The following is a 108,361-nucleotide window of genomic DNA, read 5'->3' as shown; positions in this document are numbered from 1 at the left end:
CAGGCAATTGGCCAAGGGTGGGATCGTACCTGAGGTACGATCAGGTACAATGAGGTAGTAGTGCTAACTACCGAGCCACGATACCACTCCAATCTTGTTTTTTTAAAAAAGGAGGCTTGCTACAACTGATTATGGATATGCATTGATTCATAATTTAGTAATAATAAACTCATTTTTTTATTGCTCATCAACCTTTGTATACATGTGCTTTAAACTGCTCCTTTCTAATTGTATTATGCTGCTTCTGTCCATATTATGACATTTTCCAGATATTAACCCCAATTTTCATGTATAGGTCAAGCGAAATGTTTCATTTGGAATTCTTATGCCTGACTTTGTCATCCTCTATCTTGAAAATCACTCCATTGATGCCCACGTCTAAATTTGTAACATTACTGCCTATCAATGTTCTCTTGTTTCTGGTGTCTAATCAGAGCTGCTAGTATGTGTCTGAGTACAGTCAATTCTCTATCCATCTAATAACTGCCTGCTGTTCCAATGTATCGCAGTCTTCCTCAGAAGCCTTTGTACTCTGTATTATCAGTGCCATTTTGAAAATATTTCAGCTGGACTCTTATCCACTGATTACAATACTTTTTATCTAAGAACAATGTTTACTTTTTAATTACAATAAATAAGACAATAATGTATTTATATTAAATAAAACTTTTTGCATAATACCTCATTTGTTTTCTTTTTACCTGAATGCAGCTGCAGGAAAATGATATTCAGCCCTTTTGAGTCTGCTCTGCCATTCTATATCATGGCTAATCATCTACTTCAGATCCACATTCCTGTGCTATGCCTGTATCCTTTTGATGTCATCTATAAATCTACCAAAAGCTCTCTGGAACACCATGCTTCTACAGATCTCCGGGGAGCATTCTCTATTTCCGAATGCAAAAGCTCACATTTCTGCCTTTAATGCACCTACATTAGTCTTTGATAACAAGGTGTGGAGCTGGAGCAGGCCAGGCAGCATCAGAGGAGCAGGAAAGCTGACCCTTATTCAGAAATGAATTAGAGGAAGGGTGCTCTGAAGTAAATTGAGAGAGGGGAGTGGTGATAAGTAGATAGTGGAGTGAATAGGTGGGAAAGGTCAAGGAGGTGGGGATGAAGCTAGTAAAGAAAACCTGCATAGACACAGGGAGAATGTGCAAACTCCACACAGACAGTTGCCCGAGGGTGGAATCGAGCCCTGGTCCCTGGCACTGCTAACCACTGAGCCACCGTGATGCTTTCAGTGTTAACATGGTATAGAGCTGGATGAACACAGCAGGCCAAGCAGAATCAGAGGAGCAGGAAAGCTGACGTTTCGGGTCGAGACCCTTCTTCAGAAATGGGGGAGGGGGCAGGGATTCTGAAATAAATAGGGAGCGGGGGAGGCAGATGGAAGATGGATGAAGGAGCAGATGGGTGGAGAGAAGATAAACAGGTCAAAGAGATGGGGTTGGAGCCAGTGAGGGTGAATGTAGGTGGGGAGTTAGGGAAGCAATAGGTCAGTCCAGGGAGGATGGGCAGCTCAAGGAGGCGGGATGAGGTTGGTGGGTCAGAGTTGGGGTTTGGGCTTGAGATGGGAGGAATGGTTAGGGAGGCAAGGACTAGCTAGGCTAGTTTTGAGGTGTGGTGGGGGAGGGGAGATTTTGAAGCTTGTGAAGTCCACGTTGAGACCCTTAGGTGCAGGATTCCCAAGCGGAATATGACCTACTGTTCCTGCAGCTTTCAGGTGGCATCATTGTGTCAATGCAGGAGGCCTAGGAAGGACATGTCATCCTCAGAATGGGAGGGGCAGTTGAATTGATTCGCGACTGGGAGGTGTAGATTTTTGCTGCAAAGTGAGCATAGGTGCTCCGCAAAGCGGTCCTCAAGCCTCCGCTTGGTTTCCCCAATGTAGAGGAGGCCACAATGGGAACAGTGGATACAGTATACCAATTAGCAGATGTGCAGGTGAACATCTGTTTGATGTGGAAAATCTTCTTCGGGCCTGGGATGGGGGTGAGAGGGGAGGTTTAGGCGCAGGTGTAGCACTTCCTGTGGTTGCAGGGGAAAGTGCTGGGGGTGGTGGGGCTGGAGGGGAGTGTGGAGCAGACAAGGGAGTCATGGAGAGGGTGGTCCCTCTGGAAAGCTGATAAGGTTGGGGAGGGAAAAATGTCTTTGATAGTGGGGTCAGATTGCAGATGGCGGAAAAGTCGGAGGATGATGCCTTGGATCCGGAGGTTGGTGGGGTGGTACGTGAGGATGAGGGGGATTCTGTTTTGGTTGTTATTGAGGGGAGGGGGTGTGAGGGATGAGTTGTGGGAAATGCAGCAGACACGGTCAAGGGCATTTTCGACCACTGTGGAGGGGAAATTGTGGTCCTTGAAAAAAGAGAACATCTGGGATGTCCAGGAGTGGATGCTTCATATCGGGAGCAGATGCCGCGGAGGCAAAGGAATTGGGAATCGGGAATGGCCTTTTTGCAGGAAGGTGGGTGAGAGGAGGTGTATTCTAGGTAGTTGTGGGAGTCAGTAGGTTTGAAATGGATATTGGTTTCCAGGTGGATGCCAGAGATGGAGACAGAGAGGTCCAGGAAGGAGAGGGAGGTGTCAGAGATGGTCCAGGTGAACTTAAGGTTGGGGTGGAAGGTGTTAGTGAAATGGATGAACTGTTCGAGCTCCTCGTGGGAGCACGAGGCGGAGCCGATGCAGTCTTCAATGTAACGAAGGAAGAGGTGGGGTTTAGGGCAAGTGTAGGTACAGAAGAGGGATTGTTCCACGTAACCTACAAGGAGGCAGGCATAGCTTTGGCCCATGTGGGTACCCACGGCCACCCGCTTTGTCTGTAGGAAGTGGGAGGGACTAAAAGAGAAGTTGTTGAGGGTGAGGACGGGTTCGGCTATTGTTGAGGGTGAGGACGAGTTTGGCTGCTTTCAGTCTTCCGTTTCATAGAGGTTTAACAAAAATTTTCATTTCCAGATTTTTGTTTTGGGGAAATAACAAAGATTGAGTTACATCCTGTAAATGAGATGATACATGGTGGCTGTAAACCATGAAGCTGAAGTTACCTTAATAAAGGATATACTTAAAAAAAATTCTAATTGAAGAATTTGACTCTTTGATCCAAAGCTGTATCACTCAACTCCTCTGCGTCATGAATTTGTCATTGCCACTAGGAAAATGCACCAAATACATGGGAAAAAAGAAGAATTATTGTACTTTCATTTAAAATCTTAAGTACTGTAAATGTAAGCCAGTTTGTTCAGAATCACAGGATTACAGTATTCCCTGCCTCAGAGGTGGGGGAGGCAGGATGATTGAATATTTTCAAGGAGGAGGTAGATAGATTCTTATTAGGCAGATGAATCAGCGTCGATGAGAATGTGGAACTTGAAACACAAGCAGATCAGCTTTTAACGTGCTGGAGCAGGTGCAAGGGGCTGAATGGTCTTCTTGTGCTCCTATTTCATTTGTTCATAAAGTAAACCAGTATCATCTGAACTTGCCCTCCACATTTCTGTTAACTAGAACTTCTCTAATGTTGGTAAGCCAGCCTCGGAACAAATTATTCCTATCATATTTAGATGCCTATAATTAGGTACTTAACAGCTTTCCAAATCTATCGTTGTGTTCAACTGCCACGCTATTATTTTCATAACTTTGTCTTCTGACAGACCTCATCTTCTTTTCACTATTAAAATTCATAGTGGACTAATATGTTTTCTTCACTATAATCATCACTGCTCCCTTTGCCTTTTGTTTTATGACATCATTGATCTTTAGTTACCCTGCTCCCCAAACTTCCTCTCACCTTCTATTTTGTTCCAGCTGTACGCCCTCTTCTTCAATAATGTAAAGCCCTTCAATCTAGATCTGAAGAAGAGGTTTATTGGGCTCGATGTAAACTGTTTCTGTCTTCATAGATGCTGTCAGACCTGCTGAGTATTTTCTGCATTTGTTTATTTTGTTTCAGACTTCCGGCACCTGCAATATTTTGCTTAAGTAAAATATGATCAATTTAATTTTAAAACTGAATAAAAAGTTGAAAGTGAACCATCTCCACCTGTTATTCAGATTTATTATGGTGTTCTGTAAACTAATAAGATTGTCAGCCTTCGTTGCAGAGAAAGCAAAAATCTTAATATTCACCACTTAATATTCCAGTGTATAAAGGTATCACATTGCATAATAAAGGAATATGCAGTTTAGTAGGTATTTGGTTTTCATGCCTGGTCTCATCTGAGTTAATCATCACAGCAGGATAATAATTGCAACAGTATAATTAGCTTTGGCATCATTGAGGCAGAAAGTCAGCCAAGCTTCCCAGTAATAAAACAAAAGCAGAAATTGCTGGAGATACTCAGCAGGAATGACAGCATCTGTGGAAAGAAAACAGACTCAACATTCAGGTTGTGTGAGCCTTCTTCAGAACTGATTGTAGCTAGGAAAAGCTTGATGTATACGCTGAAGATTGGGTGGGAGAGTAAGTTGGGTTGGTGGTGTATTTGCAGGAGTAACCACCCTGTCGACACAATGTAAACTTCAAAGAATTATATACCTGAATCCCTAGGTCTCTCCATTCTACAAGACTACCCAGGGCCTTACTTTTATTTGTATAAATCCTGCCCTTGTCTGTTTTACCAAAATGCAATAACTCACATTTATCCAAATTAAACTCCACCTGCCACTCCTCAGCCTATTGACCCAATTGTTCAAGATCTCTTTGTAATGTTAGATGACCTTCTTTACGCTTCACTATGCCATCAAATTCAGTGTCATCCACAAACTTATTAACCATCCTGTCTATATTCTCATCTAAATCATTTGTATTAACAACAAACAAAAATGGATCCAGCACTGTTCTTTATGGAACACTAAGAGTAATAGGCCTCCAGTCCGAAACCAACTTCCACCATCACTCTTTGCCTCCTGCTGTTAAGCCAATTTTGTAACCAGTTGGCAAGCTGACTTGAATCCCACGTGGTCTAATTCTACTAATTAGCCTACCATGTGGAACCTTGTCAAAGACTTTACTAAAGTCCAAGTAAACAATGTCTACCAGTTGGCCCTCATCAATCTTCTTGGTTACTTCCTCAAAAAATTCAATCACATTTATGAGACATGATTTCCCTCACATAAAACTATGCTGACTATCCATCTTGCCTTTCCAAATGCTTGGGATGGCAAGTGGCTCAGTGGTTAGCACTGTTGCCTCACAGCACCAAGGACCCAGGTTCAATTCCACCCTCTGGCACCTGTCAGTGTGGAATATGTACATTCTCCCCGTGTCTGCACGGGTTTCCTCCACTTGCTCCAGCTTCCTTCCACAGTCTAAAGATGCGCAGGCTTGGTGGATTGGCCATGCTAAATTGCCCGTAGTGTTCAGGGATGTGTAGATTAAGTGGGTTACAGGGTGATGAGTCTGGGTGGTCATATTCTGAGGGTCAGTGTGGACTTGTTGGGCCTAAGGGCCTCTTTCCACACTGTAGGGATCCTACAAAATCCTATCTTTCAGAATCACTTCCAGCAACATACCCACCAGCAAATTCAGGCTCATAGGTCCATAGTTTCTCAGCTTCTCCATACATCCCTTCTTGAACAAAGACATGACATTAGCCACTCTCCATTCATCTGGCACCTTACCCATAATTATAGACAGTATAAATATTTCTAAACGGGACCATCTCTCTGTACAAAAAAGACTCCCTTTGTGCCCCTTTAAAACTTTCTCACCTTAAAACAAACACAATAAATGTATTGATGCAACAAATTCCATCTCTAGTTTCTTTCAGAAGTAGATACTTTAGACATGCGTTCATTCAGACGAAGATTATCGGTTGCTGATAGCAGTGTTCCTTAGGTGACACAATGACTCAGAGAATTGGACGATCTGCTGCAGGTACTTCAAAGCTCTGGAAAGAAATGGTGCATTTTCCAATTCTTCCAAATCCAGATATAAGAAAACAAGAAAATCCGGAAACAACAGCAGTATCATTTCCCCAACTGTAATCTTGGTATCAAATGCTGATTATTCAAAACCAGCTCTATTCTGTGCGACCCATTTTCTATCTCCCTGATATTGGACTCCTGAAATAATTGTGATAGGAATTCAGTCTTAGCAGGGAGAGCCCGAGGATGGAAGCTAATTATCCTTAGGTGTGTCTTTAAAGCATTGGTGAAGTGATCAAACACTTCTGTTTACTCTGGGGTCGTTGTTATAGGGATGTACAGCTCAGAAACAGGCCACTCAGTCCAACCCATCCATGCCAACCCTTTGGCTGTCATCAACCAAAGTGGTGGCGGTTTATTCAGCAAGGTACCATAGCCATTGGAAGCCTTCCTTGGGTGCAGACAGAGGCAAAGTCAGGATATCAAAGGAGCACACAAACCTCGCATCATCTCATATGCCTAGTCCTGCAGGCACCTGCGTGTAGCAGACTCTCGACATTGTGCGTTGCACTTTTTCAGAACCCATTGGACTTCAGAAACACAAGTCATCCTTAATCGCAGTGGACTTCCTGTGTAGAAGATTTGAAACAATACATTAGCAAATTGATCTCATTGTGCTATTAGTTATCTTCAGTAGTCAACTTGAACTATATTGTTCAGATCTAAAGGATTGACTACTAACTTTTGCACTGTCAAAATTGTCTGATTATATATAAAAGCGCATCATGTGGTGGAATGGCAGCATTTCATTTCATATAGCTTTTTGGATTTTAAATTAATCAAATTATTCTTTAACCAAGATCACTTGTATTGAGTGGCAGCTCCTAAAAAGCTTTGTGTCAATCTTGGACTGTTTCATGGCTCAGCTGGGGGAAGTTCAGTGAATCACTGTAGCAATGCCAAATGAAAATAACCTTAAATGCTCATTATGGATATCAAACTCGATTAAATCTAGTTCTGATTTGGTCACTGTCCCACTGGGATTGTTGATAAGAAGATCCCCAACCCAAGTGTATTTGTTAAAACTCTCTACGTTGTTCTAGAAAGAAATGGATTGTGTTACGGTTAGGGAACAATACCCCAGTCTTAGGTTCCCAAGCAAGAATGAGTAGGTGATGAAAGAATGTGCCTTCTTTTCAACAAATTGAAAGTATCAAATCTGGGAGCAGTGTAGCTGTAAACAATTACCTACTGTAATGAGCAGCCAGAGATGTGCAATTCATAGGAGGGGGTACTCATAAGAATGTTTGAGGATTAGGAAAGATTAAATCAATATATTTGGTTTACTTGCAAGCCTTGGTGACAGAAAGAGGTTAACAAAAATAAACTCTAAATACATTTATGCATAAAAATTATAAGCTTTGAAAATTGACGTGTAGGATAAAGGTTAGACCTTATGTAGACGTGAGATGCAATATGCAAAGCAAGTAACCAAATAAAATAATGTTATTTATGATCACAAATTTTATGGGATATAACTTAGAAATTTATACGAATTAATTTATGGCATTCACCCGATTTTTGGAATTAAAATAAGGGATTGCGTGATGGCAGCTGTAAATTTTTTTTCTGATCGGATACGAATCATTATTGAAAAGGAACAAAAATAAAAGTTGCTGGAAAAGCTCAGCAGATCTGGCAGCATCTGTGGAGGAGAACAACAGAGTTAACGTTTCGGGTCCGGTGACCCTTCCTCAAAACCCTGTTCTAATTGATAGCATCCGCAGTTCTTCTGGGATTTTTTATTCGAAAGGAAGCAAGAATTGTCGTTCCAGTTATTCATTGTTAAAATGACTTTATATAAATCATCGCATATTTCTTTTTCTTATAAGCAGCGCCAAGAATCGAATTGCATATAAGAAATCTGATATTCATAAACGGCGCAGGGTTTCCAGCCAACTTTCTGTCATTTCTACAGTGCTGAAGAGTCTGAGCAGTGACAACCTGAGCCGGTAGGCGGAGACAGCGCCTAAATGAGCCAGTGTCACTGATAATTGGAGCAGCAACATGTTTGGTCTTATTTAACGTCTTGGGTCCTTCATCCAGTCATTCGAATGCAAAATCGTATTTTTGCAACTTTTTTAAAAAAATTGATTAAATTTTAGGTTCCCACTGATTTGTGCTTTAAATGCCAGGTCATGTTCAAATCTGCATGTTGGTCTCAAAAGGATGGTGTTTAATATTTGTAAACTATTGTTTTAAATGAGGAAAGGAGAGCTGTTAGATGGTTTTATACTGTGCTGTGTTGCCTAAGCATCGAATTTCCTTTGTCTACATGTAATCTTGAACCCCCCCCCCCCCCCCCCCCCGGCCCGCCCTCCTAATGTAAGGATCGAGGGATCAATGAACGTGTGTTTGGGTCTCCCTGGATATTCAATAAATCAGCAACCTTAATAGAAGGCGAGATGAGTAGGCACATATAGGACTAAGAAAGAATGTCGTGGCTTGGATTTACGATCGCGGGGAGGAGAGCATATGTGAACTGAGAGAAAACTTGTCAATTTTTAATAAACTCCAACCTCCGCGAGACAGTGGCTCGCCTGTGGAAACCTGTGGAGAGGTGATGGGATTTCTGATGTGGTTTCCATAGCATCCACGAGCCTGGAAGGAGCCTGGTGACGGTGAGGGATTTGCTGAAATCCACTCAAATCCCCGAGAAAGTTAGAGAACCAATCGTTCCCCCTTACCCAGCGCCCCCACCCTCTCGATCTATAGCACTTCAATTGTGCGCTGCTGCTATCCAAGGTCCTGAAAACGCCCGCAGCCGCTTATACTGAGTTAGCCACGCCAAGCACAGTCTTCGGGCAAATTGCCACTGCTTGCATGTATGTACTTTATTTGTTGCAATCTGCATCCAGGGATTTATTTATTCATTATTTGTTTGGCCCTCTTCCATTCACTGCAACATTACATTGTTGAAATAAGGCTTTCTGAAGATTATGGCTGTTTCTGAATGTTCAGTGTTTGGATACGGGCGTCCAAATAAGATTTTTCCATTTCCTCTTTGAAGTCGAGTTGCCGCAGAATACCTGCTGATGTTGGAGTCGCATCCTCGTCTGTAGCTGGAGAGCACTCGGTCGTTTTATCAAATCAATTCGAATGAACAGTCAAGATCTTTAGCATGGCTCTTTCATAAGAGAATATCTCCGAGCAATTTCTGGAGGGTATGGATACTGTAAAGGAACGGGTTTTTGCTCCGGCCAAAGAGGGGATCAAAAATTTTGCTGGGAAGTCCCTTAGCCACTTGTACAGGTAAGACCGCTACTACTAGTTGTCAAAATGTAATGCATTACAAAAAGAGGTTTTAAATACCCTAGATTAATAACATTGTAAACCTTCCAAATAATTTCAGGAAATGTTATTAAATTGATACTAAATGCATGTGAGAATTAGGAATAATGTTCATATAGACCTCATTCATGTCACAGAAGAAGACAGAATTTACTCAGTGCTCTCTTGTGCTCACTTTCTTCCCATAGGTATCTATTTTGTTACCCCCTCACACATCCCACCCATTTCTTTGTACTAAATGCAATTAATCGGATATAACTATCAGCAGTTTTGTTCCTTTCAACCATGAGCAGATTTTGATTTTGTTTTACATTTAGCACGGGCCATGTAAGAAACACTACAAACAGGGTTTTATTTTTGTTCCTGTAAATCAACTCATGGTATTATGATCCTGATCTGGAGTTCCTGTGTCCGATCTGCACCTTAAGAACCGGCCGGCAATCGTGTAAGGAATTAATGTCAGAATGGATGCCTGCGCCTGCATTTCTGCATTAATTCACAGCGCCGCGCGCACAGCAACCTGTTTAAGAGCTGTAACACTGCTGTGCCTCCTCATCAAATCAACAACTATACAATGCATATCTTCAGATCGATACAGACCTTAGTGACAAAAATAGTCAACGTTTCCTATGAAACACCTAAAACTAAAGCAGTGAATTCACCTGATTACTTTTAAAAAATCCTAACAGTTTCCCTGTACCAATCTCCAAAATAAATATCTCTAGAGTAAATGTTTCAAACATTTCCATCCCAACCTTTCGCTTTATTTGGATTACTAATCGATTATTGTCACATTAATCGCTTAATATTTTATTTCACAGTCAACCATTACCATCTTTTTCCATGTAGGCTTCTATTTATTTTAAGTCACATTTAACTATATTTTAGGCAATAAGTGTTTTTTTATCAATAATATTTTCTTTTAAATACTCCAACGTTTTTAATTGAGCTATAGCTTCCATTCTTGCCTGAAAATTTCGTTATTTTTCCCTGTATGCATTAGTGTTGATATGGGATAGGTACATTTGAACCAGTTACATCATTTTCTCCACAATAATGTAACAATACGCTCGGCAATCTATTTTTTTTTCTATTCGCGTCCTTAACATGGGCAAAAATCTTATTTTTTAAAAACAATACATTTTGTTACTATTCTCGCAAAGTTGTATCATGCAAAGAATGTTGGACCCTGGATTGGACACTTGTTAAAGAAATAAACACCTCAAATTAAGTGTATACCGCACGAACATTCTCTCACTTAAAGGATAAATTTGTCATCGTTAGCTGCGTGTATATAAAATAAACTATGCAATGAACAATGCATTTTGTTGGTGTATATTTTACTTTGTGCGCTTGTGTGTCCATGTATTACCCCAACATAACGGGGGTGGGGGGGCAAGCATTTTATTATTTGTATGTCTGCTGTATATACTTATCAAGAATATTTAACCCTCACAAATTAATGAAATATTAAACTATCTAATGTCAACGTACCCGGACTGGAAACTGCTTTGACGAAGACAGCGAAGGTAACTGAACCCAGGGATGTTCTGTCTATCGAAATTGCAGCTTGAAACATTATGAATGCAATGTTCAGCTGAACTGTGAAATCTAATGTTGCCCTGATGCAGAGTCCTAGAAAAGAGGCAGCAACCCGCCGAAAATATCGAGCTGACAGAAGATGGAAGGGTACAGAATGTCCGGCCCAAGAAACCGCCGCTCTGCGATTGTACCTGCTTTGGGCTACCACGCAGGTATATCATCGCCATCATGAGTGGCCTGGGCTTTTGTATCTCCTTCGGAATCAGGTGTAATCTTGGTGTAGCTATCGTGGACATGGTCAACAATAGCACCATTCATCACGGGAATACAATTATTAAGAAGGTGAGGAGTGCACACTCTTTGTGTAGATTGTGAAAAAAATTCAACTAAAACCCAAAGCTTTTCTATTTTTCTATTTTCTATTAATCCTATATATTTACTCTGATAAATTGGGATGGTTGATTTTAAGGCTGTAAAAAGTGAAATATTAGAGAATACCATAATTCCCCTGTTTTATTGCAGTGATAAAAAAATGACAAAATATTTAGGTCCATGGCTAAATGAGCTTAAATTTCGTTCTCTCCCCTGTGTTTCATGCCTCATCAAAGGTAGCCTGTAATAGTAAACTGATATTCAAATCCTAAAGTTAAAATACGAGTTTGGCCATTCGACGTGTATGTATATTTCTGTTTCTCAGTATGATCTTCAAGATTTATCCGAGCATTACATTATAACATGTCCTGCATTTCCCCCTCTCTTTGCCGCAAGAAAGCGACGTTTAACTGGGACCCCGAGACAGTAGGAATGATCCACGGTTCTTTTTTCTGGGGATATATCCTCACGCAGATTCCTGGAGGTTACATAGCGTCTAGATTGGCGGCGAACAGGTAAAAATACTGATCTGAGATATCCTGGGAATTTCTGGCGCGTTTTACCTCAGGTGTCAAACTGGCTGTCTTGGTGCAAACACCTGGGGATAAAGAATGGGCCTTAAACCATCAAATACATTCTGTTGTATTTCCTAATGTCAAAACGAATCTTTTACCGATAAGGCCAGATTCTAAACTAAACGTTTTCGATTCGAACCGTCTGGTTAGAGGCACATTGTCGAACAGGGAGATGTAAATGTTATTCAAAGATTAATTGGTGGGAACATAAGGGAAGCGTGATGGTTGCAACACTTGCATCCCCGGGCGCTTTCTTTTGGGGGTCGGGGGAAATAGACTGGAATTTTATTGAACAAACACCAGTTTGTAACGTTATTTGCCGTTTTATTTCGAAAACAATAACATGGAGTGCTCTATTACCATTCTGTTGATGTGGGAAGTATCAGAATTATGGCCATTTGACGTGTGCATGTATTTCTGTTTCTAAGCATATCTGCAAGATTTATCCTATGATTACGTTATAACAATTATCAGAACATAACTGACATTTAATATAGTTTTTCATCTCAATTTTCACTCCAACCTTTATTTTTTAAAAACAAATATTGCTTTGATCAGACAATAAAACAACAGTATCATAAAATATTCCTAGACCATCAGGTTAGTTGCAATGCCTGTTCCACATGGCGTTATTTTTGTTGTGTTTTTATTTACATCAAACGAAAATTTTAAGCGATTATTTTCACGCCGGCCTGTGCATAAATGATCAGATTAGACAATTTTCATTGAAGTAGCCCTGTCGGTGAGCCTTAACTAAACAGACTATGATTGAAGCGGGAAAGGCGAGAATGTTGTGCCGAGCGTAAAGCTGAGTTGGGGCGCAGCTTGTGGACGATCCGTTTCTATGGTGCTTTACTAATATGCCGGTGCACATGGGGTTTCATCCAACCTGTTAATGAGATCCCCAGAGATTCCAACCCTGTTCATCCCCATCCGAGTCACGCACTCTGCCGACTGGATCCGAGCGCCAGGCCCAACGCAATCCAATCAGTCAGAAGCTGTGCCCAGTTTTCATTTGTGTGCAGGGTCACATGTCTTGGCAAGATGTTTGACACACTTTAGCGCAGAAGAACGTGTTCAGTATTGTTGGTTCAGATTTGCGTAACATTGCGCCAAAATCGAGCCCAGAAAATCAACAGAGAGGGGGTATTAGGGCGCTGTGATTTGAGACTGATTGTGAGGGGGAGTCTTTCTATGAATCGAAGTATCCAAGATATTACCAAAAGCCTTCATTCGTGCATGATAAGCAACCATTTGAAATGTACACAGCAGCTGGAATTCCTAGCCATTGTGTTCCACCTGTGCTAGCACGGTCGCCAATCCGCATTGCTTGCGCTGCAGATGTTTTTATTTAACAATAACATGTAATTTAGTCCAGGATTTTGCTCAGTTACAGTGCAATTTCGAGTAGAATGAGTATGGTAAAAGGGGCGAAAAGCTTCGAGCGTTTGTCTCAATAACAGGGGAAACAACAGGAGGATGCCATCGTAAAATCCCGCACAAATCGGTGTTACCGAAAGACAAAGAGTATTTGAGTCTTTTTTTATTAATTAAGATTGAGGCTTTATAGACGGAGAAAACTATTTTACATCAAAATCTTCCCTCAATTATCACAGAATTTGCCATTCGTTAATTTTCTGGCGGAATGCAATGCGATTTTTATTTTAGCTTCGCTATTTGCCACCGATTCCCGAATTTCGCTTTTACTTTTTTTAAAATAAGTAACGCAGTTAATTTCACTTCCTGAAAATCGCGAACAGAGTTCTCTCTCGTCATTTTTGACACAATAGTTTCACTCCTCCGACGAAATAACAGTTCTTTCGCCCAGATAACAAGTAAGTGTGCCGGGAACACCACCTCTGCAAGAACAGGGCAGGCTAAAACGAAGAACTGCGTGTGCTACAAATCTGAAACAAACTAAAAAAAAGTGGAGAAACTCAGCAGGGCTGGCAGCATCCGTGGAGAGAAATCAAAATGAACGTTTCGATTCCAGTGACTCTTCTCAGGTTTTGAAGAACAATCACTGGATTCACACCACGATATGGTCCGGACCCTGCAGTGCAACTGGGATTGGGGTTATAACCCTGTAGTAATCCAGAACGAACGATTTACATTGTGAAGAGGGCACATTCGCTTTGAAAGCGGCTGCATGCCCAGAGAGTTTGACGATTTGTGTTCCCCCCCAAGAGAAAATGGTGGAAAGTGATTATTAACGAGGGCTAGGGATTGGGAGGGACGATGTTAGATTTAATTGATTGTCGAGTGCTCCAGTGATTTCTGTGGTAACTTGTTCTTAGATGGTGCAGCTTTCGAGTAGAAATTGTGAGCTCAGCGACTTAAAGCTCGCCTCTACAATGGGATGGGATCTGAGGTTGGGGTGGGGTGGAGTGGGTTGGGGTTGAGGTGTAGTCATTTTTCTGTCCATCTCGATTGGTATTTAACACATTGCTAGATTACTAGTCCCAGTGCTAAAGAGGTGAGTTTGATTAGGTAATATCAGTGGGATTCACAGCGACCTAGCCATGATTGCGTTACTGGTTTGAGTGTGTGTGTGCTGTCGGCCACAACAAGTTACCACGATTAACTAGTTCAGCAATTTGTAGAGGAGGGTTCCTAGCATGAATTGTATACTCGTGTTGGCGTTTCTTGACCAAAGCAGTTGGTGTGCGCTGTTGATAGGCGCTAGACTCTTTCTGACATACATCAAGATGTTGATTTCTCTCGCAATTCTAAACTTGAGATTGCCGCGAGTAGCAAAAGCCAACGCAGGATATAGTGCCAAGATTTGCAGAACTCTGCCAATGTACCTATTCCAACAGTAAACCCGCTGCGGTATCCCGTCTTCCCCTACTAATTGAGAACAATTTAGGAGAACGTCTGTCAATGGGTCTGTTCTCAATCTCTGAAATTCACAGCTAGACCTCCGTTGAATCTTCACAGCTCTTCTGTTTTTCTTTGCTTATCTATTTTTGAATTTTTAAAAAATTGCGTCGCGCAATTACGGAAATACTCTCACCCGAACAAAATTCGTGAACGTTTCCAAAATTTGTTCTCGTCCCCTGTCGCTGCGGAGAAATCAGTCAGTAACCGAATATCAAACCGTGAGGGTATAACTTCGTTCCTTCCGTCATATCCATTTTGCTGCGGGCTCACCATTATGACACTAGAATATGTTAGGTACACGGAGCTTATAAAATGAAACATTTTGCTCTGATTCTGAGGGGAATTGGTCCACTTTATACGTGGAGTCCCCCAGTGTTGTGAATCAACCTATTATTTGATCTCAATTATTATGAATTAAGATTCAAATTAGGAAGAGGTTAGAAAAAATATTTTTAAAATATCGAAATAACACGATTATATTTAGAATTGTGGAAGTCGCTGTATTATTTGTTACGTGTTTCCCCTCTCTGGTTCTAAATGGGAGACAGAAACATAGACGGTAGGACCAGGAGTAGGCCATTCAGCCCTTCGAGCTTGCTCCACCATTCAATATGATCACGGATGATTATCCAACTCAATCCCCTGTTCCCACTTTCTAGCGAAAACCCTTGTGTCATTGGCCGTAAGAATTATATCAAACTCCTCCTTGATCTAGCTGGCATGTTTTATTGCTACGATTGAGGTTTGTTGGTTAGATCATACATTTATTATTCTGGTGATGAGGAAAGAAAAAATAATTTGGAGTAAAATAAATGTACATTTTTGTTTACCAGAATAATAATTTTTAAGGAACTTCGGGCTGCGCTGTGAAGACGTGACGTGACCGCTTAAGCACATTACGGTCGTGTACAGCACAATTCAGGAACGTTGAGTATGATGTTAGTTGGGGAATCACTTGTTGGGGAAATATTGAGATAGTCACATTTCGGTTTGATGACTTTTCAAGGGGCTGAACCTTTACTGGGCGAATTTACACGGATCACGTACCTACGAGGTCACCTCATACAGAATGGCATCTTATAAAATGAGAGATAATGGGAACTGCAGATGCTGGAGAATTCCAAGATAATAAAATGTGAGGCTGGATGAACACAGCAGGCCAAGCAGCATCTCAGGAGCACAAAAGCTTTTGTGCTCCTGAGATGCTGCTTGGCCTGCTGTGTTCATCCAGCCTCACATTTTATTATCTTATAAAATGAGTCCGTTCATAAGCCTGTGGTATGTTGTCATCTCTTCTCTTTCATGAGTACCATTCCCCAACAGGTAAAAAAAAGATACAACGCCAGGATTCGTTTCCGCGTTAACATTCCCGCTTTTCAATACAAATCTCTTCAATCTCAGGAGACCCCCCCCCCCTTTTATATGACGTGTGCAGGATGCAACGCAACATTATCCAAACAAAAAAAACTCTATTGGGTCCCTTCCGGTTTACCAAATACTGATTTCCGTTTCTGGTTTGTTAAGGCTATCATAATAGCCAAGCCAGGGTGACTCGTCCTAATTAGGGTAGAAGCAAGCTTTTAATGGTGTTTTTAAATTTTTAAGAAAGAATTTTTAAGGGTGAGGGCTTTTGTGCTGATGTAGTAAAATCTTTACCTCCTGAGCCAGGAGGTTTGGGTTCAATCCCACCTGTTCCAGAGGCATGTAATAACATCACTGAACAGCTTGGTTAGAAAACGTTAAGAAAGTTGAAGGTAGCCTTTTGACCAATCAGCTCAGTCATTGCCTTAAAGGAAAATCTTTCTTCGCTTGGGGAAGAGGAAGTGTCTGAACCAGCCCCAATCAGCATGCTAAACGGGGAGAAAACACTGGTCAAAAACAATCCCCACAGATGGGAAATACAGCTGAAATGGTTCACAGCTTTACTATGATTCATCCTCATCTGGTGGACATGCTCCATGCAGGTGATGTGCCCTTTTTTAAAGCAATCTATTGTGATAATTATTTGGAGCAGGAACCCAGAATTTATGAGCCAAAGGTAGGGATATTACACTGTATCACAAAAAATTATCCAATGCAGTTGATGCGTGATCATGTCTTAATTTAGACATAAATAAAGTTTATGTAATCATTTAATTTGTCAATGAATAATGTTATTATTTCTGATGAAATTATGGAAATAATGCCAGCTGCAATGCATAGAATGCCAATGAGACCATTAAAAAAAAGCAATAAAGCAAAAAACTGCAGATGTTGGAAATCTGATGCAATCAACCACAGAATTGCTGGAGAAATTCAGCAGAACACAGCATTCTGAATAAGGTCATTGGACTTGAAACATTAACTCTGCTTACTGTCCCCGGATGCTGTCAGACCTCTGCACTTCCCCAGCAATTGCTGTTTTTATTTAGTTTCAGGTTTCCAGCTCTTACAGTTCTTTGTTTTATATAAATGCTAACCAGTTTGTTTTGGAACTGAGGTGTTAAACCATAAATTATTAACAACTCCATTAATAAAACAGTCCAGGGAGAAATTTCAGATAATTGCATTAAGGAGTGAGCATACAATCCCATTTCGTAGTTTCTAATATTATTTTCCAATTCTTTCCTGTCAAGTACATAGCCGTCAACAAACACACTAACAAAATACAGACATAAACACGCTCACAGATGCTTCTGGGTTGCTTGAAATATTTAATCTAATATTAGATTTTAGTTTGTTGCTTAGTTATGAAACATTTTCCTCTTTTAAGAATTATTTCATTTTTTTCTAATGTTTCATCCAAATCTGCCATGATACTAAAAGGCAGTTAGAAGCTCCAGATTTGTCTAACTATCTATGTATCATTCGATCTACTTCCAAATTTCAAGTTGAACATGTAAACAGATTTTCATGAGCTCACAATCACACTGTTATAGTTGACTGTGATAAATTGCAAGGACCATATCTTCCGTCCTGATGTTATTAGCATGAGTCAATATTTCATTTTGATGTACTTCAGAAATCCAATAAAGATAAAATGAAAATTGCAGTGAATAACTAAGTTACTGTCAGATTCACACTCATTTGATTGGAAACTGAATAAAATAAACTGTAATTTTGCAATCTCCAAAAACATAGGATCACGGATGTGTTGACTCCCAATAATTCCCTCAAATGCTGAATTTGAGTTTTTCTACCCAATACCATGATGCACAATTTTCACTCTTCACATTTACTAAAAATGAATAGGCTGGTTCTCACCATTGATATTAAATCAGTTTAAGTATCTACCACATCCATGCTTCCCGCAAAAAAAACCTTGGGTAAGAAGGGGCACAAATGACAGCTGTTATGGGAAAATGCACCTCAACAATGTACAAAGTCAATTGCTGCTGCAAAGGCATAAGATGCATAAATATGATTTATGCACAATAAGAAAATAAATTTTGGCAGCTTGCAAATATGAGCATAACTGATTAAACAAAATAATTTTGATTTAAAAAATTCAATTGAAAATAATATAATTATTTGACAAAGCATGCTTAAAATTCTCAGATTTTACCTTTTGACACCTTTTATTAGTTTTATTTTGAAATGGGTTCACATGAATCAATCCATTTTAATTCCTGATGAACTGAGCCACCCCATTAAGCATTTATTAAGAGAAGTCCTGCAAACAAGGGTATAAATTTTAAAAATCTAATTTACTTGTAATCAGTGGACAATTAATGCAAATTTCCATTAGTTTCCTTCTTGTCATTTCAAATAGCAAACCTTCTGGAGCTAATTTGTCCACTGCAATTGCAAAGTTTGCATGCTGCAGTGCTAAAGCACACCCATCTACACTTTCAGGACCTCTCCAACAGCAGTGGTTTCTAAGTGCTTCTCATTTATTGGCACAAACATTGTCTGATAATTGGATTGCTGAACAAAGGCAAATCCTTTGTTAAAATGAGCCAAACACACTTTATATTGGATTATAGTTAAAATGGTGCTTTATTTACATTACAGCCATCGCCAAATTTATGATAGTGAAGAGATACTAACACCTGACCAATCAGTAATCTAGAGGTTTAGGCTAATGTTCTGGGAATGGGTGCAAATATTGTTGGAGGGGGTGTTAAAATTTAAATTCAATGAATAAATCTGCCCTATCAAGTAAAAGGTCAAAGGTCCCCAAAACCCTTCTGGTTCACTCATGTCCTTTAATGACAGAAATCTTCCATGCACACCCAACCTGGCTTACATGTGACTTCAGATGCACAGTGGTGTGGCTGACTCTTATCTGGTCTACTCAACCATTCCTGCAAGACACTCAACAAATGAGGAATCATTGTAGGTTTTGCCAGCGAGGCCCATATCCCATGAAAGGAAAACATTTTTTTGCTAATATAATTAATTTAAAAAGGCCTAACGAATGTTATCAATGAAGACATATCTTAAGCAGTCCAGTAATATTGGTCCAAATTCAGTTGTAGAATTGTTTCAGGGATCTTTTATTAGTATATTGGTATACTGTTCCCTATTTTAGGAAGGAGATGCAGAGTGGTGCTGTAGGTTGATTCCAGCTGTTAGCTGTTTTCTTACTTGTGGGCAGTATTCTGACAAACAGTGAGGACTCCCATGTTGCTGCAATCCAATCAATTTACAAACAAAACAATGCCTTTTGTCTTTCTCATATATGTTGTATGGAGAGACTGATCATTGCTCTTTTGTAAACAACTTTAATGATCAGGGCAGCATGGTAGCTCAGTGGTTAGCACTGCAGCCTCACAGCACCAGGGACCCCGGCTCAATTCCAGCCTCGGGTGCCTGTCTGTGTGGAGTTTGTACATTCTTCCTGTGTCTGCATGGGTTTCCTCCGGGTGCTCCGGTTTCCTCCCACAGTCCAAAGATGTGCAGGTTGGGTGGATTGGCCATGCTAAGTTGCCCATAGTGTTCAGGGAGGTGTAGATTAGGTGGGTTACAGGGTGATGGGTCTGGGTGGGATGCTCCGGGGTTCGATGTGGACTTGTTGGGCCGAACGGCCTGTTTCCACACTGTAGGGATTCTGATTCTGATCAAAAGACAAAGTTATAAGACAATATTGGGATAAGATTGAAATGAGGGACCAGCCTTATTAATTTAGTTGGATTATGTATTCAAAATATATATTTGTCAATGCAGCAATTTGCATCTTGCTAAAATTACTTACTTCCTAAAAAGAAGTTATTTGGAGTTTCACTTGGCAAAAAAGCAAGTAATTTTGAGGGAACATTTATTTGTGTGTTTAATTTAGAAATAGGAGTTCCTATGAAAGGAGAAACTCAGCAGGTCTGACAGAGAAAGCAGAATTAACACATTTTGAGTTCAGTGGCCCTTCTTCATGCCCATGAAAATGTTGCTTATATATTAAACCAGATTAATAACTTTACAAGTGCCTAAAATAGTTAAATTACTGAATGTGCTGGTAATTGAAAAAAAAAAGACAATTGAAATAAATGCTTGAAGAATTTGTCTGGTATAGACTAAGTATTTTCAGAACAGAGAAGGAGATGGTAACATGGCAGTAATGTCTCTGGACCACAGGCCCTTGGTTTTTTTTTCAAGAACATAGGACACTACAGCGCAGTACAGGCCTTCGGCCCTCAATGTTGTGCCCCCCTGTGAAACCAAACTGAAGCCCATCTAATCAACACTATTCCACTATTATCCATATGTTTGTCCAATGGCCATTTAAATGCCCTTAAAGTTGGCGAGTCTACTACTGTTGCAGGCAGGGCATCCCATGCCCTTACTACTCTCTGAGTAAAGAACCTACCTCTGACATCTGCCCTATATCTATCACCCCTCAATTTAAAGCTATGTCCCCTTATGCTAGCCATCTCCATCTGAGGAAAAAGGCTCTAACTGTCCACCCTATCTAATCCTCTGATCATCTTAAACATCTCTATTAGGTCACCTCTTAACCTTCCCTCTAATGAAAACAGCCTCAAGTCCCTCAGCCTTTCCTCAGAAGACCTTCCCTCCATAGTAGGCAACATCCTAATAAATCTCCTCTGCACCCTTTCCAATGCTTCCACATCCTTCCTATAATATGGCGACCAGAACTGTATGCAATATTACAACTGCGGCCGCACCAGAGTTTTGTACAGCTGCAACATGATCTCATGGCTCTGAAACTCAATCCCTCTGCCAATAAAACCTAACACACTGTACACCTTCTTAACAACACAATCAACCTGGGTGGCAACTCTCATGGATCTATGTACATGGACACCGAGATCTCTCTGCTCATCCACACCATCAAGAATCTTACCAATAGCCCAGTACTCTGTGTTCCTGTTATTCCTTCCAAAGTGAATCACCTCACACTTTTCCACATTAAACTCCATTTGCCACCTCTCAGCCCATCTCTGCAGCTTATCTATGTCCCTCTGTAACCTGCAACATCGTTCCACAGTATCCACAACTCCACCGACTTTAGTGTCATCTGCAAATTTGCTAACCCATCCTTCTACGCCCTCATCCAGGTCATTGATAAAAATGACAAACAGCAGTGGCCCCAAAACAGATCCTTGCAGTACACCACTAGTAACTGAGCTCCAGGATGAACATTTCCCATCAACCATCACCTTCTGTCTTCTTCCAACTAGCCAATTTTTGATCCAAACTGCTAAATCACCCTCAATCCCATGTCTCTGTATTTCATGCAATAGCCTACCATGGGGAACCTTATCAAACACTTTACTGAAATCCATATACACCGCATCAACCAATTTACCCTCATCCACCTGGCTATTGTTTGAATCCCACTTTGGCAGATTGTGAATAAAATCTAGCCCAATGGCAAGTGTGGATTGTTGTGAAAGCCCATCTGGTTCACTAATGTCCTTCAGGGGAGATGACCTGCTGTTCTTTCCCTTCTAGGTTACATGTGACTCGGGATTTATAGCAATGTGGTTGACTCTAAAACTGCTCTCTGGGCAGTAAATGCTGAACAACGAAAGACGCCCACGCCCCATGAACAAACTATTTAAAAAGACAGTCCAACTCTGGCCCAGTTAGGGAGTTAGCGCCGAAACATGTAGTGACGGATCAGGACACGGGTGCAGTATACATGCATCCAGCGGGTGTTAATCTAAATAAAAGCCTAGCATAAAAGAAACATGCAATTTATGTAAAAATTCCTGAAAAATTCCTCCTGATTGCTCGGGATATAGTGATCACTAATAGTAAAGCAAGCGACTTTGGTGTCGAGGTTATGGTACATGGCAGGAGGTAGAGTTCCGTCCGCATGGGCCTTACATGTAAGTGTAGCAGTACACAGCGATGCAGTGTGAACACGTTCTTATATTGAACTAGCTTTCCAGTGTGAAGCTGCCGAAACATCGCTGTACTCTAAAGTTGCTACAGGCGATGCTAACAGTGGCGCAATGTGTACAGAAATTCTTTAGTTTCAATCCTGCAATCTACTTGAAACAAATAAAAAACAGAAATTGCTTGAGAAAGCTAGCAGGTCTGACAGCATCTATAGAAAGAAAGCAGAGTTAATGTTTCGAGTCAAATTACCCTTCTTCCGAACTCTTTATAGATCTCCAGTATCGCAGTTTCTTTTTTTCTAATGGACTCTGATTTCAGCTTCATACTTCTGATTTTTTTCAAACGTTAAAATCTTTGCATTTTGACGAAATATTTTGTTACGTTGGCAATGAAATCATTGTTAAAGGTTCTTTGGGTATCATGATAGAGTAGAGGCACAGTTTGATCTTTTTGGAGTGTGAATTTCCACAGGTCATTAGAGGATGTGAATATATCTGTCAAAGATTAGGAAATCAGACAACGGCCTATTTCGACATTAGCTGCAGCCCCAAATTGCCAAACGAAAGTGATATGCTTTTACATTAATTCAATGTTTAGTCGTGCAGTAACGATTTACTGTCTGCTGCCTACAACAAAGCATTTACATAATTATTACTGGCTATTTTAAAATTTCATCAATCATCGAGGTTGTGGAACACGGGACAACTTATTTGTTCACAGAAAATACACCCTACATCAGGAATTCAAAACAAACATCGTTTTACGGAAGGAATATTCTGACTTCCTTTCTCTCGATTGATTTGTCCTTTGAAAAGTGAATCGAGAAATTGTTTTCAATATTCCCGAGGAGCCATACCCTTTTTATCTTCGACTGCGAATCATTAAAGTCCCCACACTGTGGAAGTAGGCTTTTCGAGTCCACATCGGCCCTTGGAAAAAGCATTTCCCACGGCTGACGCAGCTAACCTGGCCAATTCGCTTCCCCGGTAAATCCCACACAGACACGGGGAGAATGTGTCAAACTCCACACAGACAGTCGCCAGATTCTAGAATCGAACCTGCGTCCCTGGCGCTGCGAAGTAGCAGGGCTAACCGCTGAACCACGCGGCTGCCCTGCGGGGGTTTTGTAGTTGTGGCTTTGTCTTGGGAGGTCTTAATCTTCCCTAAAACACCAGGGAACAACTGGTTTCTAATCTTTCGCCTATTTAAATCCAAATTTATTTCTGTCGGTCTGTGCGGGGAGTGCGAACGTGAGTGTGTCAGAAATAGCGTTAGAGGTTCTGAGTGGGCTGAAATGTTAATTCTGGAAGACAGCCCTCTCTTCCCCCGGTTCCTAGGCTGATGTGATCACCTGAGGGCCAGTGAGTGAAACTCAATGTATATTTATAAGGTTACTTCACTAAAGTGGCTCAATTTCCCCCCTACATCAATCTGCTCAGAGATCATTGCACACAACTGGAATAGGTGGGACTTGAACCCAGATCTCATCACGGGCAGCAGCAGCAGCATTACTCTGCCTCAAGAGCTGTCGGCCTGGTTAACTATTTAATCAGAGATAATGGGAACTGCAGATGCTGGAGATTCCAAGATAATAAAATGTGAGGCTGGATGAACACAGCAGGCCAAGCAGCATCTCAGGAGCACAAAAGCTGACGTTTCGGGCCTAGACCCTTCATCAGAGAGGGGGATGGAGGGAGGGAACTGGAATAAATAGGGAGAGAGGGGGAGGCGTACCGAAGATGGAGAGTAAAGAAGATAGGTGGAGAGGGTGTAGGTGGGGAGGTAGGGAGGGGATAGGTCAGTCCAGGGAAGACGGACAGGTCAAGGAGGTGGGATGAGGTTAGTAGGTAGCTGGGGGTGCGGCTTGGGGTGGGAGGAAGGGATGGGTGAGAGGAAGAAACGGTTAGGGAGGCAGAGACAGGTTGGACTGGTTTTGGGATGCAGTGGGTGGGGGGGAAGAGCTGGGCTGGTTGTGTGGTGCAGTGGGGGGAGGGGATGAACTGGGCTGGTTGAGGGATGCAGTGGGGGAAGGGGAGATTTTGAAACTGGTGAAGTCCACATTGATACCATATGGCTGCAGGGTTCCCAGGCGGAATATGAGTTGCTGTTCCTGCAACCTTCGGGTGGCATCATTGTGGCAGTGCAGGAGGCCCATGATGGACATGTCATCAAGAGAATGGGAGGGGGAGTGGAAATGGTTTGCGACTGGGAGGTGCAGTTGTTTGTTGCGAACTGAGCGGAGGTGTTCTGCAAAGCGGTCCCCAAGCCTCCGCTTGGTTTCCCCAATGTAGAGAAAGCCGCACCGGGTACAGTGGATGCAGTATACCACATTGGCAGATGTGCAGGTGAACCTCTGCTTAATGTGGAATGTCATCTTGGGGCCTGGGATGGGGGTGAGGGAGGAGGTGTGGGGACAAGTGTAGCATTTCCTGCGGTTGCAGGGGAAGGTGCCGGGTGTGGTGGGGTTGGAGGGCAGTGTGGAGCGAACAAGGGAGTCATGGAGAGAGTGGTCTCTCCGGAAAGCAGACAGGGGTGGGGATGGAAAAATGTCTTGGGTGGTGGGGTCGGATTGTAAATGGCGGAAGTGTCGGAGGATAATGCGTGGTATCCGGAGGTTGGTAGGGTGGTGTGTGAGAACGAGGGGGATCCTCTTGGGGCGGTTGTGGCGGGGGCGGGGTGTGAGGGATGTGTCGCGGGAAATGCGGGAGACGCGGTCAAGGGCGTTCTCAATCACCGTGGGGGGGAAGTTGCGGTCCTTAAAGAACTTGGACATCTGGGATGTGCGGGAGTGGAATGTCTTATCGTGGGAGCAGATGCGGCGGAGGCGGAGGAATTGGGAATAGGGGATGGAATTTTTGCAGGAGGGTGGGTGGGAGGAGGTGTATTCTAGGTAGCTGTGGGAGTCGGTGGGCTTGAAATGGACATCAGTTACAAGCTGGTTGCCTGAGATGGAGACTGAGAGGTCCAGGAAGGTGAGGGATGTGCTGGAGATGGCCCAGGTGAACTGAAGGTTGGGGTGGAAGGTGTTGGTGAAGTGGATGAACTGTTCGAGCTCCTCTGGGGAGCAAGAGGCGGCGCCGATACAGTCATCAATGTACCGGAGGAAGAGGTGGGGTTTGGGGCCTGTGTAGGTGCGGAAGATGGACTGTTCCACGTAACCTACAAAGAGGCAGGCATAGCTGGGGCCCATGCGGGTGCCCATGGCCACCCCCTTAGTCTGTAGGAAGTGGGAGGAGTCAAAAGAGAAGTTGTTGAGTGTGAGGACGAGTTCCGCTAGGCGGATGAGAGTGTCGGTGGAGGGGGCCTGGTCGGGCCTGCGGGACAGGAAGAAGCGGAGGGCCTTGAGGCCATCTCCATGCGGAATGCAGGTGTACAGGGACTGGACGTCCATGGTGAATATGAGGTGTTGGGGGCCAGGGAATTGGAAGTCCTGGAGGAGGTGGAGGGCGTGGGTGGTGTCACGGACATAGGTGGGGAGTTCCTGGACCAAAGGGGAGAAAATGGAGTCCAGATAGGTGGAGATGAGTTCGGTGGGGCAGGAGCAGGCTGAGACGATGGGTCGACCAGGGCAGGCAGGTTTGTGGATTATGGGAAGGAGATGGAACTCTTGTCCCCACTTGTCCCCACACCTCCTCCCTCACCCCCATCCCAGGCCCCAAGATGACATTCCACATTAAGCAGAGGTTCACCTGCACATCTGCCAATGTGGTATACTGCATCCACTGTACCCGGTGCGGCTTTCTCTACATTGGGGAAACCAAGCGGAGGCTTGGGGACCGCTTTGCAGAACACCTCCGCTCAGTTCGCAACAAACAACTGCACCTCCCAGTCGCAAACCATTTCCACTCCCCCTCCCATTCTCTTGATGACATGTCCATCATGGGCCTCCTGCACTGCCACAATGATGCCACCCGAAGGTTGCAGGAACAGCAACTCATATTCCGCCTGGGAACCCTGCAGCCATATGGTATCAATGTGGACTTCACCAGTTTCAAAATCTCCCCTTCCCCCACTGCATCCCTCAACCAGCCCAGTTCATCCCCTCCCCCCACTGCACCACACAACCAGCCCAGCTCTTCCCCCCCACCCACTGCATCCCAAAACCAGTCCAACCTGTCTCTGCCTCCCTAACCGGTTCTTCCTCTCACCCATCCCTTCCTCCCACCCCAAGCCGCACCCCCAGCTACCTACTAACCTCATCCCACCTCCTTGACCTGTCCGTCTTCCCTGGACTGACCTATCCCCTCCCTACCTCCCCACCTACACCCTCTCCACCTATCTTCTTTACTCTCCATCTTCGGTACGCCTCCCCCTCTCTCCCTATTTATTCCAGTTCCCTCCCTCCATCCCCCTCTCTGATGAAGGGTCTAGGCCCGAAACGTCAGCTTTTGTGCTCCTGAGATGCTGCTTGGCCTGCTGTGTTCATCCAGCCTCACATTTTATTAACTATTTAATCAACCTATTCATTGCGAACAATAGCTGGAATCGGCAGGACTTGGACCCAGGGCTCCTGTCTCCGAGGCAGGGACAGCATTGGTGTTAAACACATAGCCACTAAAATGTAAACGCCTGGTTGAAGTAATGTCATTATATTCAGCCCAATTCTCATGAAAGAATAAGTAAAATTCAAGGAGCGGGGGATGTTGGAAATCTGAAACACAAGCACAGAGAACGCTGGAGAAACTCAGCAGGTCTGGCGGCGTCTGTGGACAGAGAGCAGAGTTAGCGCTTCGTGTGAAGTCACTATTGCTCAGTACAACAGAGCTATCTATCCCTGTCCCATTTCATCAGTTACAAGATAAACCCCGCTGACCAGAAGGAGCTTTAAGTTTTCTGGAGAAGGGTTTCGACCCGAAACGTCAGCTTTCCTACTCCTCTGATGCTTCCTGGCTTGCTGTGTTCATCCAGCTCCACGCTGTGTTATCTCTGACTCCAGCACCGGCAGTTCTCACTGTCTCTCGATGTTAACACAAAGTGTTTTTAATCCTGTCCAGACTGAGAGTGATACATCTGAAATAGCGGGACTTAGTGCTGTTCCTAGACAGGGGGATACTAGCACTGGACCACAACAGCCCACCAACCCCCATTCTACACAGGAGGATAATAATGAAACATCTAAAGTCATAGCGCATAACAAAAGAAAGAAAAATACTGGGAATATCTCAGCAGGTCTGCAGAAACAAAGTCCGATCGGAGACTATTACAGATGGCGAGCGCCCGCGTACGAATTGTCCCAGCGCGATAGGAAGCCATTGGGCCCATCAATGCGGTGCTGGTTCCCCGAAGAAACTACTCAAACTGAGCCGTCTACCCCTGGTAGCCTCGCACAGATTTCTCTTTCTCTTTTCGAGTAAAAGTGAGAATTTCTCTAATTCTTTGCTGGAATTGGGTCGGGCTTTGAATTGTGCATGTTTCAGACATCACTGGCATTTCGGTAAAAGAAAGAACATACTCGAATTTACATCAGCTTCCCGGTGGAGGAAGAAATGGAAATCTGCTAACGACTTCTCATAGACAAGTCAGTGTCGTGTGATTTTTCAGCCACAAAAATTATCTATTTATTAAAGGCCACGTGGCTCTCAATTCACTTTCTGTGTATTTTTTTTCTCCAAGGAACGTGGTAATGAATGTTAATGAGATCGAGCTCTGTGCCTGTTGCACAGATTAGACAGTAGAATCTCTGTACTTCCTGCTTATTTTTTAATAGCTCCACAACATATGTTCGAAACCTACCTCATTTCTGATGTTGAGGTGATTTTTTTACAGTTGGAATTATTTGCGTTCTTTATTTCGGGGAAACGCGCGCGCGCGTGTGTGTGTGTGTGTGTGTGTGTTTCTTGGGGGGACAGTAAAACATTCGCCAGCGCTCCAGCTGTAGGAAAGCGTGATGTGAATCGTTGGGTATTGATCCAAGAAGCTTCGTGCTTTGCTTTGAGTATGCGCAGGTTTTTAATAGTCAGTCAATGCGAATAGTTATCTTATTCATCATTGTTTAATTTAGTTCCGAATTCTTGTGATATGTATCACTTGAACAGTAACCCAAGCAGCACAAGTAAGCATCAATGTTATGGATTTTGGGATAATAAAATGTGAGGCTGGATGAACACAGCAGGCCAAGCAGCATCTCAGGAGCACAAAAGCTGACGTTTCGGGCCTAGACCCTTCATCAGAGAGGGGGATGGGGGGAGGGAACTGCATCCACTGTACCCGGTGCGGCTTCCTCTACATTGGGGAAACCAAGCGGAGGCTTGGGGACCGCTTTGCAGAACACCTCCGCTCAGTTCGCAACAAACAACTGCACCTCCCAGTCACAAACCATTTCCACTCCCCCTCCCATTCTCTTGATGACATGTCCATCATGGGCCTCCTGCACTGCCACAATGATGCCACCCGAAGGTTGCAGGAACAGCAACTCATATTCCGCCTGGGAACCCTGCAGCCATATGGTATCAATGTGGACTTCACCAGTTTCAAAATCTCCCCTTCCCCTACTGCATCCCTAAACCAGCCCAGTTCATCCCCTCCCCCCACTGCACCACACAACCAGCCCAGCTCTTCCCCCCCACCCACTGCATCCCAAAACCAGTCCAACCTGTCTCTGCCTCCCTAACCGGTTCTTCCTCTCACCCATCCCTTCCTCCCACCCCAAGCCGCACCCCCCGCTACCTACTAACCTCATCCCACCTCCTTGACCTGTCCGTCTTCCCTGGACTGACCTATCCCCTCCCTACCTCCCCACCTACACTCTCTCCACCTATCTTCTTTACTCTCCATCTTCGGTCCGCCTCCCCCTCTCTCCCCCTATTTATTCCAGTTCCCTCCCCCCATCCCCCTCTCTGATGAAGGGTCTAGGCCCGAAACGTCAACTTTTGTGCTCCTGAGATGCTGCTTGGCCTGCTGTGTTCATCCAGCCTCACATTTTATTATCTTGGAATCTCCAGCATCTGCAGTTCCCATTATCTCTTATGGATTTTGGATTTATTTGTTCTTGCCATATGACCCTCACTGGCATTCACCTCCTCTCCCTAATTGCCCTGCAGAGGTGGTGAACTGTTGCAGTCCATGTGGTTTCGGTACCACAACTCTGCTGGTAGGGAGGGTTCCAGAGTTTTGACCCCGTGACACGGTAAGGACTGGCAATATATTTCTATATCAGGATGGTGAGTAGCTTGGAAACATTGAAATTAGGAAGAGCAGTGAGCCATTTGGTCTTTTGAACCTGCTGTACCACTCAATATGGTCAGGGCTGATGATCCACCATTCAACGTGATGGTGGGATTTTTTTTAAGGTTGGTGACCCGTGACCAGTGAGGTTGCACAGGGATCAGTAATGGGACAGCAAGTGTTTACATTAGATCTTAATGTCTTGGAGGAAGGAAATACATGTACTGTTGCCAAGTTGGTAGATGATACTAAAATAGATGGAATGATAGGTTGTAAGGGGGTCCCCAGGGATATTGATAGGTTAAGTAAGTGGGCAAAATAACATTCTTGAGTAGGTTTGGAGCTTGAGTTATGGATGCTGTGGCTGGTTCACTGGCTGAGCTGGTTCATTGGTTTGCAGACATTTCATTACCCTGCTGGGTAACATCATCAGTGCAGCCTCCAATGAAGCGCTGTTGTATTTTCCCACTTGGTATTTAAACTCTGGGGTCCATTGGAGTAGGTTATGTCATGGTTTTCCTTCACAGTGGTGTATATTTAAGGCCTAGCTCTATGTGTGTGTTGATGGCCTTCTTAGTGGAGAACCAGGCCTTTAGGAATTCCTGTGCTTGTCACTGTTTGGTCTGACCTAGGATCCTGGTGTCGTCCCATACAAACTGGTAGTCCTCCTTGTCTGTATGTATGGAGGCGAGTGAGTATTGGTCATGTCTTTTAGTTGCTAGTTGGTACCCATGTATTCTTGTAACCAGTTTTTTGTTTGTTCAATGGTATCTTGTATATTAGGTTGGTTCTGTCCATTGTGGGTAAGGGGTCTTTGGTTCTTGTTAGCGGTTGATGTAAGGTTGATACAGGTTTATGTGCTGCTCTGATACCACTCCGTCCACTGGGCATCAGCGTGCCTCACAAACTTACATCAACCCTACGCCAACTGCTAACAAGAACCAAAGATCCCATACCCACTAAGGACAGAACCAACGTAATATACAAGATTCCATGCAAGGACTGCAACAAACATTACATTGGGCAGACAGGAGGGAAATGGCTACAAGAATACATGAACGCCAGCTAGCAACAAAAAGACACGACCAATACTCACTTGTCTCCATACACACAGACAAGGAGGACCACCAGTTCGACAGGGACAATGTCAGGATCCTAGCATAAGCCAAACAGAGACACGCACAGGAATTCCTAGAGGCCCGGTTCTCTTCCAAGAAGACCATCAATTAACATATAGAATTAGACTGTATATACATACCACTACAAAGGATAACCAGAAATTATGTAATCAACTCCAATGGACCCCAGAGTTTAAATACCAGACGGGAAAACACACTGGTGCTTCATCGGAGGCTGCACTGATGATGTTACCCAGCACGGTAATGAAACATCTGCAAACTAATGAACCTGTTCGGTGAGCTAACCAGCCGCAGCAAAGTGGACAAAATGTTGGCAGATGGAGTATAGTATGGAAAATGCAAAGTTGTTCATATTGGAAGGGAGGGCAAAAGAACAGAAATGTACTTAATTTAAGAGAAACTGCAGAAAGCTGCAACACAAAGGGACTTGGTGGGGTGGGATGAGGGGCGTGTGCAGCGTGTGAATAGGGAAAGCCAGTGCACAGGGCAGTAGATAATATTTCTTCAACTAGCAAAGACAAATAGATAATATTGCAATAATGTTTCTTCAACTAGCAAAGACAATTAGATTCCATTGTAGAGATAGAAGGAACTGCCGATGCTGGAGAATCAGATTCTCCAACATCAGCAGTTTCTACTCCCTCTGTAACAATTTAAAACCCATTGAGAAACCATTTTTTTTTTCTGAAGAAGGGTCCTGACCCAAAACGTCAAGCTTTCCTGCTTCTCTGATGCTGCTTGGCCTGCTGTGTTCATCCAGCTTCACACCGTTTTATCTTAGATTTCATAGTAGTTTCATTTAATAGCTGAATAGTTAATAAATTTTGCTGAATAATTAAAAAAAAAATGCATGGGATGCAAGCATTGCTGGCATTGTCCTGGAACTGAATGGTTTGTTAGACCATTTCAGAGGGCAGTTAAGAGTCAATCAGAGTTCTGAGGAAGGGTTACTGGATCTAAAACATTAGCTCTGATTTCTCTCCACAAATCCTGCCAGACCTACTGAGCTTTTCTATCAATTTCTGTTTCAGTTTCTCATTTCCAGCATCAGCAGTTCCTTTGGTTTTTATGTGAGAGTCAATCTCGTATTAGGTCTGGAGCCCCATGTGGGTCAGACAGGGTGAGGATGGCAGATGTCCATCACTGAAGGACAATAGTGAACCAGATGGGTTTATACAAAAGTTGACATTGGTCACCAATAAGCTAGATTTGGCTTTTTCTTGAATTCAGAATTTACCATCTACAGCAATGGAATTAAAACTCATGTCTTCATAACCTGGGCTTCTGACGTACTAGTTCAGAGATGTTACTGCTTACAAGTTCAATGAGATGTTCAAAAAATAGTTGAGTAAGGTTAATTTTAATGTGATGAAACACATCTATATAAACTGCTGCTGCTCTTATGTTAACCAGCACATTTACAGAAAATTAGTGGGAGATGTTGAAAAATGCTTTGAAGTTGCGCAGAGCTGTTCATTTCCCTGTGGAGCCAGAGCCCTACTTTTCAAAGTTGAAAGAAATGCCATGGATGAATAATAAGTTAAAGGACAGCAATAATATAAAAGAAAAATGAACACACAAAAAATTTTCTGACAATCAATGCAGTTCCTGGAACCAGGAAGAGATACACGAAGTACAAAAAGTGACAACATGATAAATCAAAACTTGCAAAGAGTATCAAAATCAATATGGTTCATATTGATCTTTTAACATTCAGGAAAAATGGATGACGTGGAGAAATATGGTCCCTTTAAACTGACTATCATTATATAATGAAAATAAGGAAATGGCAGACATGTTGAATAATTAATCTCATGATCAGAGATAATGGGAACATCGTGGGCCTCCTGCAGTGCCACAATGATGCCACCCGAAGGTTGCAGGAACAGCAACTCATATTCCGCTTGGGAAAGCTGCAACCCAATGGTATCAATGTGGACTTCACCAGCTTCAAAATCTTCCCTCCCCCCACCGCATCCCAAAACCAGCACAGTTCGTCCCCTCCCCCCACTGCATCCCAAAACCAGCCCAGTTCATCTGCTCCCCCCACTGCATCCCAAAACCAGCCCAGTTCGTCCCCTCCCCCACTGCATCCCAAAACCAGCCCAGCTTGTCCCTGCCTCCCTAACCTGTTCTTCCTCTCACCTATCCCTTCCTCCCACCTCAAGCCGCACCTCCATTTCCTACCTACTAACTTCATCCCTCCTCCTTGACCTGTCCATCTTCCCTGGACTGACCTATCCTCTCCCTACCTCCCCACCTATACTCTCCTCTCCACCTATCTTCTTTTCTCTCCATCTTCGGTCCTCCTCCCCCTCTCTCCCTATTTATTCCAGTTCCCTCTCCCCATCCCCCTCTCTGATGAAGGGTCTAAGCCTGAAACATCAGCTTTTGTGCTCCTGAGATGCTGCTTGGCCTGCTGTGTTCATCCAGCTCCACACTTTGTTATCTTAAATAATTAATCTCTGTGGGTATTTACACGAGAAGAAGATGATAAATGTTGGACTGCCCAATGTTGCAACTATTGAGTCACAAAACTACAGTGTAGTTGCATTACAGAATGTGACCATTCAGCCTATTTTCTTCCCTACCCATTCTATCCAACCCCCTCATTATTTTGCATGCCTCACTTAAGCCATCCTTCAGATTCCTCTGGTCTATGTAACCCAACATTTCAATTTTTTCTGCAGCTTTCAAATCCTGGCAAAATTATTGCAAATCTCGTCTGTAAAGTCACTACAGTAATTATGTCCTTCTTGCAGTGACGACGACCGTGTGCAAAATGCCAACTGTGTCCCAATTAGTGTCTAAAATAGTTTAAACGTTATGTCCCTGTTCTTGTAGTTAATACCTCACTCAAAGAATGAAAGCTTCCCATGCACCTTCTTTATCACCTTGTCTGTCTGGTCTGCCACCTTCACAGATCTGTGGATCTGCTCTCCAAGGTCTCTCACTTCCTCTACACTCTAAATATCCTTCAGTATATTATGCATTCCTCTACATTGTTTGTCCTTCCCAAATGCATAACCTTATACTTCCCCAAATTTGTTTCCATTTGCATCTTTTCTGTCCACTCAACTCAATAATTGATGTCATCCTGCAGTCAACAGCTTAATCAATAATCCTTGTATTATCAACAAGATAGATCTGCAAATTTCCCAATCATGCCCTTCCACATTTAAGTCTAAATCTTTAATATGTACACAAACAGGTGTAGTGAGCCCCGTGGAACACCACCGGAAACCACTTTCCATTACAAAAGCAAAGTCGTCCATTACCCATTGTTTACTGTCATACGGCCAATTTTGGATCCAACTTGCTGCATTCTCCTGTATCCTATGGGCTTTAATTTTTCCAACCAGTCTGCCTTGTGAGACGTTGTCAAATGCATTACTAAAATTAGTGTAGACAATCTCAAATCTAATCATTCTTCTTAGCGATTTGGATGAGATAATGTTCTTCTTTTCAGGCTAGGCCAGCATTTATTGCCCACCCCAAATTGCCTAGAGGCCAGTTATGGGCCAAGCACATAGTTGTGTGTCTGGAGTCACATGTAGGCCTGACCAGTTAAGGATGGCAGTTTACTTCCCTAAAGGACATTCGTGAACCAAATTAATTTTCTTGACAATTGACATCGGATTTGTGAACATCGGCAAATGATTATTTTTGAGGTTTTTTTTGTTCAGTTCTGCCATGGCAGGATTCAAACTTGGGTCTCTGAATTATCACTCCAGCAATAATTTCACCAGGCTATCATTTCCCTCAACACTCCTCTCACTGCCTTAGTAAGACACAACACAGCCTTAACAAAACCATACTTACGATTACAAGTTAATCCATGCCTGTCCAAGTAACAGTTAATCTTATATCCCAGTATTGAGTCTCATAATTTTTCCACCATGGATGTTCAGCTGACTGGCTTATGATTATTTGCTGCTTCCCTTGCAGTCTTTATGAAGAATGGTACAACATTCACAGATGTGCAATTGTCTGCTAACTCGCTTGTATCTAGTAAGAACTGAAAAATGATCGTCAGAGTGATCATAATTTCCTGCCTGGCTTCCTTTAACATCCTAGGATGAAATTCATCTGGCCTTAGTGTTTTATCAACTTTCAAGAAGGCCCAACCTTCAGTACTTCCCTTCTCATTATGTTTACTTCATCCATTCCTTCCCTTCAACTCAGACGTTTGAATAACCCCTTTCCTTTGTGAAGACAGAGACAAGATATTCACTGTGAACCTTATCCACATCATCCGTGTCCATACATGAGTTATATGGGGATGAAGCGGGGGGTGGGGCATCTGATTAAAACTGACAGAATACTGAGATGCCTGGATACAATGGATGTAGAGAAGATTTTTCCAACAGTAGGAGAGACTAAGAGCACTAAGACAGGAGGGATTTTTTTTAAGTTGGGGGGTGATGGATCTGCAGAACTCATTGCTGTGGAAGGCTGTGGAGGCTAGGTCATTGAGAATTAAGACAAAGATTCACAGGTCTTGATGAGTAAGGGAATCGAGGATTACTGGGAAAAGGCAGGAGACTAGAGTTCAGAAGCAAAACAGCCATGAATGAATGGTAGACCAGACTCATGGGACAAATAGTCTACTACTGCTCCTATACGTTATGATCTGTGGTCTTACAGGCCTATCTTTTCTTAGCCGTCCTCTTGATACTGATGTAAAATAAAACATCTTTTAATTTTCCTTAGTCTTTCTGACCAATTTTTTTCCTTTCTCTCTTTACACTTTCCTAATTTCCTTTATTTACTTCAGCCTATGCTTTCTATATTCATCCAAATTTCCGAAAATATTACATTTTTAGATTGCCATAAGCTCTATTTTTCTACATTTTCTTCCCCTGTATTTGTCTGGATAATCGAGAGGCTCTCGGGTCATTAATATTAACTTTATTTCTCTTTGGGAATTGAGTCAGGAACTCACTAAAATTAATGTAAACAAAATAACACCATTGAAGGAAATGATGGCATTCAGGATTGGCAGGTTCCCAGGTCCAAATCAATCGTGATTGCATTGATTGCCAGAATAGACTCAAAGGGTTGAATACTCTCTCTGCTTCTATGTCAAGATGGTTTTCATCCATTGTTTTAAAGTAAATTCTTGAGAAAATTATGGATGCCTTAACTATAATCTTTCAAGGATGTCTTGAATCACAAAACCTGACCATATGCTTTCACTATTTAAGAAGGTAAATGAGGAAAAAATTAAGACTAGTTGGCCTAACATTTGTTGACTGGAGTTTGTTTGAGTCTATGATTATGCATGATATGAATAAACATTCTGAAACACTTTAAAAATTTGCAGCTGATCAGAGAGTATGAGCAAAGGGTTGTTGTCAGTCCTTCAAAGTAAGAATACCATCTGACAGACTTATTGATTTATACAGGGCTTGTTGTGCCTTACAAGCATGATTAGATTTTTGTTTGAAAAGATGAATGATATCGTTGACGGAAGAATCCTTGTGGATGTCATTATGGGAGAGTTCTAGTAGCATTTGGTGAAAAATGGTTAGTTAAGGTCAAGGCTCATGAAATTTGAGGCAAATTATGAAGCTTGTTTTGAGCTTCATTAACTGAGTTTCAGGACTCAGAGAGTAGAGGTATTGGGCAGCTATATAGATTAGTAGAATGCGACAAGTGCCGTCCTGCCGACATCCGTGTTGGAACATCATCTGTTCATAACATGCATTGACAATTTAGTTAATGGGATTATATTCAACACATTCAAGTTTATTAATGGCAAAAAGACAGATGACATTGTACTTAACATAGACCCACATGTACAATTACAAAGAGATACTGATAGAGTCAGTAAATGAGCAGACTACAGCAAATTAAATCCAATCTAGGCAAATGTAAAATCATTGATATTATAAGCAAAAAGTGCACAATGGAGTGCTTTCGAAAAACATAAAAGCCAAAAAAAAGTGGAGGTCCAAAGAGGCTTTTGAACCCATGATCAATCATGAATATGATCATTCGTTTGGAGATGGGCTGTAAGGCACAGGAGGTGCTAAAACTGAGGTGGAATGTGTGTTGGAATGGAGGTTTGACATGTTCTTTCCAGCATAGCAATGTGTGAATGGCAGGAATGGCAATGGCTCAGTTGCCTGCCATCTGGAGACAATGAAGCTAATTAATTGGTTCATTGTCAACCATTTTATGACCCATTTGGGATTTGGTCAAAGTCAGAATGGCTGCCATCACACAGCAAATCAGCTAGATTCTTCGGAGTGGCGCCTCAGTACCTTCCCGACTTCCTTGTTGAGAGGGGAAGCTGTTTTATAGAGGCCTGTGGCCCCGAGTCAATAGACAATCGACCATAGGTGCTGGAGTAGGCCATTCGGCCCTTTGAGTCAGCACTAACATTCATTATGAGTCACTCTCCAAAGGCTGCTCCTAAGGCTTCAGTAGCCTCTGGAGCTTCACCCCCTAATCACCGGGACTGTCCATCTCACCCACATATATAGATATCTTCTTCTGCTGGATCTGTCCGGATGTCTTAACATGGTGGTTTCCTCCATGCATTCCCATGGCACTCTCTAGGGCACCGAGTTGCTGATCCTCAGATCAAATTATTATCCCAGAGAGACAGGCCACCATCCTTAATGGGTTGGCCTCTCATGTTTGGCTTCTTAAGTGGAAAATGTCCATCACAGTCCTGCTGTTCACCTTGATGAGTGCATGGCTGATATTTTGGAGGAGAAGTCATGCTTCAACTATACAGAACATCAACCATTTAGGTTACTGGACTTGAAAGGTTAACACCGCTTTCTCTCCATAAATGCTGGCCAGGCCTGCTGAGTATCTGCAGCAATTTCTGTTTCTGTTTGCTGCTGGCTCAGATGTAGGGACACTACCATGTGCTACAAGAGCCCTCCTTAGATAGATAGGTCTTGGAGAGAGACCGATTTGAATTCATCAGAATAATGCTTGGACTCCAAGGAATAAATTAAAGGTGTATTACATAAACACAGATTGTGTTCCTGAAATTTAGACAAATAATTTGATTATTTTTCAAAAACCTTAAAAGGAACAATAAAAGTCGATTACAAGGAATTTTTTCTGCTGTTAGGGAGACTAGGACTAGGAATGATATTGCAAAATTAGTTCCAAACCATTCTGGAGTATAATTAAGAATCACTTCTAAATGCAATTATGGTAGAAACTTGGAATGTTCTTCCATATTGTAAACTGATTCTAGGTTAATTATTGATTTTAAATCTGATATTCATCGAGTTTTGTTAACCACAGGAATTAGGAAATGTCTATGAGGTTATAGAGTGAAGTCTCAATTCAGTGAGATAATGTTAAATGGCAGAGCAAATTCAAGGAGCTAACTTCCCTGGTCCTAGTCCTATTAATGTGGCAGCGTAAAACATTAGATGAAAGGAACAACTGGATAAAATCTCAACCTGATACTTAATTTAAAATTCTATGGCCCAGTTACATTATTGTAATTTTCAGACTGCATTAAATTCTATGCAAATCAAATCAATCTTATGTGATTTGAAAAGCTGTATTATGCAAAAAACTAGTAAAGCTAAAGAAATGTTAATTTATAAAGTATTGTAAATGTAATTTCAGATGCTTCAGGTACTGTTGGGTAGGTGTTTCCTTTTACTTCACTCATGGGCATTGCTGACTGCCCCTCACTTATTATCTTCCCTGTTGGTGGGCTGCCTTTTTCAAGCTGTGCAGTTTCAATTAACCATGGAAGGCTTTAAAAATTTGTTACCACAGTTCAGGGAATAATGATAAAGTTATTCGTATCAGAACATTAGTGTTCACAAACTAATGTACAAATTGTTTATGAAAATATTAATTGTGTAGATACACAAAATAACTAAACAAAATACCTTAGGCACTGTCTCTCAGAAACTAATATTGGAAATAATTAAAGAATATTTGTGAGGAAAATGTGTCCAGTAAGAATATTTCTTCTATTCTGTTTCAGAGTATTTGGTGCTGCCATCTTTCTCACCTCGACTCTCAATATGCTCATCCCATCTGCAGCTAAAGTGCACTATGGTTTTGTGATATTCGTCAGGATCCTGCAGGGACTGGTAGAGGTATGTTTAACTCTCCAAGGGTACAGGAGCAGCACCAGTTAATTCACAGAATCCCGCAGTGTGCCTGTAGTACAATGTAACAAGCTGTGAAAAATAACTGTGTTTGTCTTTGACATTCTGCAGCTCATCCATTCTGCTTTTGTGCATTTAAATGGATAAAAAGCCGCACTCCCATAATACTCTGAACTATGTATAAATGTTAGCTGACCTATTATGCATTATCAACCTTTGCTATATTCATTCCAAACAGTTATAATCTTTCTTGCTGCTATTTATACTGCGGAAATGATAATGTTTTATTCCAGATTATACATTACTATTTAGTTTTCTATTAGTAATTGGAAACTAATAGGTGTAACTGCATGCCGAAATTTTAATTAGCACTACAATTCAATTAGTTTTGTGGAATATTTTGAATGTATGTCTGGTTTCTCGGATTCATTTTTACAAAAGGGTTGAAGGTAACTTTGAGATATCACTAAGTGATTGCGTCGAAGTACAGTATAATAGGAACCGAGCTACAAGATACAATCACCCCTTTCTAAAAAGTCTGTCGTGCTGTTTTCGCTATTTGGACTGCATTAGTACTTTTAAAAGAATAAGCATGTTGGTTTTTGCTAAACTGACTGTTAGAAAAATTACAGAGCTGTCTGACACTTTCACTCTGTGTAAAGACATAATTGATGTGTATTTGCAGGGAGTCACATACCCAGCCTGCCATGGCATTTGGAGTAAATGGGCTCCACCTTTGGAGAGAAGCAGACTGGCAACCACTTCATTTTGTGGTAATTAACTCTTTTTTCCTGTAAGTTTTTTTTAAAAGGATAAAAAGTTTGAAGAACAATCTTTGAATGGGATTTTATTTGCATATTGATTCCACTCTGATTTTCTCACAGGTTCATATGCTGGAGCAGTCGTTGCCATGCCTCTAGCTGGGATTCTAGTACAATACACTGGATGGCCCTCTGTGTTCTACGTGTATGGTAAGTTCTATATCCCAACAAGGCAGGTGGTTGGCAGCCAATTTGCTTCAAATACAACAAGCTTCGGCATACAAAAGAGCTTTTACTTCTTTTATTAACTTCTTCATTTATGGTTATTAATACAACTACTGGGAGTTAGTAGTTTAATTTTAATGTTACTTGACTAATAATTTAGAAGACCAGGCCAATGTTCTGGGGATGTGAGTTTGAATCTCACCATGTCAGAATTTCAAATTCTGTAAACATCTGGAAATAAAAGCTCACCTAACAGGGCCATATAACCATTGAAAATGTTCTAAAAGTCCAACTCTTTCACAAGTGATCTTTAAGGCAAAGAAAACTGCTGTCCTTACCTGGTCTGCCCTACCTGTGACTCCAGATGCACAGCAATGTGGTTGACCCTGATCCACCCTGTGAATTAGCTGAGGAAGGCTGTCAATAAAAGATCAGTTAGGGTTGGGCAAGAAGCAGCAGCTTTGCCAGTGATGCCTTCATCCCAGAGAAACATATTAAAACAGACATCTTGACTTGCAATGAGAACTTGCAATATAACTCACCAGTCTCAGAATGTCATTTGTTGCAGAAAGGTTGCTGTATCATTTATAAAATGTTGGCGTTTAGAAACATAATAATAGAGATCATTTCATGACTTTATTTTTAAAAATTGCTGAAGTATATGAAATATCCAACTTTATAAATAGGGTAAGAGGACATGAATGTTCTACTAAACCTCCATTGGTTAAGTTTCAACTGGAGTAATGTGAGAGAAGCTCACCTGAGATGACAGCACTAATGGACTCTATCATCTTCTTAAGTCACCAACTTAGAATTCAGTACAATTGCAACTCAATGGAATTGAATATTGGATGGGTGGCTAATTCCATACTGCCATGATTTCTACCCCTTTTTGTTCAATAATGGGCACCACACCTTTGGAAAGAGCAGAATGATGCCAAAGTTAAGGAACTAGATGTCTGTGGGAACACTGCAATGACAAAGGTTTGGAGAAAGTTTTCTTGGATACGTTTTAAAAGAAGATATATTCTGATGAAGTAAATATGGAGAGAGTGTTTTTCCTGACGATTGGATCAGCAATTGGAGGACATAAATGTAAGATAATGAGCAAATGAGCTGGAGGTGAGATGAGCAAGTTTTACGATCTGGAATACACTGATGAAATGATGGTGGCTGCAGATTCAATACAAAATTACAAAAGGCAATGTGCCACTAATGGGAAAAGAGGAAATATCATGGCTAATGGAGAAGAGTGAAGGGGAAGGTTTCATTTAAAAGAGGCAGCAGTGGATGGATTAACAGCCCCTTTCGTTATTGTAAAATTCTTTGATTTGAAGTTTTATTGTAGTATGTAAAAGTGCCAGTACAGTTAATATTGTCAAACTGGTTCTTCAAACTGGATAAGAACTCTAATTATTCCTCACTAAAATAGTGTCAGAAAAAAAATGGATGCCTGACCTGCAAGAAAGTTGTTTTCTAGCATAAAAACAAAGAACTGCGGACGGTGGAAATCTGAAGCAAAAAGTGAAGGCATTGGAGAAACTCAACAGGTTTGGCAGCAACTACAGAGAGAAATAGAGATAACATTTCAAATCCATTCAGCTTTTATCATAATTTACAAAAACATGGAACTTGAAATATTGACTGTATTTTTGCCTGTACAGATGCTGTTAAACCTGTTGAGTTCCTCCAGCACTTTATGATTTAGTTACTTTCTGGGATGGGAGTAAGTTAAAAGTCTCTCCCATGTTCTTTGAAATATTGTTCAAGCTTAAGAAAACACAGCGTGTGAATCTCAAGTCATGGATATCTCCCTTAAAATATAGTTATCTTTAATTGAAAAATATGAATATCAGACACGGTGGCTTGGTGGTTAGCCCTGCTGCCTCACAATGCCAGTGGCACGGACTTGATTCCTTCCTCAGGTGACTGTGTGGAGTTTGCATGTTCTCCTCGTGTCTGCATGGGTTCCCTCCTGTGTCCTCCCATGGTCCAAAGATGTGCAGGCCAGGTGGATTGGCCATGCTAAATTGCCGATCGTGTTCAGGATGTGTAGATTAAGTGGGTTATGAGGTGTCTGGGTGGGATACCCTGAGGATCAGTGTGGATTTGTTGGGCCAAAGGGACTATTTTTACACTGCACAGATTATTTTGAAGGCAATTATACAACATACTAGCAATGGATGATCATTCCACCACCAACGCAGAGTCAGAAAATTATTGTCGAGAAGGTGTTGAGTCGAGTAGATATTACGCATAAGAATGTTCATTCCAAAAACAAACAAATATTTTAGATAAATGACTGAAAGAAGATATCTAGGGTATATTTTGAAGTTGAGTCAGTGGAAAATGAGTATTTTTTCCAGCAAGACACTGTCTTAAAAATGTGGCAACTATTTGATATTCTGAGTCTTTTCCCACTATCCATGATTTTTCAATGTGCTATCATATTGTGTGAGATACCTAGCTAAATGTGTGAGGATTAAGATAATTTATTACATGCCCTGTTCTCTTAAGATGTTAAATGTACTGTTCCCTTTTTTGCTATTGATAGCCCAACAGTCATATTGTCTTTCCATGTTTGCAGATGTTAATGACTTACATGCAATGTTGTAACTGAAAGCAAGATATTAAATAACTAGCAATTGATATGTTGCAGAACAGAAACATGTTGTGCAACAACATTTAACTTCTGATCACACAAAATTTTATATTTCTCACTTTTTGTCTTGAATTAGGATCTCTTGGAATAGTGTGGTATATGTTCTGGATTCTGGTATCCTATGAAAGCCCTGCAGCGCATCCAACTATCACAGATGAGGAACGCACTTACATTGAAGAAAGCATTGGAGAAAGTGCCAAACTTATTGGAGGAATAGATGTATGAATATTTTTATACATTTGGGAATGTTAAATTAGTTAAACACTAATACTACTGTAAAAACTCAAACATATGCTCGGAAGCTCTGTTTGTGCATAATTACTTTGATTAAATTTTCTCCATCAGGGCACCCCAGAGTGGACAGTTTTGGGCACAACTTTGTCCTAAATCATGCCTATGTTGGAACTGTACATGATTTGCTTGCAACATGTATATTCCTTCTTAACACAAGCACTGAGCTTTATAATTAGAAACATAGAGAATAAATGCAGGAGTAGGCTGTTCGTCCTTTTGAGGCCTGCATGTAGCTGCAACAAGAAACAGCCTCCATTGAAGTTTTCTCACTCTTCATTAAAGTTAAATCTGTGACTTCAAACCGAAGATGTAACTGACAATCAGGAGAAATACAGAGGGAAATATAGAGGCAATTACAAAGACTTTTAGGGATTGTGCCTTGACATCTGGTGGAGCTGATGCGTCTGCAATCCGAGCAATGATGTAGGTTGGTGCTTTGGCTGATGATAGGATTGTTGGCTTGAAATGGAAATTGTGGCCGAAATTGTCTGTTTGAGATGAGTGCTGACATTCAGGGCTTGTTTTTGCCTGGTGGTACAGAAAGCACAGACTTATTCTGGTTTGGTATGGCTGCTTCAAAAAGCTGGACTTTCAAGAAATCATTTGACATTGAGAAAGTCAGAATAGGAACATGCAGTGAAAACTCTGAAGGCCAATTAGGTGGTGATGCCAAAGACATGTTTTCTGGCAAATGAAACAGAAACAGGAGGGAACAAAGGCCTAATCTCTGTCTGATTTGTGGAAGGCTTTGAATGGATGCAATCATGTTATAATTGATCTGGATATCCAGATAATGGTTCAGATAGTACAATATTGAAGGTGGGACATTTGACACAAAACCTACAGAAAAACAGAGAAGATTTAACCTCTGATGAAACTTTAAAAATGGCAGCTGCCCTTGAAGCATTGGATAAACAATTTCAGAGCAAGAAGCATAGTCTCATCTTTACCATCAGCAGCAGAGGAGAGGTTAACCAAGTGGAGACATGGAGCCCAGGTACATGTAACTGTACACAGCAGAAGTTATTTCAGATGTGACAGCTTTGTGTATCATGGAAGAGGTGTCTACTGCCCTGCCTTGGTAGGATATGTACAAATTGTGTGGTCAAATACCATTTTACCAAGAAGTATAGAAACCAAGCTGAATAAAGAGGTTAACAAGGTGTAGAGCTGGATGAACACAGCAGGCCAAGCAGCATCAGAGGAGCAGGAAGGCTGACGTTTCGGGCCAAGACCCTTCTTCAAAAAGGTGGACTTTCAAGAAGAAGGGTCTAAGCCCAAAACGTCAGCTTTCCTGCTCCTCTGATGCTGCTTGGCCTGCTGTGTTCATCCAGCTCTACACCTTGTTATCTCAGATTCTCCAGCGTCTGCAGTTCCTACTATCTCTGTATAAAGAGGTTGCCTGGAAAGTTAGTAAAGGAAAGAAATGAAAGTAGCACAACTGTGAGATGTTTTGAAGAAGGTGCAGCTAGCCAGGACAAGAATAGCCAATCACAATGATGTGCTTTCTGTTAATGGGGCCAACCAGGAGAACACTCCAGTCATCATTGATGGTGTTGATGTGAATGCTCTTGTCAATTCAGGGAGTGTCAGGATCTTCTGGGCAGAGCTTTGTGGGATTAAATGAAGACAAAGTGAATCAAGTGCACATTTCAAAAACATGTCGAAATAGTCCACCCTTACCTAAACAAAAACCTACTTTAAAGGGTTTGGATGCTTTCCTAAAGATATGAGAGCTAAAGACTGTAATAGAGGGGCAGAATTTCTAATGATTTATGATAATGGTGAGTCTTTTTTGAGTAGGGCAACTGTCTAAGTCTTGGGTATCCAACATATCAGATTGATTATAAATGTTGTGCTAGATCTACGTAAAGCATAGAGAGATGTTTGGATCAATGTTTCAAGGAACTGGGAAATTCCAACGCTGACAAGTGAGATTAATCATTGTTGAGAACATGAAGTCACAATCATGGCCTTCTGTACACAGAACACCTTTTAGCTTGAGAGGAAAGTGAGACAAAAAGCAAGGAGGTATCAATGACCAAGACATCATGGAGTCAGTTGGAGAACCGTCACCCAGTCAAAGTTAACTAGTGATATTGGATTCATCCATGATAAATGGAAGAAGCAACAGTGAGGGAGAATGTCACTTGGTTCCCTCTGTGGGTGAAGTATTTGTCAACATGTAAGGTATTCTGTAAATTAAACTGGGGGGCATGCCAACATTCAGGGAAGGTAACAGCGTTTGTTCCTCATTGAAGACCTTATAGACACAAGAGATTGCTTTTTGCCTTCCATTCAGCACCAGAGATTTAACAACACAATATCCATACGGTGATACAAAGAACCTCAGGAGCAGCCAGTACCTCAGATGCCATCAGTATTCAGGGCGCCAATAAAGAAGAGCTTGATGAGAGATGAGGGTTATCAATGGCTATATTACATGAGCAGGAATTACGGTAAATGCAGATAAATAGTTGTTGTGCATGACAGAACTAATATTGATGGGCTATAAAATGGCAAGAACAGAATCATTCCAGCCAAAATCAAAATGCAGGCAATAGCAGAGGCATATAAATGCCAGCAAATTTAGAGAGGATTGAACATACAGGTCTTCACTAGAGAAGAAAGCTGAATCATTTGTGGTAGATCCTGCTACACTCAGAGCAATGACAACTCAGGAGATTGAAATAGGATCAAACAATGACCTGGAATTGGATGACATCAGACAGGGAGTCTGAGCCGGAAACTTGGATAATTGCCCATTTGAGTGCTATTACTGTATGAAAGTATAATGCAACTCAATTTTAATAGGTCACTGTAATTCTACCATTTCAGAAAGTGCCATTCTGAAAGTACTGGGGCTTTCCTTTGGTAATTGCAATTTAAGCTGCTCAAGAACAAAATCAAATTTGTGACCATGTCTTCAGACATCAAAAAGAAATCAATTTAAACAATCAAATCCTAGAGTAGATATTTAATTGACCAATGCAATGTTTTTCTTTGGAAGACAAATAAAAAGTGATAGCTGAAAGTCTCCTGTGATGCAGTAATAGTGTCCCTACCTCTGAGCTAGGAGGCCTGCTCCAGAGGTGTATACCAACATCTCTGAACAGGTTGATTAGAAGTTGTCTGAAAAGTTACAACTCTGGAGTGAAATGCAACAACTGTCATATTATTCCCAGTGAACACTATTTCTTTATACAGGCAAGCCTCTGTTTGGTTTATCATTGAGCAGGTAAATTATTCACCACAGAGCCATCTAGGTTCTTCCGGAAATAACTCGGAAATAATAGAACCTTACGACAGTTAAAATAGAAATAATTTATTAATTAAAGCCATGTTGTAAGAGAAGACTAAATTATACTTTAAATAGTTAAGTTCTAAGCTTTAAGCAAGATTAAATCTTTGTGTAAATTGGATGCTGATCACTTGACACTTCCACTAACCAACATATATTTAACACAGAAACATAGAAACATTGAAGATAGGAGCAGGAGGCCATTCAGCCCTTGAGCCTGCTCCGCTATTCTTCATGATCATGGCTGATCGTCCAATTCAACAGCCTAATCCTGCTTTCTCCCCATAACCTTTGATCCCATTCACCCCGAGTGCTATAACGAGTCACCTCTTGAATACATTCAATATTTTGGGATCAACTATTTCCTGTGGTAATGAATTCCACAGGCTCACCACTCTTTCTGTGAAGAAATGTCTCCTCATCTCCATCCTAAATGGTCTACCCCAAATCCTCACACTGTGACTCCTGGCTCTGGACACACCCACTGTCAGGAACGTCCTCCCTGCATCTACTCTGTCCAGTTCTGTTCGAATTTTATAAGTCTCTGTGAGATCCCCACTCATTCATCTGAACTTCAGCAAAAATAATCCCAACCTAGTCAATCTTTCCTCATACGTCAGTCCTGCCATCCCCGGAATCAGCCTGGTAAACCTCTGCTGCATTCCCTCGAGAGCAAAAGTATCCTTCCTCAGAAAAGGAGACCAAAACTGCACACAATATTCTTGGTGTGGTCTCACCAAGGCCCTGTATAACTGCAAGAGCACATCCCTGCTCCTGTATTGTAAATCTCTCACAATGAAGGCCAACATATCATTCGCCTTCTTTACTGCCTGCTGCACCCGCATGCTTACCTTCAGTGATTGGTGCACAAAGATATCCAGATCCAGTTAAGGTCTTCATCTGCAAACTGTTTGCATGGGTGTTAGAGATAATGGGAACTGCAGATGCTGGAGATTCCAAGATAATAAAATGTGAGCCTGGATGAACACAGCAGGCCAAGCAGCATCTCAGGAGCACAAAAGCTGACGTTTCGGGCCTAGACCCTTCATCAGTGGTGTTAGGTTTGGAGAGGGCATTGGGTTTGTTTTTTTTTTCTCTTCAGGGGTGATAGTTCTGAAATTTTCTAAAAAAGAATCCCACCAAATGGCTTATGATTTATAAACAGACTTGATGTAATAAAATCAACAGACACTTCAATTTAATTCTGTTTGTTTCTTATTTTACAGAAATACAAAACACCATGGAAAAAGTTCTTTACCTCTATGCCCGTCTATGCAATAATTGTGGCGAATTTCTGTAGAAGCTGGACTTTCTATTTGCTGCTGATTAGCCAACCTGCCTACTTTGAAGAAGTGTTTGGGTTTGAAATCAGCAAGGTATCCTTCATTTCAAATGGCTGTGTTAAGAGCAGGATAGACTATTAGTCCTGTTCTGTTTTGCACAATCATTCTAAAGAGCTGTGGGTGTGGAGTCACATGTAGGTCAGATTGGGCAAGGATGGCAGATTTCTTCCTCTGAAGAATATTAATGAACCAGATAGGTTTTTAAAATCAATTGGTAGTGGCTACATTAAGTTGGCTTTTTATTCCAGGTCCTTATTGAATTCAAATTGCATTATCAGCTATGGTGGGATTTTGAACCCTTTTTTTGAATTCATTCATGGGATGTGGGCGTTGATAACTGGCCAGCATTTAATGCCCTTCCCTAGTTACCCTTGAAAAGACGTTGGTGAGCTATCTTCTTGTACTGCTGCAGTCCCATTCCAGCAGGTTGACCCCCAATGCCCTTAGGGAGGGATTTCCAGTATTTTAACCCAGAAAGGAATTGTGATATACTTCCAATTCAGGATGATGAGTGGCTTGAGGAGATTTGAAGGTGATGGTATTCCCATGTATCCACTGCCCTTGTCCTTCTCAATGGGAGTGATTGTGGGCTTGGAAGGTCCTGTCTAAGGATCTTTGGTGAACAGCAGGGAAGAAGCTGTTCTTGAACCTGTTGGTACATGTGTTTAAGCTTGTGTATTTACTGCCTGACAGAAGAGGTTGGAAGAGAGTTCATGAAGGGAGATAGATAATTGCAACATCTGTCTTTATCTAAAATACATTACTTAGTCTGAACCCAGGAAATCAAGGCTAGAATAAAGTAAAAGCAAAACACTGTGGTACTGAAGGTAGAATATGGAGCTGGCCACTGGAACTACTATTCTGCAAAAATCCCACTCAAATTCCACCTAGACTGAAAATCCTGGCTAAAAATAGAGGACAGACAAGGTCAAAAATTACACAATGCCAGGTTATAGTCTAACAAATTTATTTGAAAGCACAAGCTTTTGGAGCATTGCTGCTTCCTCAGGTATAGTGAGATAATTTTTCTATGATTCCATATCTTTAAAACAGATTTTCATTCATTTGTCATCTGATGCCTTGTTATTTCAAATTCATAACTGCTATCAATCTGAATGTGAAGTGTTAGTTCTTCACATGAAACACAACTTACTGCCTCCTTGTTTGGTTAATCTCATATTAATGAGTATAAGAGATGAGGTCTGAATATGGTTTTTGAACACTTCTCAGCTTAGTATTCAGGTATGAATATATTGTTGAAAGTTTAATAGATACACAAGCCTTTCAGGAAAGCAATTGCAAGTAAAAAGCTCTGTGGTACATAATTAGAATTAGAAGAATGGAACTGAGCCGAGTTTTATTTTATATTTCACATTTGCAAGTACATGGCTTCTGTTTTGCAGCTCTGCCACCCCTCAAACGAACACACACATTCTTAGCTTGGTCTAACCATTCAACACATCAATCGAGGTATTATGTTAATTCCACTGTGCTCATAATCCACAGGCCCAGCTAGTTCCCTCTGGATATGAGTTCAAAACTGCTGTGGTGGGAATTCTACTTTAATTGATCATTCCAAAGTTAAAGGTTAATTGTAGGGGAATTGTGGGACATATTTTTAAGGTGAGCAGAGAAATATTTAGATTAGATTCCCTACAGTGTGGGAACAGGGCCTTCGGCCCAACAAGTCCACACCGCCCCATGCAACACCCCACCCAGACCCATCCCCCTGTGACCCACACACCCCTGAACACTCTGGGCAATTTAGCATGGCCAAGCTACCTAGCCTGCATATCTTTGGACTCGTGAAGGAAACCCATGCAGACACAGGGAGAATATGCAAACTCTGCATAGACAGTTGCCCAAGGCTGGAATCGAACCCGGGTCCCTGGCGCTGTGAGGCTACAGTGCTAACCACTGAGCCACTATGCTGCCTAAAAGTGGACCTGAGGGGCAACCTTTTTACACAGAGAGTGGTTCGTGTATGGAATGAACTTCCAGAGAAAGTGGTGGAAGTGGGTACAATTGCAACGTTTAAATGACATTTGAATAAGTTTATGAATAGGAAAGGTTTGGAGAGATATGGGCCAAGCGCAGGCTGGTGGGCCTAGTTTAGTTTGGGAACATGGCTGGCATGGACTGATTGGACTGAAGGTTCTGTTTCCATACTGTATGACTCTATAGCAGAGCAGACAAAGGTGTTTAATTAATGCCACTGTGCTCATAATCTACAGGCAGAGCTAATTCCCTCAGCGTATGGGTTCAAACCTGCTGGGTGGGAATTTTAATGTGCTTAATAATTTCAAAATCAGAAGTTAATTGTACTAACCAGGATAACTGTCATTAAAACCCCAAATATTTCGCTAATTCACTTCAGGGATGGTGTGGGCTGCTTGTGATTCCAGATCTATCAAAAACTCGCTAAACAGTGCTCTGAAGTGACTGAGCAATCCAATTAATGCAAAGGGAATTAGAGATGGGTCCAAATACTGACTTGGCCAGTGATGCCTTCATCCCATAGAACAATAATAGACAGAAGCCTTCAGTAGTTTCATGCTTTGCATGTAGCAAAGCTAATACTCTTCAAAGTTCATGTACCCTTTTTTTTACAGCAGTTTTGAAACAGCTGCTCTTCCTTACTTTTACAAGTTAATTTTCTTTGAACTCTCCTATTGTTCTTTTATATTACATTATTTTACCAAGACTTATTGAGAGTCCACTGCATGCAGTCTAATCGAAGGTTTTCTGCATATTCACTTCTGGTAGCATTCGGGTGAAACAAAAGCAGAAATTGCTGGTAAAACTCAACAAGTCTGGTTGTATCCATCGGAAGAAAGCAGAGCTAATTAATGAATTCAGTGACCCTTCAGCACAACTGATAGCAGCTGGGAAAATCTGGTATTTGTGCTGAAGCCAAAGTTGGGGGAGGAGGAGGGGGAGAGAGGTGAGCAGTGTAGTTGAAATGGAGCCCATAGACAAAGAGAGAAAGAGAGAGAGAGGAATATGAAACAGCTAGGTAAACAAGTAGATTGTGAATGGTGAGCCACCTCAGAAGAGAAACTGAATAAGTGACAATGGGAGCTAAGGGTAGCAGAGAGTGGGTGGTCTGTGGTGAAAGCAAACCATGCAATGTGATAATAAGCAGAGCGTGGGTGAAAATGCGTGTCCTAAAAGCACAGTCATAACCTCCTTGCGATCTCTGCACTATTTTGGACTTGACATCTGATTGTGTCTCCTGAGCTGCCTCCTCAGAGAGAAGTTTCAGTAAGTTAATTCCAGTAATTCATACTTATCTCTGTCCATTTCCAAAAGTGGACAAACAATATTAAATTATGAGAAACATTGGGTTTGTACCCCCTCGAGCTGACTAGATTGAGGAGTAGTGTAGCGGAGATCTTAAAAAAGAAGGTATGAGACAAGATGGATACAAAAGAATCATTCCCCTGATGCTGGAACCCAAAATAATTTGATGTAATATTAAATTTAGAGGTGGAAAATTTAGGAATAAATTTGAATGAAAAGTTTTTCAGATAAAGTCTCATTGGGATCTGGGACTCTTTCTTTTGGAGAGGTAGGCTGGATTCATTGAATAAAAACCAAAGAACTGCAGATGCTGTAAATCAGGAACAAAAACAGAAGTTGTTGGAAAAGCTCAGCAGATCAGCCAGAACCCTCTGAGGAAGGGTCACTGGACCCAAAACGTTAACTCTGATTTTTTTTCTTCACAGGTGCTGCCAGACCTGTTGAGCTTTTCTAGCAACTTCTGTTTTTGAACAATACTCCCTGTTGACTTTAGCTATTTTATCATTCCAGGTGGGCATTCTATCAGCTTTGCCCCACCTTGTCATGACCATTGTGGTACCCATTGGTGGACAGATTGCTGATCACCTCAGAAGCAAGAGGATACTTTCAACAACAAATGTCAGGAAGATCATGAACTGTGGAGGTACGTCTCTTTTTGTGGGGGGGGGGGGGGGCGGTGGGGGACACACGGTGGTGTTGAGATGTTGCTTAAAAATTTCTAAACTTATTCCACTAAAACGACACCTACCATAGAGTACACATAGTAGTTGGAACATATGGTACTTCATACGTGACACTTTTGCATAGTTCATCCAACAACAGAAACTTAGCTTTATTTAACACATGTGATGACACTGAATCACAGAAACAGATAATAGATCAGATGATTGAAAGCTTAGTTAAGGAGTGTCTGAAAGCAGAGGCAACACAAAAAAGTTTGGGAGGCATATTCCAGAGCTTGGGGCCTAGGTAGCTGAAGCCACGGCCACTCATGGTGGAATGATTAAAATTGGAAACACTTAGATTTAGAGGTCAGATTTATAGCTGTGCAGATATCATGGAGGAATGTGGAGCCAGAGAAGATTAGAGTGATGTGAAGGGGGTGGGGAGGTCATGCAGTAATTTGAAAATAATGAGAATTTTAAAATCAGGTGTTGGGGAATAGCATTTGGTATGAGTTAAGGGACAGGCAACAAACATTTGGGTGACATCAATGAAGCTATAATGTGGGAGACCAGCCATTGGAATATTCAGTTGTCGAAGCAATAATGGCAGGAATGATAGTTTCAGCAGCAAGTGAACTGAGACAGAAGCAACATTGGGAGATGGTATGGAATTTGGAATAGGTGTCTTACTATTGGCAGAAATGAAAGGCCATTGGTTCATCCTAGCACTGGGGAGGTGATGGCCCAGTGGTCTTATCATTGGATTGTTAATCCAGAGACCCAGATAGCATTCTGGGGACTGGGTTCGAATCCTGCCACAGCAGATGGTGGAATTTGAATTCAATAAAATACCTGGAATTAAGAATCTAATAATGACCGTGAATCCATTGCCGTTTTTTGGGAAAAACACAAATGCTTCACTCATGTCCTTTAGGGAAGGAAAACATCCTTACTTGTTCTGGCCTATATGTGACTCCAGAACCACAACAATGTGGTTGACACTGAACTGCCCTCTAGGCACTTAGGGATGGTCAATAAATATTGCCTAGCCAGTGATGCCCCCCCCGCATCCTGTGAATGAATAAAGAATATGTGACACTAATCTCATAAAGTCTCTAATTATGTTTTCTAACCAACCTGCTCAAAAATGTTATCAGTTGGATGCTATACTCCAGGATTATTTGTCAAGAAGTTACCATTGTACCATCAGAATCTCTATTTCACTATTCAGATAGTTTCCAATCAGTTTGTTCAGAGATGTTACTATACACCTTTGGAGCAGATGGGATTTGAATCGAGGTCATCTGGCTCAGACATAAGGACACTCCCACTGTGTCACAAGAGCTCTCAGCAACTCTCTTCTTCTGAAATCCTCTAGTATGACCTCTAGTATATTCCTAATTTTAATTCCTCCATTGTTGACAACATTGCCTTCATTTGCCTTGCTTGAAGTATACCCTCGCTGCACCTCACTTTATCCCTGAAAAACATAGGAACATAGAAGATAGCAGCAGCAGTAGGTCATTTGACCCCTCAAATCTATGCCACAATTCAATATGATCATGGTGATCATCAATCTTAATACCCTAATCCCACTCTCTTCTCATATCCTAGATCTCTCCAGCTACAAGAGCTATATCTACCTCCTTGTTGCAAGCATGTGATGTTCTGGCCTGAACTATTTTCTATGGTACCGAATTCAACAAAGTTGCCACTCTCTGAGTGAAGAAAATTCTGCTCACCTCTGTCCTTAAAAATTTAACTGTTCTCCTTAAATTACTCCCCCTCATTCTGGACTCTCCTATAATCAAGGACCTCCTTCCTGCATCTAACTTGTGTGGCCTCATTGGAATTTAACAGGTTTTTCTGAGATCCCCCTCATTCTTCTAAAGTCCGATGAATACAATCCTAACCAACTGAATCTCTCCTCACACCTTGGTCTTGTCATCCCAAGGATCAATGTGGTAAACCTTTGCTGCACTCACTTTATGGCAAGAACATCCTTCTCAGATAAGGAGACCAAAACTGCGCACAGTATTCCAGATGTGGTCTCACCAAAGCCCTGCATAATTGCAGCAAGACATCCTTGTTCCCGTACTCGAATCTTCTCATTATGAAGGCCAACATACAATTTTGCCTCCTTTACTGCCTCCTACATCTGCACACTTATTTTCAATGACTGTGCATGAGGATAACCAGATCTTCTAGAAATTCAAAAAACAAAAGCAAACACCAGATCCGAAACGTTAACTCTGACTTTTTTCTTCACTGATGCTGCCAGACCTGCTGAGCTTTTCCAGCAACTTGTGTTTTTGTTCCTGATTCACAACATCCGCAGTTCTTTATGTTTTTATCTCCTTGAACATTTCCTTCTCTCAATTTACAGTCATTTAAATAATAATCTGCCTTCCTATTTTTGCTGCCAAAGTGGATAATCTCACATTTATCCACATTATACTGCATCTGCCATGCATTTGCCCACTCACTCAGCCTGTCCAAATCACACTGCTACACCTCTGCATCCTCCTCACAGTTCATCTTTCCACCCAGCACTGTGTCATCTGCAAATTTTGAGATATTATATTTGATTCCCTCCTCTAAATCATTAATGTAAATAGCTATGATCCAAGTACAGATCACTGCAGTACCCCACTAATCGCTACCTACAGTTCATTAAAAAAAATCAGTCCTTATAATCTACATACTTGACCAAGCTATTTCGTCATTTGACCCAATATCTCCCTATGTGACTTGGTGTCATAACTTGTTTTATAAAACCACTGTGAAATGCCTTGAGATGTTTTCTTATGGTGAAGGTATTTTATAAATATAAATGGTTAACACCACTTGACCAATGCTGCAGTATTGAGAATTATAAAATACTATTTAGATACATAATCCGATGACTGAAACTACTGCTTTATTGTAGACACGGCTAGAATGAAATATGGTCAGAAATTTTTTGTGCTGGAGAATATCAAATTTCTTAATGTGCATGCATTAAAAGTGAAAAGGATACCGGCTGTAATGGATTATGATCTTGCAGTTCAGTCACTATAGTCCAAACAACTTTAAAGGATGAAAGCACATTCATTTGTAATTCATAACCTCAAGGGTTGTGCGGGGAAGCAAAAGCAACGTCCATTCTGCATTAAACCCCGCCCACGGCCGACGCCGACGGAACCCCGCCCACGGCCGACGGAACCCCGCCCACGGCACACGACCTCATCGCTCCGCCCACAACCTCCACAGCCTGCAACCCCAGAGGAGACAGCCACACTGAGCCCTGCCACATCTTCACCTTCCCCCCAGACCTCCCACTGACTGAGGACGAACGGTCAGTCCTGAGCAAGGGGCTCACCTTTGTCCCCCTACAACCACACATCAACCAATACCAGTCACGGTTGGACATAGAGCAGTTTTTCCGCCGTCTTCGCCTCCATGCCTACTTCTTCAACCGGGAACCTAACCCTCCTTCCACTGACCCCTTCACCCGCTTCCAACACAAGTCCTCCTCCTGGACACCACCCCCAAGGCCTCCTACCCTCCCTCGACCTCTTCATCTCCATCTGCCGTCGAGACATTAACCGCCTCAACCTCTCCACCCCTCTCACCCACTCCAACCACTCCCCCGCAGAACGGGCAGCCCTCCGCTCCAACCCCAACCTGACCGTCAAACCCGCAGACAAGGGTGGCGCAGTGGTAGTATGGCGCACTGACCTCTACATCGCCGAGGCCAGACGCCAACTCTCCGACACCACCTCCTACCGCCTCCTCGATCATGACCCCACACCCGAGCACCAAACCATCATCTCCAACACCATTCACGACCTCATCACCTCAGGGGACCTCCCACCCACAGCCTCCAACCTCATTGTTCCCCAACCCCGCACGGCCCGTTTCTATCTCCTTCCCAAAATCCACAAACCTGCCTGCCCTGGTCGACCCATCGTCTCAGCCTGCTCCTGCCCCACCGAACTCATCTCCACCTATCTGGACTCCATTTTCTCCCCTTTGGTCCAGGAACTCCCCACCTATGTCCGTGACACCACCCTCGCCCTCCACCTCCTCCAGGACTTCCAATTCCCTGGCCCCCAACACCTCATATTCACCATGGACGTCCAGTCCCTGTACACCTGCATTCCGCATGGAGATGGCCTCAAGGCCCTCTGCTTCTTCCTGTCCCGCAGGCCCGACCAGTCGCCCTCCACCGACACTCTCATCCGCCTAGCTGAACTCGTCCTCACACTCAACAACTTCTCTTTTGACTCCTCCCACTTCCTACAGACTAAGGGGGTGGCCATGGGCACCCGCATGGGCCCCAGCTATGCCTGCCTCTTTGTAGGTTACGTGGAACAGTCCCTCTTCCACACCTACACAGGCCCCAAACCCCACCTCTTCCTCCAGTACATTGATGACTGTATGGGCGCCGCCTCTTGCTCCCCAGAGGAGCTTGAACAGTTCATCCACTTCACCAACACCTTCCACCCCAACCTTCAGTTCACCTGGGCCATCTCCAGCACATCCCTCACCTTCCTGGACCTCTCAGTCTCCATCTCAGGCAACCAGCTTGTAACTGATGTCCATTTCAAGCCGACCGACTCCCACAGCTACCTAGAATACACCACCTCCCACCCACCCTCCTGCAAAAATTCCATCCCCTATTCCCAATTCCTCCGCCTCCGCCGCATCTGCTCCCACGATAAGACATTCCACTCCCGCACATCCCAGATGTCCAAGTTCTTTAAGGACCGCAACTTTCCCCCCACAGTGATCGAGAACGCCCTCGACCGCGTCTCCCGCAACACATCCCTCACACCCCGCCCCCGCCACAACCGCCCTAAGAGGATCCCCCTCGTTCTCACACACCACTCTACCAACCTCCGGATACAACGCATCATCCTCCGACACTTCCGCCATTTACAATCCGATCCCACCACCCAAGACATTTTTCCATCCCCACCCCTGTCTGCTTTCCGGAGAGACCACTCTCTCCGTGACTCCCTTGTTCGCTCGACACTGCCCTCCAACCCCACCACACCCGGCACCTTCCCCTGCAACCGCAGGAAATGCTACACTTGTCCCCACACCTCCTCCCTCACCCCTATCCCAGGCCCCAAGATGACATTCCACATTAAGCAGAGGTTCACCTGCACATCTGCGAATGTGGTATACTGCATCCACTGTACCCGGTGCGGCTTCCTCTACATTGGGCAAACCAAGCGGAGGCTTGGGGACCGCTTTGCAGAACACCTCCGCTCAGTTCGCAACAAACAACTGCACCTCCCAGTCACAAACCATTTCCACACCCCCTCCCATTCTCTAGATGACATGTCCATCATGGGCCTCCTGCACTGCCACAATGATGCCACCCGAAGGTTGCAGGAACAGCAACTCATATTCCGCCTGGGAACCCTGCAGCCATATGGTATCAATGTGGACTTCACCTGTTTCAAAATCTCCCCTTCCCCTACTGCATCCCTAAACCAGCCCAGTTCATCCCCTCCCCCCACAGCACCACACAACCAGCCCAGCTCTTCCCCCCCACCCACTGCATCCCAAAACCAGTCCAACCTGTCTCTGCCTCCCTAACCGGTTCTTCCTCTCACCCATCCCTTCCTCCCACCCCAAGCCGCACCCCTATCTACCTACTAACCTCATCCCACCTCCTTGACCTGTCCGTCTTCCCTGGACTGACCTATCCCCTCCCTACCTCCCCACCTATACTCTCTCCACCTATCTTCTTTACTCTCCATCTTCGGTCCGCCTCCCCCTCTCTCCCTATTTATTCCAGTTCCCTCGCCCCATCCCCCTCTCTGATGAAGGGTCTAGGCCCGAAACGTCAGCTTTTGTGCTCCTGAGATGCTGCTTGGCCTGCTGTGTTCATCCAGCCTCACATTTGATTATCTTGGAATTCTCCAGCATCTGCAGTTCCCATTATCTCCATTCTGCAAGTAATGGTCAAGTTCAATCTCATTGACACAAGAGAAAGAGTGCAATTAGTAACAACATTACAGACTAACAGTAAGAGAATAACAATCTCTAGTTCAGTTCTGAAGTTCAAAAATTGCCTCAAGCTATAGCTAGATTAGTTCTCTAGCAGAAAAAAATATTGAATTTGTCCTTGATGCAGGCTACAGAATAGCATGTTGGCTTAGCATAGACGATCAATATGTTTCACAAAATATTAAAACAGACAGCTTGTTTCCACCCGCACCCCCCTCCATCTCTCCCTCCCACCCCCGTTCATGTATGAGGCATTCAGGGTAATTCAATTTAGTCCCGAATTCTTTTGTGGAAGAGGGCAATTATTTCCACCTCAGTATCTGCTAATCAATTAGCTTCCTGGCAGGAAATGTCTTTCTGGCTGCACCTAAGCCTCACCAGAAATGTGGTGGAAACTTTGAGGGCAGATTTTGGCAACTTCTGGCCGCTAAAAAGGACAAACGAGAAACAGCGTTGGCATAATATTACAGATGCTACAGATCTGCACAGAGGGAAACAATGTCAATGCTTTGGATATGATGCTCCTTTGGATATTCTAAACAGATGCTGCAAGATTAGCCGAGTTTTTCAGGCACCTTTTTTTTATTGTCTCACATCTCCAAATCCACAGAATTTTGCTTTTACTTTACTTCATTTTTATTGTTCGCCTTCCTCCATAGAGGCAAAAAGACGGTCTCCTGAATGCATTTTAAGAATTCAGTGCTGATATTAGCTGATTCTGTCCCTGTGATTTTTGGGATAATTACAATCCTCTCCTGTTACTGGGGGCTGGTTAGCTCAGTTGTCTGGACCAGCTCAGATTCAACTTCTCTCCTCACCTGAGGTGTGACTCTCAGGTTGAGCAACTGCTAGTCATCTCTCTTTCATGAACGGTCAGGATTATAGCAACTCTACTTAATGCTGCTGTTTTATATAAATTTTAACCCTCTGACTACAAAACCTGGCCCATTGTGTTAATGATGTAGTATCTTTAGGATAGTGTCTTGACCATGATATAACTGAATAATAAGGTTTATTCAATTTTCGAATAATTCGTGCGAACCTGGTTAAACACACACATTTCAAAAGTTTATCAGTGATAATGGGAACTGCAGATGCTGGAGAATCCAAGATAATAAAATGTGAGGCTGGATGAACACAGCAGGCCAAGCAGCATCTTAGGAGCACAAAAGCCTAGGCCCGAAACGTCAGCTTTTGTGCTCCTGAGATGCTGCTGGGCCTGCTGTGTTCATCCAGCCTCACATTTTATTCTCCATTTCAAAAGTTTACTCATCAGATGTGGGCACTGCTGGCGGGGCTAGCATTTACTGTCCAAAGGGCAGGTAATAGTTAGTCACATTGCTGTGGGTCTGGAGTCACACATGGTCCAGACAGGGTGAGGATGGCAGATTTCTCGAAGGAACAACAACAATCCAGGTGAGTATTTGCTGGTGATTATGTAGTCAACATTAGGCTAACTTTCTCGTTTCAGTTTTTTCTTTATTGATTTCAGATTTCACAATCTACCGTAGGTTGATAGCCCAGTGGCACTCTCACAATGTCTCTGCCTTCACACCTTTGCAAAAAGCCAGCAGTTTCTGTGATCGTGTTGTTTCAGCTATTTCATCATATTAAATAATCATTTTACATCTCGAAATATCCTTGGAGACTATTTAAGTTGCTTAGTAATATACAGTTTATTATAATTTGGTTTCTGAGGTTCAAAATGATTTTGTTACACTGCTGTGTTGATGTACATCATACAAAATACAGACAGCATTGAAAGTGATTTCCTAGCTCATGCAATGAAAAATTGTAAATTAGAAGTGATATGTATTACAGAACAAGTTAAACATAAACAAATATTACTACTTTAAATCATTTTCAAAAGTGTATCTATCAACCCCAGAGGAGACAGCCACACTGAACCCTGCCGCATCTTCACCATCCCCCCAGACCTCCCACTAACTGAGGACGAACGGTCAGTCCTGAGCAAGGGGCTCACCTTTGTCCCCCTACAACCACACATCAACGAATACCAGTCACGATTGGACATAGAGCAGTTTTTCCACCGTCTTCGCCTCCACGCCTACTTCTTCAACCGGGAACCTAACCCTCCCTCCACTGACCCCTTCACCCGCTTCCAACACAAATCCTCCTCCTGGACACCACCCCCAGGCCTCCAACCCTCCCTCGACCTCTTCATCTCCAACTGCCATCGAGACATTAACCGCCTCAACCTCTCCACCCCTCTCACCCACTCCAACCTCTCCCCTGCAGAACGGGCAGCCCTCCGCTCCCTCCGCTCCAACCCCAACCTCACCATCAAACCCGCAGACAAGGGTGGTGCAGTGGTAGTATGGCGCACTGACCTCTACATCGCCGAGGCCAGACGCCAACTCTCCGACACCACCTCCTACCGCCCCCTCGATCATGACCCCACACCCGAGCACCAAACCATCATCTCCAACACCATTCATGACCTCATCACCTCAGGGCACCTCCCACCCACAGCCTCCAACCTCATTGTTCCCCAACCCCGCATGGCCCGCTTCTATCTCCTTCCCAAAATCCACAAACCTGCCTGCCCTTGTTGACCCATCGTCTCAGCCTGCTCCTGCCCCACCAAACTCATCTCCACCTACCTGGACTAAATTTTCTCCCCTTTGGTCCAGGATCTCCCTACTTACGTCCGTGACACCAACCACGCCCTCCACCTCCTCCAGGACTTCCAATTCCCTGGCCCCCAACACCTCATCTTCACCATGGACGTCCAGTCCCTATACACCTGCATTCTGCATGCAGATGGCCTTAAGGCCCTCCGCTTCTTCCTGTCCCGCAGGCCCGACCAGTCCCCCTCCACCGACACTCTCATCCGCCTAGCCGAACTCGTCCTCACCCTCAACAACTTCTCTTTTGACTCCTCCCACTTCCTACAGACTAAGGGGGTGGCCATGGGCACCCGCATGGGCCCCAGCTATGCCTGCCTCTTTGTAGGTTACGTGGAACAGTCCCTCTTCCGCACCTACACAGGCCCCAAACCCCACCTCATCCTCCGGTACATTCATGACTGTATCGGCGCCGCCTCTTGCTCCCCAGAGGAGCTCGAACAGTTCATCCACTTCACCAACACCTTCCACCCCAACCTTCAGTTCACCTGGGCCATCTCCAGCACATCCCTCCCTCCTGGACCTCTCAGTCTCCATCTCAGGCAACCAGCTTGTAACTGATGTCCATTTCAAGCCGACCGACTCCCACAGCTACCTAGAATACACCTCCTCCCACCCACCCTCCTGCAAAAATTCCATCCCCTATTCCCAATTCCTCCGCCTCCGCCGCATCTGCTCCCACGATAAGACATTCCACTCCCGCACATCCCAGATGTCCAAGTTCTTCAAGGACCGCAACTTTCCCCCCACAGTGATCGAGAACGCCCTTGACCGCGTCTCCCGCATTTCCCGCAACACATCCCTCACACCCTGCCCCCGCCACAACCGCCCTAAGAGGTTCCCCCTCGTTCTCACACACCACCCCACCAACCTCCGGATACAACGCATCATCCTCCGACACTTCCGCCATCTACAATCCGACCCCACCACCCAAGACATTTTTCCGTCCCCACCTCTGTCTGCTTTCCGGAGAGACCACTCTCTCCGTGACTCCCTTGTTCGTTCGACACTGCCCTCCAACCCTACCACACCCGGCACCTTCCCCTGCAACAACAGGAAATGCTACACTTGCCCCCACACCTCCTCCCTCACCCCTATCCCAGGCCCCAAGATGACATTCCACATGAAGCAGAGGTTCACCTGCACATCTGCCAATGTGGTATACTGCATCCACTGTACCCGGTGTGGCATCCTCTACATTGGGGAAACCAAGCGGAGGCTTGGGGACCGCTTTGCAGAACACCTCCGCTCAGTTCGCAACAAACAACTGCACCTCCCAGTCGCAAACCATTTCCACTCCCCCTCCCATTCTTTAGATGATATGTCCATCATGGGCCTCCTGCAGTGCCACAATTATGCCACCCGAAGGTTGCAGGAACAGCAACTCATATTCCGCCTGGGAACCCTGCAGCCATATGGTATCAATGTGGACTTCACCTGTTTCAAAATCTCCCCTTCCCCCACCGCATCCCTAAACCAGCCCAGTTCATCCCCTCCCCCCACAGCACCACACAACCAGCCCAGCTCTTCCCCCCCACCCACTGCATCCCAAAACCAGTCCAACCTGTCTCTGCCTCCCTAACTTGTTCTTCCTCTCACCCATCCCTTCCTCCCACCCCAAACCACACCCCCATCTACCTACTAACCTCATCCCACCTCCTTGACCGTTCTGTCTTCCCTGGACTGACCTATCCCCTCCCTACCTCCCCACCTATACTCTCTCCACCTATCTTCTTTTCTCTCCATCTTCGGTCCGCCTCCCCCTCTCTCCCTATTTATTCCAGAACCCTCACCCCATCCCCCTCTCTGACGAAGGGTCTTGGCCCGAAACGTCAGCTTTTGTGCTCCTGAGATGCTGCTTGGCCTGCTGTGTTCATCCAGCCTCACATTTTATCATCTATTTAAATGATGTATGGTTTAATACATTATCCATAATGTTTTATGGGTCATTTATGGGTCACAGAAAGCAGTTAATACCAAACCATTGTATGGTTTCAAGAAGAAATATGATAAAGCACTCAGAGTTCAGGAGATCCAAGGATATGATGAAAAATGGGAAAAGGTTGCTGAGCTAGATGATTAGGCATAGCTATAATGAATAGCCAAGCAGGGTTAAAGGGTTTGAAATGGATGCCTCCTGGACTAGTTTTCTATGCTTTTATTATATCATCTGTAATGTTGGGAATCTCTAGTAGGCTTTGTAGCACCTCATCAAATTCACTTCAATCATCAATTTTTTGCATTAGTTGTTTCTGAGACTTAGAAAAACACAAATTGGCTGCTGTGTTGGATGCCTAAACAGTAGTGGCAATACTACAAGTTGGAATTTATTAGTTGTAAAATACTTCAAGCTATTTAAGTTCCAAGCAAGGTACTATATGAATAGAAGTTTGCTTCCTTCACACATAATTAATTACTATGTATAGATCCTTTATTGGGGGCAGGATTTTTACCCTGAGGGGGTAGTAGGTAGGCCCATAATTTTATACCATTGGTGGGCACGCGGCTTCTGCTGTGTCTGTCCTGCCTCCTGAGACATTTTCCTGGGGGCCAGACCAGCAACAGCACAGCTATCTGCCTACATGTAGTGAGTAGCCGCTTCATTAAAAGGCCACAAAGGCCGAAAGTTGACAGGAAGCTGGACTTTTCTAGATATCTGCAGGACCACTAAGAGCATGGCAGCTTCCCTGTGCACATTCTAGTTCCTGACCAGTGGGCCAATGCCTCAAAATATTTTAAGGACTGTGTCATCTGCAAATTTTGAGATATTATATTTGATTCCCTCCTCTAAATCATTAATGCAAATAGCTATGATCCAAGTACAGATCACTGCAGTACCCCACTAATCGCTACCTACAGTTCATTAAAAAAAATCAGTCCTTATAATCTACATACTTGACCAAGCTATTTCGTCATTTGACCCAATATCTCCCTATGTGACTTGGTGTCATAACTTGTTTTATAAAACCACTGTGAAATGCCTTGAGATGTTTTCTTATGGTGAAGGTATTTTATAAATATAAATGGTTAACACCACTTGACCAATGCTGCAGTATTGAGAATGCCTCAAAATATTTTAAGGGTTCCCATGCACATCTGGTGACAGCTGAGGCCATGGATTCATTCTGTAATGCTGGCATAACAGCTGTGCCCATTTTGCGCTTCATCTTTGTTAAAATTGCTTAGAGGCGATCCAAGAGGAAGGCGGTCCAAGATGTGACCTTGGGTTGCAGTTTCTATAATGCTGGAAGCTCTGCCATTGGCCTTCCTGCTTCTAGAGGTCAGTTACCTTCCTGGCTTGGAGGGTGAACCTGCCTTTAAGTCACTAAGTGGACAATGCATGTAAAATCCTTATTCTGGATTTTACTGCTCTTGACACAATACTGGAATAATAATGACAACAGAAATCTGGAAAAGTACCTCAAATGTAGGAGACAGGCTAACGCAGGAGTAAGGAAGGCTAAGGGAAGCATGAGGAAAGGACAGGTAGGGGATTGCCTGCATTTGATCCTGACATTAAGGTCCCAATCCAAAATGTACAATCCTCCTCCAGGTCTGAGGGAGAGTGTACATTTATGGCCCTGTCATTGGTCTTTCTGAGTTGGTGACAGACAGTTGTTCAATTGCCCCAAGTCCAGTGGTTCATTTCACCATTGTGTCTGGCAGGGACTTCCAGGATTGTATCCCCAGTATGACAGAAGAATAATGGTTGCAGTCAAATTAGTGTATGAATTGGTTGGATATTTGTAGGCCAGGGTGTATCCATGCAATGCTATGCTTCTTCTAGACAGTAGAGTTCAAGAGTCTGGGAACTATGATTGAAGTAATTTTGATGAGTTGCTATACTAACTGCAGAATGTACACAATGTGCTGGCTGTCGAAGGGCTTGATAATGAATTTATTGGCAAGGGTTCTGATCAAGTGTACAGCTTTACCCAACATGGAGTTGATTTTCTTGTGTGCTGTTTTGATTATAATTATCCAGACAAAGTGATGAACATCCTGCAATCAAAACTATTATAAATATTTTGTTGGCAGATGGGATCTGATTATTATTTTTAAAAGATTATATGCACCCATATAAATGTATCTCGAGCCTTTAAACAAACAATATTTTGCGAAAGAGAAGGCATTTGGTACAACAGCAATAATATTGCACCTGGAAGGAGCAGGGAGCTTAGATGGAGTCAAACAGTCTGGAAAATATTCAGAGAGACCATATGGCTAGGTTTGTGGGTGGAAGAGATGATTGTATCTTTGAATGAAATCAGAGACAGAGGGAATATAACCCGCTGAAGAGCAATAGGCCAATGATCTCTAGGAGCGAGTTCCTACAGACGCTGGAATCTGTATTGAAAACAAAAGATGCTGGAAGTCACAGTGGGTCTGACAGCATCTGTGGAGGGAGAGCAAGCTAACGTTTCGAGTCTAGATGACTGTTCATTTGAGCTGGCGTGAAGTGTAGAGTGGTTAGTACTTATGCAACAGTGGGGGATGGAGTGCAGGGGAGAAAGGGTGCTGATAGCTCAGATTATATGATCGGAATGTTAGAATAGGAGAACGATGGTGTGTCTGACTTCCATCCTGGAAAGAGCAGAAATTCCCACTGGAGGTGGGGGAGGGGAAAGAAGACACGGTTACAGAGAATGGAACAAGTAAAACTAAATGAAAGGGATGGAATGAGTGTGAGATCACACCTAAAGATACTGAACTCAACATTAAGTCCAGAAAGTTGTAAACTGCCTAGTCTGAAGGTGAGGTGTTGTTCTTCTTGTTTGTACTGTGACTTGGTGAAGCATTGCAGCATGCCAAGGATAAACAAGTGAACGCATGAGCAGGATGCTGTGTTAAAATGACTAGCTACAGGAAATTCAGGGTCACACTCGCACACAAACCAGAGGTGTTCTGCAAAGTGTTCACCCGGTCTGCATTTGGTTTCTCCAATGTAGAGTAGGTCACATTGGGTGCATTGAATGCAATAGACCAGATTGGAGAAGGTACAGGTGAAATGCTGCTTCACCTGGGAAGACTGTTTAGGCTCTTGGATCATTAGCAGGGAGGAGGAGAAAGGGCAGATGTTGTACCTTCTGCGATTATATAGGAAGGTGCCAATGGGAAGGGGAGTGGCGTTAATGACCAATGAGGAATGGGTTAGAGTGTCCTGGAGGGAATGATACCTGTGAAATGCAGGCAGGGGAGTGAGAAGAAGATGTGTTTGTTGGTGGAGTTCTGCTGGATTGTCTGAAATGGTGGGGAAATGATCCTTTGAATGTAGAGGCTGGTGGGTTGAAAAATGAGGACAAGGGACACTCGATCATACTGTTGTGAGTTATGGGAAGGGGCAAAGGTAGAAGCATGGGTGATAGGTAGGTGCAGTTGAGGCCAATATTCTCTTCTTCCTTTTCTTCATAACTCCACTTAGCAAAGTGTGCAGCTGAAAACCCACTGAAAGTCATCTTCACCACTCAGGAAGAGTTCCTGCAGAGGGTTTTCTTGGAACCTGCTCCACCATTTGAATTAAAGAGAATTCAGCCTTCTAGAACTAAGCATAAAGTTAATCTTAATAATAGTGACCATAACAACTAACATTGATTGGTGTAAAAATCTATCTGGTTCACTAATGTCCTTTAGAGAAGGAAATTTGCCATCCTTAAGTGATCTATTTTACATGTGACGCCAGAACAACAACAATGTGGTTCATTCTTAACTACACAAGCCTGTCATTCTGTTCAAGCACAATTATGGATGGGCAGCAATTGTTGGTCTTGGCAGTAATGTCCATTACTCATAAAAGAATAAAGGCTTAACTGTTTCAGGAAGTCATCTCAGTCTTAGCAGCTTGTGTGTGAGTAGAATAACTTTGGAATCATTTGGAGAAAACTGTAGATGAATAATAGAGATAACACAGAGTCGAGCTGGAGGAACACAGCAGGCCAGGCAGCACCAGAGGAGCAGGAAAGTTGATATTTTATGTCGGGACCCTTCAACAACCAGAGATGAATGGAGTGCAAGCGAGGTACATACCAGTGAAACATAAATAGGAGGCATCCAAAACTAGTGGACTCTGGATAACTAAGGGTATTGGTGAGAAAACAAGGAAGAAGAAGGAGGCATATGATGCATACTAGAATGATAATAACAATAGAAATCAGGAACAAAATCTCAGATCCAGGAGAGAGGCTAAAGTTGGAATAAAGAAGGCCATGAGGAAGGATAAGGAAAGGATGGCAGGCCATGCTAAAGCAGATGGAAAAATGTTCTTCAAACAGATTAATTGTAAAAGATTAACAAAAGGTAGAGTGTGGCCCAAAAGAAACAAACAGGATAAACTGTTGACTGAAGGAAAGGGTGTGGCAGATGTACTAAATGAACACTTTGACTTCTGTCTTTACCAGATTATAAAATGGTGACAATAGGCCAGTTGAAAATGTGGGTGTTGAACATTTGAGCAGAATAGTTGAAGAAGCAGTGCTAAAAGGTTGGCTGCATTCCAGGGAGAGAAGTTACCAGGCCATGATGGTTGTTCATTACTAGAGTAGAGGGACTTCAGGGTTCAAATGCACAATTATCTCAAGGTGGTCACGCAAGCTAAAACAGTTGTTAAGGAGACATATGTGAGCCTTGAGTTTATAAATAGAGCTATAGAGTGCAAAAGCAAGAAAGTCATGCTACACCCATATAAATCATTGGTCAGACCATACTTGGAGTATTGTGTTCAATTCTGGGTACCTGATTTAAGGACAAATGTTAAAGCCCTGGAGAGAGTGCAAAAGAGATTTATAAAATGATGCTAGGAATGGAAGATTTTGGACACAAAGAAAGATTATGGAAATTGGGTCTTTTCGCTTGGAGCAGAGAAGATTAAGAGATGCTTTGAACAATTTTGACAGGGTAAAGAAGTAAATTCTGTTTCCACTATTTGTCTAACTAGGGGTCATACTTTCAAGATTGCCAGCACGAGATCTAGGAATGACAGGAGGAGAAACTTCTTTATTCGGAGTTTTTGGAATGTGGAATGCGTTACCTGGGAGAATGGTGAAGGCAGATCTCTTAGCAAGTTGCAAAAGACAGCTGTATATATATTTGAAAATGATAAATTTAGCAGGCTATTGAGATAGTGCTGGAGAATTGATCTAGCTGGTTAGCTTATTCAGGAGCTGAATTAGTCAAATGACCTCCTTCTGTACTGTAAAATTCTGATTCAAGACTTATGCTATTTTCATGAGTTTGACTGTTGCATGCAAAAGTACTGTAAACTTATCAGACCTGAGAGCTTGTGTGTGTGTTTATTTTTAAAATATATTTCTGTTTGCATAATCTTTGCATTTCTCTTTGAGTAAGTTGGTCTTTGGTAATAAGCCAGTTATTTGTTGTTGACTGAAGGAACCTGGTTGAGATATTCCTAATATCAAACCTCACAGAGTCAGAGACTTGTATAATTGGGCATATCACCTTGTTCGGTTATATTAAAATTTTATGTGGTCATTGGAGGAGTGAGACCACAAAAGAAAGGAATGATGTCCTCACCCTCAATTGTAACAACATGTTGCAGTCCTAAGCTGTGACAGACTTTCACAGTGTCAGGAGATTAGGCATTTACTACAGCACATATATCATAAATATCGTAACGCCAGAATTATGAACAGTTCTGATCTGGAAGGTAACTGCATGTCTTTTATTTTCCTGAAGGCTTTGGCATGGAGGCAACATTTCTTCTTGTGGTAGGCTATTCACATACCAAAGGGGTTGCAATTTCATTCCTTGTCATGGCTGTTGGTTTCAGCGGTTTTGCAATATCAGGTGAGACAATTTTGAAAAAAACTCAACAAAGCATGCTGTACTTTTTGCTAATTATCTGTCACCTGAACTCTATCTACCTTTAACAATGCTAACTGCATTTCAAATTCTAACCTCTGCAGTATTTTGATTTTGTTAACTATGCTTTACTGTTTAGCATACAATTTCTCAATATATTGTAGCATAAACCAGAAACTGAATCTTCCATATATCTGAAATTGCCAAGTGTCCCTTCACAAAATATCTCATCATGTGGTAGAAAAGAACACTATTTGTATGAGGTGAATATATCCGAGTCAATGATGATGTGGCCAAGAGCCTTTCCATATCAGAGAGCCACTCCACACCATGAAAATAATAGAAGCCTTTCGAAATCCTATAAATCCTGCCCCTGAATGTGACATTTCCCATTTTCAACGTGTCAGTAATAGAGTTGGTTCAGGATGAATTCGTTTGTGAATTAGGGAGGCAGCTGGCCATTTAAATTATCCTTTTGGTACCTGTGTCTTAAAATAGTGTGTGCGGATTAGTCAAGGTAAGAGCAAGTCTGAACCTTGTGGATTCATTCAGATAGACAAGATATGCTTCAGACAGGTAGGATACCCATTTAGACCTGGTCCTGACTCATGTTTGAGGGTGGTAGGCTTCCCTTAGATGGTGTAATGAAACCCTTTGGGAGAGGTCAAGCATCCTTTGTTATTGTTAACAATAAATATTGTTAAAAATACATATTTGTTTGTAACAGTACAGAAACTCATTAAGATCATTAATCGATCAAAGAACTGTTAAACTGTAAAAGGGGAGGCATTCAATCACTATTAATCTCTTAACAAAAACTCTAGAGAGCTGCAAAAGATAGACTTCTAATTAACTCTCTGTTGACATTCACCTGAGGATTTCCGTTAATGGGTTAGTGTTGCATGACTGACTTTACAAAGATACATTATCATAATGTATGTATTCCAAATCGAAGCCAGCTCTTTTGATTGCCAGCTGTTTATAATTCAGTCATGGGAAGTGAATGTCATTGGCTATGCCGGAATTTGTTGCCCAACGCAGTTGCCTGTGAGAAGGTGGTGGTGAGAGCTGCCTTCTTGAACCACTACAGCCTATTTGGTATAGATAGAAGCTTTAGTGGGGAGGGGGTGGGGTGTTCCAGAATATTGAACCTGTGGCAATGAAGGAATGGCATTATCTTTCAAAGTCAGGATGTTATATGGCTTCGAGGAGAACTTGCAACTGTTGGCATTCCCAGGCACATGCAACTCTTGTCGTTTTAGATAGAAATGGTTATGGTTTTGGAAGGTACTGTGGAAGGAGCCTTGGTGAATTTCTGTGGTATAAATTAAAGATAGTTCACACCACTATTACTCTCAGAGGTGGAGAGAATGAATTTTAGTGGATGTCGTGCCTATCAAATCCAGGCAAGTGGGAAGTATTCCATCATTCTCCTGACTTGTGCCGTATAAATTACGGACAGACTTTAGGGAGCCAGGAGGTGAGTTATTCATCACGGGATTCCTAGTCTTTAACATGGTCTTGTAGCCACTCTAATTATCAAGATTGTTCAATTTTATTTCTGATCATTCATAACTCTTTGGATGTTGATGGTGGGGAATTCAAATGGTAACACCATTGAATGTTAAGAAGTGATATTGATTCTCTCTTTTTTGGAGATGGTCATTGCCTTGCCGTTGTGTGGCATGAATGTTACTTACCACATGTCAGCCTAGTAAGATTTTGTTTAAGTTAAGGAATTTAAATGTACTGGGATGAATAAGAGTGCTTTTTAATTTGTAGTTGCATAGTGGACTGAAAAACAATCTGTTGCCTGACTCCCCAGTTAAATGTTTACTCTACTTTGTAACAAAGGCAGTTTTATAACTTTTTTTTAACTTTGCATTTAGGATTCAATGTTAACCATTTGGATATAGCGCCAAGATATGCCAGTATTCTCATGGGAATTTCCAATGGTGTGGGAACACTATCTGGAATGGTCTGTCCAGTTATTGTGGGAGCAATGACAAAGAACAAGGTACGACTTTTGTTTAATCAGCAACTGTAGCACACTGGAGTAGAATTGTATGCAAAAAAGGATTGGAACACTACATCAACAAACTGATTGTTCTGTGCCCAGAAAGGGTTGGTAATATCTTTCTGTATGATGGAGTCTTTGTCCATGGTGTGTTGATTCAGTTCTCATCTCCTGCACTATTCTTGACATGTTATGCAAAACATTTTTAACATAGCATCAAGATATTTAGGATAATAAATGATGAAATCTCAGGCTAATTAATTAATTATCACTGTTGAGTATCACTGTCTGGGGTTAAAAATTTTTAAAACAGAGTTATACTGTCATATATCACAGAAACAAGCCCTTCAGTCCCACCAATCCATGCAATATTGAGGAATATTTACCAGAAAGACTAATTAGACCTATTAATTTTCTACATATAAAATGCTTTATATGCTTGGGATATTAAGTTGTTACAGCATAAGTTAATTAAATATCATTACATAAAATCTATTTTGCCATAATCTGTGCTACTCAATTTTCTCCGGTCATTGCAGAAGACTGTTACTTCATAGCAATTTACACAAATTGTGGCTCAAGTTTTGAACATCACTGAATCATTCAACAGTTTAAGGACTTGCATTAAACTACTTGATATTCCAGTTAACATCTCAGGAGCACAAAAGCTGACGTTTCGGGCCTAGACCCTTCATCAGAGAGATGATGAGAGATCTCTGATGAAGGGCCTAGGCCTGAAACCTCAGCTTTTGTGCTCCTGAGATGCTGCTTGGCCTGCTGTGTTCATCCAGCCTCACATTTTGTTGTCTTGGATTCTCCAGCATCTGCAGTTCCCATTATCTCTGATATTCCTGTTAATTGTCCAATGTATGTAATATATAATGACACTGTCGGGGTAATGTCATTTTATATTCTTCCACAGTGTTCCAAACAGCCATCATACCACTGTGATGTAACAATTCCAATATCTACATTCAGCTTGGTCTGAAAGTCCTAAGGTGGGACATCAGTCCTGGTAGCTTCACAATTGTGCACAAGCAACACAATCGAACCACAAATTTAGATTTTTTTTTGTTTTATTCATTCAAATGGCTAGGCCATCATATATAGCTCAGACAGCAGTTAAGAGTCAAACACAATGCTGTTGGTTTGGTGTCATATATAGACTGGACCACGTAAGGATGGTGGATTTCTTTTCATAAAGGAATGTATTGAACAAGGTGAGTTAGTATGATAATCAACGGTGGTTACGTTGTTTTCATTAGTCTGTGTTTTTTATTGAATTCAAGTGTCACCATTTTCCATCAGAGATAATGGGAACTGCAGATGCTGGAGAATCCAAGATAACAAAGTGTGGAGCTGGATGTACACAGCAGGCCAAGCAGCATCTCAGGAGCAACCTAAGTTCATCCAGCTCCACACTTTGTTATCACCATTTTCCATGATGGGATTTGAACCTGTACTCCACCACACAACTGATTAGTCTAGATTACTAGTCTAATGACAATACCACTACACCACTATCTCCCCTTTGATGTAATCGAAGAGTATGATTTCTGTGCGTGCCTCAGGGAAGGGAGTTAAGGGGAAAAGAGTATCCAGTAAAATTGGAGGTGCAATACCAAGAGAGCAGTTGAGACTTTCAGCAGTGTGTAACAAGCTAAGCCCACACTATTCAGACAAATTGTGGATGTGCAAAATAGGTTTCACTATGCTTTTTGTTCACAGACACAGAGAGAGTGGCAGTATGTCTTTCTAATTGCGGCCTTGGTGCACTACGCAGGAGTCATTTTTTATGGCCTTTTCGCATCTGGTGAGAAACAGCCTTGGGCAGACCCTGAACAAACAAGCGATGAAAAATGTGGTTTTATACATGAAGATGAACTGGCGGAAGAAACTGGGGACATTACTCAGAATTATGGCACGACAAAGTCTTACGGGGCCACCACTTATAGCAACGGTGGTTGGCCAAATGGCTGGGAAAAAAAAGAAGAGTTTGTACAAGAGGAAGTTAAAGATTCCTACTACTATAAAGAACATGAAGAAGGAGACTATTCATAACAGGGAAAAAATTTAAAAAAAATGTCTATTCAATATTTTGTAGTGTTTGTGTCCAAGATTCATTGTGATTGTTTGCACAGAATTGTGTGGTGTGAATGTCCACACATAAGAATGGCATTGTTAACAGTGTACAACTTAACAAAGCGGCATTTGAGTCCAATCTGTACAAAATGGTGGTGTGCATCATCTCAATTCAGGCTTTACCATTTTAGAATGACTTGGTTTTTTTTTGGCGGGTGGGGGATTAGGGGGATTTCGATTTCTGATGGCTAACCCATGAACTGCCAAGAGATGTAACAGGAATTAGAATGTTTAAGTGCTGAGTCAATCAGCAAGCGATGCTTTGGGTGGCTTACTGGGTCCTTAATCAAATAAAGGGTAAATTCCAACACAGGTGCTCATCAGGAGGTTTAGGTTGTGAATCATTTTGTTAAATTTCAGATATTGAAGTTAATTTTAAAATATTCCAGTGGATCTGAGCCAAAGTTTAATGCACATTAAATAGATGTTCAGATATTTGGAGCACGAAAATCTCTCATACAGGTCTTGGAAATTAAAACCCAATGCCCTGTGTACTTCCTAGAATATGCATTTTTCTTAAATGAATAATTTTATTGATAAAATCCCATTGAATCAATGCAATAGAGTCTTCATACATTTGATAGCCAAAATGCATGTATCATTATGTCCATCTTGGCTGTGTAGTAAGATTGCCTTCAATTTTCCAATAAGCCAACCAAACAGTTTGTATTTTACAAGTCTCGCCATTATTATGAAAAGAAGTATGCAAGAAAGATTTGCAATAGAACACACATAATAATAATTTAATGTGAATTATTGATATTCTAGATAAGTAAATAGCTTTTATAATTAAAAATAAACTTATTTAAGAGTTATCTGTATTTGAATACTGTTAGCACTCCAAAGAAAGAGATTATTTATGAACTACAAAGCAGTCAATGCTTTGCAAATTTTTAACTTATCTTAAAAATCTTGGACAAAAATTTATCTTCACCCCAGATGTAGGATTTGCATTAAATATTTGACTGACAAACCAGGAAAAGGAAGTTGGAGTGGCAATCCTCATCAATAACCAAAGGTGGCATGCCTCATCAGGTTTAGGTGTTGCATCACTCAACATCCTTTTCGGCTAAGACCATTTCCCCTCCATACTATTGGATTCACCAAGGACTGCAGCATTTGTGTAAAAAGCAATAAATACACATAATAACCTGCATTGTCTTGTATTCTTAAATGTGCTCCACTAATGTAGTTTGATATAGCTTTTGGTTGTAGGCAAGAATTATGCTGGATTCAGCTTGAGACATGCCGCACCCTAAATTGAAATCACTTTCCTCAGATGATCACAGTTCTGTTGATTATTGGTACAGTTCCCAAGTTGTGTCAACCATTTGCTGCTATACTGTGCATTTCAGATGGTGTAGGGGAAGGGGTTGTTTATATTTGCTGGCTATACTGTACTAGTGGATGGAGGCTGTTTTGGTGTCTGTTGTCCAGTATACAAGTCGAGAATGTCTTCTATTACTAAAGGGGGAAACCTACTTGAACTGAAGGTGTTGCCCTTACTTTGTGCCTCAAAGTGCTGTGAAATGTGATCATGCCGTTGCTGTGTACTTTGGAACGATGTGGACTGTGTCACTTTTGTTGCTGCAAGAAGTGTTAATAAAAAGTTCTATCTATACTTTTATACAAAAGCCACGTTCTTCAAGCAAGAAGCTTAAAGATGTTCATTTTTACTTACAACATGTCATCAACAATAGCAAAACAATAGCAGACAGTATTGGCCATTTTAAGAGTTGTAAGCTTGTTACAAGAGTTTTGGGCATAATTAGGATGTTTGTATCATTAGACCCTATCGAAAATGAAATATTCTTTCTAAGTTTTGCACACAAAAGTGATTCACAATCATTAGTCACATCTTCATACATTTTTTCCATTCTGATAATAAGTCTTATTTTGAAGTTTTGTAGGATATACAAACAGTTTTAAAATGTATTCCCCCATAAAAAGACATTTTTGTCTCTTTTAAGTTCTTGCTCCATATCTTTGTGTATTTCTTGCACTTTTCATGACTTAGTTGGTTACACTGTTCAAATTGTATTTTCATTTGTTTGAACAGACCTGGTGTAAGAGAAGTTGCAAAGGGAAAGCTGTCTCCTAATTTGGTCAGAGATAGTAGGAACTGCTGATGCTGGAGCCTGAGATAACAAGGTGTGGAGGTGGAGGAACACGGCAGGACAGGCAGATTTCCTGATCCTCTGATGCTGCTTGGCCTCCTAATTTGGTCTTTGCGTATAAGGACTATAAGAACAGGAAGCGTGATCTGAAGATATGAACATATTGTCAACGGTATTTCACTCATTTCAAGGAATTATGATTAGTAATCAAAAAACACAATACCTTCCATCTATGTTTGAATACAAGGCTAGTAATAGGAACAACTGTGGAGATCAGTGCAAGGAAGGTAATTGCTGAAAAAGTATTTTTTCAATATATGTTCATTCATAGGATGTTCACATCACTGGCTAGGCCAGCATTCGTTGTCCATCCTTAATTGCCCAGAGGGCAGCTAAGAGTCAACCATATTGCTGAGAGTCTGGAGTCACATGTAGGCCAGACCAGGTAAGGATAACATATTTTCTTCTTTAAAGGACAATAGTGAACCAGATGGATTTTTCCCAGCAATCAATAATGGTTTCATTGTCATCATTGGAACTTTAATTCCAGATTCTTTAAAAAAATGAGTTCAAATTTCACCATAGATGGATTTGAACCTGGGTTGAACTTGGCCATTACCTGCTTTATTGGATTAATAGTCTAGTAACAAAAGCACTAGGTTACCACCTCCCTAATACAGTACAATGTAATGGCAATGAGGCCACATTACGTTACATTCACCACAAGCATACTGCTTTTCATTGTATTCTTTCTCTAAAGAGGTTTGGAAGCGATTGATGATAAGATGTTTATTGATGCATTTGTGGGTTGGTGTGACTTTACTAGGATCAGGTAACCATGCCTGTGCATCATGTGGGGAATGGACAAGTTGAAAATCACCAAGGGGTATTGGTTGACCTATTGTCACCATGTCATGTAGTACAAGGTGCCATACGATGAAGCAAAATAGATAGCTGGGCGACATTAATTAGTCCACTGAACTCAGATCCTCAGATGTCATGCTAAAGCTGTGTGGCGTTCTGATCAGACTGCGTGCAGTGAATTGTGAACTGTTTAGGTTTCTGTAATATGAAGGACTATTCATGTTCTACGGTAAGGGCAAAATGGAGCAATATAGCTGAGCTTTAATATCAGAGCCCAGAGTGATGCAGATTGACTTAAACTAAGGCTCCTGACATCTGAAAAGTGTATGTTATGCATTTAGCGAGATGCAGAATTTCAATATGAATGGTACTTCTGACCGTACAAGGGCATAGATTCAGCGTTGTGAAGGGCAGATGTAGTTGAGATGTTAGGACTTCTTTTTTTACAAACAATTAAAAATACTCCAGGAGGACCAAAGTTTTGAATTTGATATGGAGCAACCAGATACTGTAGCAGATTTATTTTATTAGATAGTTTTATTGATGATTAGGGAACGAAAGCAAGTTGATGAAATTAAGAAACAGATCATCCATGAACTAATTGAACAAGCTTGAGAGGCATATTGACCTGCTGCTATACCATTGTTTTTGAACATTTTAGGATTTGTATTCCAAAAAGTGTGGACTCAAGCCATATCTTCAAATGAATATGTCCTGTGCCTTTGAAAAATGTGAGTCCAAAATATTAGCCAAAGGGAAATGACGTTCTTTTGTCCATGGGTCAGGACATGGAGAGGAGACATTTTCTATGCCTGCAAGCCCTGTCCTGTGGATATGTGCCCTAGAAGGTCAGAATTTCATTACAGGTTATGGAAGTCCTTGGAAGGCAAGTGGCTGGCCAAAGATAAGAGTGGAGGTTGTTGGCTGTTAGCTGTTAGGAGAGAGTGGTGTAATGGCTCAGTGGTTAGCAGTGCTGCCTCAGAGCACCAGGGACCCGGTTTTGATTCCAGCCTTGGGTGCCTGTGTGGATTTTGTACATTCTCCCTGTATCTGCATGGGTTTCCTCCCACAGTTCCAAGATGAGCAGGCTAGGTGGATTAGCCATGGTAAATGCAGGGTAATAATGATTGTGAGGGTCTGGTTGGGATGTTCTTCAGGGGATCAGTGTGGACTCAATGCATTGAATGGACAGAATACAAGCACAAAACATTAAAATTGATGTGAAAATGACTAAAAATAATATTGTTTAATGCTTCTTGTCCCACATACAAAATTGCTTACCTGGAACTGGATGGCTGTAGATCCTGTCACATAAGAACATAAGAACTAGGAGAAGTGTTGGAAAAGGTTATAAGGGATAGTATTTATAATAATCTAGAAAAGAATAAATTGATTAGGAATAGTCAGCATGGTTTTGTGAAGGGAAGGTCATGCCTCACAAACCTTATTGAGTTCTTTGAGAAGGTGACCAAACCGGTAGATGAGAGTAAACCGGTTGATGCGGTGTATATGGATTTCAGCAAGGCGTTCGACAAGGTTCCCCACATTAGGTTATTGTACAAAATGCGGGGGGATGGAATTGTGGGAGATATAGCAGTTTGGTTTGGAAATTGGCTTGCTGAAAGAAGACAGAGGGTGGTAGTTGATGGGAAATGTTCATCCTGGAGACCAGTTACTAGTGGTGTACTGCAAGGGTCGATGTTGGGTGCACTGCTGTTTGTCATTTTTATAAATGACCTGGATGAGGGCGTAGAAGGATGGGTTAGTAAATTTGCAGACGACACTAAGGTCGGTGGAGTTGTGGATAGTGATGAAGGATGCTGTAGGTTGCAGAGAGACATAGATAAGCTGCAGATCTGGGCTGAGAGGTGGCAAATGGAGTTTAATGCAGACAAGTGTGAGGTGATGCACTTTGGTAGGAGTAACTGGAAGGCAAAGTACAGGGCTAATGGTAAGATTCTTAGTAGTGTAGATGAGCAGAGAGATTTCGGTGCCCATGTACACAGATACTTGAAAGTTGCCACCCAGGTTGACAGGGCTGTTAAGAAGGCATACAGTGTTTTAGCTTTTATTAATAGAGGGATCAAGTTCCGGAACCAAGAGGTTATGCTGCAGCTGTACAAAACTCTGGTGCGGCCGCACTTGGAGTATTGTGTGCAGTTCTGGTCACTGCATTATAAGAAGGATGTGGAAGCTTTGGAAAGGGTGCAGAGGAGATTTACTAGGATGTTGCCTGGTATTGAGGGAAGATCTTACGAGGAAAGGCTGAGCGACTTGAGGCTGTTTTCATTAGAGAGAAGAAGATTGAGAGGTGACTTAATTGAAACATATAAAATAATCAGAGGGTTAGATAGGGTGGAAAGGGAGACCCTTTTTCCTAGGATGGTGATGGCGTGCATGAGGGGGCATAGCTTTAAATTGAGGGGTGAAAGATATAGGACAGATGTGAGAGGTAGTTTCTTCACTCAGAGAGTAGTAAGGGAATGGAACGCTTTGCCTGCAACGGTAGTAGATTCGCCAACTTTAGGTGCATTTAAGTCGTGATTGGATAACCATATGGACGTACATGGAATAGTGTAGGTTAGATGGGCTTGAGGTCGGTATGACAGGTTGGCACAAAATCGAGGGCCGAAGGGCCTGTACTGTGCTGTAATGTTCTATGTTCTATGTTCTAAGAAGTAGACCATCTGGCTCCTGGAGCCTGTCCCGCCATTTAATAGGATCATGGTTGATCTTTTTGAGACTCAGAACCATTTACCTGCCCGCGCACAATAACCCTTAATTCCTTTACTTTTCAAATATTTATTTAGCCTTGCCTTAAACACATTCAGCGAGGTAGCTTCAACCGCTTTACTGGGCAGCGAGTTCCACAGATTCACAACCCTTTGGGTGAAGAAGTTCATCCTGACCTCAGTCTTACATCTGCTTCCCTTTATTTTGAGGTTATGCCCCCTAGTCCTAGTTTCTTCTGCTAGTGGAATCAATCTCCCTGCCTCCGCTCTACCTATTCCCTTCACAAACTTATATGTTTCTATTAAATCTCCCCTCATTCGTCTGAATTCCAATGAGTATAATCCCAGCCTATTCAGTCTCTCTAACCCTCTCAACTCTGGAATCAACCAAGTGAATCTCATCTGCACCCTTTCCATTGCTAGTATATCCCTTCACAAGTAAGGAGACCAAAACTGCACACATTACTCTAGGTGTGGCCTCACCAGGACCCTATACAGCTGCAGCATAGCCTCCCTGTTTTTCAACTCCATCCCTCTAGCAATGGCAGACAAAATTCCATTTGCCTTTTTAATTACCTGCTGCACCTGCAATCCTCATGCACATGGAACACCCTAGTCCCTCTGCATAGCAATGTCCTGCAAATTTTTACCATTTAAAGCATAGTCCATTTTGCTGTTATTCCTACCAAAATGGATGACCTCACGCTTATCAACATTGTACTCCATCTGTCAGACCTTTGCCCACTCACTTAGACTATCTATATCCCTCTGCAGACTTTCAGTGTCTTCTACACACTTTGCTCTACCACTCACCTTAGTGTCATTGTAAATTTTGACACACCACACTTAGTCCCCAACTCCAAATCATCTGTGTAAATTGTAAACAATTGCGGACCCAACACTGATCCCTGAGGCACACCACTAGGTACTGACGGCCAACCAGAAAAACACCCATTTACCCCTTCTCTTTGCTTTCTACCAGTCAACCAATCCTCTATCCATGCCAATACATTACTTATAATACCGTACAACTTTATCTTATGATTCTTCTGAATCATCTGAAGTTCTCGATGTTGAAAATTAATATTCTTTAGGCTGCTCTTCTGCTGCTTTGGAGGGGTAGGGTTGAGAGTCCATGAGGACTTTTTAAAGCAAGTCTTAATTGAGGCAGGCAACAGTCAAAGCGTGCTGAAGAAACAGGAACATGCCCTGGAGTGCTGAGCTTTACCGTGCATTTCTTCTGCCAGATGACTGGGAGTCAGGTAAGAACCATGGCTAGCATGAATGAGGCACAGATTATTGGAGGAGCTCTGATGACGAGTCATCTAAACTTGAAATGTTAGCTTTCTCTCCACAGAAACTGCCTGACCTATTATAATTTCCAGCATTTTTAGTTTTCGGTACAGATTATTGGAATCATGGGTGGTAAAGTAAAAAATATGTCATCGCAAAATCACATTAATCAAAACCGTGTTAATCAAGGATTACCAGTACACTATAAGTCCTTCAATTCACCTCTTTCATAAGTGGACATTTAAATTTTAAGTTGTTTGATAGATCAGGCAGCTCTTTTAAAAACTCTTCTAGTTCTTTGGATGTTTTGATAGTTCTTTGACAACATTTTGACAGCTATGAAAGCTTTATAACAGCTTTGATCACTCTAGTTTTTAGGCTCAATATTGTCTACATTTCACAAAGAGTACCAAACCCTTCTATGAAGGTACTGATCTAAAGGGCATCTGATGGTCTCTAAAGCCATCAAACACCCCTAAGGGAACCTGAACTTCCCCAAGTTTACTGAGAACCATTTCCAGAGTCATAACCCAAAGCTTGAAAGAGACAGCCTGATTATCCAAACTAAGTTAATTGAAGCAGACCTGCATTGGCTTAACCTGCTCTGTGCCCTCTGGGTTTCAAAAAGTGAGAATACCAAATTGTAAGATAATAAAATGTGAGGCTGGATGAACACAGCAGGCCCAGCAGCATCTCAAGAGCACAAAAGCTGACGTTTCGGGCCTAGACCCTTCATCAGAGAGCGGCTCTCTGATGAAGGGTCTAGGCCCCAAACGTCAGCTTTTGTGCTCCTGAGATGCTGCTTGGCCTGCTGTGTTCATCCAGCCTCACATTTTATTATCTTGGATTCTCCAGCATCTGCAGTTCCCATTATCTCTAATACTAAAATGTGGTTGAAACAGATATCTCGCCATTTAAATACCCAGCTTTCGACATGAACCACAGTGAAGACCACGCCACCCTGTAGAAATCAGCGATGACCAGCCGGGGTGGGTCAGGACATGCAATTTTCAGGAATTTCTACAATTTCTACCATAATTGTGACAGAGAGAGAGAGAGAGATAGAGACAGAGAGAGTCTCCATCATAGTGTGAACCTGTGTCTCAGATCAGATGGAGAATATAAGACAAAGCGTAGTCTCAACTTGCTTCTGCATGTTCATACGACTGTGGACCAGATCATGTGCAATGCTTTTAATTTCCATTAGACAGAAAGATAGAAGAATTGAGCAGAGGGAGAAAAGGAAAGGCAAACAGATGGTTTGCTGATGATAAGCCGAGAAGGAAATAGGCATCAAGCTGGGAGCTAGTGAGAAGTGTGAATTGTCCAAAATATGCTGGCTGTGCTTGGACCAACTCAAGCATATTAGGACCTTTGGGATAAGATAAAAAATGAACATGGAGGAAAGTGCTCATGTTCTGAAATTGTTAAACTCTAAGTTGAGTCCTAAAGAATGTAACGTACCTAAATATAAGATGTTGTTTCTCTATTTTGCATTGAGTTTTGCTGGAGCATGCAACAGGTCTGAAACAGAAATATTGGCATGGGAGCACGGTAATGTGTTGAAGTGATAGGCATCTGGAACATCAAGGTCATTTTTATGGACAGAACCTAAGTGTTTGGCAAAATGGTCACTCAGTCTGTGTTTCATCTCCCCACTGTAGAAGACGCAATTCAGCTGTCCCATTAATACATAACATCTGCTTTGTGGAATCAATCTATCTGAGCCATGATCCAAAAGACCAAAAAAAAATCAGGAGAGAAGGAGATAACACAATGTGCAGCTAGAGGAACACAGTGTGGAGGTTCTGGAAGAGTGAGCCATAACCCCACTGCAAAGCCTCTTCCAAGGATCGTTATCTTGAAGAAGTTGTCCTCCTCCCTCTGGAAAGATCTCAGTGGGTCTCACTTCCACTGCAACCCTCTGGTAATCTCTTCGGCCCTGAAACTCTTCGACCACATGGCTCAAGTAAACCAGCTACTCTCCTACCTATCTGGCCCTCCCAACTCACTGACCAATCCCCACCACTCCTGACCTGCACTCACCCATCTCCATCCCACCTACCTTCCCCAGCTCCACCCCTCTTCTATTTACTTCTGAGCTCCCTGTCTCCTCCCCATTTCTGAAGAAAGGTCCCGACCTGAAACATCAATTTTCCTGCTCCTCTGATGCTGCCTGGTCTGCTGTGTTCCTTCAGCTCCACACTGTGTTATCTCGCTCTCCAGCATCGGCAATTCTTGTTATTTCAGAACAGGAGGAGGCCTTTCTGCCCCTTGACCCAGACCTACCATGCAAGAAGTTCATGACCAAACTGGCCATGGCCTTAATTCCACTTTCCTGCCTTGAGGGGAAGCGATGGCCTCATGATATTTTCACTAGTCTATTAATTCAGAAACTCAGCAAATGTTCTGGAGACCTCGATTGGAATCCCACCATAGCGGATGGTGGAATTTGCGTTCAATAAAACAAAAAATCTGGAATTAAGAATCTACCAATAACCATGGAATGATTGTTGGGAAAATCCCATCTGGTTCACTCATGTCCTTCAGGGAAAGAAGACCGTCAGATCTGATCAGGTGACTCCAGAGCAATCTGGTTGACTCTCAACTGCCCTCTGAAGCTATCAAGCCACTCAGGGCAAGGGCAGCTAGGGACAGGCAGTAAATGCTGACCTTCCAGTCACACCCTCATCACACGAGTGAATTAAAGTAAAAAATTCCCATAACCCTTGATTATCTTCGAGGCCAAGAAGCTTGCAAATTCAGCTTCAGTTATAATGAATAATATAGTCTACTTTAGTCTCTGAGGAATGAAACTTCGAGAGCTTACATTACACCCCATCTTAATTTTAATAGTAGACCCGTCACTTTGAAACTGCCTTGGGTTCTGGAGTGCCCATGAAGGAAAGCACCCTACATGCATATAAATTATTAAGCTCCCTAAAAATTCTACCAGTTTCAATGAAGTTACCACTCACTATTTTGAACTCCAATGACGGTTCCTTTGAGCCATCTCCTGGAATCAATCTGGTGACCCTTCCTGGAAGTTGCATCAATTCAAGTGTATCCCAGGTTAACTGCATGCAGTATTCCATGCCTACTCTCACCAGCACCCTTCATTGATGTAGCAAGACTTTCCTATTTTATGCTCTATCTCCCTTGCAATAAAGTCCAGTGTTCTGTTCACCTTCTGAATTACTGGCTAAATTGGTGTGGAATTTTTAATGATTTATGTATGAGGACAACAGTGTTGGAAATAAAAGTTGGTGGCAGGTGAGCCACAGGGGCGATCATTGGGAGAAAAGTCATAAAACATTGCAAGGAGTGGCAGAATCTAATGAGCTTCACTTCCAATTACGAATTATCTTTGCCGGTTGCTCCAGCTCCATCAATCTGAGGTTCCCTCTGTTTGGCTATTGCTGCTCTTTTCTGTGAAGGAGATGCTAGACCCGAGTAACACCTTGGATGGGGCTATGGGCAATTAACCCAGCACTGCAGGAACAGAATGGAAGGTGTGATTTAAAAATACAGTGTTGATGTAGAGTGGAACACCTTTGTAGAGATTGCAGAACTTTCCCTTAAGGGAATAGATGTCCAATATTTTATACACTATAGATGGACTCAAATGGGATTTGGAGAGCTGACAGCTGATGCTGTGGCAATTGAGTGGGGGCTGGAGGCTGATCATCTCAGCCCCAGGCTATCCTGAGAGTTCCTCAGCACAATATCTAAGGCCCAACTACCTTCAACCACATTATCAATGATGTTTCCTCCATCATAAGTTCCAACATCGGGATGTTCGCTGATGATTGCTCAATGTTCAGTGCCAGTCATGATTCCTCAGATCCTGAAGTGATCTGTGCCTGCATGCAACAAGACCTGAACAGTATTCAGGGCTTGGCTGATAATTGGCAAGTTATATTTAACCCACACAAGTGTCACTCATTGATAATCTCACATAAAATAGAAACTTAGGCTTTCATTTTTCATGCTCAACAGCAAAATGCTGCAGGTGCTGTAAATTTGAAACAAGCACAAAGAATGCTGGAGAAGCTCAGCAGATTTGACAGCATCTGTGGGGAGAGAAACAGTTAATATCTCTATCCTTGACCTGTATCAAAGTTCCAGTGAAGCACAACTCAAATTGAGGGAAAAACATCTCATTTTCTGCTGAGGTACTGTTCAGCCTCGAGGTCTCAACATTGAATTCCATAACTTCAGTGAGTGACTGCATTGTGTCTGTTCTCCAGATTTTATACATTCTCTGACACAGCCCCTTACACCTTGTCTAGTTTGTAGCTTATTTGTTTTGCTGTTAGTGGAGACAGGGGGTTTGCTGCCTTTCACAATTTAAATCACATGCATTTTACATCATTTTCTTACTGTCTCAACTGCAACAGGGCTAGGTTAGGATTACTAACCCTCTACACCATCTGCCCTCTTAATCCCCCACCTCTGTCAAAAAATTAACGATGAGGCAGAGTTTGATAAATTGGAAACTACATATGCATATCCATTTGAACTTCTTGATTCCCAGCACTGACTTTATCACATAGAAATTACATGTGATGCCATGCACACATATATTACTGTCTATGCATCAAGAAACACATGATTTTGAACTGGACTTCAATGGTCAGGAGAGGGATGCTGGACTCAAAATGGGAGTAACCTTGGAGTGTGAAGGGAAGAGAGCCTGGAACAGCTCAGGACATAGGAGGGAGTGGCACGAGGAAGGCCTAAGACCCAGGAGGCCCTCTCCCTTTGTCTCCCTTCTGTGCTCCCCTGACTCTTTTATCTCCTCTACCCCTCATCTCCCACTGCATCCCAATCTCTCCCCTTCCTACTCCGTACCGATCTTCAACCCCCATCCTGACCAGATCTCTTCCCCATTGTGTCCTCTCCCGATCTTTACCCATGACCCTGTCCTGATCTTCTTAACCCTTTATACCACCTTGACCCCACTCCCCATCCCAGCATCATTCCCCGAAATCTGTGCATGCATGATTTTAAAGTGATGTACAGCACGCATATGTTGGTGACAGCAAACTGAGCCCCAAAAAATTTTTCCCACACCTTTCAGTTCTGAAGAAGTCCTATTGACTCAAAATGCTAACTCTGCTTTCTCTCTCCACAGATGCTGCCAGACCTGCTGAGTTTCTTCAGTAATGTCTGTGTTTCTTTCATGAGCATGAGCATTGCTCAACACCTCATCAGCAGCATCCTGCGGAAATGATTGATCTGTAGCATAATTATATCAGCCATTTAGGTTTTGGCAGATTATGTCAGGTTCTGACAATTTCATGGTGAGAAACTCAACTCTCAATTCCTCAAAGGCACAAGTCAATGGCTTGATGAAATATACTTTACTTGCCTGGATAAGTGTACAATACTCAAATAGCTCAGCATTTTTTAGGGCAAAACACCCACTTGATTAGCTCTCCGACTACCACATTAAACATTCATTCCCGCTACCAGCAGCACAGTAGCAGCAGTGTATACAATCAGCAAGATGCACTGTCACAATTTGCTGACAGTATTTTTCAAGTCCTCAGCCAAGGCTTGAAAAAGTCAACCGGATAAAAGGACAAGGCAGTAGATGTAAAGGAGAACTGCCAACTGCAAGATCCCCTACAAGTCACACACCATTATGCCTTTGAACCATATTGCTGTTCTTTCACAATGGCTGAGTTGAATTCCAAGAAATCTCTCCCTCGCGGCACTGTAAGTACACTATGCATCTTTGGCAGCTCACCATCTTCTCAAGGGAAATTAGTGGTTGGCAATAAATACTGGTCTAGCTGCTGAAGCTCAGAGCTTGTCAATGATTAAAAAATAAACGTCCGTAAATGGGCCAAAATTCACTCTATTTCCTGACTTACCTAAGGCAATGCCATGGGAAATTCACTAACATTTGATTAATATTTTGAGGCGGTGTCTACAAATAAAGTAACAGTAATGATTAGCTTAACATGAATTCACTGCCCTAGTAAGCATGCTAGCATTATTGCATCAGGCTAGCTTGCTATAATTGGTTTTTCTTGCTAATATGTTTCTTAATAAGGTGAAAGGTCTAGTGAGTTTTATGACTTGGGGGACCTTGGGCTAATTCTACACTCAATCTTAGAACAGCAAAACAAATGAATAACATTTGTTAGTTAATGTTGTCTATTTTTAATCAATAGATGAAACCTGAATATTATTTGCAGCTAACATGGGTCACTCTGAGCATTCTCACATTACACATCTTCCAGGCTGAATTAAAAAAGAACAAACATTGGACTTTTTCCAACATTTGGCTGTTGTCTCATAAATGGCCACGATCATTTGTGATGCAGTTTTATTTTCACTGTAGTTTTGTAGTTTAGTTTTTGTAGCTTTGTAGTCAACTAATAAGGAGTTTGAAATTAAACTGTAATGAGATACAGTCATGTAGGAACAAAACACAGCGATCCATCCTAGAGATTTCAGCCTCCGAGTTTCCAAACCAACAATAACATTTTACTTGAGAGATAGTAGGAACTGCAGATGCTGCAGAATCTGAGATAACAAGGTGTAGAGCTGGATGAACACAATGGGCCAAGCAGCATCAGAGGAGCAGGAAAGCTGATGTTTCAGGCCTAAACCTTTTCTGAAGAACATTTTTCTTTGTGGTTCTTAAGCGTGCCTCCCAACATTTGGTTCCTTTAAATACTCTTATGCCCCTTGCTGCTCATGGCTGTTTTAAAGTTTACCAGGATAACTCAGTTATGCACATCACTTTTTTTTGTTGTTTCATGGAGTCTTGTCTCAAGACTTAACATTCTGGACAGCTGGTCCCATAGCACTCAAAATTTGTCTTTATTTACCAGCTGCCTTTGACAGACAAAATATCTATTTAGTGTTCATCTAAAGTTTGGTTGCTCTGCTTAGTATAACCTAGATATCATTAAAGCTGATTAAAGTCTAAAGTTGGTTTGAACAACTAAAAATTTAATGTCGAAAAACAATAATTCTGTTCAAGTTATTTAAATTGTTCAAGCCTAGAATATCTAGGGATAAAGAAGCTAAATTTGATACATTATTTACTCCCTACTTTGTAACCCAGCAAGACCCACACTAGTTTAAAGTTATTAGCAAAAAAAACTTTTTAAACATCATCATGTGTGATAATGGATTTAGATTGCAACTTGAAATTTGAGTTCAGAGTAGAGGTAGAAAAGATCTGTGGTATCAGTCCCTGAAGGTAACTTATCAAAAAGAAGTCATGTGGAACAGTAACTAAAGGCATAATTTCCAAAAAAGGCATATGACCTAAGTTAATTGCCAAACAGGAAACCTATAATGTTCATGAATGAAATGTTTATAAAGTCAAACTTTTATGAAATACAGAGAAAACAGAGCAGGGGTCATTTATTTTTTGAGTCCAATTAAGAATCCAGTTTCATTTCAAGGGGAGAGTTTCAGCCCGCAGAAGGATTTACTATCAGAAGTCTCCATGCTGTCAGAATTTACACAAAAGTTTTAAAGCTGTCAGAACTTAGAAGAACATCAGGTCATCAGAACTGAAAAGAGTCAGATAAATAAGAAATTAAATGGTTTGTAGTGATTGTAAACAGGTCAGCCAGGAGGACCTCGCAAAATATGAACAAAAACAGAAGTTGCTGGAAAAGGTCTGGCAACAAGTGTGAAGAAAATATCAGAGTTAACATTTTGTGTCCAGTGATCCTTCCTCAGAACAGTCAGTGGAAAAGAAGAAAGATTGGAATGAAAATGCTGCCAAAGAGAGAAGCAAAACTTCTTCAGTGTGGACATGTCTGGAGGAGATGGGGCAGTGAATGTAAAAAAAAGCACCCTCAGTTCTTTTGGTTTTTATTCACATCGAATACGATTTCATTGATTGGGACTGTTAATCTGTTCCAATCAGGGAGCCCTGGCTGAGTGATGAGAACTGGAGTATCAGACATCCGATTCACTCTGAGAGCTGGCTCTGAGGGAATTGGATCAGTGTCAAAAACTCTCCACAGTAGATAAAGGGTGGCTTGGTGAGAGAGATAATGGGAACTGCAGATGCTGGAGAATCCAAGATAACAAAGTGTGAAGCTGGATGAGCATCCAGCCCCACACTTTGTTATCTTATATAGGGTGGCTTGGTAATAGGATCATGGCCTCAGGAGAGTTATTTCAGGTTAAGACAGAAGTGAAAAGAAAAAAGATTGAGACTTTGTTTTATTGATAATGTTAAGACCTTTCAAAGCTGTCTATATGTAGTTCTGAGACAGTAAGAACGGCAGATGCACTTGGAGTCAGAGATAACACAGTGTGGAGCTGGAGGAACACAGCAGGCCAGGCAGCATTGGAGGAGCAGCAAAGTTGATGTTTTAGTTTGGGACGCTTCTTCAGAAATGGGGGAGGGGGAAGGGTGCTAAGAAACAAATAGAGAGAGGAGGGGTGGGGCTGGGGACGGTAAGTGGATAGCAATAGGTGAGTATTGGTAGGGACTGGAGGGGATTGGTCAGTGAGGTGGGAGGGGCCAGCCCCCTCCTCTCATCCCCGCCTCCTTGAGCTGACACAACCTGTCCATCTTCCTTCTCATGCATCTGCCCCACTCTTCCTATTGGCCAATCTCTATACCTGCATCCATCAATCAGCATCCCACCTACCTTCCCCCTGCCCCACTCCCTCCCTCTATTTATTTCTGAGCTGTCTTCCCCCTCCCCTGTCCTGATGAATGGTCCTGACCCAAAATGTTGCTGTTATGCTCCTCAGATGCTGTCCAGCCTGCTGTGCTCCTCCAGATTCACATTTTATTGACAATGTGTGTAAGCTTCTGTTAGCGCTATCATTGTTACTCTACGTCTGGCAGCTGGCTATGTTGTTTACATTGTTGGTCTTGATTCATTAGCATATCAAACTCTTAAAACAACACATCCCTTAAAACACTCACACTACATTCCTTTGTTTTCCCAAGAAAACATATTTTCACTAAAAGTGAAAATGCAAAAGCATTACAGTATTTGTAAAACTACTTTTGCAAACAGAAGTAATAATTGAAAATTTCACAGTTCAAAAGTGTGCATACTGTGTAGGTAGTTTGGAATCCTTTTGGATATTTTGGTGATGTTACATTATAGTGAGTTAGATTTCACAGTGAAGTATTCCCATCTTGTAGATGCATTAAGTTTTGCATGTCACTAGTGCACTGATTGTTATCCTGAGAGTCTACCATATCTTCATTATGTAAACTCATTTTTGTGTGTGCTTTGTGCACAATTCATTTTACAGCTCCTGATCTGGCTTTTGTTTCTCTCCAATGTTGCTCCATTCAGTGCTATGACTTTGTAGGATCTAGGTTCATTGCTGACTTTTGATGCATCTGTGAGTATCTATGTTCCCTGCAGACACATAATCTACATGAAAATGTTAAAGGCAGAAACATGCATTCTGCTCCGGACCATACATTGTGCGAAAGCATCCATTTTGCCTTTGGCTGCAGAAAATGGGAAAATATTACTTTGACAAGAAACCCCAAGGAAACAGTACAGGATACAATATTGCTATTAGCACAATTTTACATTTTAAGGAAGTAAAGGCACTTCAGCTTAGCTGGAAATAATATGATATTGCTTTAATGTAATACAGAGTTTGAAAAGTTTTAACCAAGAGCAAGAACACAAAATTGCAACAATACAGATCTTAAAATTTTGAAAAAGTCTTCGAACAAGGGAATTAAAACAATATTGTCTGTTGTGAGATTTAAAGCTTAAATGTGAGCAGATTACAAACAGTATCTAAAATGAGGCAAATTTTAAACAGTGTTAAAATACGAGGGATAAATATCCACGCATGAGGAAAAGGGAGAAGAAAAAGTACTATCGCACAGATTTAATGTCTGAGATGAGTCAAACAGTACTGGACATTGTAAAGAAAACTGTTCTGAAGCTACAGAATTGCTATAAAATTAAACGCTAAATCTCGAGCCAAATAGGGAAAATCTCTTATATTCAATAGAATATAAAACTGATTATATTAGAAATCATAAAAAATATGAAAGAAAGTCAGATGCTTTTGAAGAAGTTTTAATCACTTTAGATAATTATCTTAGCCATTGATCAATCAATATTCTACAAAGGGCAAGATTCAACAGAAGAGTTTGGTATTCAGCGAAATCCGTAGACAATTTAAATAATGACCTCTGCAAATTAATAGAAGACTGAGAATGAAGAACTTGGACATCAGAATTACAATGAGACAAGATTATTGTTGAATCTTTGTTGAATCTTTGTTAGACTTATTACAGGACAAAGAACAATGTCAGTGCTGTGGAACAATAAAAACCTGCAGACACAAGCATTGTCCAGCTATGATAAAATAATACTATTTCTGCAAAACTATTGGTCACATGCAGAAGATGTATTAATGTAGGACACTGTTGTAGAGCTGGAAAAAAGTGCTTGCAAAAGCTTACTCCTACAAAGGGGTCAATGTGATAGAACATCTCCCAATGAAAAAGATACCAGAGGCATTATGGGGAAATTAGTGATTCAACTGACCTGAATGTGACAGCGCTTATTTATCCCAGGGGGCGTCCCATTAATTTTAGATTTGTTGTGGGGATGAGTGTCAGAGATGAGCTTAGGTCTCCAGGGGAAAGATCTGCTGCGAGAACTACTGCACACAGAGTTGAAAAATGTGCATGTAATTCATTAGCAACACTTGTCACTTTTGAGACTGTACGCATTTCTTTAGCTCAACTGTCTTGCATTATCAGGTATTAAATTAGTTTCAAGGGAACAATTAGTTATGAAATAAATCATTGTTGACTAACCAGTAAAGAGGCAATTGGTAGATGATTTCTTTGAGCTTCTTGGTAGCTAGTGGAACGCAAAAATAAGTAATCATATTTTGGTATTACCTAGTTTGGCAGGAAAAATTGGTTCATTCTGTTAGCAGTAAGTCTGTGACTTTACATCAAAATGCTTTCTACTTCAGATGTCATAAAAGCAAATTAAGGTTTGCAAAATTATGAGAAGCATGGACAGAATGAATAGTCAGAGTTGTTTCCACAGGTTAGAAATGTAAATTGCTAAGAGACATAGATTTAAAGTAAGGGGGAAAGTTTAAAGATGTGAGGGACATGTGGTTTACACAGAGGGTGCTAAGTCTCTGGAAGAAGGGGCAGTAGGGGCAAATACAATAGCAAGGCGGATGCCATACCTTGACAGTGTTACCTGAAGGAAGTGCTCAAGCCTTTGACCCAGGTATTCTTCCCCTTTGTGACAGGCAAAAAAAATGAGGAGTTGTCCCAGGCTTTAATTTAAAAAACACGTCTTTATTGAACTCTTTAGATATCAATACTCAATATAAAACATACATGCATTTCAACATTTACTTCTTACTTCATCTAGCTTAACTTTAACTTTAACTCACTTCATTTAACTTCACTTTACCTTACCCCTAACTTAATTCACGTTTAACTCTAATTCTGACTTTAACACTATAACTTGAAAAAAATACCACTCCGATTTGAGTGAAGTGGCCAATTTTTGGCTTTGTCAAACTTGTCTCATGGTTCTTTATCTTTTCTGAAGTGAACATGAGGGTATGTACTTCTCAAATGTTTGCCTTGAGGGCTCCATCCTTTGCACTGGTAACTTATATCTTAAAGTGTTTTCACTTTCCAGAAACTTCTCTGGCACTCAGCCAATGAATTGACCAAACCTGGTCATCTGTTCAATCCCAGCCAATGGAGTTTACTGATAAACAGCTCCCAAATGTTTATACCTAGCGATAAACAGTTGTATACCGCACTCGACTTAAGGTAATAGTGGTGCCACAATGTCTAGGAGTCCACCATAAATGGTTCTTATTTGGTCAACACAGGAAATTGTAGGTCATAGCTTACAGGACAGGTCCCAATGAATCCTGGCTGCAGTTTATCCTAGGTTAGAGTTTAAAATAGCTTGGCCTAAATTCTCAGCATGCTTGATTGTATTTGGTAACCAGTCTTTGTAGTCATTTCTGCTGCTGATCACCTGACCACAGCTTTAATGTGCAAGGAACGTAGAGACATGGACCTTGTAGAGTCAAAAATGTTTAGTTTAAAAAGGCACCATGTGTCAGCACAGGCTTGATGGGTCGAATGGCCTGTTGCTGTGCTGTACTGCTCCTTGTTCAAATGCAGAGGACAACCTGCAAAGTTTGCCGGGAGAAGTAAACATGAGGGCAATGTCCACAAAGGTGAATAATGACATCCAATCCATCCAACAGCTTACATACTTCAATGTCGATGATTTGCCAACTGAGCATAAAGATTTGCATGAAAAAACTGGAGGTAAGCTACATGTGAGGTAATGGGCGGGTGGTATTACCATGAGACCATTAATGCAGAGACCAGGTAATCATCTGGGGACGCACGGTGGAATTTGGATTCAATTTAAAATTTCAAATTAAGACATCCTAACAATGACCATGAAACCAATGTCAATTGGGGAAAAAAGCCATCTCATTCACTGGTGTTCTTAAGGGAAGGGAATCTGCCATCCTTACCTGATCTGGCCTCCATATGACTCCAGGCTCACAACACTGTGGTGGACTTGGAATTGAACATCCGGGCAATTAGGGATGGGAAAGTAAATGCTGGCCTAGCCAGCACAGCACATCACATTCCATGAATAAATTTACACATGTCCAGAGACTCAAGACACTGCCATGAAGAAGAAATTATTGGGAAGAAAGTATTTGCTTCAATGGGGTAGCCATCTTCCATGAGAGACATCCATGATATTAATGAGCCTATAGATGATGCTTTCAGATAATTAGCTGATTTAGTAGGAAAGGATTGCTCATGAAATTAAGACTCCTCCAGACAATGTATTGGAACAGATACTGGGTACAATAGGAATAACATCCAAGAAATAAAGTCCAAAGATGTGCAGGCTAGATGGATTGGCCATGCTAAATTGCCCGTAGAGTTCAGGGATGTGTAGATTAGGTTGGGTTATCGGGGGAAAGGTTTGGTTGGGATACTCTGAGGGTGATAGAACACAGAACATAGAACATAGACCAATGCAGCACAGAACAGGCCCTTCGGCCCTCGATGTTGCACCGACCCGTGAACTAAACTAAGTCCCTCCCCCTACACTATCTGATCATCATCCATATGTCAGTATGGCCAGTATAGACTTTTGGGCTGAAGGACTTGTTTCTACACTGTAAGGATTCTATGATTGGAGAAATTAATTACAGTAATCAAGGTTAGCCATTACAAAGCCAATGACCTACCATTCTTTTAAGCCCAAAGGGAATATGTTCCATAAGATTGTGAAGGCTCCAGACCACCTGCTTCTGAGCCTGGCAGTCAGATAGGGTCTTTGCAAATCTAAGAGCAGTTATATTTGAAAGTATAAATATTACCTATGGGGAAAAATGCTTGGGGGTGGGTGTGGGAATGTTGTATAAATTACTGATTCTGGAATGGTTAATATTGGAGACTGCATTACGCTCCATCCAATTTGATGATGTCACAGAGTTATGGGTGATAAATCTGCGGTTTCAGCAACAGATCTCATTAGAGTCAGCTTTGGTTCCTGATAGTCTTTGTAACTATTCATAACTTGTTAAAATAACATACATTTGCTGCTTTCATGCAGTAAACTGCATCTTGTTGTTTAGACAAGCAGCTCTTCTTGTTAATAAGGTTCATGAACAGTTCATCATATACCAATATAAACAGAACAGGCCCTCATACTAAGTATAGAGGGGAGGAGCACTCTACCTCAACTACAAACCTCCAATGGTTGTTTCCACAGGCATACAAGAGAAAGCAATGGCTAACCTTATATCACACACATTCTTAGCAAATAATCAATAATTACAAAGCCTACTTTAAGAGAAAACACTTCAGAAATGATCTACAAGTCCAATAACTATGGCTTTTACAGCTGTGTAGATTTAAATCCAAAGTAACAAAATCAACATCTTTTACAATTGCGTAAATGGATGAAACAGTACATTCTATGAAACAGTGATAATGGGAACTGCAGATGCTAGAGAATCTGAGATTACAAAGTGTGAAGCTGGATGAACACAGCAGGACAAGCAGCATCTTAGGAGCACAAAAGCTGATGTTTCAGGCCTAGACCCTTCTGATGAAAGGTGTAGGCCCAAAATGTCAGCTTTTGTGCTCCTAAGATGCTGCTTGGCCTGCTGTGTTCATTCTACGAAACAGTTAACAGAAGATATCATGGAACACTTAAACACCACCTTTGTGTTTTCATCAGCATTTTAAACTAAGGAGTTTTGCTGTTCCTGTCATAGGATTCTGAATGGAGTCAGGAATGTGAAAGATCCATATTAGGATGAAAGGCATAAATATCTTTCACTTATATTTCCACTACATCACTCCATGGTTGAGTTAAATAATGATAAATAATAAAGGCTAAAACCAGCCTTATGGTGTCAGTTTGTTCTTTTCTTCCTAGTTGAAACAATACATTTCATGATGCTGCAAAATCTTGCAACCATGCCAGAGACCGACAAAACACCAATTTATTGTGTTTCATTGCATGAATCTTACATTTAAACTGCATGATGTATTACTAATCTCTGTATCTAATCTCTTTTTCTTTTTCTGTAATTGTTAGTCATTCTAGCCATTGACTAACAGCAGATTTTTGTGGGTACTTTGAAAGTGCCAGAAATACTCCAATACAAGTATATTAACTTGGCAATCCATTTGATAAACTTTGCACATTCCTAATATCATAAATTGACTGCGAAAGTTCAGACAATACCCAATTTTTCAGATTTAATAGAACATAGAACATAGAACATTACAGCACAGTACAGGCCCTTCAGCCCTCGATGTTGTGCCGACCTGTCATACCGATCTCAAGCCCATCTACCCTACACTATTCCATGTACGTCCATATGCTTATCCAATGATGACTTAAATGTACCTAAAGTCAGCGAATCTACTACCGTTGCAGGCAAAGCGTTCCATTCCCTTACTACTCTCTGAGTAAAGAAACTACCTCTGACATCTGTCCTATATCTTTCACCCCTCAATTTAAAGTTGTGCCCCCTCATGCTCACCGTCACCATCCTAGGAAAAAGGCTCTCCCTATCCACCCTATCTAACCCTCTGATTATTTTATATGTTTCAATTAAGTCACCTCTCAACCTTCTTCTCTCTAATGAAAACAGCCTCAAGTCCCTCAGCCTTTCCTCGTAAGACCTTCCCTCCATACCAGGCAACATCCTATTAAATCTCCTCTGCACCCTTTCCAAAGCTTCCACATCCTTCTTATAATGCAGTGACCAGAACTGTGCACAATACTCCAAGTGCGGCCGCACCAGAGTTTTGTACAGCTGCAGCATAACCTCTTGGTTCTGGAACTCGATCCCTCTATTAATAAAAGCTAAAACACTGCATGCCTTCTTAACAACCCTGTCAAACTTGGTGGCAACTTTCAAGTATCTGTGTACATGGACACCGAGATCTCTCTGCTCATCTACACTACTAAGAATCTTACCATTAGTCCTGTACTTTGCCTTCTGGTTACTCCTACCAAAGTGCATCACCTCACACTTGTCCCTCATTCTACATTTTATAGATCAAAACATTTGCAGAGATCCTTCAAAACATTGATTCATCATTTCTTTTGCATTACTAACTTCACTATTCATCATACCTTTCTCAGGCTGTGTATGCCTCTGTCACATTGCTCTTTCATCATTAGATAATGGAATAAGCAGAAGAACAGGCTTTCTCTTCCTATTAAGCTGTTGTTCAATTGGCAAGCTTCCCAGGGCCATCAGGTGGAATACTGATTTCAGGATCACTCATCATTCTCTGTTTTTGTCCAGAACCTGCTTTTGAGAGATTGTTGAGCACAGGAGTGGTTGTGGGGGGTAATTGAACAAGTGAGTATTTCTCATCTCGCATATGGTGTCAACAACGTCAATGAAGTTTGCTTTCTGCTGTCAGCTTCTGCGTACGAGCTAAGGGCTAAGGATTCAGGGTGAGGATCAGACCTTAGATTGGACCAGGTTTTCCAGGGAGATACAGGTTGGCTGTCCAGCTCGTTTTGTTTAATGAAATAGCAGAGCTCTGTGTTTTGGAGGGGAAGTTCTGTTCAGGGCACCCTCACAAATACAGAGCCCAACTTCACTTTGACAGTTGTCCTGTAGCACAGAACTGGCATTGGGCAATAAACCATTCTCTTGTTTATATTGTATTCTGAAAGTGAAAGGTCCTGACAGTCTCTTTGACAGCAAATAGTAATTATAGAAAGTAATTGTAATGGGAGGGTAGATGGTGTCACATAGGAAGAGTTCCAGGGTGCCTATATGTAGCTGGGGTAGAGGCTGGAGTAAATTGCCAGTTGCAATGTGGTACAGGGGTCAGGTATATTGGGGCAGGCTGGAGAAATCAGCCCCAGTGTTTGGAGGGCGCCCAGGAAAATGAGGTAAGGCCCGACAGTCAAGAGTGTCAGGTTGGGTCCAGCAAGCGGGGGGTGAGTGAGGAGGTGAGGGTCGAGTGAGGTCAGTCAGGGAGAGGGAATGGATTGTTAGGATTTGCAATGGGGGTGGGGTGGGGAGAATATGTCTGTGTCGGATGCAGTGATGGCAGCAGGGAGGGGTGGGGCATGGGGGATGGGTGGTGGGGGTGAATTGGCTCAGGGGAAGTGCACCCAGGAGATGGTGAAGCATTGGATCTGGGCTGGACAGTTAGGTCCCATGGAGTGGATTCAGTCCTGGAGTGGGAATGTGTTGTCCCAGTTAGCTGTCGGTTCTTGGGGCAGGTTATCGGGTCTTGGAGCAGGTGTTGAGTACAAGGTGGGGGTCCAGGGGCTAGGGAGAGGTGGAAGCTGTGGTTGCCATGTCCCAGAGTGAGTGTTGTGTCCTGGGCATGTCAATTCAGTGCCTGGGAGATATAAGTATTTTGCAGTAGATGTAGTTGGGCATATGTGAGTCAAATATGTTGTCTATTTGATCATTACTCAGGAGTTAGATTGTATATTTAATAGTCAGCAGTCCACATTTCCATCATCCAAAGTTCTTTGTGTTTCTTTGTGTATTTAATAATCTATGTATTCCCCAGTAACTATGTTACTTAATTTCATCAGAACTATCCAAAGTCTTCAGTTTTGATGTGAGATTTTCAGATGGTAGGAAGTTGTTTCCGTTAGGCGGGGAGACTAGGACCCGTGGGCACAGCCTTAAAATTAGAGGGGGTAAATTTAAAACTGAAATGAGACGACATTTCTTCATTCAGAGAGTGGTGGGCCTGTGGAATTCATTGCCACAGAGTGCAGTGGAGGCCGGGACGATGGATGCCTTCAAGGCAGAGATTGACAAATTCTTGATCTCAGAAGGAATCAAGGGCTACACGGAGAGTGCAGGGAAGTGGTGTTGAGATGCCCATCAGCCATGATTTAAATGGTGGAGTTGCCTAGATGGGCCGAATGGCCTTACTTCCACTCCTATGTCTTATGGTCTTATGGATACCAGGACTCAGGAAAATTCCTAACGTGGCCCACCCACCTTGGGAGAAAGTTCCCACAAAGAGAGGGCTTGCAATGTTTGCTGCAGGAGAGTTGAGGGGAGTGGGGTAATGGTATGGGTTTTGTGGGTTTGAGCTTCTGTCAGGCCTGTGACCCTGGGAAAGCAGTTGTAGGTGGAAACAATGGCTGAGGGAGAAGTCTCCCCCACCTCGAGCCATAGTCAGAATGCAGTTGAAACCCCCAGTAAGATAACAAAAGTCAAACTTTGGTAACTCCATGAAGCCACCAACTGTTCACATCATTCACTTTCAAAACCCTGTAGGTTAAGGCTAAATTTGTCAAGACACAATCAAAATCTAAATGGGGTAGTTAGGATAAACAAGCGTGCATTAATAGCCAAGTCTAGACATGATGAAGATGTGAATAAGGCTTTCGGTAGTAAATTAGCTGAAACAGGGGTGAGCTCAAGTGATGTAATGGCTGGGGAAGTGAGTGACCTGAGTAATGACGTAAATACACAGAAATTTAGCTTGGGGTAAAGTATGACATCAGGATGAGAAGAGACTCATTTAATTTCAGACTGTTGCCAAGGGTGAAGTCAGAAATCACATGACGACAGGTTATAGTGCAGCAGGTTTATCTGAAAACACAAACTTTCGGAGCCTTCAGAACAGAAACTCTGAAAGCTTATGTTTTCAAATAAACCTGTTGGACTATAACTTGTCGTTGTGTGATTTCTGACTGTGCCCACCCCAGTCCAACTGGCACCTCTGCATCATTGTTGTCAAGGTGAGAATGAAGTCAGTAACTAGGGAGGAAGAACAGTGAAAAACCATCACCATAAGGAAGGAGCTGAATTTTGAAAGCAAACAGAGCAAGAATTTTGATTAGCTGTTCTTTTAATCTAACTTTAATATTAAATTTTGCATATAAATATTTCCTCTGTGCTAGAAGTGGTACACACCATCTGTGCAGTCAGCAGGATCATCAAATTCAGTAAATGTCAGTTTTGCTCTCAGCATTAACAAAGAAAAATGTGCATTCATTTCTCAGAATCACAGAGCTATTACAGTGCAAAGAGAGGCCATTCAGCCCATTACATCTTTGCCACTCTCTGTACAGTTTGACAAATTCCTTCCTATTCCCAACATCTTTGCACATTGTTTGTATTTGAATAATGACTATACTTCTCTCAGACATAAACTCTGTGCAAATGAAAGCTTTAAGAAAAAATATGTATCCAGTTAAATTATAGAACTTAATAATGTCAAAACATTAATGGGTAAGAATTGAATTTCTCTGTACCCATTTCTTTTATATCAAAACATTATAGATGTGTAATGTAGTTTCTTCATGCTAGTGGGCAAAGTGTTTCTTAATCCAAACTGAAATAACTGTAAATGATATAAATCAGAAAAAATCAGAAATTACTGGAAAAGCTCAGCCAATCTGACTGCATCTGTGCAGAGAAATCAGAGTTAACGTTTCAGGTCGAGTGACCCTTCCTCAGAACCACTCTGTCCTTATCAATATTGATCATGGCTTGAATTTTTTTATGTTACTGGTACTTTTTGAAAGTATCTAATACCATTATTGGTTTAGTGTGGGCACAGTGAGGAATTCATGTAATTATATTTGAATAAACAAGGACAGGCTTTTTTACACTAATTCCCTTCTCTATTTCCCCCACTGCAATAATGTACTCCATTCTAGCTAACTACTCACAGGCATGGAGATAATTTACAGAATAAACTGTTCAACATACACCTCCTTCAATCCAAAATTTAAGTCACTCCATCTTCAGACACTAAGCTATTGCACGAGTTCATACAGAAAAATAGAAATGACAAAACAGGACTTTTACTAAAAACCCAGAAGGCCCTCTTTCAACCAGCTCCCGCTGCTAGAACCTCCTCCTGTAGTTTAACGTCAACAGTGATATCCTGGAAAATCTGAATCATCTTTTGATTCTTGGAAACGTCCCCTCAACAAAAACAGACATGGGTGACAGGAGGCATCAACAGCTCGGGCTGCGCTGCCAAGAATATGATTGATTTGTGATGACTAAAACAAAAATGGGGAAAAATATTCCTCACTAATAGGTGTGTAGTGCCTACAAATTTTGGATGGAAACAGCTCACTTAGAGGAAGGATGGGAGTTAGAGTAGGTTAAGGCAGAGGTTATTGGAGAAGTAAAGTGAGATAGCCCAAGGATTGACCATAAGATTATAAGATGTAGGAACAGGAGTAGGCTGCTTGTGGCCCTGAGGTTGGTGTGGCATTCAGTAGGACCATAGCTAATCTTGTAATACAACTTTTAAAATTGCAATACAAATTTCGATGAGAAATTTGAAATGACAGCTTTTTAAAGGAAAAAAAAATCAAACAATAAGATTTCCCTGTAGTCAACAATTTATTGAAAGAGCAAAATGGTGATCAACTCCTTCCTAATCAATCTACTGACCTTGGCTGCAGATGGGTAGGTGAGGATGTGAGATGAAGGGAGAGTCAGACGTGGTAACATCTTACATATCCAAACGATCTTCCTGAAATCACCACAGGCACTTAAGCAAGTGGAGGCTTCACCCAGTTACACACAAATTAATTGGAGTTAATAGGCAAGATTTATCAGATGGGTTTTCGCAAAGGGGAGGCAATGGCCTAGGGGCGTGATTGCTGGACCGTTAATCCAGAAATCCAAATAATGTTCTGGGGGCCTGGGTTCGAATGCTGTCATGGCAGAGGTGGAATGTGAATTCAATAAATATCTGGAATTAAGAATCTAATGATGACCATGATTCCATTGTTGATTATCAGAAAAACTCATCTGTTTCACTAATGTCCTTTAGGGAAGGAAACTGCCATGCTTACCTGGTCTGGTCTACATGTAACTCCAGTCCCACAGCAATGTGGTTGACTCCTCACTGTCCTCTGGGCAATTAGGGATGGGCTTCTCTCTGCTTCTGTGTGGAACTATACCCTGCTAAGCACAGAGCTCTTTGAGGACATGAAGTTGTGAATTATGTGGAGAAAAGAGGACATTGCTAGGGTACATCAAAGCTGATGTATCCCAGTCAAATGTGAATCCGCTCTTATTCCTTCCCTTTCTTTTAGCTTTACTGATTTTATTTCCTGTCACAATGTCCTGTCTCCCCTCCGCACTCTTATTGGGACTGTTTCTTCTTTCCAATCTGGGCAGTTAGACATACCATTGTTCTGCCATTTTCACATTACCATCACTTAATCTGAACTATCAACATCCTTTCTCCCCCAGCACTCCACATCCCCACCTCCCCACCTCCCCCCCAATGTTTGCATAACTGCTGCACCTCCACATTTCACATCAGCTTTGATGAAGAGCCATCTAGACCCGAAATATTAGTTTTCTTTCTCTCCAAGGATGCTGACTGACCTGTTGTGATCTCCAGCAGTTTTTGTTATCCCAGTTGTTTGTTGTACACGGGAAAATGGAAAATTATGAAGACAATTATGTTCAAGGCAAAATCTGGAATGTACAGAAGAAAGTAAAGCAGAGCAAACTAACTGCAAACATCTACTGAGGCTAACAAAAGCCTGTTGGCGATTCAATTTTAATGTTAGAAAGTGAGTCCCCGCTTACTCAGGTCATACAGCTATCAATGCAAATCCTGTTAAAGCAATGAGAGGTGTTTGAAATTATCGCAGCAATAATCTACTACTTGTTTTTCCATAAGAAGCAGGAGTAACATATTTTGTTTACTTATTAGGGAACTACTGTTAAGAAACCTAAACTGTAACAGAATCAAATGTCACCAAAACACTTAGATCCAAAGGGTTATTGCAACAGAATACTGCACTGGCAGGCTTTGCAAAGTGTTTCAGGTTTTATAACAGGAGCTTTCCCCATTGAGTGATCATCCACGGTATAGTATCTCTTAAAGGTCTGCTCTAGACAGCTGAGATGAAAAGTGATTTGCCATTAGTTGTTTTCTTTCATGTGCAGCTAGACAATCGCGTTGAGTCTTGACGCAGCAACAACTCATTAGTTTATAAGGGCGACTGAATGCATTTTCTTTGAGTGTAGACAGAGCTGTCATTTGAAAGCAGCTCTTGCAAGCTCTTTTGTGGTAAGAATGTGGAAACAGAAATGTAATCATATGCCGCGTAGTGCCCTTCTCTATAGGACTATTGTGTTGATCCTGATGCTCCCACCTGGGAGTTGGTTCGATCAGCTGGGTAGATGGCTAGAGCATGATACAGAATAAAGTTAGCAATATGGGTTCAATCTCATTACAGCTGTGGTAGGGCACAAAGGCTCTGCCTCCTTGCCTCAGCCTATGGTTGTGGAGATGTTACCCTTAAGCTAGTCATTACCTAACTGTCTTTACCTTCAATGTGAGGCGTGTCTATTGCTCTTTGTGGACTATGGTTCCATTCCATTATTATGCTTCCATCTTGACATATTGTATTCAAAAGCAGGAAATGTTCCCTTGTTCAACAGTGTGCTGGAAATCCAGTACTTGCTGAAAGGGTCTAAATAAATTGGTGTCGACATTTAAAACAGCAAACATAAGATAGTGAGAGAGATAGTAGGAACCGTCAATGCTGGAGAATCTGACATAACAAGGTGTAGAGCTGGATGATCACAGCAGGCCAAGCTGCCTCAGAGAAGGAAAGCTGACATTTCAGGTCTAGACCTTTGTTCAGAAAAAATGACCCAGCCTCAAAAATTCTCTGCAATAAAGAATTCCACAAATTCTCTCCATGTGAGAGAAGAAATTCCTCCGCATTTCTAGAGTAAATTCTTCTGAGATTATGCCCTCTGTTCCTGGACTCTCCCAGAGAAGAAGACAAATTTTCTGCATCTACCCTGTCAAGTCTTCTAAGAATCTTATACGTTTCAATAAGGTCATCTTTCATTCTTCTAAACTTCAATAATCACAGATTCAACCTTTCCAATATCTCCATACCTAGTGAAGCTCTCTGGACTACCTCCAATGCCAGGATATTCTTCCTTAAACTAAATATGTTGCCTGAGGATTGGCAACTTCATTGTTGGTTGGATCCAGTGCTGGTGGCGGTGCCATAACAGAAGGACATCACACTGACATTGGCGAGATGGGCCCAGTGCCGAGGGATCGTCTGCCTCCGTTGCGTCTGCTCCCAAGATGAGGCGCTCCATTCCTGAACATCCCAGATGTCCTCTTATTTCAAGAACCGCAACTTCCCTCCTTTGGTGGTCAAAAATGCTCTCAACTGCACCTCTCGCATTTCCTGTGCCTCTGATCTCACATCCCTCCCCCCCAACAAAAACAAAGACAGAATCCCTGTGTCCTCACGTACCACCCCACCAAAATCCATAGCCAACATATCATTCTCTGCCAATCCTGGCAACTACAATTCAACTCCACAACCAAGGATATATTTTCCTCCCCACACTTATCTGCGTTCTGTGGGGATCGCAGTCTCTGCGACTCCCTTGCCCACTCCCTACTCCCCATTAGCCCCACCACCCCAGCACCTTTGCCAGCTACCGCAGGAACTGCTACACCTGTCCCTACATCTCCCAACTTAACCCGCTCCCCCCCACCACCACCTCCATCCAAGGAATCAAAGTAACCTTCCACATCAGACAGATGTTGTCCTACACATCTGTTAGTGTGGTATATTGTATCCGCAGCTCCTGATGTGGCCTCTCTAAATCGGTGAGACCAAGCAGATGCTCGGAGACCGCTTCGTAGAGTGCCTGCGCTCTGTTCACAATAAACAACAACAACTTCCAGTCGCCAACAATTTTAACACCCACCCCCCCCCCCTCACCCACTCCCTGGATGAAACGTCCATCCTGGGCCTCCTCCAGTGCCACAGTGACACCACCTGGAAACTGGAGGAGCAGCACCTCACATTCCACCTCAGGAGCCTACAGCCCGATAGTCTCAAAGTGGACTTCACCAGTTTCAAAATCTCCCCACCCCCAGCCTCATCTCACAACCAACCCTCCCTCTCATCCCTGCCTCCTTGACCTGACACAATTTGTCCACCTTCTCTCCCACCTATTCACCACTGCCTACCTGCACTCACCTATCACCATCCCACCTACCTTCCCCAGTTGCACCCTCCTCTCTCTATTTATTTCTGAGCTCCCTTCATCCTCACCCATTTCTGAAGAAGGGTCCCAACCGGAAACATCAACTTTCCTCCTTCTCTGACAGCCTGGCCTGCTGTGATCTTCCGGTAACACACTGTGTTAGTTTTGACAACGCCGCCTGGTCCAATTTATGAGCTGGGTGTTTGTCCCCCTGCACCACATGACCCTGTTAACGTCGCTCAATACTTTTTTGACAGTCCACACTGCAATGTAAGTCTCTGCTTCCAGAGCAGTCTACCAGTGTAGAGGAGAAGGCCTCACATTGTTGTTTCTCTTCCTTATCCCCAAATATTTTTAAAAATTGGCTTGAAAAGCATGTTTTTTTGTGGAAATGGAGCATTTCAAAATGCCTGTTATTAAGCTTCATTTAAAAAATAGATGTCAGGTGTGAGTCTAAAAGTGTAAAGTTCATCAACATTGAAATTTTCAACCCTTTACCCTAACACACATTTGCTAAAATAGTTGATAAAATTATTTTATTTTTAATACAAACTCCTAAGCAACCTTTGCAGTGCTAACTGCACAGATGATGCTTAACGCCTGCATGTCAAATTCAAATTCAAGACAATTATACTTCACAATCTCAATTATGCCATGAAACCAAATAGAAACATGACAAAAGCAGATATTCTTCATTATATGCTTGTTTTGCAATGTTTTGAAGCGGGGTTATTGAACTGGCATGAAGCAGAATGCTTGGTGCAGGCAAAGCAAAGGGAAGAGAAGATAGAGCACAATGAAGCATTTGTGAATTCCAATCAATTGACATATGTTGGTTCTGCTCCAAACCAAACTCAAGGTAGCTCAGAATTAATTTAACAATGTGGTTTTCAGCAACAGCCCAAGGTCACCTTATTTTATAGAACTGAATTACATGAAAATCTTTTCATTAGCTATGAAAGAGCATGTCTTGGAAATCAATTTGGGTGCAGTATAGTTGTTTTGGTTGTATCCAATGATTAGTCGTAAACTACAACATTGGCCCAGGGAAACTAAACAAATTACATTTATATATCCAAAGCAAAGCATTTTACACTGCAGTAGAGTTGTTTTCCTTCATCCAAACACGAAGTTTCAAAGGTACACTGATGCCTTGAACCTGATTTTACTCACCAATACTTGTAGGCTAACATCAATAAACACAGCTGGATCAGTAGCATCTCAAATGGTCTTATTCTGGCTGTGTGTTTTGGATTTTGATTGGCTTCCTCTGAAACCAGGAGCCGATAAATGGATGATGATGAACTTTTGTCTTAAATTTAGTTTTCATTGTCACTTATGAATTTACTTATGACTTCTGTCCTTAATGCAGGCACCACCACAAGGCAACTTATGATATTTTTCATTGTACTTTTCTTGTAAAAGTACACTTGACAGTAAATTCCAAATTCATGTGCTTAATAATTTTTAGCTAAATTTGGCTTTGTGGAAAGAGGTGATGGCAAAATCTCAGCACTGCCTCTCTCAAACAGAACTCAAACCAAGAATGTTGACTATCTGGGCGAAGGAACTGAGGGCTTTGGTGCTGGGTTTGCAGGTGACAAGAAGATAGGTGGAGGGACAGGTAGTGTTGAGGAAGTGGGGTGGCTGCAGAATGACCCAGACAGGCTTGGACAGTGGCCAAAGAAGTGGCAGATGGAATGAATTTGTGGGAAAGTGTGAGGTTATCCACTTTGGTAGGAAGAAGAAATGTAGACTATTTTCTAAAGTGGGAAAGTCTTCAGAAACCTGAAGCACAATGGGCCTTTGGACTCCTCATTCAGGATTTGCTGACCCTTAACACCCAGATTCAAATGGCATTTGCCCTCCTAGCATTAATTTCAAGAGCGTCAGAATACAAGAAGAGAGATGTATTGCTGAGGTTGTATACGGCTCTTGTCAGACTGCATTTGGAATATTGTGAGCAGTATTGGGCCTCATATGTGAGGAATAATGTTGGCATTCGAGGGAGTCCAGAAGAGGTTTACAAGAATGATCCCGGGGATAAAGGGTTTCTCATATGAGAAGTGGTTGAGGACTGTGTCTGTACTCTATAGAGTTTGGAAGTATGATAAGGGTGGGTGATCTGACAGTAACTAACAGAATACTGAGACAGAGTAGATGTGGAGAAGAGATTTGCACAAGTAGGAGAGACTAGGAGCCGAGGGCATGGCCTCAGAGTCAAGAGATGACCCTTTAGAACTGAGATGTGGAGGGTAGCAAACCTGTGGAACTTATTGCTACAGAAGGCTGTGGAGACTACGTCATTGAGTGCATTTAAGACAGAGATAGATAGGCTCTTGATTGGTAAGGGGGTAAACAGCTACAGAAAGAAGGCATGAGAATGAGGTTGGGAAACATATCAGCCATGATTGAATGGCAGAGAAGACTTGATAGGCTGAATGGTCTAATTCTGCTTCTGTATCTTATAATCTTATGGTCAATGATTGGACCTGTGAAGATCAACAAGGAAATCCCAAAACTTCAGTTTCCAATTCATTTCTGACACAGGATGTACAGTGATTCCCAACCAAATGATCAAAAAAGTTCAAGTTTCCTGCTCCAACATTACCAGTATCACCCCATAATAAGGATTCCCTACTGGTCATTCAGTTGTAACTGGAACTTTGCACCTGATGCTGAAAAATAATTTGACATTCACCAAGAGCTACTAAAATAATTAATTACGAACAAAATCAGAAATTGTTGGAGAAACTCAGGCAAGCATGCAGCATCAGTGGAGAGAAAGCAAATTAACATTTTGGGTCCTGTGGCCATCCTTCAGAACCGATTTTAGCCTGAAAAAGATTGATATGTGTGTTGAAGCAGGAGTGTGGGAAGGGTGAAGGACTAAATGATAGGTGGAATTAGGGTCCAGAGAGAGAGAAAAAACCAATTGGGAAGGCAAGGTCAGCCTGGGAGAATGAATAGCTGCTAAGGGGGACCGTTAGTAGCTGACAATGTGTTGATAGTGGTAGCAGCCCATGTGATGACAAAGCTGGTGTGTGGGGATTGGGAAGAAAGCACTCAAACCTTGTCGGTATTGAACCTGATACTGATTCCTGAAGGTTGCAGGGCTCCCAAGTGGAAAATGAGATGTTGTTTGTGCAGTTCACACAGAGCTTCACTGGATCACTGCAGCAAGCCCAAGACAGAGATATTGGCCAGGGAACACATTGGTGTGTTGAAGTGGCCTGGCAACTGAAGGCTCGGGGGCATTTTTGTGCATTGAATATAGATGTTCTGTGAAGTGGTCACTAAGTCTATGTTTTGTTTCTCCAATGTAGAGGAGACCACATTATGAGCAGCAAATACAGTAGACTAAACTTGGGCAGAATGGTGGCTCAGTTGTTAGCACTGCTGCTTCACAGTGCCAGGGACCTGGGTTCAATCCCACTCTTGGTCAACAGTCAGCCTGGAGTTTGCACATTCTCCCTGTGTCTGCATGGGTTTCCTCTGGATGGTCTAGTTTCCTCCCACAGTCCAAATTGTGCAGGTTAGGTGGAGTGGACATGTTAAATTGTCCATAGTGTCCTGGGATGAGTAGGTTAGGTGGGTTATGGGGGATGGGTCTGGGTGGGAGGATGTGAGGGTCAGTGTGAACTTGTTGGGCCAAAGGGCCTGTTTCCACACTGTAGGGATTCTATGATTCTAGACTGAGTGAAGTGCAGGTTAAGTGCTGCTTCACTGGAAGGTGTGTCTGGGGCCTTGGATGCTGCGGAGGAGGAAATAAATGGGCAGATGTTACATAGCCTGTGATTGTATGAGAAGGTGCTGCAAGGTGTGAGGGGGTGTTGGAAGTGGATCATGTGTCCAGAGGGACTGGACTGCGTAGAAGTCTTACAAGGGAAGGGAGGGTAATATGCAGCTGGTGGTGGGATCCTGCTGGAGGTGGTAGAAATAGCTGCCAAAGATCATTTGGATGTGGATATGGAAGTGGTGAGGGCATGGGGCACCCTACCGCTGTTACAGGAGGGCAGAGAGGTGAGGATTGAAGTTTGGAGGATAGGTTAGGCATGACTGAGGGCCCTGTAAACAACATTCTTCAGTTGAGGAAGAGAGTGGACATTTAAGACATCCTCTTGTTGAAGAACACATTGAAACAGATACAATAGGGAAACTGGGAGACTAGAATAAAATCTTTACTGTAAGCAGGATGTGAGGCTGTATAGTCAAAATAACTGTGGGACTTGGTAAGTCATAGTGGTATTGGTGGCCAGTCTACCTTGAGAAAGGGAAACAGATATGTGGAGGAGTCAGAGATGGAACAGGTGAAGGTGAGAGCGGGGTGGAAATTAGAAGTGAAATGGATAAACGTTTCGAATTGCAGATGAGAGAGAGAAGCAGCACCAATGATGTCATCGATATTCCAGAGAAAGAGTTGTGGGGAGGGACCTGAAAGGACTGGAACAAGGAATGTTCCACAGACTCCACAAAGTGGCAAGCATAACTGGGGGCCATGTGGGTACCCATAGCCATGCTTTTGACTTGAAGATAGTGAGACGAGAAGTCGTCCGGGGCAAGGATCAGCTCAGCTGGGTGGAGGAGGCTTGTGGTGGATGGGGACGGTTCAGGTCTTTGTTCCAGGAAGAAACAGCGAACCCTGAGACCATCCTGATGAGGGATGGACACATAAAGGGATTACATGTCTTGGTGGAGGGGAGGCGGCTACAACCTACAAGACGGGAAATTCAAAAACTGGTGTAAAGTGTCAGAAGAACCACAAATGTAAATCAGAAGGGACTGGACAAGAAGAGAAAAAAATCATTTTAAGGTAGGCTGTGAGAGTGCAGAGTGCAGTCAGTTCAGATGGATGTTTGTTGGTCTGGGATGAGGTGATCAATGTCATGTTAACAGTTCTCAATGGACATGTCGAGTGCAGGTAAATAGCCTGAGGGAGGGGTCCAGGTGAAGGGATCTGTGAGATGGGCAGAGAACTCTTGTCCAAAGAAATGGGCATGAAGGCAAAGTCGATTGAAGAGTTCAACAACATGTCATGCCCAAAATTCATTGAGGTGGGGCAGAGTCATAAAACTATGACTTTTGCTGAGTACAGAACATTCAGCATCAGAAAGCAAAAGGCCAGAAAGGATAGGAAATGCAGAATGAGAAGTACGGTGGGAGAGCAAATGGACTCAGAGGGGCAAGAGGAAGGAACGAAGTGTATGGAGGACAGTAGATGTCTCTGAGATGTTACATCTTGTGTTCCTTAATGCCTGAAGGGCAAAGAAAAAGTTTCTTGTTAGAACACTGAATGAACCGGAAGGTGAAGTGGAACTGGGGGCAGGGCAGCTCTGACCCAACGTGGTGTTGTTGTTGGAGAGAGAGGTTGAGGGTGTGCATACGGCTATACGTGGCAAGAGGGAGTGTGAATCTCAGGATGAGGTGGGAACAGCTGACTGAGGACCCTACGTTCCTGGGAGGATTCAAAACATAAAGGATGAAGCTTGAGTTATTCTATGCAGTGAGCCTGAGCTGGAGGCAGTCAGGGAGGAATATGATGTGGCTGGGGAAGTGAGTGAATTAGGTAGAATATTAGAATAATTAATTAGTTCATTGTTAAGTTCGTTTTCATTTTTTTAATTGTTTGTTAGTTCAGAACATAAACATTCAGTTTTTAAATCAGTTAATTGCTCCTAATGTATCTCCATTATGACATGGTCCAACTGACCGGCATCTTTTTCCCAAGCTGCATAAATTGGTGCCTCTTTTTCAGTTTGTTTCATAGATCATAGAATCCCTACAGCGTGGAAACAGGCCCTTCAGCCCCTCAGAGCATCCCACCCAGACCCATCTCTCAAGTTGTTTCTCTAGTGCTAATTCTGATGAATGCAAGATAAAAAGACTCAGCTTTTTGTTCCCTTTTACCAACTTCAAAAGATTGATTCTTAAAATATTTTAATAGCCAATTTAACTCCTTTAGTACATCCAAATCTTTTATTTGCTCAATGTGAAGGCAATTATTTACAAAAATGCTTTATTTTAATGTTTTTTCTTTCCTGTTTGGGTGTCAATAAAGGTCCTTTAATCAGACAGCCTGTTAGAATCACATGTGGGATTGTGTTCAATAATGACTGAGATCAGTGAGTGGTGAAAATAGCCTCTTTATTGAGCATCTACAGTGTCACACTTCAAGCCAGCAATGGAATCCAAAGATCAGTTTTACAGCAGTCTCTTCTGGACACAGTTTTTACATACATTACAATTTTTGCACTATGGTGTCACATAGTTGTATCTATTGTACACAGGTTTGCGTGACATCTGTCCTCTGGGAGCAGGAGATAGTTTAAACGCTTGTT

General features: G+C 42.2%; 1 protein-coding gene across 2 annotated transcripts; it reads left to right on the top strand.

Moving 5' to 3' along the window:
* Positions 1–8,274: 8,274 nt before the first annotated feature.
* slc17a6a (solute carrier family 17 member 6a) lies at positions 8,275–73,269 on the top strand. 2 transcript variants are annotated; one of them, XM_048546061.2, is made up of 13 exons: positions 8,275–8,545; positions 8,935–9,176; positions 10,847–11,099; positions 11,526–11,644; positions 38,153–38,267; positions 38,965–39,052; positions 39,164–39,250; positions 42,004–42,146; positions 46,749–46,898; positions 50,679–50,811; positions 67,177–67,287; positions 69,192–69,319; positions 71,048–73,269. In XM_048546061.2, the coding sequence occupies exons 2-13, from the start codon at positions 9,091–9,093 to the stop codon at positions 71,378–71,380; spliced, it is 1,746 nt and encodes a 581-aa protein (XP_048402018.1). In that variant the 5' UTR covers positions 8,275–8,545; positions 8,935–9,090; the 3' UTR covers positions 71,381–73,269. The 2 variants fall into 2 exon arrangements, with proteins under 2 accessions (XP_048402018.1, XP_048402016.1); XM_048546059.2 differs by lacking the exon at positions 8,275–8,545 and having other exon boundaries at positions 8,557–9,176.
* Positions 73,270–108,361: the final 35,092 nt, after the last annotated feature.

Source organism: Stegostoma tigrinum, chromosome 17, assembly GCF_030684315.1.
Source record: "Stegostoma tigrinum isolate sSteTig4 chromosome 17, sSteTig4.hap1, whole genome shotgun sequence".
Taxonomy (NCBI): Eukaryota; Metazoa; Chordata; class Chondrichthyes; order Orectolobiformes; family Stegostomatidae; genus Stegostoma; species Stegostoma tigrinum.
Note: the sequence above shows the minus strand (reverse complement) of the source record. Positions and strands in the feature narration are given on the sequence as shown.

What these genes read in the sequence shown, in the direction of transcription:
- slc17a6a (XM_048546061.2), top strand. Translation starts at nt 9,091, where the DNA reads ATGGATACTGTAAAGGAACGGGTTTTTGCTCCGGCCAAAGAGGGGATC. An exon ending in TCCTGCAGGGACTGGTAGAG is followed by an intron (nt 38,268 to 38,964) that starts GTATGTTTAACT and finishes GTGTATTTGCAG; the next exon opens with GGAGTCACATACCCAGCCTG. An exon ending in GGCAACCACTTCATTTTGTG is followed by an intron (nt 39,053 to 39,163) that starts GTAATTAACTCT and finishes ATTTTCTCACAG; the next exon opens with GTTCATATGCTGGAGCAGTC.